At 41.8% G+C, this 137,500-nt stretch overlaps 11 protein-coding genes across 14 annotated transcripts in view; 7 read left to right on the forward strand and 4 right to left on the reverse strand.

Annotated features, from left to right (window-relative positions):
* Window positions 1-9,050, forward strand: part of ca16b (carbonic anhydrase XVI b) — a 71,433-nt gene extending 62,383 nt beyond the window's left edge. Inside the window, exons 20-29 of the mRNA XM_076268286.1 lie at window positions 154-320; window positions 1,165-1,300; window positions 1,768-1,914; window positions 5,524-5,617; window positions 5,920-5,996; window positions 6,511-6,639; window positions 6,863-7,009; window positions 7,172-7,314; window positions 7,693-7,828; window positions 8,060-9,050. Of these exons, the coding sequence (XP_076124401.1) occupies window positions 154-320; window positions 1,165-1,300; window positions 1,768-1,914; window positions 5,524-5,617; window positions 5,920-5,996; window positions 6,511-6,639; window positions 6,863-7,009; window positions 7,172-7,314; window positions 7,693-7,828; window positions 8,060-8,200 (1,317 nt within the window). The 3' untranslated portion in view covers window positions 8,201-9,050. The remainder of the gene's footprint in view (window positions 1-153; window positions 321-1,164; window positions 1,301-1,767; window positions 1,915-5,523; window positions 5,618-5,919; window positions 5,997-6,510; window positions 6,640-6,862; window positions 7,010-7,171; window positions 7,315-7,692; window positions 7,829-8,059) is intronic.
* A 1,930-nt stretch (window positions 9,051-10,980) lies between these two features.
* tardbpb (TAR DNA binding protein b) lies at window positions 10,981-15,548 on the forward strand. 3 transcript variants are annotated; one of them, XR_012983136.1, is made up of 6 exons: window positions 10,981-11,742; window positions 12,088-12,251; window positions 12,360-12,500; window positions 12,695-12,901; window positions 13,031-14,766; window positions 14,984-15,548. XR_012983136.1 is itself a non-coding variant. In XM_076269297.1 (5 exons), the coding sequence occupies exons 1-5, from the start codon at window positions 11,496-11,498 to the stop codon at window positions 13,526-13,528; spliced, it is 1,257 nt and encodes a 418-aa protein (XP_076125412.1). In that variant the 5' UTR covers window positions 10,981-11,495; the 3' UTR covers window positions 13,529-14,895. The 3 variants fall into 3 exon arrangements, 2 of the variants coding, with proteins under 2 accessions (XP_076125412.1, XP_076125413.1); XM_076269297.1 differs by lacking the exon at window positions 14,984-15,548 and having other exon boundaries at window positions 13,031-14,895; XM_076269298.1 differs by lacking the exon at window positions 14,984-15,548 and having other exon boundaries at window positions 12,731-12,901; window positions 13,031-14,895.
* Window positions 15,549-17,355, reverse strand: cenps (centromere protein S). The gene is made up of 5 exons (XM_076269299.1): window positions 17,137-17,355; window positions 16,918-17,041; window positions 16,784-16,817; window positions 16,627-16,693; window positions 15,549-15,781 (listed from the first exon to the last, which is right to left on the reverse strand). Exons 1-5 carry the CDS (start codon window positions 17,161-17,163, stop codon window positions 15,662-15,664), a joined length of 372 nt encoding a protein of 123 aa, XP_076125414.1. The 5' UTR covers window positions 17,164-17,355; the 3' UTR covers window positions 15,549-15,661.
* A 1,036-nt stretch (window positions 17,356-18,391) lies between these two features.
* rbp7b (retinol binding protein 7b, cellular) lies at window positions 18,392-20,190 on the reverse strand. The gene is made up of 4 exons (XM_076267606.1): window positions 19,999-20,190; window positions 19,039-19,217; window positions 18,834-18,935; window positions 18,392-18,739 (listed from the first exon to the last, which is right to left on the reverse strand). Exons 1-4 carry the CDS (start codon window positions 20,069-20,071, stop codon window positions 18,686-18,688), a joined length of 408 nt encoding a protein of 135 aa, XP_076123721.1. The 5' UTR covers window positions 20,072-20,190; the 3' UTR covers window positions 18,392-18,685.
* A 3,489-nt stretch (window positions 20,191-23,679) lies between these two features.
* Window positions 23,680-25,165, forward strand: LOC143104556 (uncharacterized). The gene is made up of 6 exons (XM_076268654.1): window positions 23,680-23,753; window positions 23,898-23,960; window positions 24,113-24,192; window positions 24,307-24,437; window positions 24,751-24,817; window positions 25,077-25,165. The coding sequence occupies exons 1-6, from the start codon at window positions 23,680-23,682 to the stop codon at window positions 25,163-25,165; spliced, it is 504 nt and encodes a 167-aa protein (XP_076124769.1).
* A 1,184-nt stretch (window positions 25,166-26,349) lies between these two features.
* Window positions 26,350-33,828, reverse strand: h6pd (hexose-6-phosphate dehydrogenase (glucose 1-dehydrogenase)). Its single transcript, XM_076268201.1, has 5 exons — window positions 33,740-33,828; window positions 30,850-31,561; window positions 29,884-30,001; window positions 29,470-29,739; window positions 26,350-29,268 (listed from the first exon to the last, which is right to left on the reverse strand). Exons 2-5 carry the CDS (start codon window positions 31,522-31,524, stop codon window positions 27,923-27,925), a joined length of 2,409 nt encoding a protein of 802 aa, XP_076124316.1. The 5' UTR covers window positions 31,525-31,561; window positions 33,740-33,828; the 3' UTR covers window positions 26,350-27,922.
* A 10,014-nt stretch (window positions 33,829-43,842) lies between these two features.
* LOC143104273 (limb region 1 homolog-like protein) lies at window positions 43,843-59,049 on the forward strand. The gene is made up of 17 exons (XM_076268266.1): window positions 43,843-44,090; window positions 49,540-49,624; window positions 52,521-52,554; window positions 52,654-52,793; window positions 53,176-53,279; window positions 53,409-53,532; window positions 53,656-53,724; window positions 53,966-54,030; window positions 54,197-54,269; window positions 54,404-54,487; window positions 54,671-54,747; window positions 54,910-54,987; window positions 55,158-55,231; window positions 55,454-55,544; window positions 55,953-56,019; window positions 56,124-56,285; window positions 56,583-59,049. The coding sequence occupies exons 1-17, from the start codon at window positions 44,028-44,030 to the stop codon at window positions 56,666-56,668; spliced, it is 1,476 nt and encodes a 491-aa protein (XP_076124381.1). The 5' UTR covers window positions 43,843-44,027; the 3' UTR covers window positions 56,669-59,049.
* Window positions 59,050-59,446: 397 nt separating this feature from the next.
* On the forward strand, window positions 59,447-65,508 carry rhebl1 (Ras homolog, mTORC1 binding like 1). Its single transcript, XM_076267774.1, has 8 exons — window positions 59,447-59,867; window positions 60,514-60,585; window positions 60,845-60,912; window positions 61,075-61,157; window positions 62,556-62,612; window positions 62,733-62,780; window positions 63,182-63,263; window positions 63,690-65,508. The coding sequence occupies exons 1-8, from the start codon at window positions 59,816-59,818 to the stop codon at window positions 63,780-63,782; spliced, it is 555 nt and encodes a 184-aa protein (XP_076123889.1). The 5' UTR covers window positions 59,447-59,815; the 3' UTR covers window positions 63,783-65,508.
* A 186-nt stretch (window positions 65,509-65,694) lies between these two features.
* On the forward strand, window positions 65,695-76,327 carry prkag1 (protein kinase, AMP-activated, gamma 1 non-catalytic subunit). 2 transcript variants are annotated; one of them, XM_076268249.1, is made up of 13 exons: window positions 65,695-65,865; window positions 67,253-67,328; window positions 67,731-67,834; window positions 68,079-68,160; window positions 68,247-68,305; window positions 70,247-70,292; window positions 70,394-70,448; window positions 70,669-70,795; window positions 71,359-71,524; window positions 71,668-71,705; window positions 72,954-73,100; window positions 73,553-73,652; window positions 73,882-76,327. In XM_076268249.1, exons 1-13 carry the CDS (start codon window positions 65,857-65,859, stop codon window positions 73,893-73,895), a joined length of 1,023 nt encoding a protein of 340 aa, XP_076124364.1. In that variant the 5' UTR covers window positions 65,695-65,856; the 3' UTR covers window positions 73,896-76,327. The 2 variants fall into 2 exon arrangements, with proteins under 2 accessions (XP_076124364.1, XP_076124365.1); XM_076268250.1 differs by having other exon boundaries at window positions 67,734-67,834.
* Window positions 76,328-77,315: 988 nt separating this feature from the next.
* On the reverse strand, window positions 77,316-97,141 carry LOC143104264 (activin receptor type-1B-like). The gene is made up of 9 exons (XM_076268248.1): window positions 96,964-97,141; window positions 85,893-86,138; window positions 85,144-85,398; window positions 84,695-84,925; window positions 84,193-84,360; window positions 83,093-83,249; window positions 82,475-82,599; window positions 81,989-82,119; window positions 77,316-81,092 (listed from the first exon to the last, which is right to left on the reverse strand). Exons 1-9 carry the CDS (start codon window positions 97,025-97,027, stop codon window positions 80,967-80,969), a joined length of 1,503 nt encoding a protein of 500 aa, XP_076124363.1. The 5' UTR covers window positions 97,028-97,141; the 3' UTR covers window positions 77,316-80,966.
* A 20,673-nt stretch (window positions 97,142-117,814) lies between these two features.
* plxnb1b (plexin b1b) overlaps window positions 117,815-137,500 on the forward strand; it is an 85,694-nt gene continuing 66,008 nt past the window's right edge. The window contains exon 1 of the mRNA XM_076268588.1: window positions 117,815-118,169. The gene's annotated coding sequence lies outside the window, so the exon portion shown is untranslated. The remainder of the gene's footprint in view (window positions 118,170-137,500) is intronic.

Genomic DNA, 137,500 nt, shown 5'->3' on the forward strand with positions numbered 1-137,500 from the left:
ATTTTTGGAAAATTCCTTGTTTTTTGGTCACTCATATACACAGTCTAGAATAAAAGTAATTTAGGCTAAAAGCCCATAGACATCATGTGCATCATTTTGGCATGGTGATGATCTGACAATGCTGGATGTATGTTTGTCATTTCCTCTCTTTAGGGACAGAAAGGCCGACCTCACGAGCGTCCGGTGGTGCAGTATCACTACACGCAGTGGCCTGATATGGGCGTCCCGGAGTACACGCTCCCCGTCCTCACCTTCATCAGACGCTCCTGCGCCGCCGCCGAATCCACATCCCGCATGGGTCCCATCCTGGTGCACTGCAGGTAGCGCTGTCCGCATAAATGCTAGACTAGACCGGGCCTGGACCCGCTATACGAGACCGGGCCTGGACCCGCTAGACTAGACCGGGCCTGGACCTGCCAGACTAGACCGGGCCTGGACCCGCCAGACTAGACCGGGCCTGGTCCCGCTACACTAGATCGGGCCTGGACCCGCTATAAGAGACCGGGCCTGGACCCACCAGACTAGACCGGGCCTGGACCTGCTATACGAGACCGGGCCTGGACCCGCTAGACTGACTAATATATTAGTAACCTCCCACAAAACAGAGAAGGCCTGAACCCACTGCAGATGAGAAACAGATCTAGGCCTATTCTCTACAATTGGAAACAGCACCAATGCTCTACTGTCCATTGGTTTCGTAATTGACAATCTCCTTCTGTTGACGTGGATACTCAAGCATAAGGGCCTGTGCTACTGTCCATCAAACACGTTTTTTGCGCCAACACCATATATTTTCTTTACAAATCCTATTATATGAAGTTCAGCGTAGAAGCATTCTGTTTCAGAGTAACTAGTGAAAAATAACTATTTTACTACTGTGCTTTTTTTTGCTGGTGTAAAATGTTGTCAATCAGAAATGATTGTGGGTATTAAGCAGGAGCAACTGCTTTGAAAATTAGATTTCAGGGATCTCCCAACTCAGAAATCGATATAGCTTTAGGGGGAGAAATTGAAAAAAGACTACAAGGGTTGTTCATTATTATGCTACAAAGTAAAAGGGAAAAATTGCTTAGTGTACCTACCAGCTAAGCATTTTGTAGTTTGACACTGATAAACGCGTAACCATGTTATGGAGGCATAATTTATTTCCTCTGCTCTCGCCAGTGCTGGGGTTGGCCGAACCGGCACATACATTGTCATTGATAGTATGCTGAAGCAGATGAAGGACAAAGGCACCGTTAACGTCCAGGGATTCCTGAAACACATCCGCACCCAACGCAACTACCTAGTACAGACCGAGGTATGCATGGCAATTTTAAAGGGATATTCCATCATTTGGGGAATTACACTCAGTTTCCACCTCCCCTCGACTTAAACAATTAATTTTTACCTTTCTCCAGTTCATCCAGCCGTTCTGTGAGTCTGGTGATACCACTTTTAGCTCCAGCCTAGCATAGATCATTGAATCAGATTAGACCATTAGCATCTCGCCTGCTAGCATCACGCTTAAAAGTGACTAATATTTCTGGTAATTTTCCTGTTGAAACTTATCTCTTCTCAAGTTAGAAAGTCCAATAAGACATGAAACATGGTTCCCTTTGCCTTTTGTGTGTGTGTGTGTGTGTGTGTTTGCAACATGACCCACAAAAAGTCAGCTTTTTGAGTATATGAAGTAAAATGAAGAAATGTGTCCTTCTGACACACTCTCCACACATGTGAAAAAGTGATAAGAAAACAGGAAATGCTGATGATGCCTGTCTTCCCCAGGAGCAGTACATCTTCATCCATGACACCCTGATGGAAGCCATCTTGGGCACAGAGACTGAGGTGCCTGTCTGGCAACTTCCTGCTTATGTCAGCAGCCTCCTCACGCCGGACATGAGCTACAGGTCCCAGATGGAGCGGCAGTTCCAGGTAACCACTTACACACACACACACATACATACAAGTTGCGAGTTAGAAAGTTGACTTAAATAAAATCATTATGATTTTAAAATCTGTCGTTTGCTTTAAACCAGACAGATCATAGGCGTCGGAAGCACAGTGGCCAGGGGGCCAATGCCCCCCTCACTTTTGGCTCAAAATATCTTTTAATAAACAAAATCATCCACGGAAAAAAAAAAAAAAAAACCTCCGCGCAAAAAACGGAGAGAGGTGTGAACCATTATAGCGGTAGTAGCCCACATCTAATATAGCTCCACTTTGAGACGTTCATTCTCAATCAATGCAACATGTGTGGAGGGATGGATTTGAAATGTAGCCAAATCCAATAACATTTATTCTGGTCTGGTATGATTGATTGTATTGTAAAGTTCCTGAGTTAAGCATAATGTCCTCCTGTGCATCGGAGACTCCAACTCTACAGCTCCAGCTGTCACCTCGGGATGGCTTCAAATTCTGCTTTCAATGTATCTGCGGCCTAGGCCTACTGTTTGTTTATTTTCCAGAGGCAGTGGTTGTCATTAGCCTATATTAATTGTGAGCATTTATTGAAGTTATGAATCTGTTGGATAACCACATTTAGCCTATTGCGTGACATGAGATTAAATTAATATCATGCGCAACGTGATACCCGAAACATGTAGCCTAAGCTACCAAGCCTTCTCAAGGTTTGTATGATATCACTTAAGATTACCAGAAATGTTCAAATAGACCAGGGTAACCTATTTATTTTTATTTTCTGTGTCCCCGTTTCCCAAAACCACATTTGCTGATGCGAACTTCTGCTGACAAAAAGGAGGCTGCATTTCGTGTGGACATCTTAATGCAGTTTAAGGGTGATTTATGCTTCTTACTTGTGAGCCTACGTGGGTCAGCGGCAGTCATTCTCGCGTTCTCCTTTACAGCAACAAGACACAATTCCTCATAGCCTCGCCCTTTACTCATTGTCTTCATCTTTTTCCACCTTTTCAAAAAGTGTGATATTCATACTCAAGTCATTCGCGTTCTGTCTCCCTGTACTTTGGAGACTCCTCTGCAACTCCAGCTGAGGGGCAGTGGTTGTCATTAGCATATAGTAAAATGTGAACGATTATCAATGATATGATAATACTGCTATGATGATACTGCTTTTATTGCACAACTGAGAATTGGGCTATTAATCGGTTACAAGGTGCTGTCATCTGTCCGAAACATCTACTAAGCCTTCTCTGGGTTTGTTGGGTGGGTATTGCAATGTTCAAATAAAGCATGTTACCTATTTAATTTAATTCACTTCTGTGCGCCTTGTGTGATATCACTCAAGTCTTGCTTTAGTTAATTAGCAAACTTTAATTCAACTTTATGAAGCAGAATTACGCAGGCTATTACGAACGCACACATTTTTTTTGCGCAAGAAAGACAAAATACAGCAGGCGATTTGTTTTTGGTTTCTGGCCCCTGCACTTTGAAACTCGTTCCGGCGCCCCTGAGACAGACACTGCGAGTTTGGTTGAGTTTTTGCCCAGATTCAGTCAGACCCAAATAACTTGAGAATTTGGCTGTATTCCAATTTGTCATGTACTTTGAGCAGGCTCATAATGCCCAGTTAGAAGGACCTAACAATCAACGTCTCTGAGATGTTAGAATTTTTTTTCAGCTGTCAGTGAACAGTGAACAGTTCTAATGTACAGTGAGTGAGCACTAGCCTGACGTAGCCATACTCAATTCTAGTCAGAATTTGAGTCTGATACTGCTCCATTGGGATGTGATTATGGGACGTGTTTCAACCGATACAGGGGGTGAATCCTGTAGGAAAAACACCCGAACCATCCTTCTTCTCCACAATTGCCTTACCATTGTTTTCTAGTCGTTTTTTTAAAGTTATTGCATTGTCAATATCTTCTACAACAGACGCGATGACGAAATCTAAATATCTACCTTCTAGCAACAGCTTTTGTTAGGGGGATGAATGAAACATTTTCAACATCATTTACAAAGACATTGTATTTATAATATTTTGCCACTAGCAACCTACATCTGTCCTCTGTCAAACACAGTTGCATTTTCAAGTCTGAACAAAACGGTTCAGGAGTTCTTCTGGTCCTAACTGCTCTGGTTCAGGCATAGTTGCTCCACAACGGAACAAGTCCAGACCGAACTTCCCAACCTCAAATGTTGTGGGCGGGGCTAAGTTCGGCTGGCTTCCAGGCTAAGTGAGCACAGGAATCTTGGCCCGCTGAAATGTGTTTTCGCATGTGAATGAAAAAAATCAGTCTGCCGAGTGTCTACTTTACATGTATACACTAGAAAAGATAGCACAAGTCCATTTGATGAAGTATGTGGTTCAGTTTTATAGAATTAAAGGAGAATTCCGGTGTGATATTGACCTAAAGTGTGTTGAAACATGATACCGAGTGTGAACGTATGTCTCATAGCCCACCTCGGCTTGTCCCCTGCACTCCAAAATCTGGCGCTAGTTAGCCGATGCTACCAACAGCTTTTTCAATCGTGGTGCTTCGGCATCGGGCTAGCCATGCAAATAAATCACTGTTTTACACAATTTACGAGGCTCAATGTATCTCCACACTTCATTGATAGACTTCCGAGGGCCCTGACATTTAAAACGAGACATTGAGAACTTTGAAAGATTCCAAAAATAATTCCGTGGAAATGCATGGATTCCAGTTTCTTCCAGTAGCAGCAACTGGAATCCATGCATTTCCACTGAATTATTTTTGGAATCTGATCCCTTATCATACCTGTTCATTCTTACTCGTCGCTCAACTTATCGTGACTAAATTCAAGATGGCTGCAAACGCTAAACTTGGTGAAGATACTGTCTGTATAAATCGTCTTGTAAGTAAACTACCAGTGCTTTTTCAAAGTTCTCAATGTCTCGTTTTAAATGTCAGGGCCCTCGGAAGTCTACCAATGAAGTGTGGAGATACATTGAGCCTCGTAAATGGTGTAAAACAGTGATTTATTTGCATGGCTAGCCCGATTCCGAAGCACCACCATTGAAAAAGCTGTTGGTAGCATCGGCTAACTAGCGCCAGATTTTGGAGTGCAGGGCTATGAGACATACGTTCACACTCGGTATCATGTTTCAACACACTTTAGGTCAATATCACACCGGAAATCTCCTTTAACACAGAAAATAGATTTCTGTAGTAGTCCAATATTATATACAGCTACTGATTAAATATATGTAGTTCCTACTGACACATTCCATTGTCCAAAATTGAATTTCTCTCTCTTTCTCTCTCCTACATTTTTGTTAATGTGCTCAGCCAGCTGAATCAGCCCTGACAGGTTCCCCTCACTCCTAGACAGACCTGGGCCTACTTAATGCTGCCTGAAACGCAGGTGTCAGACATTTGTCCTCGGAACCCTTTCTTTGTAATGATTGGTTCTTTGTATGAGAAAGAGCCTTGCAGTGAAAGTAGTGCACACTTTCAACTAAAACATGGGGGGATGTCAGAATGGAAACAGGATAATTATAATGGTGGGAAAGGAGAGATGTCTAGTCCGTTTTTTTGTTCTTAAAGGGCAGACAGAGATGCCTGAGGCTAACTAACTCCTTCCCCTTTCCCTCCCTCACAGCTGGTGATGCAGTGTAACGCTCACTTTGTGGACTGCTTCAGTGCGCAGAAGGACTACAACAAGGAGAAGAATCGCAACTCCTCCGTGGTGCCCTGTGAGTGGTTCTACCTCATTAACCCTTATGCCAGCAGCCCAATGTCATTTTTTTATTATTATTATTTCCAGAAAACATGGGGACTTTGGTGGTCCTGCCAGTGTTGGGGTGGTTGAGTGGGGAGAGAAATGTTCTAACAAAAATTGTGGGGGGAAAAGGAAAGAAAAACTCTGGACCTCTGTAGAGTTTAAATCAGATGTTTTAGTGTTGTGTGAGATAACAAAATTTTTCAGCTGTGGGCTTTGTTATCTCTCTCACAGACAGGGGCTTTTAATTGGTTGTTTGGCTCTCTTCTGTCCTAGCGGAGCGCGCACGCGTAGGACTGGCACCTCTTCCTGGCATGAAGGGCACGGACTACATCAATGCCTCTTACATCATGGTACTTACGGGATCACACACGCAACCCTCTCTTTCTTTTGCTTTATCAATGTTAGTGCTTGGCCTAATCCACATGTACCACACTGTGCCATCTGACACAAGAAGTAATTAGTAAGTTAGTTTTGGGTACACACAATTGTAGAATCCACACATATATGACATAGAGAGCCCTAATTTTACACACAATTGTAGAATCCACACATACAGTATATGATATAGAGGGCCCTAATTTTAAAGGCGAGCAAAGTGCAAAGTCCCTCAAAAAGAATTCTTGTGCAAGAATTTTAGCTATCATGTGGCAGGTGGGAGTATTGAGCTGACTCATTAATGTGGTTCAGGTCTTGACATTGGGGTTAAATCAAGCAAATTGTTTTTTCCCGGTTATTAAATTGGCTTTAGTTAGACTGACCATCATTCAAATTACGGACCATAATGATGCAAGTAGAGTAAGAAGTGTGGCCCCAATGTTCTCCACTTACCTATTCTCTCCCATTTTCTTTCTATTATGTGAACAGGGTTATCACCGTAGCAATGAGTTCATCATCACCCAGCATCCTTTACCCCACACAACTATGGACTTTTGGAGGATGATCTGGGACCACAATGCTCAAGTCATTGTCATGCTTCCAGACAACCATGGCTTGGTGTGCATACATTTAAATATACTGCACATTTCTGTTAAGGACTTTAAGTAAAAAACATTTGACGGCAGCATATGCTACATGAATTCCATCCCTGAAATACCTTTATAGCATTTTTTGTTTTTAGTCTTAGTCATATGAAAAATTAGGATTGGAATGGTTTGTTATAGTAGCTGGAGTTGTGTTCCTGAGGGTGATGTGTACGCCTCTAATTTTGTCCCTCCAGACTGAGGATGAGTTTGTTTACTGGCCCAGTCGAGAAGAGGCCATGAACTGCATGGCGTTCACCGTCACCCTTATCAACAAAGACAGGCTGTGCCTTTCCAGTGGAGAGCAGATCATCATTCATGACTTCATTCTGGAAGCTACACAGGTACCCAAGTCTTCAGTGTTTCTGCACATACCAGCATTTTTTACAGTGCTTGAAACGTGTGCGAAATAAACAAGACCAAATAATTCAGACAAAAAGAATGTGGTCAGTGTGTGTATTCACTTTCTTCCTGTGCGTCTGATAGTCACTTTCTTTCTTCCCCAGGACGACTATGTATTAGAGGTGCGCCACTTCCAGTGTCCTAAATGGCCTGACCTGAATGCTCCCATTAGCAACACGTTTGAGCTGGTTAACATAATCAAAGAGGAGGCCCTTACCCGAGACGGTCCTACTATTGTCCATGACGAGTAAGTTAGAAGGAGGGGTGGCTCCGACACCTTTTCCATTGATAATTATAGTCACCCCTGCTGATGACTAGCCCAATGTCATCCAGAATGAATAGAATCCAGTTGTAAATTGAAGACCCTTTATGTGATTAGGCACAATCCTGTCCATAAGAGCTTGTAGAGGTGGTTCCACCCAAAACTGTTGCTCTCACTGTGGTTCTTATTTTTAATTGGTTGTTTACTTTAATTGATGCTCTTACAATGTTATCGTATTGTTTACTGTTATTGTTTACTGTTATCAGAATGTAAATCACTTTGGATATAAGTGTCTGCTAAGTAACCATAACCGTATCCATAATTACATTCCGTTTGGATGACACTGATGGGGTCTTGTTGCAGGTATGGAGCATTTTCGGCCGGCCTACTCTGTGCTCTGACCACACTGTCCGACCAGATGGAGAGTGAGAACGCTGTGGATGTGTATCAGGTGGCCAAAATGATCAACCTCATGAGGCCTGGCGTCTTCACGGACATCGTGAGTATGAACGCACAGCTTTTGATATGAAAACATCGACTTTAGTCATAGTATTTTATTACAAGTATAGTACTTTATTCACACATTAGTGCATGTGATTAATCTGATCTGCAGCTGAACTCTTATGCACTTACATTAGATTTGTTCTCTAGTACCACTGACAATGCTAATAATGTTTATAGTTTCACATGAAGATGTTTGAGCCATGATTTCTGTGTCTGTCTTTATTAGGAACAGTATCAGTACCTTTACAAGGCTATGCTTAGTCTGGTCAGCTGCACAGACAATGGACTCTGGCCCATATATGCCGAGAGGAACGGCATAGCAGTCATCACAGACCACCCTGCAGTGAGCATGGAGTCGCTTGTGTGAATAACAAACAAGAAAAGCATTTCTTGAGGCCTTTTTTCTGCAGACTACTGGTCAAATGAAAAAAAAGAAAAAAAAACTAGACCCAGTGACTTTTTATACAGATTATACAGATGAAAATGAACTTTTTGATATTTATTTTTGCTGCTTTTTGTTATCCTGCTGATTGTCTGTATCTGTTGTACTGTTCACAAAACAAAAATGCAGCTCTGTCTATTTTGCACTATACTGTCAGTGTTACTGCCTATACATGGTCAATTACAGACTGTGATGTCCCAAAACATTGGATAAGCTCTGTTTGCCTGTCCATCTCCGGTGGTCACTGACTGGAAGGAGTCAACACTGTCGAGTTTGACAAGGACAAAGACAAGGATGACCGTCCCATCTCATCCCAAGCAGCCCCAAGCACAGCACATCCTAGCAGCAGAACACACAGCGTCTGATATGCCACTGATGCTTCTGGCCCGTCCATGGACAGAGTTCCCAGTGTTTTAGTTCAATGCTGTGTTTAACCATCAGACTAGACTATGAGAGGAAGTATGACATGATATCATCAGAATGTACATTTCTCACTTTCCAAATTGGGGAGCCGAAAAAACAGGCCCTTTTGGTTGGATAAGTGTTTCTTTTGTCTTTCATTTTATTTGGATATTTATTTGAATAACATGTTTCATTTTATATCTAATACATGTTTTTCTAATTAGTATTATAACACATATATGGACTTTACTGTTTTATGGCAAAGGTTCTGTTGTTTTGTAAATATAAATATATTGATCATGTCTACCTGTATTTTGTACATTGCAGCTGTGCTCTGTTCCACTATCAGTAATATATTTTATTGAAAACCGTGGCCTGTACTATTTTATCCATTTCTGTAAGGCTATACCCGCAGGTGGTGTTTGCATATAAACTGTGTGATATACACTTCAAAGACAACATGACAAGGTTCATCAACAGACAGATACACACACACGTGCACGCACACACACACACATTTAGTCTGAAATCCATATCACCCAGTAAGATGCACAATGTAGTCAGGACCCATTCTCTTTCAACTCTCGCTTGTTTACCATATGTCCCTTATGTCCTTGAGCAACAATAATCCTCCAGTTATACTGTCCATCCTACATGGTATCTAGGACTAAAGATTAGCCATTCATACCAAGGATTTGATAGGTTTTGCACAACTGATTGTGATATTAGTCTTTATTTTTTATTTTATGCTTGACATTTTTAATTACAGCACACAATTCTGACATCATAGGCTACATATTTTTCCTAATATCAGCTCTGCCAAAAAATAATGAGTTAGAACATTCTTCATTGACCCAAACAATTATGACTATAAACATTAACTTTGTAATAGCTTTTCTTGATTCAGTGGTCAGTCAGACATAAACTCGCTTATATAAGACGGCGAAGGTCGTAATAAATCAGACAGCTGCTACTGGAATTTGGAAGATGGCTGCCCTCTAGAGACACCAGTGAGGAGTACTGCATTTCAACAGAATGAGTATATTGATTTTACCAGATGCCACAAAAGCTGTTGTTTCTAACCAGTGCTTAAGAAAACCTGCCAAAAATATCCTATGATTTTTAAATACCATTTCCATGAGGACAATTGATCTTTTAAAGTTTAATCCTAAATTTAAGTTTAATCCTATCAGCTATTATATTGTGATTCAAAAAACTTTGAGTCAAAGCTGGTAGCCTATTGTTGGACAAGCTAAATGCTGAGAACACATAAAAGAAAGGCAAACACCATACTGAGGGGATCATTCTTTGTTAGGCTGGAAATTGCTTTTTCTCAATTGAAAAATTTATTGAATTGCATTTCGTAACACACACACAATGTCAAGTTGCCTAATGTGCCTCTACTCCGCTTCTCAATAAAACTGATTCAACTTCAGCAGCATTCTCCATGAATTTACCTGATACGTGTGTGATCTCCGGACGGTGAGCTACACTTTCTTTCTTTATTTTGTTTTGCTTGTCCTCCACCCCCAAACGTGTTGGCCCTTTAAAGTAACACAACCTGATATTTTAGCCCGAGAATAGGCCTACTGTGTTGCCTTAATTGGTTCACTACCCTGATGAAATACAGGGAGGTTGGAGTCATTATCATAACCCTGTAGGCTAAGTACCCAACTTTATGTTTTTAAACACTGGAAATCGTATCTTAGCCTATCTTATATCTTGCGTTTTAACTTTGGGACAGAGTCCTGTTGAGGCTCAAACAAAAGGCTAGGCTACAAAAGCTCTCAACATAGGCCTAGATTGCATGTCCAGTCCAAATATCAATTTAATAATAATTTAAGTGTGTCTCTAGACTCCTGTATTGTAAAAACTGAAAGCAATCAGCAAAATACACATAATTTCGCTATTGGCCACTGAAACAAGGTAAATCATGTGGCTTAATTACCTAAATGCCTACAGTAGCCTAGACTTTGGATAAATCTACAGTATACCACCAGGGGGACTAAATAGCTGTAGGAAGTTACGATTTGATTTTGAAAGGGGTTTTACCATTACTGTACTACAGGTGTCCCAAAAATATCAGAGGGAAAGGTTTCCTTCCATAATCCAACCATTTAAAGACATTTTGATTTATTTTCAATTTTGTAATTCATTCCTTAACATTTCAATTGTTTATATAATCTCAATAGTATCTTTGGAGATATATCATAACCCATTTTTGTTTGTGTCAACCCACGGCCAAAATGAGTTCTTCCAAACGATGACGTACTTCCTGGATGACTTAGATAATGCCATTTTGAGCCAAATTGCGGCTTGTACAGCGCACGGGGTCTGATAATCCAAATACTTTTTCGGATTGAAGTATCTCTTCTAGCTGTATCGACCTACATTGAAAATATAGGAAACTTTATTTCTTGCTTTTTGCGTTTAATGCAGAGTACAATTATTGAATTTAGATTGTAGCGCAACCTAGTTTTAAGTGTTTAGCATTAGCTAGCTAGCTCATTGATAGTGAACCACATTGTTAGAACGAGGTCGTCGTCAGTGAATGAGCATTTTGCTAAATTGCTAGCCAGTAAGCTAACAAAGGAATATATCGTGTCGGCTTTTTAGGACCGTTGTCGATACGCAAAACGTGCCTTATTTGGTTCAGAGTAAATCTAGGCCATAAGGACGTTTTAAAGTTGTTAGGTAAATAACGTTACTTGATTTGCCATTGTTTGCGCAAGAGTGCTGTTCTGCGCGGTTTCAGTGAAACGTTCGTCGCTGATTGCTAGGTAACCGATTCCGCGTGTTGAGAAAACCTTTGTCGCTAATGAAAATGGCCGAGTGTTATATTCGTGTGGCGGAAGATGAGAATGAGGAGCCCATGGAAATCCCATCCGAGGAGGACGGCACCGTATTGCTGTCGAGCGTCTCTGCACAGTTTCCAGGGGCTTGCGGCCTACGTTTCCGGAGCCCAGTGTCCCAGTGCATGCGAGGGGTCCGTTTGGTGGAAGGAATTCTTCATGCTCCCGAAAATGGATGGCAGAATCTGGTCTATGTCGTTAACTATCCTAAAGGTAAGTGCACATGTTAAAATGTTAACCAATGTATTGTTTAAGAAAACCAAGTAGACCAATTGAGTGTTATTGTTTAAGCATGAAATTGCTTAATTTTCTTTGTCTTCAATATTGGCGCTTTATTGATAAGAGGGAAACTAACTCTACTTAATGATAAATATGGCAGTGTAAGCCTTTTCCACCGATTAATGCTGTACAATGCTTTATTGATCCATTTGGGTAATTTTAGCTGACTGTCCAGGGTCATATGAACGTGATCACCCCAGGTCATTTTACATTTGGGCCTTCTTTCTCAAAATGTGACCCCTTTGTTCCTTTCCAATCCTGTGATGTTTTGTTTTCCAGATAACAAAAGGAAGATGGATGAGATGGATGCCGCCTTGGCCTCAAAAATGAAAAGGGGGGACCAGAAGACCTCAGACCTGATTGTGTTAGGGTTACCATGGAAAACCTCAGAGCAGGACCTGAAGGACTATTTTGCCACTTTTGGGGAAGTCATCATGGTCCAGGTAATGTCCCCAAATTTGCATAACTTATTGTCCTCCCCCTTTCGTGACTGGTAACTGGCGTCTCGTCCATTTGTTGAAGAGAAGTGTTTATGTTTAATGTATTTTCAGGTCAAACGTGATGTGAAGACTGGAAACTCAAAGGGCTTTGGATTCGTGAGGTTCACAGAATACGAAACTCAGAACAAAGTGATGTCACAGCGTCACATGATTGATGGAAGATGGTGTGACTGCAAGCTCCCTAATTCAAAGGTATTTTTTATTGATGCTTAAGTGAGTGTATGTGTGTATACTGTATGTACATATATATGTATGTATGTATGTATGTAGCTGCCAGACCAGATTTTTCTGGTCGTTACTTTCTAATTGACCTATAATACTGTTCTGAGTACATCATTTATTCTTTTGAGAAAACATATTGGCCTACCCAACCATTTTTTGGGTAGGCCTTTAGTCCAACGGATTATATGTTTGGCTTTCAGGCTGGTCCCGACGAGCCCATGAGGTGCAGGAAAGTGTTCGTCGGTCGATGCACTGAGGATATGACTGCCGATGACCTGAGGCAGTTCTTTATGCAATATGGCGAAGTTACTGATGTGTTCATCCCAAAACCTTTCCGTGCTTTTGCTTTCGTCACCTTTGCTGATGACCAGGTATGCTTCACACTGACAAGGAGTACTTTTTATTTGTTTTTTATTATTATTTGAATAGTTGTTTTTGTAGCCATATTATGACAGTCACATAAATTATGCAACCCTATTGTGTGTGTGATGTTTCCCCAGGTTGCCGCAGCACTGTGTGGTGAGGACCTGATCATCAAAGGAGTCAGCGTGCACATCTCCAATGCTGAGCCTAAGCATAACAACAGTAGGCAAATGATGGAGAGGGCAGGGCGCTTCGGCAATGGCTTCGGCCAGGGGTTTGGCAGTAGCCGTAGTATAGGAGGTAGCAGCTCTAGCAACCTGGGTAACTTTGGTACCTTCAACCTCAACCCAGCTATGATGGCCGCAGCCCAGGCCGCTCTACAGAGCAGCTGGGGGATGATGGGCATGCTGGCGAGCCAGCAGGGTCAGTCCACCACCTCTGGCACCAGCACGAGTGGGCAGACTAGCTCGACCCGGGGGGAGACCCAGACGTATAGTTCAGGGAACAGTAACTACAGCACAGGCTCAGCTAGTCTTGGGTGGGGAACCGGCTCTAACTCTACAACTAGCGGGAGTGGGTTCACCTCTGGCTTCGGCTCCAGCATGGAGTCCAAGTCCTCAGGGTGGGGTATGTAATGGGATTTGAGTTGTTAAAGTTTGTAGTGTGTGTGTGTGTGGTAAGTATTCTGAGATTTCTTTTTTTTTTCTTTTTTTTTTTCGTCATGTGTTTTTGAGATAAACAAAACAAACTTTTGAGGAGGGATATTGAATGTTTTGTATATTTGGACATGTTTGTCCAGAATTTCATTTAGAGTGTTTGAAGTGGATCATTGTTAACCAGGGGGTAAAACCCACCTAGGATGTCCTTTTCTTTCTTTTTACGTTCTCTCTTATTGTCATTTCAACTGGATTCTGAAATGCATGTATTGTATAGTTATGGTTCTTAAAAAATGCATGAGCAAGTTAACATCGAACCACATTCTTGCATTTGTTTTTTCCTTTATGCTCAGTCTTGCATTGAGAAGAATCTAGTTGAAACTGAACAGACTTGCTTACTTTTTAAAGTTCAAATTTGTTTGCAGTCAAGTTTCTACGGAAAAAAAAAGCCTTCATCAAAAATCTCTTCTGCAGTTCACATCTCTCCCGCTTTCCTGGGAAGACGCCCCTGTTTGGCAGCACTCTGTGGCTGATGTCACTGTCAGTTGCCCTCTTCCCCATGCGTTAATGCTTTGCCACCACAGAACGGCTATCTCCTTCGCATGTGCCGACAAGACGGTGGGTGTTCCCTTTTTATCCACTTTTTTTTGTTTTTCTTTTTTTTTAACAAATCAAATGGCAAGATCTGCGCAAAGTGACATTTTGAGAACTCTGAGTGCGATTGGGGATGATGGCTTGTTGGTGGCGAAGAGTGACGCTGCGAATGAGAGAATGGAAAGAGCAAAAGAACGGGTGGAAGAGAGCGAGCGAGCGAAAAGACTGGTTGTGCGATGAGAGCGCGCCACATGTGACTGCGATGGGTGGTGGCTTTGGTGCGAGTGTGAATGGAAGCTTCAGATGCTACAAGCGCCTCCTTTGTGACCCCTATGATGGACATTTTGTTAACTTTGTACATCTCCCAGATCTTTTCCCTTCCTTTCCTACCCTCCTTCTTTAACCCTGCTCTCCTCCTACTGCCTCTCCTTTTAGTATACTGAAGTGCGTAAAATAGCACCAAGTTTAGTGGAATGTTGTGATATATATTTTGTCTTGCTTCTATAACCCATCCTGAATGCTGTATGGTGTGTGTGCTTTATTTCCTTGTACTTGACCTGTAAGTGTGAACTTGATGTGGATGACAACTTCTGAGGACTCTTGAGGGGGACATGAGTGATGGTGTAAGTGAGACTTGTATGTGGAGTGCTGTGGATGTCTTTTTGAATCCCTCCTAGATAATGTTGCTCAGTGTTTTATATGACATGTCAATGAAGGGAGTTCTCTAATAAAAAAAAAATGTTGATTTGAAATGGGTATTTGCTCCTCTGAAACTGGTTGACCCTTCTGTGTCATTTGGTGAAATACCAATCATAAAACTAACTGCATCCGCATATTTAGGGGCCTTGGATACTGCTGACCGAGGTTTCCATCTGAACCCAGAGTGGGAGATTGAGTTTTGTGAAGGACGAAGATGGAAGGGTGTGGAGCCCCTAACTTCAGCAGTGGGTTCAGCAATATTTGTAGCGTCCCTGGATTGACTGTGGACTGGAAAATGGTAATGGCCTTCTCAAGAGTCCAGAGCACAAGGCATTGTAACACTAAGAATTGATTAAATTGGCCTTAATAGAAGCTCCTAAAACTGAGACACAAGTCTGGTAATTAACAGTTGAGCCTTAATGTTTTTACTGCTAAGCCTTTAACGTGTATGCTTGATATACCAGTAGGTATTCTTGTATGAGTTCAGATAGTTACATGAAACTGAAGTCTGAGTTAAGTATGATGAAAATATTGAGTTGTCTTTTTTTAATGTGACAGCTATATTTATATTAATGTGGTTAAAGTACAGTTAGATCAATTGGCAGTAAAAATACTGTTTCCAACCCACCATTGCAGCTCCCTAGCACGTGCATAGTGAGTGCGTGTTTCCCCCCCTCCTTACAATAAAAAGAAATTACATCTTGAAGACATTTGTGTTTTGTTTTAAGTAGTAAACACACAAGTCAACAGCTGCTACCCAATATTCAAATACACAAATGCTTGCAGGGGCTTTCCACACAAACAGCCTTGACTCTATGGTCAGTCCTCGTCGTCTTCTGTTTCCTGGTGTTTCCTCTTTGCACTACTCTTTTTCCGCTTCTCTTTCTGCTCCTGGTGTGCACTTGCAAGTTCCTCACTCTTCTGCTGGATATAAGTGGACTGTGGGGGGACAGAGCAGCAATGTTAATATCAATCTGTGGGTAGGGCTTACATTCTCGCATTCCATTGATGCCACACAATCTTGGCTCGAGTTAGAAATGGATCAGCAAACGTCAGGCAAATACTCGGCCTTGTTTAAAAGTGTACTACTGTAGTAGTACCCTCTGCATAGTTCCATATGCTCCATTTCTTCCTAGATATATTAATCAACTATGCTGTGAACTACTGATGGTCCTGGATCTCTGCATACTAACACTGCTTCCAGGACATCATGTCCCTACACCATTGTTTCTCATAGTGTGGTCCGGGGACCACTGGTGGTCCGCAAGCTAGCCCAAGTGGTCCGCGAGCAGACGTGGTAAAATATAATATAGAGGAGTTGTTTGCAATATTGAACCAACTTGTATGTAAATCCAAACATTTCTGCAACACTGCCTATGTAAGCCATGCCAGTTTAAATCATATGAATTCTCTGACACAATAATACAATCAAAGTGGTTCAGTGAGTAGGCCTATTGTGTAATTTACTATTGAAGTAGGTCTAATTTATTTTATTATTTTTAGTTAGGTGGTCCGTGAGGCTTTTTTTATTGATTAAGTGGTCCTTGGTCTGAAAGTTTGAGAAACACTGCCCTACACTAATGAAGACACTTCAGAGGCCAGAAGTCAGGTTCAGATCACACAGGAAACTAGACCACCACCATGTCTTGACATAATTGGTTTTGGCCCAGTGCACATTACAGGCTTTGGGAAACAACCCTGTCGCAGCTTTTTGCCGTCCTCGCAGACAACCCACCAACACAAAATATACAACGTTCAGTAATTGTGTAGAAGAATTTACTGACCAGTGCAGTGCTTCGCCTTGAAACAAGTTTCACGTCATCCACATTGATTGTGCTTCTTTTGGCGTGTCTGGAAAAAGCAGATAACGTTGCTGACACCATAACCCTTACAATGATGCGATCATGTGAAAAGCAACATCCTTAATACTACACGTGTTACCTTGCAAACGACTCCAAGTCTTTAGCAAAAATATCTGCAATGGAAACAAACGGTTACACATACCTCCATAAGTCATGTACAGTTGCTGAAACGACGTTAACATTAACACCGTTTTATAATAATGCATATCCTACCACATTGTCGATATGTCGTTTCAGCGATTGCAGCGATTGTTTGTCTGCTAAACTCACTCCCACAATCCGCAGCAATTGTTTGACATATTTGTCCCGTGGTAAAATGGATGGCCGCTTTCAGTCTCTACAAAACATAAAAGTAATATTCACATTATGTCAGTCTACGTTGTACTAAATATATGTTTGCATGTGTAACCTGCTATGTTGAGCCGTCCTTACCTGATTTTGAGCTAACGTGTCATCCATTTCACAACAGATTTCAATGCTAGATAGGCTACAAATTAAAAAAAAAAGACTACAGGGGTCATTCACTATAATTCACAACATTAGTGACTACGTGATAAAACACATCTTATATATTCCAAGAGAATAGAGTAGCCTATGACATGAGAGAAAAATAATGAGTTTGGTCAGCAAAGAAAATTCGCGGTAAATTGTTGCTTCTCTTTTGTCAAACCATACATTCGCAATGACAATACTGACACCTATTGAACTGGAGTAGAGTAGGCTAATGATGCACATGGTTGCCAATAAAGGCCTTCATTTAACTAGAGCACATCTAGTGAAATAAGTTATTTTCCCAAACACGTGTTATCTAAAATCTTACAATCTTACAGCATTTATGTCAAAAACAGACAAAAGGTTTTTTTAATGAGCTATGTCTTACTGAGTGAAATTTGTAGGGATAGATGTGTGGGGAATAGGGAGACGGGTTGCATAGTTGAACCATCTGAGAAGTTAGTTGTGTGTACTAATGGTATTTACCATATTTTAATGTATAATTGTTTTCAGATAAAGATATAAAAAATATATATATATTGAATCTCCCACTCTACTGTGCTTGAAGTTCATGAAATAGAATTAGGACTGCAAAATTAGACTCATGAAATCTGAAGACGATTTAGGTTTAAGAAGAGATAGAGCTGGAAGTCTTACATTGAAAGAAGTGTTTTGTCCTTTTGAGGAAGAAGTTTATAGCACAAATGAACTATGAACCTATCAAAAGCACCAGTTCAAATTAAATTGGCCATATTCTTGAGATATTGAAATGTGTCTGCCCTCTATTGAAAATATTCTGACATTTTGTGTGTGTCCAAGAATGTGATAATGATGCAGTGTCATATTTCACTGAGTTGTTACATTTACATCATGATATTGGCCAGTGAAGCACTATTTCTTTTTTTATTGAACATTAGGAAGCGCCGCAAAAGGCTCATAGTGTTATAAGTCATGCAGCAGCCAACTAAAAATCTCAGAATTTTTGGCGAATGCTCACACAGTGCTTTGAGCCAACTCCACTTCAGGGGGAGCTAGCATGACTGAATAGGGCCTACACAAACCTTACCAATCTTCCATATCAGCCAAGTGGGGTTATAGTCAAGAAAAAAAATAATGTGGATTGGTGAAGCTGATATGAGCTTGTCGACCAAATATCAGTGGGGGGTATAAGTGCATAAAGACTTTGACAAACACATAATAACAACATCACCATGATGTAAGGTTTATTGTATTTAAACAGTTTACAGAAATCAGTGTCTTGTTATAAGTAAAAGTAGGGACTGCTAACAGAAAAAAATGGGGCTGTACATTTTATTTCTTTTATTCTGTTGGATGAAAATCAAAATGTAGGGTTCACGTATTAATCAATAATCGAAACATTTAAAAAGTAAATATTATTCGCTCCAGGGTGTGTACATCATAAAAGATATTATCCGCTATATGCTCCAATGTAAAAATCCATCATTTGATCATTAGACCATGCGATAAGCTAGGCACTCTTTTTGTAGATTTGCTTGGAAACCTGGTTTTCACATTGCAATTCCTGTAAGATGAAGAGGAAGGAATCACAGTCAGTTGCGGGCTATGCATTCTGAAACGGTTAGGTCTCCTGTATAAGTTACATTGACATAACCTACCAGAAAGAGTTGGTCTCCTTCTATCCAATGAGTCCACCCTCTGTTCTTTTTTTCACCCTTCTGGATACATACCAGTTTGTCACCGTCCCAGTTGACAGTTGACTGTAGAAAAAACAATGAGTTTGTTACAGTTGGTGTATGACTCCCTGACTTGTACACTAAGATGCTAAGATACAGTGCAATTATATGTTACTATAACTCTGACCTGGCATTTCCTGTTGTCCATGCCTTTTGTCACTTCTTCAAACTCCTCACCAATCTTGAATGAGCAGGATAAGTTTTTGAAAGTAGTTAGAGTTTTGATTGAGAAGGAGTCACCATCTTGTTCAATAACTTTCTGAGGTTTCAACATGTTGGCAATCTTGCGAGTGGCAAAGTCGATACCTGCATGAAGGAAAAAATATTCATGAAATATTAATGTTAAAAAACGAACATCCTAAATTCCCTATTTGACATATATTTTATGAAATAATTGCATTGGAACATAGCTTTACAACCCCAAGATTCCGCTATGTACATGAATGGATCTGAGGGGCATCACACTGGAATATGAGATAAGAATGCAACTCTATGGAGAAGGAATGTGTTCAGTTCACAGCTGCAAGACACTTGTCTAGCAATTCTGAATTCTCATGGACTGACTGAACAGTGCAATTTTTGCATTTGAATTGCATGCAGAGTTCTCTAAAAAGATGAAACTCAACACTGCCATTTAAAACAAAATAAAATTATAATTAGACATCATTGTTATCAATCACAATTTGCTGCTTTACTGCACACAAAGATTATCGTCAATTTTACTCTACATCATGCTATGAAACTTTACCAGGCAATCTGAGAGAGACATCAATTTTTTTTCTGGGGCACAACAACCTATTGTAGATTGTCTTACCAAAGCTTGACAGGGATTGCTTGATTGCCGCTGCCAGTGATCTACTACTACTACTACTACTACTACTACTACTAGTTCTACTACTTCTACAATGATTTAATATCCTGTCAAATGGTTATATCTGTGATTTAGTAATGTTACCATACTTGGAAAAGAAACAGAAAACCAAAAATTTTGAGATTTGAAACAAATGAGATATGGAACTGATGAGAACCAAATAGTTTTGCAACCAAATAGGACCAAATGGGAAATGAATGAAAGCTCCGTACTCACCTAGGGCATTCATGTAACCTTCAAAGTTTTCATGACTAACAAAGTCCCAGGTTCCAGAGTAGTCAGCAGGCATGGCTAATCAGCTGTGTCTGTTTGGAAGAGTTCGCTTGAAACACTGGAATCTCTGAGAGTCAGACAACCTCAGTCACAATGGATGAGACGAATGAACCACTAGGGTGCTTCAGATCTCAATATGACCTGCCCCTGTGTTTAGAAATATGGGGCAGGGGTGATTTCACCAGCACAATGGCTATTTTGGAGGCGGTGTCGGAAGCACCAAGCAGCAGGGAGTACTGTAACTTTTCACACACTGAACATGAGGAAATAATTCTTTCCTCTTGGGATTTTCAGAAGGATGGATGTTTGAAGGGAGGGGGATGGGGGGGGGGGGGCAGGCAGATTAATGTAATAAGCATATGTTGTGTGAAATAGATTCCACTGTTGAACAGACAACTTATAAATGTGTATTTCAGGCTTTTATTATTATACATAATTGTGTATATGGAAACAACTATGGTTCAATATGTTTAATTGAAGATATTGTCTTAAGTTTTCCGTCAGTGGGCATACAACACAAGAGGTTAAAGGTTAAGGGTTGTCAGGTTGAGAGTCATAATCACATCTTTCACATATTTTTAGAATAACCTCTTCCTTTATTCATTCAGCACATTGTTGTTTAGTGGTGGCATAGGTTATAAGGCTCACACATTGCTTTCTGACCCAAAGGGCACACATTTACTGGAAACCTTTCAAATCGCTAGATCAGCATGGCAGACTTTGACTGTTTTAAGGGCAGGGGCCCCTATCAAGATGGGGCTCCAACATACAAAAAACTATTAAAGAATTATGAAATCATTTTTATCCTTGAAAATGAACACTGTATTATTAGGCAATCCAAAACTATGACAAGCCCTCTGGTAAAACAAGCAGTGAACTAAAAGTTAAGTCACCTGACTTAAAGAAAAAGGTAGGGAACCTTCTCCAGGAAGATATTTGAAATTCTGCTAAATGTACCATTTTTGTAAGTAATGCTAACAATGAAAACATTGAGATTACATCAAAATGCCAGCTAAATATTAGCCTAAATTATCTGTCCCAGAAACTTAATATTAGTGAGTTTTTGAACATTCTAACAAAAGATTCCATTCTGCAACAATTCAGTGTTTAAAATTCTATGTTGAACCCAGATATTCTTTAGACATTCATTTTCCAACATTCATCCATCACACCGGTGTGGCAGTACACCCTTAAGGGTTAAAAAGTATTTGGCAGCAGCAGCCAGACTGTCATCATGACGCTGATTTCAGGAAAACCTTATCTAATTCCCTAGAGGGCACTGGTGAGGAAGACTGCAGGGCACTACATGCAATTTTTACTGATTGTTTCAATTGCAAGGTACTTCATAGTGTCTCCAGAGGTGGGCGCAAATACATCCAACTATTTTGTCACAAACTACAAATACTGGCTCATACAATTTAACAAAATAAAATAGAAAATACTGATGTAAAAAATGTAGGCTATTTAATTAAAATACAAAAATACCTATGGCAACTTTTAAAGAAAATTACAAGACATATTATTGATACACATTTTCTGATTGGCTGGCAGCTATTAATTCTGTACATTGGGGCTCCTAAGTAGATCTGGTAAATCAGGTCGGCCTATTTTTTAAACTGAACTGCATTTCCCTTTTTGTGCTCTAAATGCATGCCTTTTGCCTATACAGTGCAACTGGAAAGTTTTCAGACCCTTTCAAGTTTTCCACATTTTGTTATGTTTCAGACTCATCTTAAAATGGATTCAATTAATTTATTTCCCCATCAATCTACACACAATACTCCAACACACCACAGGTGTTTGGAGTGTTTTGGAAATGTATAAAAGATAAAAGACTGAAATATTGTATTTACATATTCACTTATGATGCTTGCAATTGAGCCCTGGTGCATCCTACTTCTATCAATGGTCCTTGAGATGCTTCTACAACTTGATGGGAGTCCACCTGTGCCTAAATTAATTCACTGAATATTATCAGGAGAGGCACATCTCTTTAAGGTCTCACAGTTGATGGTGTATGTCAGAGTGGAAACCAAGCCACGAGGTTGAGAGAATTGTCCGTATAGACCTGCCATTGTTGTCTCCCTTTTTCTTTTTTTTCCAACTTCCAGAGGGGGTCGTAAAAGAGAAAAGTTGGATCTAACACTTAAAGTTGGTCACAATGTGGCATACTACAGCAAGAAAAAGGAAAAATGGGTTTACATGTTATGCTATTCTTTCAAATGGGTAATGAAATTAATATTTTTATGGACAAATTGCTACTTCAACTTTAGAGCTGAATATAGGGAATTGCCCAAGGGATATCATCGGGCACCCACCCTTAACCCTTAGGCAACAAGAAACGGCAAAGAAAAAAAAAACTATAACCGACAAAACCAGGTTCGCCTTTGGCTCCCGGACTATGATAAGCATAACTTATTGTCATGGTTATAGGAAGTACTGTATAACTGAGTGATGAAATTTTGGCTTAGAGAAAAAATTACTATTTTAAATACTCTAAATACAATTCCTCAAAGTATTTTGTTACAAACTACATTAGATTTGTTCCAATCGTGCAAAATACAAATTACAAAATATGCTATAATTAAATAAGTATATAAAATACATACAGTATAATTAAAAAATTGCCCATGTCACAGTGCAGATCTTTTTCTTCTTCATTAGAAATGCACGTGTAGGCTGTATAGGGAACCTCAATTTATGTATGGTCATCATATTTTTTTTACTGCAGGGGCATCCATTAGGAAACTTCCCCACTAGAGGAGCACCTACGGTGGCACTGCTTTATGATTTCTCACATGTGATACAATACAGGGTTGCATTCCACTGCATTCTGTGCTGGATATGACACCCTTTGGAACACTGTCATGTGGCGGGCACTCCATAATGGAACCCTTTTCCAATGGAAGGGCACACAGGGAACGCCAACCATTTTAAGGGGCACCAAGACATTGCATCATGTTTTCAACAGTAGAAGGACAATCATTAAGACATGTTCTTGAATTTTACTCATTTCCACTTATTGTTTGAAGTGGTACTCTAGGGCACGGAAATATTTTTGTCATGGTCAGCCAATTGGACACTTTTGAGGGCACATTTTTTCAACAATAGAGGCACCCCTCTGTGTCTGCCAGTGATTCTGCATGACTGGAAACGGTTGTATGCTCTTTTCTTATTCTTATGTAAGGTCTTTGTTGGCACATTGTTATGGTTGGAACATGATGCACTTCTCTAAATAGACACTAGGGGCGACCTTTCCTCCTGTAGCATGCCACAACAATGACCAGGACCCGTTTAATACCTGTATTCCACCAGGCTGAGAGATCCATTTGTTGGGGCTGCATAGATGGTAAGTATCACCTTTTAATTATAGTGAAATTTAGTGTTCATCACTTTTCATTTAGTGCTTGTGGTACAAACCTCTGTTGAGTTATATAAAATTATTTCAAATTATTATTTCTCTTGTTGTATACAAAACACCTATATACATTATTATATATTATATAATAATATATAATAATGTATATAATATAATTGGATGTTTTGTCATATTTCCTCCACATAATGTCCACAGCAGTTCAGTGTTGACTAAGTTTCTCTCAGTACAGCTAGCTGCAGTATACAATGTTTCATTACTTCGTGGCCTACACAGCGTTCCTCTGCAGCAGATGGTTGCCGAGAGATCAGAGACTCCGATTGTAAGCACCCGTGAGAAGTGGTGATCTGAACAACTGCCTCTTCTCAGTAGATAATATACTGGACCTGACTGTTTGCATTGAACTTTGTTTAATCTGGACTTGGACTTCGATCAGGTGCCTTATCGTTCACCATTTCTCTTACAGTCAGATCATTCTGGTTACATTTGTAGTGGTTCTCCTCACTCCACAACTATATGTCTTGACCAGGCAAGTGCAGGTACATTTGATAATCTGTACATGGCTTGCATATTTCAACCATTTGACAATTTCAACCAGAATACCGTTGATATGTTTTATAATAACTAACTGCAAATTTACTGCATTTCTTCTATCCCTAATCTGTAATTATATCCCACCAGGCCAAGATCATCTCGATATTGCCAGCAGCCTATCCTCAATAACCTCATAGTCTTCATTATCTTCTCATTCATAACAACAGGTGACCTTTGCAACATTTGACATGCCAGAAAATATATTAAAACAGTAAATAGTCAGTAAGTGTGCTGTTTTTGTATGAACAACTTGAAGCTGAATGGTGATCCATTTGTTCCAGGTTTTGCTGTGGCTCTCACACTCCTGGACCCAGTGCCACAGAGTTTCAATGTGGCCTTCCATCTGTTTGGAGTCCTTTCATTTGCTCATGGGCTGTGCACCACGCTTCTGACTCTACTTGCGACTGACTGTGTGCGTTGCTCTTTCAGTTTAAAAGCTTAAAGATCTTGTTATCATCGTATATCTTATAAAATCGTATAAATCTTATATAATATCTGTATTCGGGGCGTTAACCAAACTGTCGTTTAAATTGGTGTAAAATGTGACAGAAGTACTATTAGTGTTCACAGTTTAGTTTTGGACTGATGTCACATGTCACATTTGAGCTACTTTGGGACACATGCTCTATTGATTTAACTAAAAATAACGAGTCACATTGTACAAACTTGTCTAATTGATTTTGGTAACCGTGATAATAAGTTTTGTGCCCATTTCCTTCTTGCAGGCATGGACAACGACAGAACTCTACTACCTTTCCCTTGTTCTGTCTTGGGCTTGTATTCTCTCCACAGGTACATTTGTATGTTTTGTTAATTCATTTGTATTGCGTTTGTTGTTGTTTTTCAAACTTTTTTCTCTGATGACATTAACTGTGAAGAGGATATGGTTTCAGACTTTAGTCAGCAGCTGCATCACATGTAGATCTGGGTCAACTCTTTGCACTGCGCGTCCACCCTTGTTTAAAACATATTCTGTAATGCAAGGCTGGGGTTTGTATAGTCATGCAAACAATTGGAACTAATTATTGTCTTTGGCTCTTTCTTCCCGCAGGCTTTTTCATGGCCAGAGCAAGCCTTTGGCTGATCAGCAAGATGTGGCCAAGCTGGGTGAAAGAAAAGAGCTTCTGGAACCATCTCTGAGCCAAAGGACTATTCACGTCCATGCTGATGCCTCTTAATTATTTATGCTGTTTCCATGCCAGTGCGAGAACGATACTCAGACAGGGAACAAAGATCCTATTACAACCAAGTACTCTGGGCAGCAGAGGGAAACCAGTCCCTTTTTCATACAAAGTTTGTCATGTAACTTTGACTCATACAGGCACAAATAGTTTTCACTTCTTCATCCTTTTTACATTTTCTTTCCCATTTAGCAGAGAGAGAATGAGTTTACCTCAAATGTTTATATGCCTCATGAGACCGGGTGCAAAGTACAGTCCTGTATTTTAATCAGTATTAACAATTTCCCATCAAGTCTACTCGACCAGTGAGGACAGCTGACCGCTCACGGTGTGACAGTGAGAGGTCAGCCTGTTCAGAGCCATTGTGGCAGCCTACTCAGATGTCATCGGCATATAGCTTTGTGTTGGATGCCAAGCTTTTATGTGCGGTTGATCCTCTTTCAAGCACTAGTGGAAAGCGAGAGATAGTAGAGTGCCACTCCAACAATGCCATTCTGTCAATTCAGCTCTTACCTAAACATGCCTGTTGGCTTATTCATTTCCACTGAAGTCTGCCAAACAGCAGATTTTAAAACATAGTAGTATGGCTTAAAGATGCAGTCAGCGATTGCACACAAAGTCATGTTTGTTTATGTTTGTAATTAAAATTATTAGCAGGCACTATTGTCCACAAAAACATACATTTTAACCAAGGACCAAACAGAACACCTCAGGTAGTTCACCCTTCCCTTCAGTATTCTCAGAGAAACTCCACACAGGGTTTCGTTTTTGTTTGGGGGACAGGCTGTCCCCACTTTGTTTGTTTCCAGTTTTCGGAGCCTAGGCTGCCTACAGAGACTTTTTTTTTTTTTTTACAGTCACAGAATGGGCAGCTAGCGGATCGTGAGGAGGCGATTGCTGAATGTGATAAAACATGTTATGGGCTTGAAATTGCCTATACGATCGCTCACTGTACCTTAAGGAATGTGTAGATATATGTGCAACACATAATTGTTGTTCAGTAGCATCATTTAGCTGTCTTGTAATTTAAGATTTAGATTTTAGTCATTCGAGTATTACTTACAGTTCTATACATGTACAAGATTCAGTTGTTTCAGTGTTTGCTTTTGTGCTCATGTCTTCACAAAAATCAAGAAATTACTTGTTCAAAATGGTCCTTTAATGCTACACAGTAAGTTCTGATCACAAGAATAAAATAAAATAAAAATATCAAAATTTAATTCAATCAATTGCAAACTTGGTATTCAAGAAAATATATTCCAGGGTGAAATACAAGGTACAAAAACAAGCACCCTTATATAAGAAATCTTTAAAAACAATAGATTGTTTCAACATTCTCTTTTGAGGACTCTTGAGGGCCTTTTAAGTTTAAAGTGTAAGTTCAGTGTAAACTGACCTATAGTCCTGTTGTTCAAGCTCATCACATGCAGCCCATAGGAAAAAGAATGAGACAATTTGTGACAACATAGGCCAAGTTATGGACAGGCAGTTATGCTTTAAGCTGCCTGTCCAAGCTGCCTGTCCTGCCTGTCCTTGGCCTACGTTGTCCCAAATTGTCTCATTCTTTTTCCGATGGGCTGCATGTGGTGAGCTTATACAACAAGGCTATGGGTCAATTTACACTGAACTTACACTTTAAGGGCTGACGGAAACAGCAGTGCATGTGCAGAAATGGCAGTGCACGTTTTAGCTCACTTCAAAGAAACCTCGGCATAATGTTGTATTCATCGTCAGAGATTAAGACAAGCTGCCAAAGAGGAATAGGTCATTCTTGCCCATTGAGTTTCATTGCCAAACTAAGGCCTCTATTACCTGTTTCAAAAGGCACCTTTCTGAGGTATTACAGTTAATTAATCTAATCAGAATTTGCAACACTATATTCACTTCCCTCTACATGTTGTGAGTAACATGAACAGCATTAAATTACAGTAACTTTTCCACTGGCACCAAGAGCAAATTCACTGTATTTCATAAACATTCCCAATTCCATGATAGCAACTGAGAAACGTGGAATTATAACCACAAAATACATTTTACGTAGCCACAGTAATAATGAAAGCTTTTGGTCAACTAACCATTTCGTAGTGTTCCTCTAAACATTTTAGATGGTTTTGAAATCCCATCATCTCAATTTTGAACATTTAATTTGACATACATAGTAGTGGATGCTTCTGGTGATTGACATTTTGGTCCTTCAAGATGATATGAGAACAAGAATATAGGATGATGACAAAAATGATATGAGCACAAGAATATAGGATCAGTAAAGTCCCTTCATAGTCCTGACTGATTGTATTGTAAAGGGTTCTAGAAATGTGGCACATGTTATTCATTAATATCACACATAAAGATTTCTTTATCCAGCATGGGTAAATCACAGTACACAGTTTTTGTCCAACATTCCCTTCCTGAGTGTGAAATATGAACAGTATATGCTGACCAGACAAACTAAGCATTAAAGTGTGACTGGCATTTGTTCAATTAAGTGTAGAACAAATTTCTCAAATTGAGAGCACAATTAATGAATAAGTACATTCTCCATTTGCACAAACATTCCCTACTTCATTTACACTCAGTTACAAATTTGCCTTTGTGCACAAATTGAAATGATTAAAAACATTATCATTTCATTAATCAATGAAATGCAAACATAACTCACTCCTATTACAAAACCATAACATTCTCAGTAGCATTTAAAACATGGGGAGGAATGTTGTCACTGGCCTAACAGTGCGTCATAGTCTATGTACCAGACAAGCCTTCCGCTCACCGGCTGAATCTTTGTAATAGGCCATCTGTCGGGCGTATCCTTGATCCGGCTGAGCTGAGTGACCAGTTCGTGTTTGCCCTTACCCATGATCAGCACGCTGACCCGCCGCGCGCGGTTGATGGCGGCGAACGTAAGGCTCATGCGCTGGTGCGGCTTGACGGGGCTCTCGGTTAGCGCCACCAGCCTCTCCCCGTGGGCGTCCAGCGCGGTCCCCGGGAAGAGCGAGGCCGTGTGGCCGTCGTAGCCCACACCCAGCAGGACGTAGCTGAAGCTGGAGGCGTTGACGAGGCGCGTGATGTCCCGCTCGTAGGCGAGCGCGCCGCCGTCCTCCTCCACACACAGCCGCTGGTTCAGCTGCACGGGCATGGGGTGGACGTGGAAGTAAGGCACGCGCACGTGCTGCAGCAGGTGGTCGTGCACCGTGCGGAAGTTGGACTCGGCCTCGGAGGGCGGCACGCAGCGCTCGTCGGCCAGCCACACATGCGTGTTCCACCAGGGGAAGGCGTAGTGGTGCTGCGTCAGGCGCCGGAAGAGCGCCACGGGGCTGGAGCCGCCCGACAGCGCCAGGTGGAAGGGCACGCCCTCCTGCACCGCCTCCTCGGCCGCCTCCTGCAGGTCGTTGGCCAGCCGCTCCACCAGCTCCTCGGCCCAGGCCGACACCATGTCCGCGCTGCGGTACTTGCCCTGCATCACCTGGAAGCTCTCGCCGCCTGCCCGCTCCTGGGGGATGACGTTGACCAGGGCCTCGGTGCAGAAGCGCACCTCGCGGCCGTGCAGCTCAAAGTTTAGCTGGTTGCCGTTGGCGGCGCCGCCGGGGTACGGCCGAGGGAACGTGTGCACCAGGCTGTTCAGCAGAGGCGTCCAGAACCTCCACGAAGCCAAGAGGCTGTCGGCGCTGACAAAGTGGTCCATCCGGCCGCGGAAAACCTGCAGGATCAACTCCGTGTAGGCCTCTCGCTGGACCGTCGGTACCTGGATGTAGTAGTCCGAGAGGGGCATGCCGAACAAAAGGGTGTCGTTATCCTCGGACACCTCCTTCCAGCGACTGCCCACTAGCGCTGGCCTGAAAAGATTCTTACTGACCAGTATTGCTGGGTACCCCAGTGCGCCATGGCCAATGTAAAACACTATCTGCTTCTGCTTACACGTAACACTGTTGGGGTCTTGCACACAGAACACGTTGTTCTTAAAAGTGATGCGGGCATATCCAACCCGTTCGTCTAGGAGTTTACCTGACATCAGGAATATGGGGATGCCTTCATACTGTGGCATAGTGGTGTGGACTGCAATACCTAAAGTCAGACAGAATTTAAAACAAATAAAAAAATTATTAAACACCTTAGCTTTGAGCCATGCATTAGCAAAGGAAATATTATACAAGCTTTTTCACCAGTGTCTCTAAACCTACTATACTACAAAATGTTGAAATATACCCTTCATTCCACATCTAGTCACAGATAACATTAATGTTGTCAGTTCATCAACCAACCTACCAGTAAATGTCGGGGTAAGGCTCAAGTGATCTTTGGTCTTGTTGAGTTCAAGCTGGACTTCAGAATTATAAGACTGGTACTGTCCAATGACAGCACTGCCCTTGTCGAGCGGATGAAATGCGCTGAAGATTTTGAGCTTGTTCTGATCAATCTCTTTACAGTCCGTCAGGTTTTTGGGGACTCTCATGGTCAAAAGGGTCATCACTTCAGTCAAGTGATTTTGGATCACATCCCTGATGACTCCATACTGGTCATAAAAGGAGATGCGTCCTGCAATTAAATTAAAAAGATAGAAAGCATACCGCTTGACATGAATGGCTAACTTGCTTTGCCATTTGTTTGTTTTCCCATCTTTAGTTTTAAGGACAATGTATAATGGTATTTATGTATTATTGTCTGCTGTACACTAAATACCTTTGGCATCTAGTGTTTCCTTGAGCACAATCTCCATTCGATCAATATGGTGCTTATTCCAGATTTGCTTAAGGAATTTCCTGTTCTGTTTTCTAAATGGTAATATCTGGGAAACAACCTTTTGGGAGAGAGAATGATAAATGAACTGCCATCAGATAACTTCTCTGTGCCTTCGCTAATATTTCAATGACACAATGATTAGTAGGCTGACACAACCCTAACCCTAAGCCAAGTATTGAGCTCTAGGATAAACATTTGTGGCGCTTCCTGGACATGTCTGCACAGTAATGCAACGTGTAGAAAATGGCCTGGACGGACTGTTTAACTGGCTACTTACACTGACTGATTCATGCCAATTGTGCAACCTAATTTCCTGGAACTATCATGTGGGAGGTATGCAAGGGGGCTGGCTGACCAGAGAGCAAAACTGTTTATGGTATTGCAACTTCTTATCAACAACTGTGTGGTGTCATGCAAATCATGCCTTGCAACAAGTCCGTTAACGGGACAATTCAGATTATAGGGTTCTTAGCTTGGCTCTGTTGAGAAAAATGTTCAAAAAGTCTCCTGAGAACAATGCTATGTGTGTGTGTGTGTAATAATGTCTTGTTCCAATTTTCATGCCATGTATCCTAGACTAGCTGAAGGATCTTTTCTACTCTTATTTCTGTCAGACAGTAAAAAAAACACACATCTCCTTACTTGAGATCAACTCAACCAAAGTTTTAAAAAAACTCCCACTGTGTATGTAAAAATGTAAAACAGTTTATGTAGCTTCATGACAGCTCTAAAATTGTGAACCATTTGCTCAGATATTGCTTAATCATAGTGATTCTTCTTCCACCCGAAGCTAAATAAACAAACAAATAACTAAATAAATAAAGTATGAAGGGGGAGCTGAACCACTTGTTGTGTCGACACAGAATGACCCTTAAAGGAAATGCTGATTATATTTGCACTGTGCACCTGTTTTCCGAGGTAGTGGTCGATTCTGTACATCTCGTCCTCTTTGAGAGAGCTAGCCAGCTGCGTGGCGAGCTCCTGAGCGCTGCTCAAGTCGTGACCGAAGGGCTTCTCCAGCACCACCCTGAGCCAGGCGTTCTGTGGCGGCCGGCAGCTCCGGTTGACCCGCTCGGCGATGTTGGCGTAGGCGAAGGCCGGCACGGACAGGTAGAAGAAGCGTCCAGCCTCCGTCATGCCCTCCTGCCCGAGCTGAGTCTCGATGTGCTTGCCCAGGGTCTGGTAGTCCTCCTCAGTCTTAAGCTGCCAGTACTGAGTCAGCCGGAGGAACTGGTCCCTGACCAATGCGCAGCGCTCCGCCGACAGCTCCTCAGGGCACGTCTGGCTTTTGAGGATCTCAAAGAGGAGCGGGGTGCCCTTGTCGGCCGGCGACAGACCACCTCCGTAGAAGGCAAAGGTGTGGCCTTTGCCCACCTGGGTGGCGTACAGGTGGAAGAAGCCTTGCCAGAGGTACTTGTTAGCGAGGTCGCCTGTTCCACCCACCACCACCACCGACACATGGCCTCTGCGTCGAGGGCCCTTCTCATCTCCATTTTGGTTCTGGTCACTCGGGTCACAGGTGGCTACACAGGCCAGCAGCAGCAACAGCAGCAGCAGCAGTCCCCAAGTTGCCTTCCGCATGGTCTAGCCCCATTCACACCTGTCTCCAACCAAATACCTGACAAAAAACACAGCAACTTCTAGTGTGAACCTCAATATATAGCCAAACCAACATGAGTGCGCTGTTGAATTCTATATATGAATATATATACACCTATGCCAATACTATACACTGTACACAAATGCCTATCTATGCCAAACTCTTACTTTCTGACTAGCATTTCATTATGACTCTTGTAAAAGACATTCCACATAAGTTCTGATATAACATGTATAACTGGTGTTAGTTATATTATGCAAATATTTAAACGGATCGCCAACTGATGGTGAAACCACCTACTTCCAATATAGCCTCCCTGACCAGATAATATCCACATTACAACGTGTACATTGCTGATTACGGTCAACAGTTACGTAATAAAGTGTTGTGACAGCAGGTTTTTATCTGAAGAAAATGTAACTAATAATAGTCTACTTGTAGGCCTACATCTTGGGTTAGAGTCACATAACATGTAAGTATGTTACAACGGTATGTACAATTGAATAATGGCAATGAAATCTAAAAACATGTCTCTCTCAGCCTGTGACCTCGATCTCTAGCCTACAGCAGGGGGGCACTCCTTCGTCCAACTTCACAAACAAGAAAATAATAGTGTGGACTGTTAAGTGTATTGCAATAGACATGCAATGGAGATTATCCTTCCTGTCAAAACGCAGTAGTACACGTTAGTTGGCCTATCGCTTTTATTATGGTAGAAGACATTATTTATATTGCCTAGTATTTGATTATAATTTATTGCATAGAACAATTAAAATCATGTTCATTTATTTTAAACACACAACAGTAGTAACCATTGCTAAAGCTATCAATGTGAGAAATCAATGAAAATACATTAGGCGTCAACCCATTAGCCTACATACAAAAGCTTTATCAGTTGGGTCATTCAAATCAGATACAGTTTTTGCTGCAACGTCTCAGATTTTTTTCAAACCTTGTCTATCATGAATGGGTCCCAGAACCAAGTCCTGTAAAATATTTCTATTCAAATCTTCAGATTTTTTTCCAGCTCTGATGTTACTGTTTTTTTTTGTTTTACAGCCTGACAAAATACATTATCAGGGAAGCAATGTTTAGGCATTCATATCATGAAAAGTATTATTCATAGCCAGCCCTAACTTTGTAGGATGGTAGACAAGCATGTGGTCAGTATGACTGAACAATAAACGTTTACTCATTGATTTTCTACAAGGCCCAGATTTGGAAAAAGTGCAAGAGTGCAAAGAGTGGCATTAAGGGTAGTATAAACTTGTTTTTGTATGTATTTGGTATTAAAATGGTATGTTGGGTAGCTAGTAGGCATATTAATCCATGTAGAAGTAGTTCAATGTATGGACATTTAGGGAACAAACAAGTGCCAAATCTAATAAATCCTATTAAATTTCTGAAAAAGGCAATCACACACCTTAATATCTTATAATAGGCCTACCGTAGGCTAATATCTTCATGTGCATTTGTTGCAGATAACTCAAATATTGGCACAACATCAATAAACACTTTTAGTAATGCCCAAACATTTCCAAATGTAGCCATTTTTGAGAGTAAACTCAAACGGTGAAAAGGTGTGAAAACATTGGAATTTATCAAAAAATATTACAGTCTTTATATCTTATTTTCGGGATCTAAACATTATGTAAACAAACGTTGAGCAAAATCTAAGACGGCGCGGCAACCATTTTCCTGGATTCTGTCTGATTTGACACAGAATGCCAGTGTAACTTTAGAAGGCAATCTTGTAACGTTAGTAGCCTGCTCTAGCCAGCTGCGCAACCAGTCAGCCAGCCTGTGCTGCGACTGATTCCCACAATAAAAGGCTATATCTGCAACTTTGAGCAGTCGTGCAAACACATGATTGTGCCATGGTGAAGGAATTTTGTGACCAATGAATGTCATAATAAATCCGTTAGCCAGCTGGTATAACGCAGATGTCTTAACAACAGAACAGTCAACTCGTTCATGTTTCGCACACTGACTGGGAGGTCTGTATTGTGCTCGGATTAGGCTATTCTGCTGCTATTCTATTCTGCTCTAGCCTAACGTTACCTTGTTGATACAGCAGAATAACACAATACAGGAAACAAGTGTATGTTTCCCATTCACACGCCACGTTTCTGAAACAGTCCATTAATACGAAAAACAAACGAAGTGTAACCTAATGTATAGCCAACTTCCTCCTACCTGTGACGGTCCGTCAGACTCTGCGCGCAAAAGTGGACTGAGGTAGGCTGTCTGTCAGTAGCCTGTCAACTGTCAAATCTTTCCTAAAAGGCTTCCTACAATCACACCACGTGACTAGGCTACTATATCCGGATTAGAAAACTACCGGGCAACAAGGCAGGTGTCTAATTCGCATTTCACATTTTAACCAGACAAATTGCAACATGTTGCTCGAACCAAATAAGTCTTAGGTTAGCTATGCAATAAATAGCCATCGCCCTATGGGCATATTTGACTAATGAAATTGCGACTGTCTAATTAGTGTTTCCTCCAGAGAAACTCTCCAATAGGCTGTTTCATGTGAACGAACACCCTTACAGTTAAGTAGGCTAGGCTAAAGTCAGGAGAACACCACTGGTTGACACTCTGATTGGCTATTAGGTTATTTGGCTGTACAAAATCTACAGTTTTGTTAAAATAGCTTCTCATATAGGCTAACTCAAATGATGTAGCTTAGCTTTTAGGGTCAGAGGATTAAACGAAGGACTGTGATTGGGCTATCTAAATGGCTTCCATTCAGTATTGTAAGAATAATGTGATAGGCTAAAAGACAAACAAACAAGATCCATGAATGCAATTCTGAGAAACAATGTCTTTCAGTCATGCAGACTACAAGAGACTGAATTGTTGTGGCCCTCTACTGTTATGAGTTTGTCCATCAAATGTTGCTGTAATCTATTAGCTAATTTTAATGTCTTTCTTTGTTTTGTAGTGTTTTTTTCCTTATGTGAAATTATAAATCTGCCCTGCGTTGTGCCAGGCATTTGCTCTGTGGAAAGTTATCCAGTCATCTTGATGGCTGAACACTATCTTGTAATAGCTATGGCTGTAAAGCCTGATACAGTTATTATTGGTGCTATAGTTAAATCAAATTGAATATCACTGTCTGTGTTCTTTATTCTGCTGCATGTAGGCTACTTTAACTATCTCTCCTTTTATGCTTTCATTTTTGTAAGGCATGCTGATCTTCCTCTGTGTATAAATCTGTGCTAGAGAGACACCAAGTTTCTTAAGAAAATGTCAGTGAAGACCTCTTTGTAGTAGGCCTTCTGGTAAAGTTAGCTGTGCATGTATAGTCAAGGATCTCTGTGGCCACCAGAGAGCTCCCAAGAGCTTTGGGGCGAGAGAGAGAAATTGTAAGGGGAAAGCAGCCATGCCCACTGTACTGGTAACAGCTGCTGCTCTGTAGGTCTGTAAAATACTTCTTTATCAGAAGCCAATTCAACAGGCAAGGCATGTCATGTAAATGTTTTATGACAGGAGTTATACATGAACACACTGTATACTGTATACAGAATATGAACTTAACAGACTTTCTCCATAACATACAGGCAGTCTACACATTCTAAGCATAGAAACAGACATGACAGGACTATTGCCGATTAAAACATATAATTGACAGTTACAGTTAGGATTTCTTGTTAAGATAAGATAGGAGGTCTGAGATAAGATGGGACCATAAACTGTATAGACTGTATACAGTCTATGGATGGGACACAGTCATGAACTGCTTCTGTAATAGGAAGAAATAATTTTTCCTATCTTTGAAACCTATATAGGACAAGCAGTTAGGATATTTTTCTGAATGCTGAGGCCCCAGGGCAACTGTCTTAAAGTGTAATTCTAGAGTAATTTGAACTCAGCATGACAACGAGTCAAACACCCCTTGAGAGCTTAATTACGTTGATCGATGGAGTGGCCTACCGAGTTTGACCGGCTTTAACGCTTACAACCCATTTTGCGGGACACAGATGCAGATCTTGCAAGGCTGGTTTCCCGCTAGGAGACGGTGGGGGAGCAGGGAAAGCCACCATTTTCACCGCAACAGGTCATTTAACCATCACAATGATTTCGGAACTGTTTTATTAAGTTGTAAATGTTGCATAGGGGGTCTTAAAAATAGCACCACACTTAGTGCAGTAGTAAAGGGTCCCAGATAGCAAAATCAGATTGGCAGATAGCGGACCGCTGTTGGTATGCCGCTGGTGGCGTGCCACCGTTGGACCACCATCTCTTTAAATTGAACTTGTCATGAATATTAAGAAAAGTTAATAAAATGATATATGGAGTATAACTGAACAAATGAAAAAGATTTTAGACAAATAGTGGCAAAATATTGGGCAATTTGTTTGCAACCCGCCAGCGGACCGCCAGAGAACCGATGAGCAAAATGCCAGCAGACCGCCAGCTATGCCCCCAATGGACCAACAGTGGTCCGCCAGCCTCTTGCTATCTGTAGAAGGACTTTCCCACAACATGGCATCTTTTGGTGGTGACCAAAGGTTGGTAAGTCTTGTAAAACAATCTTTTTTTTAAAGTATATTTTTTGGGGCTTTTATGCCTTTAATTGACAGGATAGTGGAGAATGACAGGAAGTGAGTGGGATCCGAAAAGGGACCACGGGGCGGGAATCGAACCTGGATCACCGACGTACGGTGCAGGTGCCCCACCCAGTTACGCCACAGCTGGGGCCGTATAACAGTCATTTTAATAAACTCCCGATATACGTACTAAGTTCTTGATGCTTCATTTTATGTGTAGGGACCCTATTCATACTACTGCAGAAGTGTGGTGCTATTTTGAGCATTATTAGTGGTTAAAAAATGGCGGTTTTTATGCTTAGCGAATGGCCCCTAGTACTTCCACTGTTAGCCATTTGGGCTGTAAGCATTAAAGCTGGTCAAACTTAGATAGATAGATAGATAGATAGATAGATAGATAGATAGATACTTTATTGATCCTCAAGGGGAAATTCAAGGGTCTCAGTAGCATACAGGCATAACACACAACATGCACTTACAACAGAAATGGTAAACATTAGTATAAGTATAAACATATAACTAAACTCCACTGTACAATAAAGACAGTAGAAGATAAGATAAGAAACTAACAAAACTAAATACTAAATACACTATATAAGTTAAATATAGTATAAATATAATATAGTTATAGTACACCTTTGATTAACATAACGTCTAACTTAACATAACGATTAACTTCGACTCTTCGACGGTTGTTCGACTCAATCATGGTGAAAAGGACCCTGGGTTCAAATTACTGCGGAATTACATTTTAAGCAGTAAAATGAAACCTAAACACATGATGGATCTGGGGTCCACATGCAGCATGGCATTTGGCCAGCAGGAGGTGGAAGTGTGTTGTAAATTAGTTTTAAATCTCAGATGCAGTTTTTCATTTCACTTTGTGTTTTTCAGTAATCCGTTTTCCAGTAATCGAAGACCCTCATTCTCAATAAAAACTGACGTAATTTTCATGGCAAATGAAAATGTATACTTGTTATAATCCAAAAAATTGACCCCAGCATCTTGACCATTAAACATTCATATATAAATGAATCATATAATTATATAAAATATTACACTAAAATCATGTCCGCTGACAGTATCAGGTTTATGGAGTGATCATTCTGTAAATTTGACTCTATTTGTCAATAAAATACAACAAGAAATATGAACCTTACTCAATGTTCAGATTTCTATACTTGAAATGTTTAGGCCTATGCAAATGAGCACAACATGCCTCATTCACATATTTAAACAGAAAACTTCAGAAAACTTTTACTTTTTACTTTAAAAATATTATTTTAAAGTAATCAAGTTCCATGGTGATATCTATTAATAAACTGCTTTACCCTATTCAACCATTTGTGTATGGAGGCATGTTATTATGCTTATTACCAAAAACTCAAAATTCAGCAAGGTAAACAAAATATTCTGAATCAGTTTACCTTTGTGAAAGTGGTCCTAGTGTACTGATCAGTGGGCCATTCTGGACACTTCATTCAACAATCTTCATTCATATGACAACAAAGCACCATTAAATGTAGTGTAGTGGTTGGAATCATCATAAACCCATGTATTAGCCATCAGACGTACATAGACCTGGTCCCGTTGATCCAGCTGCAAAATCACTCCATTTGATCCACCATCAATTCCGTCATGATCAGATTTCCATTCAACAGTTGACACTATCTTCTGTTGGTTCTTAAAGAGATGCATAGTGGATCCATGGGCAGCAAATACGATATCAAAAAACATAAACATATAAATCCCCTTCAGTGGTGCTGTGAAAATACCTGTAGAACGTAAAGAATTGAAATAACAAAGAAAATATATTGGAATCTGTGTAAGATGATAGAATAGAATAGAAACTTTAATTGCCACACAACAATGTTGGTGGTATTTTTGTAGATCAGTCCTGTGGGGGGGGTTGCACTAATTTCCCAGCTGTTCAGAGCTGGGAAATTAGTGCAACCTGACCCCAAAGCCATACCTGTTGCCGGGTTGTAAGCACTGCCTATATTGGTGATAACAGTTCTGTACACCAGAGTAGTCTCTGTGTTGAAGGGTCCACACTGCCCCCCTGTCAAGGCTGCTGAGAAGGCTACCGTTGTCCCTAAAAGACAGAAAAGTAATGTGAAAGGCCCATATCCAATTAAATGTAAATATTAAATGTAAATACTATATTTCTTTTAATTCCACAGTTATGACAAAGTGATCTTGTTGTCAAGAAAAAACAAAAACAAACATTTTACACTTTTAAGAAATAAGAAATAATCTATGAACATTTGTTTGTCATTTCTTTCTTGTCTTATAGAAGTTATTCTTTATCTTCTGTGTTCATTATGAGAGGGATGGAGGCAGCCACATAAAACAATCAATATTCAAAAACGTTGTTTGTCTTCACCAGTGTCTAATAAAGATACCACAGGCCGACCATACCTTTAAGACGGTGCTTCAGGTCTGCTATTTGATTCCCTCCTTCCAATATCTTGGCGTCTGCCTCCTGGAGTTTCAGTTCTGTGTGCTGCACCTTGGCCTCCAGCTCCTCCACCTCCTTCTTGCAGTTGTTAAGCCTCACCTCCATAGCACCTTGCTTTTCAGCCATAGTCATCAGTTGGCTTAGGATAGTTCCCAAAACAGTTCCCATTCCAGAGTTACCCTGTGAAGACGTGCCATCCCCACTACTCTCTGCCCCTGAGTGAGAGCACAAGAGTAGGACCAGCAGTGCAGTTTCCTTCATTATTTGTGTATTTGCAGCTTATGATGACTTATGGTATGATGGGTTGAATGGCCAACATTCAGTGGTTTAAATACACAGGCATTACCATTGGGTATCGAGAACATTGCATGAATCCCCCCTCCCCTTCATAAATTTCGTCATTTTGGAATTCAGTCAGGGAACTTCTGGAATGTGCAACAGGAGAAGACTCAAAAGTTGACAGTCACAGCCCCAAACATCAACTGTCAAATTCATAACACTTACCATTATGCACCACCTTTGTTTTGTTTGATAATAATAACTGCTATACCAAGCATTAACAGTGTAGAGACAAACAGTTAGAAAGTCAGTGTAGGAGAAAAGAAGAGATGGCACCCAACACTCTCACTCTAATAACCTCCCATGGTGTTTAGGTTTGACTTGAAGTTGAACCTCCAGTGTTTTTTGTCTTTTTTTTCTTTTATTTCAGCCATGCCAATAATTGACATTTCCAGATGTACCTGCTACAACTACCAATAGTAGTTCCAATAGTTGCAGCCTATAGATTGATGGCCTCAGCCCGACTCTCTTGGCCTGGCCTCGTCCGCCTCAAATCTCAGCTCATTTTCATTTTACTGAAGTGAGACGAAGTAGTGAGTCTGGTGAAACCAGGCTACGACTCACTCTACCCACAGTGGGAATACCGATATGGCTTTCCCATATAGCTGGGCGCTATTATGATTGTGAGCCCTGTATGTGTTTAGCTTGGTTTTTTGATGGCTAGCTCGCTAGCTAGTGGGGGGTTAGCGTAGCAGTCACTTGCTACCGAAGCTGCAGGGGGAGCTATGTCGTGAAAAATGTGAGCCCAAATCAGGCGAAAACCCCAAAACAGCGAAGGAATAACCAGACCTGCATAGGGCTTCTTTAAATAATTTAACAATTCAAACTATTCAACTATTTAACTGTTCAGCCATTTCAACTGTCAGTTGTCATCAACTATGACTCCGCCAACTGTTTCCTCTGCTCACAACTGTTTCCAAATAAAAGTTTGTTTTGCATTTTATGTTAATGTAGTTTGGCTTTTTAATGCACTGGTAATTTCCTCGAAATTACATTTTCTATTTCTTATCTGTATTATTCCACTGACCACTTTTTCTGCGTTTAAATCAGCTTAAACCGTTTAACGTACAAACTTCATTTAAACTTTGTAACGCAGGTCTTGAGGACACTTGAGCAATGTATTTTTCATTTTTTCAACTAGCATAGCAACCACTTTATTTGGCATAGCAACTACCATATGTAGCATAGTAACACCCTAGCAATCATCTCAATTACCCTAGCAACAACAACTTGTTGTTGTTGTCCTGTTGTCCTGAAAACACTTCTGAACACACTTCTGCTGCTCTTACATAACTTGCACCACTATGCCACTTGCATATAGGTCAAACAGAACTACCTCAGCCATTTATTGGCCTGACTTTTGCACTATTATATTGACTGTCTACTGTATGCACAATTGCACAATTTCAACCCAAATTTTGCTGCTCTTATTTCTTCATTGTATGTGCCTTCTTATTTACTTTTTATATTGTTTACTTGAATGTTATGTTTGTCTGTGGACCTAATTGGTAAAATATGTATTGTCTCCACCGTGGGATAGTGGGAAACGTAATTTCGATCTCTTTGTATGTCTTGACATGTGAAGAAATTGACAATAAAGCAGACTTTGACTTTGACTTTAACAACCTAGCGACCTTGTCTATTAGCAACTGTTTTATTTGGCATAGCAACCACCATATGTACCCTAACAACACCTTAGCAACCATTCCAATTACCCTATTAATATTACAAACCACTTTACATTCAACTTTCTCCATCCATCTACTTCCAACAATAAATTCATCCATTAAACTATCTGTCTATCAACATCCATTAAACTATTTCCCTAACAATCAGCATAGCAAATTAGCAACCACCATATGTACCCTAGCAACACCCTAGCAACCATTGCAATTACCCTACTAATATTAATACAAACCACTTTCCATTCAATTTTCTCTCCATCCACCTACTTCCAACCATTCATCCATTACAGTATCTGTCTATCAACATCTATTACCTATACACATCCATTAAACATTTTGTCTATTAAAATTCAACCACCATAGCAACCATCATATCAACCAACATGATTACCCTAGCAATCAGCATAGCAACCACTTGATTTAGTATGGCAACCACCATATCTGCCCTAGCACTTTGTCATGTTTTTTTCTATCCCTTGGATATGTCTTTATTCCAAATAAATCCAATCAAATCAGCAACAACCTAGCAACCACTTCAATATTGTTAACCAACATGATTACCCTACCAACCAGCATAGCAACCGCTTCATTTAACATAGCGACCTATCATAGCATAGCATAGCATTGCATTAAACTATCTGTATATCAGCATCCATTAAACTATCTACCTAAACTATACACATCCATTTAACTATTTGTCTATCAACATCAGATTTCTTCCTACAGATACAGGTATTGTTATAATCTGTCTGTACACTTTCAGTTTACAACACTTTGGTTTGTCTGTAGAAACCCTCACCACCAGGGATGTAGTGGAGACTAAACGCAAGTAAACACAGTTTATCCACCTCTGAAATGTTCATAAAAAAACAATTCAGTACGATTCAATTCGATGCGAGTCGATGCAATTCGATGCAGTTCAAAAATCGAAAGCATTCTGAAAGAATTTTTATTATTTGCTCAAGGTGCACATTAATTTTACATTATCAATTATCATGGTCATGGTTGTCAATTAGGCAAAAAAATATGTGAATATGATTATCTAAACTGAGGTTTGTATCATATATTGAAATGAAAAATAGTCTACATTTCAGTCAAACACTGCAGCCAAATACAACATAAAAATACATTTTTATAGAATTTATAGATTTTATGTGTGTGTATCTGTTTTCAAGGAGCTGTAGCCTATTGCTGAGGTAAGACAATACAGAAATAAAATACAACAGTGTTTAAGACACCCTTGGTCTTTTCTCATATAGCTTACAAGAATAAAATAGGCCTACATATCACTGAACTCTCTGGGCCTATTTTGTTCCAACAGTAGACCTGATATGCAGAAACCTAATGCCAACAGTCTGTGTGAATATGAACAAAATAATAATCATTTGCGCATCGTTTTAGCACCAAATTATTCTTTAACATTAAGGAAATTCCTTCATCAAACGTAAAGTCAAATCAAGTCAGTTTTATTTTATAGCACATTTAACATGCACAGAGTGCAACCCAAAGCGCTCCACAAACCAGACACATAACAAAAAGACAAAAGATGCCGGATGGAATGGCGTAATCGCCAGCGTGCCCTTGACACCAAGACATACAAGACAGACAAAAAACAAATGATCAAATAAAAAGTAAAAAGAAAAGTATTATTATCGCCAGACGCTATCACTGGTTAACAATGATCACATTCAAAATGTTGCACTAGATTTTGAAAAACAAAAGAGTAAAAACTGTCAAACAAACGACAGTTGCTGAACAATGCAGAACGATTAAGATATCTTCTTATAGCTTTGAGTGCGAGTTGTCACGTGCTTAACTTGCAGTAGATGTATGGAAACCACCGGTTCATGTCAGTTTTATTCTGATACGGGGCTTCACATATCGATGTAGCTGCATCTTACACATTAAAAACGGATACCGAAACGTATCGGTACATCTACACCCCTAAGGTAGGCTACACTCATCAACACTGTAGGAACAATTTACTACCATGTATTGTTACAAACATAACCTCCACCTTCATCAAACATGTTCTGAATGCCTTTTTTTAAAAATACGGTACCGCATGGTGCAGTCCACCTTACCGTGATCACAGAATTCATAGTTTACCTACCTCTGCTCTACACACTACCACAGAAGTGTAATTATATGTTGAGCATTAAATAGTGACATGGCACCTTGCCCTGTTAGCATCACTGTAAGCCCATTCAGTGATAATGCAAATAAACGGTCTTGCTCAAAACGCCACCAATGAGCGTAAATTTAAATTTTAAAGTTGTTAACTACTGTAAATAACCCCTACATTGTTTTTACTCCAGACATTTTAACTATAAATTACATTTTTGCCATTTTCATGCACTGGTAATTCCTTGGAATTGCATTTCTAGTTTGAAACTGTTATGTTTAACTATGTGTAGTGTTCATATACTGACTGTAAGCATCTTCATCTAGGCTATCTATCTATCTATCTATCTCTATCTATCTAATGTTCTATCGAGGTATATGAAGGTTTCACCTCTGCCATACGATGCACCTGCAACTTCACTGGTGTTATTCAGCAACATTGTGTTAATTCCTGAGCCTTGACAAGCACATGTATAACAATAGTTGATTGTTGATAGATCATTTAGATTTAAGTAGCCTGATGTACCATGTGTCTATTAATGCATGGATGTGCCTATGTTGTCTTTAACTTAGTATTGGCTTGAACATATTACACAATATTGCTTTAAGGTCTTAATAACTGTCAAGAGTGCCTCAGTAAGGAGGCCATGAGACAGATGTGCACAGACCGGTCCATTGTTCAGGTGCCAGCAGATCTATCAACATCTTCTCCTGCCACATTCCCCTCTCTATCTGTCTCTCTTTGGTATAGCAGGTGCTGAGAGTTAACTGATTGAAAGAAATATCACTTTCTTCTGAAGGCATCTGCAGTATGATCACCATCGTTGCACCCTGAGGTTTTTGGTTTCCTATCAAGGCATTCCCTCTGACAGCGACAAGCACCTTAGTTGCACAGGTGTCATTTTGTGCTGTCTCACTTACTGTAGCCTAGTGTCTAGCTGATTCCTCGTGGGTGAACATAACAACGCCAACGAGTCTGATCACGTTGCAATATGTGTCATGCCTAAGTGTTAACAGGACTGTTCCCCGTAAACTGAATTTGGCTCAGACGAAATCACGACTGACGTAGTCACCAGCGGTACTGACAAACTCGCTCTACGCCCCCCGCTCAGTAGATGGCTTGTACAGATTGTTCCTGAGAGAAGAGTGGCGTGGTGGCGAGGCGACGGAGAATATATCGGGAAGGGCACACAGGAACGTCGCTGCTTAAAACGACCGTCCTCTCAGAGCTTCAGCCGTCTGCATCACCCCGGCATTGTGCATACACATATCAAGGCTTTCTTTTGCGCCGTCAAAGAGTGCGACATGTTTGTCAGAGTATGGACGGACACGACGTGACTCTCCGCGAACAGATTTTCCATGACCGCGTCCGTGAGACCATTGTAAGTACACCTTGTTCTCCCCAGTAACTCGTTGTTATTAACCTGTAGCGACAGTATTCCCTCATGTACCTTGCATTAGCTGTTGGCATCTCTAGCAGAAATATTATCCACATGCGTTAAATTATGTTTATGATGCAGTGGTTTGTAGGCTACCCTGCTAAAGTCATATAATTATGTCAGAGCGGCCAAAATAAAATAACAGTTTATTTATTTACTGATTTTGGAATACAACTTTAATTTGTTTTTTGAGCAGTCTCGTTTAGTCTCGTTTTTCTGGTTATTTCTCGTGTTTTTGTGCGCCTCTGGTCAGGAAGAAAATTGTTTAATCCGATTTACCTCTGTGGGATGGAAACGTGCAGAGGTCATGCAGCAACTCAAATTCGTGCCCGTTGCAGACATCCACTAAGAATCAGCTCAGAATGCACTTCACTTTCTAAGTTAAATCCATACAATTCTTTTAAACTTTGCTCCATCATTGAAATAAAACACACTAAACAGTACTCATGCAGTCTTACTAATTTGTTCTTCATGGCCTCAGACAGGTAATAGTAAGAATGTATTAGGAAAGAATCTATACGTTACCATACTGTATTATACTACTTGTCCACTTGTATGTATTGCATAGGATAAATGAGAGATTGGGGGTTGCATGGTGGGTTGTGAGGATGCCTTTGGAATGTTTTCATGTCCCTGAGTGATTCTGCACCCAGTCAGACTATAAGAGCTTTACTGTTACAAAGCTTTTGTGCATAATAAAGCTTTACTGTCATGAGTATGTATGGGTTTCCTTTGTTTTGTGTGATTTGACTGGAATGCCACTTTGCCACATATGTTCAATATTTCCCCCCTGAGCCAAAGCCCAAACTGAGAGGGCATGTTAGACCTGGTCAGGTCAACAAAGTCCAGGCCTCATGACAGCTACTAAGCTCATACATCTTTATATTTTTTTCATTTTCGCTCCCATCCCATTCAGGATAATTGCTTATTTGTTGTGATTTAACCTAAGTCATCTCTGCCTTCTAATAGGCGTTGATGTGTTTGTAAGCTATATTTGTACGCAAGTATTTGTGTATGCACATTTCCGTTGCCTACTGAATAGTATTACAGTTTGTGGAGTATATTCAATGAGACTGTGTGAACAGAGCAGTAGAGATTTCAGATAAATTCCAGCCATGGGGGAAAACACACATGTGGAAAAGTGTGTATGAGATTATTGACTGACTGTGTGAGTGTGTGTGCATGAATGTAGGCGTGCACAAGCCTATAATCATCCAGTTGCCTACAAAAAGCCTCTAAGCGTTTGGTAGGACCGTGATGTTATTATCCCCTATTGAGAGGCTGATAAGGTCATGACCAGTCACCATGACCTCAATCGGCATAAGCTGTATTTTTGTAGTGTAAACGATACATTGTCTCAAATATATTTAATTATATTCAATAATCAATATATATTAAATGGTTTAAAACAAACTTTATATGTCAAATGTCAGAATAATTGATGTGACTATTTTTCATAAAATAGTTTAACTAGAATAAGGGCTAACTAATCCATTATCACTGCATGTGTATCTGTATTGTAGCCAGTGCTCTTGATTGTGGTGCATTGAGTTCTCCTCTGTCTTAGTAATTCATTAGAGGCTGTGAGCTGTTAGACTGCTATTGTTGGTTTGCTGGTACCACTCATAATAGCCGCCACTGGCTCACACACAGACTAGCATCTTGGGTCGAGTGGGCATCCATCCAGGTCTGCCATGCACCAGCTGTTGGCTTTGTTAGCAGAGCGCCTTTTGTGGTTGTGGAGTACATTAGTGGTCATTTAATGGGCTTTTGAACAGACTGTAAGCTGCATTGTGTCTCCCCCCTGCTGAACCTAAAGGCCTTTTTTTTGTGGTTTATTCATCCTGTCTTGCCATCCTCTAATCCTTCTCAAGCCAAGCATACAACAACCTCCCGACCCCCACCCCTACCCCCTGTCCTGTGCGATCCTAATCGCCAGCTCTAACCAAGAGTCTGCATGAGTGGCCATCTGAGTTTAGAGTCAGTGTTTTTGAATGGCTGTTTTTGTACATGTCTGTTTCACCAAGCTGCTAAACTGTGTTCATAAAGGCTGGGCCACTCTATAACAATAAGGATTGGATGTGCAAGCTCTGTAACCTGGTGAATGAGCAGTGAGTTAATGCACTGACCTGTTAGAACAACATTTTTTAAAGTGTAGATCTGTGCTTTTAAACACTTCCAAATTCTTGTGCAATCATTTAGACATAAAACAGTTACCATGCATGCTAATATACCCTCCCATTCTACTATATTCAAACTGTTCGACAGAACCCACACCACTGAAGTTCTGTATACAGTTCAGCAAAGTTATTATTACAATTTTGTGCATTATTGTTATAGTTGGTGTTATTATTATAATTATGTGTTATTACAGTTGTATAGGGCAAGCAGGGTATCGCGCCAAGGACTCCAGGCCTGGCGGGTGCATTAGTTTAGTCCCTTAGTCAAGAAAAAACTTGCACATCAATGTTGCCGATGGCATTTTTTTTGCATCGGCAACATTGGTGTGCGAGTTCTTTCTTGACTGAAGGCCTTATTACAGTTGTATAAAAGACAATTCTGCCATGGAAACGGTGTATAAAATGACGATTATTGACCACAGGGAGATGAATGGAGGTTGGCCAACTATGATTAGAGCATAGACGGATGGATCAGATTGACAGTGTCAATTTCCGTTGACTCACCATTGGCTGTTCTACATGTGTATCTGCAGTTCAGTTTTGAGGTCACGTATTCTGTTTCAGCAGTGAATGAACATCTAATTTCAGCAGTAAACACCTCCTTATATCATCACCTGATATATACATCGAAACATACTAGGGAGATGCCAGGTTATGTCAGAGAGTTATACAATGCAGATCCTCTGACACTCTAGTTTTTCTATCATCTCAGATATCAGATTTTTGCAGGGGTCAGAGTATTTTGATTTGTTTTACAGATCTGCATCTGGCATATAAGAAGCACTTTTTCTTTAATTAGACAAAGTGTCTAATTAAAGCCTGTTTAATAATAAGGCTATAAAATAATCTATTTGCCAATTAAATACCATGAGCAAGACCCTATGAGCACAAACAGCAGTGGGTCAGCTCAGTGCACCCATAAGCTACACGATAGCTTTAGTTCATGCATGAGACACTTTGCTCATTGAGTGACTTGCACTTAGAGGGAGACATCTACTTGAAGTGAAACATGCCATGTTTTATGCTGTAGATAGAATATAGAAAATGATTGATTAGGAATGACGCAGCTAGTGCACAGTTGTGAAGGTGGTCTTGAAAGAACCAAAAAGAGTGCATCTCACGTGTGGGTCTATTGGCCTCAATGTGTGTCAAGGGTGTGGAGGTTTACTTTTGAAACACCCTTTTAAGCTTACCTGGACTATTTAAAGTAGTGTCGAGAGAAACGTGCATGTGATAAGCAAGAGAGTGTATAATGTTGGGCAGTGCTTTGTTTGTCTACATATCCTGTTGTCAAATGGCATTGCTCGTCAACTTTTGTTGACATTTCATGACTAATTCAAATTCTGTGTGCGTCTGAACTCTGCTAGAGACGGAAATTGGCTTGATTGTACTGTGTGCAAATGGCAGTGTTTTCCTATAGCATCTGCATTTTTATCCTGCCGTTTCATTTGATGACGCATGAATTCACCAAACATGCGTATTTCCACTCATTCTCTGCAAGCATTCCAGCATGTGTTCTATATCAGCGGACTACTGAAATAGCATCATAATCAGGCATTTATGTGAGGTGATCTCTGTTACGTAATATGTTCATCTCCATAACCATGCCAAATTGTGTTAATCTGTTCTAAACACAGAATTGTTATCAATGCGCACATAAAATAACTGGGGGTGGGGGGTGAAAACAGGAAATATGTGATTGAGGGAGGGAGTATGTTGGTTTGAGGGGGTCCATGTTGTTTTGAGTTTAATCTGTTTCCATGTGGTCATCCATCCCATCCTTTCCTGACTTTCTCTTGTGGATGTTGTGTAATCTGGTAATCCTCCCTGGCCTGGCCTCCTGTCCAGTCTGTCGGCCTTCTCTTGCCATTCTCCATCTCCTGCTCATATTGGGCTGCGACGACACTGCCTGTACGCCTGTCTGAAAACGAAACACCCTGTCATGTGTTAAGATGTTATGTACATGTGTTTAAATGTGTGCGTGGGTTAATGCACCAACATGTTAGATGCAGTGTGTCAGATGATCTGTCTATACATGCTTCCATTAGTCTCCCTCTATCTATCTATCTCTCTCTCGCTCGCTATCTCTCACACATATACAAACGTGCGCGCACACACACACGCATGCTACTGAGACTTTTCTAGTGTTTTCCAGTATTAGCATTATGTGTGTTTTGTGAATGCATTCAGTTCTTTGTATGTTCAACTTTTGCTTACTCTTGTTTAATATGTTTTCTTTTGTTTAACCAAGTTTATACAAATACCGTGTACAGGTTACCCTTCCTAAATTGTAGGCTATATTGTTTTACATACCAAATGCAAGGTACCAACCGGAAATGACAAAATATTATTGCTCTACTTGGGGTCATTTTTACTGGCGATGAAAGATCACAACAGTTCAGTTTTACATAAATTTCACCATTCTTCACTGGCATGGAAAGAAGGCCTACATCCTATAAGAGAGATAAAAGGCTATCCATTTTGCAAAGCTTTTGTACTTGCACCAAATATGTCACTCATAATTCAGAATTTATAGGAAAAATGGATATTTCAAATATTAAGATCCTCCAATGGTTCAGAAACCCTTATAATCTGAATCAGAAACTGAATAAGTATAAGTATATATACTCTTTTGATCCCGTGAGGGAAATTTGGTCTCTGCATTTATCCCAATCTGTGAATTAGTGAAACACACTCAGCACACAGGTGAAGCACACACTAATCCCGGGCGCAGTGAGCTGCCTGCAACAACAGCGGCGCTCGGGGAGCAGTGAGGGGTTAGGTGCCTTGCTCAAGGGCACTTTAGCCGTGCCTACTGGTCGGGGTTCGAACCGGCAACCCTCCGGTTACAAGTCCGAAGCGCTAACCAGTAGGCCACGGCACGGAATATCGTCATTCACTTAGACTATGCTTAATAGGAATCTGATTTGGTTCCATGATTTACACTCAGATCCGCATGTTACATTTGTGACATACAGTACTCATTGAATACTGCTATAAATAAGTTTGACTTGATTTGACTTCACCATAGGAGCCTACAGTATATGACCATGCTGCTACTGCTACTGAATTGCTGATGTGATAGGGATATCACTTTGGGCTTTGAGTTCCTGTGTTTAAAAAACAGAAAATGATCTTGTGTGTAAGGTTTTATTATTCAAGCTTAAATTAAAAGTCAACACTCTCCTTTATCCTTTTGTCTTCCCTAACAGATTTGTATTTTCCTCTTCTCATCTCTCTACATTGTCTGCTACCTTATTGTCACACACTACAGGAAGAATGCAGAGTTTGCTACAGGTAGGTACATCAAGAATAAAATGTTCCAGAATTTTCTGTACAGTGACATCATCACTGATTAGCCTTATGGGTCACTCTTGCTTTGCCTCGTTCTCGCACGTCACCTTGTTTATTCAGCTTTAATCTCAGACAGACGCCACTCATCCAGTCATCTAGCAGGTTTAATGTACAAGAAAGAATTTCATAAATCCCCATCTAATCCTGTAATTCTTCTAATTTTGTCAAATCAGTTTGGAGTAAAAATACAATTGCAGGCCTTTGTAGCTTGATTCTGCTCAGTTCATTTTATACATACTCCACAACAGAGTTGATGAGCCGGTGAAAACAGAGGCCCCTTGTTTTTGGGGCCTGTTTTGGATGTGGCCAGCTGAGAAAGTGCCGTTGTGTCATATTACAGGATTATGCCAAACTAAGCATAAACGTGACCCTCTCTCCTCTGTCGGCTGGGGGTGTTGTTGTTCTAGGGGCACATGAAGTAAATTTATATGGTTGTTAAATGTGAGAGTGTACAGAAAAACCTCCTTGACTCACACCTGTTGCACGTGTAGGTTGGTTCTTGTCTCTAAATGAGAAGCCAGTTTTGGCAAGGCAGACTGGATACCCTCCAAGATTTGCTTGACAAAGTTACGCCCAGACAGTTATGCAACACAGCCCCCCCACCTCATTCTCACTCCACCTCCCCAGCCCCAATACTCTCAGACCCCACCTCCTGGGCCCCATGTCTGTCAGTGAGAGAAGTTTGTTTGGAATGTTCTAGTCAGATAATAATATACCCCTGGATAGCAGGAAGAGCAACTATCTGCCCCCCCCCCCCCCCCCCATTCACCTCTCAATAGACGCACACACTGTCACTCACACGTTTGTGAGCTTTGCACATGTACACAAACACATAATCCTCATACCTTTTGTGACCACAGAGTAGCTAGCCAGAGCTAACATGCTGCTTTCATTTGTGTGACTCCCTGTGGGCCACCGGCTTTGGCGTGTTGTCAGGTTTATTGACGTCAAATCTGATCTTTTTTACAGGGTGAGAGCAGGGCCTTAGTGAGCAAAGGTGTTGTGGAATTTTGCAACATATTGCAGGTCAAACTGCTGTGATTCCCTAAATCCGTGCAATAATCATCGCATTTAACCTTCTACTGTATTTCTAATCTCTGATAAGCGTTGCTTGCACAAGCTGTGGATGTGTTTAATTATCTACATCAATGTGCTTTTGTATTTCTTATATTCACTGTGTCTGAAATATGGCTAATCCAAGATTATTTACCGGTACTTAAAATACATACTCATTATTTTTGTGTGTTGTTATTATGACAAGCATTATACACTTGCTTCATTCTTGTGTTGATGTGTTGTGATTGATAAAATGGCAAGTTGCTGTAAAATAAATTATTGACTGAAGTTAAGCAGTTGCTGTTAATGAGTTGTTCTCTGTGACTTATCTGTTGGGATGCACTGAAAGTTCTTGCTGTAGCATACATACATAGGGCGTTGGCTGTTGAAATTCTCTACTCTGTTGGAAACATGAAATCAATTCCAGATTTGTATTTTGGAACATTTTCCCAGTCTTTCTTACATAACAGCCACATCAGTATCTGCAGTGTGTGTGTGTGTTGTGCAGTGTGTGTGTGTTTTGTGTGTGCTTTTCTTTGTGTCTATGTATATATATATACGTTTACCTTAATTCGACCTTCACCTCAGCTTGCATGTGGGTATGTGTATGCTAATGCTCTCTCAGTTGTTTTTGTCTTCGTGAAAAGTTCTGTCTTCGATTAGCCTTTGGGTAGAGTAAGAGTTGTAGCACAACCAGCTTCTCTTTGTTTTAGTTTCCAAAGGCAAAATGCCCAAGCTCCTGACCTCTCTCTCTCTCATTCACTAATACTACAGACGCAAACAAACAAAGGCACATAGAAAGATGAAAAACACAAAAGTAACACATTCTTCTTGTCACAGACACAGAGAATCCTGTTTGCTATTTTAGCTGTATTGCGCAACATTTTTTACTTTCTCTGAAAGTGTTGGGAATGAGCCTCATGTCACTTTTCTTTAGTGTCCACTCCCCAGTTTCCCCATTAAGTTAGATGAAGTCCTTTTATCCACAATATATACATATATATTGTATTATGTATGCTATAGAAGTATAAACATGTATTTCCCATCCTAGCTGTGAAAAAATGTCACATCACCTTTTGCCTTAAAATTTGTAGAAATTGATTATAGATAACCGATTGTCAGGGAGCAAAAATATATATACATGTATGTATGTATGTGTGTGTGTGTGTGTGTGTGTGTGTGTGTGTGTGTGTGTGTGTGTGTGTGTGTGTGTGTGTATTATGTAGGGATGCACCGAATCCAGATTTTTGGGGTTCGGCCGAATACTGAATCCACTGGTTAAGATTCTGCCGAATCCGAAACCGAATACCGAATCCTACTCCATCCTCAGTCCATTAACACAGTAAACACATTTATGAAGTAAATAACATCCACAGCAGTGTATATTTAATTTTATTTTATTTTAACTGCAAATTGAACATGTAGCTCGACTAGAATCACCTTCTTTGGACTGAAAGTACTGCCAAACAACACTTTTTCTGCTCAAGAGTTCCATTTTCACTTTCTCACTCACACAGCCTGAGCTACTGCATTCGAACGGGCCACCTACGTAAACACCTTCCTATAATCAAAGGCGGCGTCATGACGTCGACCAGTGTAGCGCGCATAGTGTAAGCGTAGGGTTCGGTTCGGTGGGGAAAAATTCTAAGGTTCGGCAGAAACCGAACCCCGTCAAAAAATCCAATATTCGGCCGAATCCGAAACCGAATCCTGGATTCGGTGCATCCCTAGTATTATGTAGCTCTCTTCACTTACTCATCTTTTTCACTTGCTTTCTTTTCAGATGATGACGAGGATGCCACTGTCAACAAAATTGCGTGAGTCAATAACACAACATACCACATCTGCTCATCTTAACATCAGTCAACAACAGATATGAATAGTTGCTTCTGTTTTTTTCTTTTTCCTCTTGCTAGGCTGTGGCTGTGCACATTCTCACTGTCGGTGTCGGTAGGGGCAGTCATGCTTCTCCCCATCTCTATCCTGTCCAACGAGGTGTTACACACCTTCCCACAGAGCTACTACATGCAGTGGCTGAATGGATCCCTCATTCATGGTACGTCACATCATCATAACAAGCAACACATTTTATCTCAACACACACACACACACACACACACACACACACATTCTCACACATGCACTCGCATTCATCATCCAACACTCACACTTGCTTGTTATTTTCCTATGAGTGTGATATTTCACTTAGTATCATAGTGTTAGCACAGTGTCGTGCGTCAGGTGAAATAGGTCTGAGAATGAGCATCAGGCTTTTGTGTGTCACAGCGCCCCCTGATGGGCACAATAAGAATGGTCTCTGGCTGCAAAGATCACTGTTCTGTGCTCACCATGTTGTTGATCCATTCCACGCATCTTGTTTTAGGCCTCGAGGGAGTTATTGACATTACAGAGAATGTCTTTGGTTTCTGTCCTTGCAGGACTGTGGAATCTTGTCTTCCTCTTTTCCAACCTCTCGTTGGTGTTCTTACTACCCTTCGCCTACTTCTTTACCGAATCGGAAGGCTTTGCTGGATCCAAGAAGGTATATTAAAAGTAGATGATCAGTGTATTTTGCACTGGATAACATGGGACCACTTATCATTTTCTTGAAAAGTCTAGTCCTTGAACATGTGTTTGAATACTCTATGTGTATGTGTGTGATGTCTGGCAGGGTGTGATGGCACGTGTGTATGAGACTGCTGTGGTGCTACTCTTGCTGACGCTGCTAGTGTTGGGCATGGTCTGGGTGGCCTCAGCTCTCCTGAACGACACCTCAGCCCGAGAGAGCCTATATGGTGAGCTGCCGCCGCCACCGTTCCTCCGTCCCCACTCCTCTCATACACGGCTCAGAGTCAGACGCTACCCATCTTAAAATAAAATAACATTTGAATACCTCATCATCTGTCTCTGTCCCTCAGACCTATGGGAGTATTACCTTCCATATCTGTACTCCTGCATCTCCCTGTCTGGAGTCCTTCTGCTGCTGTGTGAGTATATTTAGCAACAGCTACATCATCAATCATCAGACAGCTACTGTACTGGAAGATTATAGTTTCCATAATCTGGAAACTGATGGATGTAAAATGTGTTTTTTAAATATGTACGGTTGTTCCTGTGGTAGCGTTATTTTCACTGAATACCATGTAGTATGTTCTGTTTGTGGGCCTGTGTGCATTAGTCCACGTAGATGTGTAGATGTTTGAGAGCACTCTCTCTGTGCTCCCCTAGTGTGTACACCTCTAGGCCTGTCCCGTATGTTCAGTGTCACCGGGAGGCTTCTTGTAAAGCCACGGGTAAGTTTGTGTGTGTGTCTGTGTGTCTCTCCATCTACATGTTCTTGTGTCAACCCATAGTTAATAACCCATAGAAAATACACATTGTTTACATTTCAACGGTTCTCTCACACACCTTCTCTCACACACACTTTCTCTGTCATTGTTTTATGTTTCTCTTCTGTAGCTTCTAGAAGATGTGGATGACACCATGAGTTGTGCCATCTTTGAGGAGGCCGCGCTCTCCCGGAAACTCAACAGTAAATCCTTCTTTACATACTAAGCATTGAAACTAAGATATTATACAATATGCAAGATGTTGAATGTTGCCAATGTCTCCTACCATCTGTTTATGTTTCTCTCTCTCTCTCTCTGTCTGCCATTGCTCTCATAGCTGAAGCATCTTGTTGGGTGAATGTGAATGTAGACCTCCTGAGGAACCAGTTCCTTTCCATTCAGGCACGACGGATCGCCCTCGGTAAACACACACACATCCACACACACACACACAAATCACATCGTGTTGATACATTCAAGACACTGTGTTCCACCAGCCGATACTTTTGAGTTTCCAATGCTCTCGTCAGATGACTCACAAGGACGCCCACAGGTGACCCAGGAAGTGCTGTTCTAACATAATCTCGCTGTTCTGTCTCCTTAGAGATGAGGAGGAGAGCATCACCATGGCAGCGTAACCTTGGTTACCCTTTCGCCATGCTGTTTTTGCTTGCATTGACGGTAGGCAATAGAGGACAGGCAACTAAGAATCCTTCTCCCCACTTTGTGCCACTATTTCTTTGTTTTATTATGTATATTTTTATAGTAAAAATAGTTATTTTTAAGTGTGGCTGTCACCACAATGTATTAAATTGCGTCTGTGCCTGTCTTTCTTCTACTCAGGTGGTGTGTGTATTGATAGTGTGTTTCCATGTGCTGGAGCTGTTGTTTGATGAGACGGCTTTGCCCCGAGGAATGGAGGTACGAATGACATTTTTTCAACGGAGGCATGAGCAGACCACAGTCTTTATGGGCAAACCACATTCTTCAGAAAAGAGCCCCTTTCAACAGTTACTGTACCAGCATGCCATGTTGTGCTTGTACCGGAGCTGTATAGCTGTTTATAGCATTTTGTGTTTGTGTCTTGATAGGATCCTTTGTTGGGAGCTGCCTCTTTCTCGATGTTTGGATCCCTGGGTGCAGCCGTGCAAGTCATCCTCATACTGTATCCTTTCCCATGACTCTCTCTATATCTATCTATATATCTACCTACCTATCTATTTATCTATCTATCTATATATCTATATATCTATCTATGTCTGTCTGTCTGTCTGTCTGCCTGTCTATCTGTGAGTGTGTGTGTGTGTGTGTGTGTGTGTGTGTGTGTGTGTGTGTGTGTGTCTGCATGTTTATAGAGATGTAGGTTTGCCTTAACTCTGCCCCACAGGTATCTTATGGTGTCCTCTGTGGTGGGTTTCTACAGCTCCCCACTCTTCTCCTGTCTACTCCCCCGAGCTCAGGACACCACATTAACCCAGGTCTGTCAATACACCATTTCTTTCTCTTTCTTAAGGGCCGTTCAGACCAACACTGATAACTATGCGACTATAACTATAAATATTACTATAACGACATTAGCGTCCACGCTGGACAGTGATAAGGAAAATCTCTCCTTGTGTTGATGAATGTGATGCCTAAAATTTGATGTCTGTCAGCTTTTTATCGTCTCCAAATCGCTCTGAAAGTGATCCCCAACGATATCGTTCTTCATGTCGTTAACATTATAGTTTATGTGTGGGCATTGTCATTCATATTACCTAGAACGATACCTTTTTCCTGTTATCATGATAGTTAGCGTTCTTGTTGTGAACGACCCTTTACACACATTTAGACACACACAAATGCAAATGTCTCTTCATCACTTCCTTCAACTGCTCCGTTAACAGATTATTGCAAACTGTGTCTGCTTGCTGGTTCTGAGTTCAGCCCTGCCTGTGTTCTCCAGGACTCTCGGTAAGATAGTGAAAGTTTTGTTGCCTTAATTATGTCTGCTGTGCTAGGTGATATCTCACCAGGTTTTCTGAGGGATCGCATTATCTGTCATCTGTTTTTCACAGGCATCACACGGTTCGATCTGCTAGGGGACTTTGGTCGATACAACTGGCTGGGGAACTTCCACATTGTGTTCCTGTACAACATTCTGTTTGCTGGACTCACATCTGCCTGTCTCATCAATACACTCACGTGGGCTGTGCAGAGAGAACTCATACGGGCATTTGGTGAGTCACACACAGACAAATGCACACACACACACACACACACATTTTACTTCTTTATTTGTGACCGCAATTCATAATAAATATTACATAAGGACACACATTTGACAGGTGCAATAATTGCTCAGACAAGATTCAAGACAAGTTATGTGACTGTGACATGTGACACAGACACACATACACACACATCCACATTCACACAACAACCGTTTTTTCTTAGAAGATGTCACCACTAGCGTACAGGCTTGTGAGTGTCAGAATATAAGTATTAACTTGATGTTCGTTTCCGTTTCTCTACAGGCCTGCATAAACTGCCTTTGACTGTCTCACGCTCAGCCATCCCTCTCAAACTTCTTTTAGCGAATGGGCTCTCAAAGATTCAGTGATGATTCAGTGATATTCCCCATCTCCTCATTCAAACTAGTTGCCTCCTACCAAAGACTCTTTACCTTATTGCAGTTGACGGTAGCTGGATCCTTCAGTTCGTCAAAGACGTTTGACAATTGGTCAGTTTTCTGACACTTTTGCTGGACCTTTCATCACAATCAAGCTGTAGTGCCACTTTATTTAACATGTACTGTACCAAATATGCAATATATCCTGTACCACAGGGACCAATCACAGGCTTTGCCCTGACGATAGGGGTGGCAACTGGAAGCAGCTGTAGCTGGTACTGCAGTTAATAACTATTTTGCCAAAAAAGATTAATGAATGTGTAATGGAGTGAAATTCATATGTGATAAAGGGACAATTGCCAATGTTTTTTTGTTTTGTTCATTATACACTGCTTATAGTTTCACAAGTTCACATTTTCCCAATGAGTGAGATCTATGCAAGGTCAAAGAACAGGATTACCTATAGTGAAATGACTTGGACCCTATATAAAAGCAAAAAAAAGAATGACTTGGATCCTGAAATAAAATGTTGGACGCAACTCTTCTAAGCCTCAGTAAGAGATATAAGGGTAAGAGGATAGATCAATATGGAAGAAAAAGTAGGCAGATATAAGTCTCCAAACAAGATACATGTTATACATGTTGAAATGTTAGTTGTGAGAAGAAGAATACTGTGGCTATGGCCAGATTGAGTTCCTAAATGCTCTTAACAATCTGACAACCATCATAAAAAGTCTCTGATATTCCCCTGGGCTGTTCAACCTGCAGCTAAAATTTCATCATTATACAATGACTGTAGAAAACATGGACCGTATGCCATCATGCATTTACATTATGAAGAAATGAAGCCAAACTTGGTTGGCCAGCATAGCATTGGAGCCAGACTGTGCAATAAGTGCTTTTTGAAGCCAGAGCTTGTGTAGTAAACAGAAAATTGCTCATAGTAAATCTTTGCCATTTTGGTGGCTTCACTTTAACCAATCAGGAAACCCCTATTCCTGCTTTACCTCTATGATCGCAGATGAGCAAGCTTGTGTCTATTTAGGTCACTAAACTAAAATGTTGTACACCAGACCCTGAATATTTATGTTTTTTAAATGTCTATTTCATCCACTTGATCTTTTTATTATTTTACAGACTGTTTTCCCTCAAAGTTTACTTTCTTTCTTGTTGACCATTTGAGAGATCACGAATAATGAACAGGTGTAAACAATCACAGGAGATATTCTTACTGTAAATGCCTTATATTATTTGTCATTTGACCATAATAATATTTGTATCTTGTCTTTACGATATAGACATCTTTTCACTGTTCAATTAATGTAATGAAAGGTGTCTCGAGACCAAAAATTGGTCAAATACAGTGAATGAGACCAATTGAAACTACAAAAACGTTTACAGTTTGAGTGGGTATGTATAAGGTTTCTCTGTATAGTTTTTTATTTGTGTTTATGTGCCTCTCTCACTCTACATCTAGAGTGTCCAGTATTTGTGTTCCTATATGTATATGATCATTTGTGTCTGTGTGTGGACATTACGTGCAATACCATTTCATAAAGTAGTGACAATCAATATTTAGTGCATGCTAAAGGAAGGAATTCCTTTAGTGCATTTCTGTTCATCTATGAGCCTCCACCTTTCTTTCATGCATTTATTTAGAAGTATGAGGTCACACTCCTTTTTGTACAGAGTCCTTTTTCTATGCATTTATGAATTTGTGTACACAGATTTATCCATATTAATGTTCATTCATTTGCTATAAATATGAGTTCAACAATTATAACGGTAACTATAATCTCACATCTCAAGAAAAGTTGAGTGACTGTTGACAATGTGGTGACGTCAACTTTTTACTAGAAGCTACTATTGTTCCATAAATTACTAAATGTAAACAGTTCTACGTGTAGGAAATACTCCAGATAAAAATCCTCACATATCGAAAACCATAAACATTTTCCTTGTGAGGTGACATATGGAAGAGTGTTTTCGATTTTAAGTGCCCCATAAAACAATTATCATTTAAATAACTTTTTGTTAAATAACATGTTTCTTCAGGCTCTCAATGAAAAATATGTCCAAATGTGATTTTTGGATTTCTTGCATAGGTTAAGTGTGAGTGTTGTCGAATGTTCAAATGTCCACTTATAGCAAAGGCGGAAGGTTCAACTATCTCTCAACTATTTGTGCAGTTTTTAAAGTGGGTTTTAAGTGACATCAAAACTTTGAGATGGTGTTTTGCTGTTACAGTTTACTTAGAATAATGAATGGAAAGTATCCTGTAGAAATGTGAGTAATGTGTCTGTTGTCTTTGAGTGTGTGTTAAAAGCTGGAAAAAAACATGTTTCAATGTTCATTAAACATCCTTTAGCCTACATGCCACAACTTTCTGTCTCTCACATAATATTAACCTGTCTAGAATTGTTCTTTTAAATCTAGAAACTAGCCATTTCAATCACAGTAGATTGTCAACAGAAAGTAAAGAATTTTATGTTTATTAACACAGGCCTAGTTTTACATTCACAAAAGGTCTGTTTTGCCCAGCCTCGCATTGTCTAGGCCTATCTGCTAAACTTTAACCATATGGTGCATGAAATGACTGAGAAAGTACAGCTAGATTTATACAAAAAAGAGGACAGACGAATCAAATAGGCCTGCTGCTGGTAGGCTAGAACTGGCACTTTTCCTCCCCCAAGCGATACGTAACAACATTCCTGTTGGCTGCTAGGTGTCTGGTCTCAATTTTACTCTACAACTGCACGTCTGACGTAACCTCTTTTACGACGGCGTGCCGTGTCTAGTCTAATGCCCATTTTTCGACAGTGTGACTCGAAAGCGCCACGGCAGTGAATAAGCCGTTTTTTGTTTACCTCTGAAGTATTGAAAAGCAATAGCAATATAAAAAATCGAAGTGCTCAACTGCATCAGATATCACTATTCGATCGAAATAGTTCGAAGTTTTAACGCGCGCCACCTCTTCAAGTGAAGCTCGAGGCCCGGCGGCGGACAGCTAGCTCGAGCAGCCTGGAAAAGTTTGTTGTTGTCACGTGACAAGATACGAATGTGGCGATAAAAGTTTTTCTTCCAGTATTAAAGCACCGCGAATATTTGATATCGTCTTACAACTACTATTCTCAAACAATGCCTCAACCGAAATACAGGAAGATTGCTGTGTTGGGGTACAGGTCTGTTGGTGAGTAAGAGCTTGAATAGTGTGGTCTGCTAGCAATAAGCTAGTCTTTGTTTTTGTTTGCATAGCAATGTTAGCAAGCTAACGTCAGCTTTAGAAAATCAAGTATGAACTGGAATCACGATTGATAAAACGTTATTTCATTCACATATTTCACACAAAGCTTTTAACCACCACCTAAGTATTTAGCCAATGGTGTCTTTATGTGAGTAATTCATGTTGTTGGACGAATCATTGTTTTGTCAACTTCAGCTAGCTCGCTAGTAAGCTAACCTAACTGTGGCACATGCGAAAGTTGTTGTAGCCAGTACTAGCGATGTATGCTAGTTTAACTAGCACAAGGAGGCTATAACAACAGTACGGTGAACGAATGTAGCTAGCAAGCTGGGATAGACGATTGTTTGATGTTGTGGTATAGCTGGGCACCTAGGAAATTGTACATTTTCCACTGTATTCTCGTGCAGGATATTGGCTGGTATCTGCTGAGAGCTTCACATTGTGTATTCTTACCTGTTGAAAGATCCAGGGCAAGCTAATTTGATGTTTGCCCACATGACCGTATTAGGATATATGCGTTGCTGTGTTGACATGTGTTACAGACTGGTGGGAAGTTTCAGATTCATTACTGACCAAAATTACTTTGTAACAGGAAAGTCCTCTCTAACTATACAGTTCGTGGAAGGACAGTTTGTAGATTCATATGACCCTACTATTGAAAACAGTAAGTTTGTGCAAATCTGTTTTTTTCTTCTTCATTTGATGTGTGGTTTAGGACATATATTATTTCATTGCATTCACTCATTCATCCTTCCCGCACTTAGTCTGTCAGTTCATGTGCACACGTGCAAGCAGTCATTTGAATTGTGTTAAAAAAAATCTAATATTTACTATTCTGACTCATAGTAGTAGTAGGTGTTATCAATATTGTGGTACACATTCCGCCATTGTCACTTACATGCTTCTCCTATCATTTGACACAGCTTTTAATAAGATGGTATCTGTGAATGGACAGGACTTTAATCTTCAGCTTGTGGACACTGCTGGTCAGGTACTTCTCACATTTCAGTCAATGAACTTGAATCTTACTTTTTATATGATGATAAGGGTACTAGATTAGAGGGACGTGTATGCTCTCTAAGATTATATAAACGTTATCTCTTCTCAGAGTTTCAGTTTATACCAATCGTACCTGCTTTCTAATCTCTTCCAGGACGAGTATTCCATTTTCCCACAGTCTCACTCAATGGACATTCATGGTTATGTCCTTGTCTACTCTGTCACCTCTATGAAAAGGTGGGTGTTTCTAGTAGTACTGAATGTCATGGACTGCGTTTACATGCACTTCAGTATACCGGTTGCGATCAGGAATTTGAAGTATCCCGGTTTTGTATTTGCGCATGTAAACATCATGTAACATCTTGAATTTCACCTTGGGCTTGAATTTCCCCTTGGGGATCAATAAAGTATCTATCTATCTATCTATCTATCTATCTATCTATCTATCTATCTATCTATCTATCCCGATTTCAGAACCCTGGATAAGCCCTTATTCTGGCTTTGAGTAACCCGGTTATGCTAGGTGGAGTACTCTAAAAAGAACCGGGATACTGTTCCATGTCACCTTATCTACCCACCTACACCTTATCCCAGTTTCTCATGTGAAAGCGTGAGTACATTAGAAACCGGGATAAGGTGAACTAATAGAACTTTATTGTTGGTCACAGGGGTACTAGTATTCATCATGTATACAGGGATATTAATAACCAGGTTTCTCTGTTCATGTAAACACCATATCCTGAATATGATCAGAACCAAGATAAGCCTAATAACTTCGATACTAAAGTGCATGTAAACGCAGTCATGGAGAATCACACATGACAACTGCAGAAAGCTCAGGAGAGTGCACTGAAGGATGTTATCTATAACTAGACGGCACTCGAGAGCACAGGCCTCTACCAAGGCCACATGTCCTAGTGTGTGAGGAAAAGTGAAATTAAATATGTGCATCCACTTAGTGATTCTGCTCCAAAATGTAATGGGTCCCACCAAGTAGGTAGTTTTTGCACTAAGTCTACCGATCAACCAACTTGCCACACTGATAAAATGCTGTCCTTGCTGGAGCTGAAAGTGATTTTTATATTTATGTTACAATTTCTTTTAAAATGTGCTGTGCGTAGCTAAGTGGAACACTCCTGAATTATATTTATGTGAAAATGCACTGATGCTGCTGGTTACATTTCAGTTGTTTCTTCCTAATGATTTTTTAGTTGCATTTTGAGTCAGTGAGTGTGTACAACCGATGAAACATGAACAAGAAGATTTGTCAAGTCTGTAGAAGATCCTTGTTATGGCTGTATCTACTGCAGCACTACTTAAGTAAAGGCCATGCGTGAATTAGCATTGTGAAATATGAGAACAACACAGTCATCTGTGTGTGTCCTCTGCCAAAACTTATTTTAGTGCCCGATGCCTTTTAATCTCGGCCGAGGCTGCACAACCAGGAACCAAGGCACAGCAGATGCATACTTGAGATAACTGTCCCGTCCTTTTTTGACCTTGCTGTTCTGCTGTATGTGTGTGTTAGTCATAGCTGATAGTCCTGGCCCTCAAACCTATATGCACTACCCCCACTCCTTCTGTTCTCCAATTAACATTTGTTTTTATTCTTTCTCTTTCTTCAACCCCAAACAGTTTTGAAGTTGTTCAGGTTCTACACGACAAGCTGCTGGATATGGTTGGGAAAATTCAGTAAGTTCTATATTCCAGGGCTTTGAAAGCTTTGCCTGTGTTTGCTCTTGTGGGTCAGGGTGATTTGAGTTAATTTAAGCACACTTAAATGCACTAAAATAGCTGCTCTTGTCATTTTAGGGTGCCTACTGTTCTGGTTGGGAACAAAAAAGATCTTCACATGGAGAGGTAAGAACAGTCAATTAGCGTGACCAATGGACAGTTAAGTCTAGCGAGAGAACTGCATTGGTGTCACCCTCAACTGGTTTTAAGAATTCCTCAATAATGGCCTCATTAGAAGACACCATCAACCCTTCACTGCTTTACTAGTGTATGCAGCACATATGTTGTTATAGCATTAGCAGCATTGTCACATGTATTGTCTTGGGACTAATGCGTCCTCTTCATGCTAATAGCAATTGGGAGTATGGATAAATCTAGTCAAATCGGCTATCCACAGAGTGCGGCTTAATCTTAATGTGATTTACTGCACAAATGACTGAGAGATTGAATTCTATTGTTGCACAAATAGAACCAGCTTTAGCCGCATTCCATAATTTAGTTTGTGTGTGTGTGTCCTGTGTCCCCAGAGTGATTAAGCCAGAGGAGGGCAAAAAGCTGGCCGATTCCTGGGGTGCTGCTTTTATGGAGTCCTCTGCTAAAGAGAATCAGGTAGTATACCGCTAGGTATCCTTTGTGCTTCTCATTTTAAGCAATATCGGATCAACAAGTCTCAGTAACTTTGCTAAAAATGATCAGTAATTTATTTCTTACTTGCTTAGCCAGATTATGCAACTGTATAAATCCATCCTCGCCCACTTGCGAAATAAGTGCCTGCCTGTGTGGGAGTTTCTTGATTGGTCAACACATATAAACCATTTTGAAATTTTACTCGCTGATTACAGAATCCAGTCCCCCTCTTTGTTTTCTTAAAGTATCCATCTTCATAATGGCTGGTACACCATGTAACCAGATAGTCTTTAATTCTGCTGAACGTATGCTTTACAGTACTTTGACATACTGTGAAGATCTGCTGCTGAATGTACAAAGGATCAGTTGAAAGGCTACTGAAGTGTCTGATTTATCTCTCTTGCACAGACGGCTGTGGAGGTTTTCAAGAGAATTATCCTGGAGATGGAGAAAGCAGATGGAAACGCCCCCTCAGAGGAGAAGAAGTGCACTGTGATGTAGGCGGGTCCAGGCAGACACAAGCAGTGGGCTAATTGGCCAATGCCAGGAGACACAACATCACCAGCCTGCCAATCGTAACCCACCAGACCACAGTCATAGTTCAAGGCCCCCCTCTCAGCAGCAAAGAACTGCCACACTCTGTCCCCTAAATGTGTACAGTTCTTTTCTACAGCTCAAAAAACAGTGTTCTGAGGCCAACTGAATGCAACACCACATTCTGTTTTATTTCTTTTTAATATATCTCACACTTACACACACACACACACACACACACACACACATACATACATACATACATACATACATTATATATATATATGAATGGAAAAAGAGGTATGGGATTCACATTACAAAGTATACCCAGTGTGAGTAAATATTTAAGACATAAAGCAATGCAGAGACATAAGTCTTGCTGTGAAAAGTACTGTAGTCTGTAAAGTTGGCCTCAGTCAAGCAACACTTGGGAAAAGTAAGTTTAAGAAAATGGCCAAATATAAACCGAAAAGCCACATGCTGCGTTTAATGTTTTCATCGCTGCCTTATTAATGTAATAATACACATGTTCATTTTCACAGCCTGGCATTCATTGGACACTAGTTATCAACCTTACATGTCTAGCCATGTGTCAGGAGTGGGTGGAGTGACCTTGTGGTCCCAGTCCACTCTCATTGGCTGTCTCTGCCTTAGACACCACTTAGGCCAACCAATCGCTGGTGCCTAACCCACAGACTCGGTCTACTTTCTCAGGTTGTTCATAGGTTCCAGCCAATCCTTTGTGGTTCTTTTTCTGTCAGGCAATCTCTTACGAGCCTTACTAGCTTCTCCTCGTCTCCCGTCAACACTGGTTGGGGTCAGATTTTTATTTTTATATTTTTTTTTTGGGGGGGGGGGGTGTCCGACCCCTGCCCAGTGCAAAGACAGAAGTGGGAGCACTGCAGGAGCGGTGGAGTAGGATGGAGGAGGAGTCTGTCTCTCATCTGCTGTAGTCACCTTTCATTAGCTGTCAGTGATTTCTGGGTTTATGTGTGGGAGGGTGGGGGGGGGGGCTGTTTCCCCCTTTTGATGAAATTTCTTTTTTTTCCCTGCCTCTGATGAGAATATTGCCCCAAGAGCATATTTCTTTATAAGACTGTAAATCATGTTCCTCTTTCTTTCTCTCTCTTTTATGATTAGAAGCAGTTTAATTATCTTTTCCCATGTTTGAAACCTTTACGGATAAGGGTTTTGAAATATCCATGAACTAAAGTATATCCCCTTCCCCCCAATTTAGCTGTATTCTTTGTACAGCTTTAGTTCTCTTACGAACATGACTTTAATATAGTATTGTTTGAAAGCATCGCCTGATGTAACTGAAAAATCTTGATTGATTTATTGATTTGGTTGGTTAATTTTGTAATTGAGTGGTAGTGTAAAAAAGGCTGGTGTTGCTGGTGCTGGTGATGCTGTGTTGTGTGCCTTACCTTCCCATTATATGACCCATGTCTCTCCTTCCTCCCCAAAACACATCTACACACAAAAACTGACCATTCACCTCTGCCCAAACTGATTTAAGGTGCTCTGTTGGGTTTCTCTGCTCTATTGACTTGACTCCCACACTACTTTTGAGGAAAATCGAGTGGTGTTGTTGCACCTCAATGCCCAATACTCGACGTGGGGGACTGGTTAATACAGAAAACTTGCTGTAAACAGTTTTGTATATAAAATGAATAAATCCTTTACTCTTGAACTTGTCATTGTATTTCTGGAAGTGTAGAATAGTGGCAGTTAATCGTCATTAATATTTAAACTACATTACTTTAATATTTTAATGATAATGTAATGTTTGTTGATGTCACTGTAAGTCGCTTTGGACAAAAGTGTCTGGTAAGAACTCCAAGTGATGCGTCTTTCATACATGCGCACTTCAGAGCCTTACCGGAAATAAACAAGGGGGAGGTCACTATCCTACATAGCAGACAGTAAATAGACCACCCCATCCACGTATCGGTTTGAACAGTATATAGTTTCACTTGAAAGTCTTTCTCAAAGAAAAAACTCTCTCATACGTCTGACTTTAGGAGTCGGTAAAGGGAACATGGAGTGTGTGAGTATTTTTATGTGTCTCTTGGCTGAAGTGAGCATGCTATGCAGCGGCTTGATTAGCGTTAACGTTACCGGGTAATGTTAAGATGGCTAACCGTAGCTAACCAGTTAAGTAATTCATGTTCGTTAACGTTACTGATGTATTTTTGGAGGGAATTAGTCAGGCGATCGCTTAAACCACGACGTATTGAACAGAAAGTTTCGGGCAATTAAACGTTAACAGCAAATATGTGACCCATTATCAAATGTTACGCTAACCTCATTGAACTCCCCAGCTAGCAACTGTTTAACTAGCTTCTGTCGCTAGCAAGTGTAGTTGAACTTTAGATAGCAAGTTAGTACAGGAGCCTGAACAAACTAGTGTTGATGGGGATTATCAGTTAAATGGTGAGGGTTAGCTAGCTACAAATGGTGGTCTCTCGGCGGGTGGTCTGTCAGTGCCTACATCAGAAGCATTTTCTCATCGCATGGTAAAATGCTCTTGGTAAAATGCCAGTCAAAAATATTTTTGGCGCTGCACATATCTTCTGTCCATAGCGTTCACGAAAAATCCCATTGGGATTTATCTTGAGATATTTTCTAATGCAATCATGTTAGCTAATACAGGGGTAACACCTGATGGGTGCTGTGTTACTGTTCCGATGAAACTTGAGATGTTGTTGTCAGTTTCTCTAGCGAATGTCAAAGTTCTTTGTGAGAAAATGTCCTGAATAAAATTACCAATGAAGCCTGCATAACATAAACTCTATGCGAACATACAGGGGATGGCTTATAGGAGGTGGTGGTGGAAATCAATAAGCTTTTAACTAATTAACATGAATAGGGAGCTGGTTTATTAAAAATCATCTGACACATCGAACTGAACGTTGCTGCTTTGTCATACTCCAGTGATCTGTGATTTGCTGACATGTCATCCCTAACTGCAAACACGAATGCTTCAAATGATCCAGTTGTCATCCATTAACAGTGTTCCAAATTATTATGTGAGAGCACAGCTAGTTGTTGATGTCAGCACATCAAAGGTTGTTTTTTGACATTTAAAGAGTACAGCTAGTTATGCATTTGAACAACACTTTACATTAGATTGTGGGCTCACCAGAATAAGGATACCTTGCATATAGTTGACATTGAATTAAGCACAGGTCAAGAGTCACACTGTTTAGTCGCTGTTATCACGTTTATCTCTCTCCAGTCAACGTTTTTTTTTTTTTTTTTTAAGATAATAAATGCATTCTAATGGTGTGTGTGCGCGTACGCGAACGCGTGCGCGAGCTAGTCCAGGTTATTAAATGCAATGACAGAAACGGAAGACCTCTGCATTTTTTTTTATTCAGTTGAAATCCTTTGAGCATCAGTGATATTTACAAAACAAGCAATCTGTGTTTTAGGTTCCAGCTTCACTTGATGATTTTGGACCAGAGGTGAAGAAGGAGTCTGCTGTAGAAAGTGAGGCGTCACTCACAGGTGTGGGTTTGTGTTTTTTTCCTTTCCATTTGAACTAAAGGTGTGTGTGTGTGTGTTTGTGTTTGTTTCCTTGGGTTAAACCGATCTTCTTCACCCCGTGAAACATAAGCAAACCCTTATATAAACAGGAGAGAATGAACTATTGGAAAGCTTGCTATACTGATGTTTGCAGTAGATTGTTTTGTTATTTTGCCTCAGTCAAAGTGAAATTTGAACACTGAAACCACTGAAATCCACTGCAGGGTGCGTAGAAACCCATGAAGTTGAACACACACACACACACACTCGACACACACACTCATATTATGTCACTCTTCCTCAGTCGCACCATTGAAGAAGAAGTTTAGTTGCAGCAACCTGGATTTTCTTTTCTTTACTCATTTTCTTTTCTCTTTCCCTCAGCAGATCCAGAACATAATGTTTACACACGGTTTATGAAGTCCCACCGCTGCTATGACCTGGTGCCCACCAGCTCCAAGCTAGTAGTGTTTGACACTTCGCTTCAAGTAAGTGGGGTCGACCCTACACTACACTCTCTACCACTGTACACATCTCCAGCTCAATGTAAAGGCACATTTGCCACACTCCCTCACCATCATATGTAGGCCTACATTACCCCTGGAGCTTTTGTTTGTGAAATAAAAGAACATACTGACCTGTCTGATTTATACACAGTAGCTTTTGATGGTTTTGTATAAAGGAATATACTGACTGACTTGTTTGATACACAATTCTCTTTTTCCGTAAAAGGTGAAGAAGGCATTTTTTGCACTAGTATCAAATGGGGTCCGAGCAGCTCCACTGTGGGACAGCAAGAAGCAGTGTTTTGTTGGTAAGCATCGGCTTTTATTTATTGTCACAACGGCATTTTATCCCCAAACATTTGCGCGTATGTCTTATGCTCTTGTTCTCCCTCAGGTATGCTGACCATAACTGACTTCATCAACATCCTCCACCGTTACTACAAATCACCCTTGGTATGAGTCCAACCATTGTGATCGAATGTATGTTAGTTTAAAGGGCCACTGCAATATCCTTCAACAAAGGCATTATATCTCCCTTCCCCCAGACACAAGAAATGTGAAATAGCTGGATATATATATATATACACACAGCGGGGAAAATAAATATTGAACACGTCAACATTTTTTTCAGTAAGTATACTCCCAATGAGGCTATTTGCATGAAATTTTCACAAGACATTAGTATTAACTCAGATAATCCACCCAAATAAAAAAATCCAAACATTAAAGTCCATAGGTAGAGTTATGTGTAATAAAGTGGAATGATACAGGAAAAAAGTATTGAACACGCCTGCTGAAATTTCTTAAATACTTTGTGGAAAAGCCTTTCGTAATGACAGCTTCAAGGCATTTCCCGTTTGACGAAACTAATTAGTCACATTATTCTGGTGTGTGTTTGGCCCATTATTTTAAACAGATAGTCATTTAATATTGAAGATTCCAGGGGTCCCTCTTGTGAATCCTGAACTTCCAAAACTGTTCAATTGGATTGAAGTCAGGGCCTCGATTTCCTTTCTCTGAAAACAATTGATAGTTTCCTTTGCTGAATGGTTTGGATACTTGTCCTGCTGAAGGTCTAGCCATGTCTCATCCTCATCATCCTGGTGGATGTAAAGATTCTCCCGGAACAAAATGACTCCATGCATCATTCCTTCAACTGTATGAAGTCTGTTAGTACCATGAGATGAAAAACAGTCCACACCATGATGCCACCACCTCCAAACCCCGCTGTTGATAGGATATTTTTAGGGTGTTGCACAGTGCCATTTCTCCTCCAAATATGGTGTGTAGTATGACATCCAAAAAGATCAATATTTGCTCTTGCCTGACCAGAATACATTCTCTCAGCATTTCATAGGGTTGTCCAAATGTTGTGTAGCAAACTTTCAACAAGCTTTGACATGTTTTTCTTCAGCAATAGAATCATGCGGGATGAGCGTGCATAGAGGCCATGGCGGTGGAGTGCATTACCTATGATTTTCTCTGTAACAATTGTACCTGCTGCCTCCAAATCTTTCTGGAGCTTTCTTAGAGTGGTCCTTGGCTCTTGGGCTACTCTTCTGACTATCCTTCTGACTTCCTGGTCAGAAATCTTGCATGGAGATCCTGTACATGGCCAGTTGATGATGCAGTGATGTTCCTTCCACTTGCAGATAATGGCTCCAATACTGCTTGCTGGATGATTCTGAAGTTTTGAAGTACATCTGTAACCAGTTCCATTGATATGTTTTGCAACAATAAGGTTGCAAAGGTCTTGGAAGAGCTCTTTGCTTTTACGCATCATGAAAGTTTTCTTGTGTGACACCTTGGTAACAAAAAACCTTTTTATAGCCCACCAGTATGTACTAACCCAGCTTATATCAATTTGCACACATAGGAGGGATAATTTCTCTAATTACTTATAAATTCCAGTTTGTTCCTTGCCATTCCTTGCCTTTGTGTACTGCTTTTTCTTAGCGTGTTCAATACTTTTTCCCTGTGCCATTCCACTTTTTTACTCATAACTCTACCTTTAGACATCAATGTTTGGATTTTTATACATGTGTGGATTACCTAAGTTAATACTAATGTCCGGTGAAAATTTCATGTGAATAGCCTCACTGGAAGTATATTTACTGAAAAAAATGTTGACGTGTTCAATACTTATTTTCCCCGCTGTGTGTATATATATATATATATATATATATATATATATATATATATATATATATATATATATATATATATATATATAATCATAGCTTTATGTCAGGCTTTTGTAAGTGCTCAGCAACAGTAACTCTGCACACCCAGATCCCCTCCTGTAAAGACGTCACAGCAGCTGTCCTCTATGTCATGGCTCTGTGTTCTGGCTGAAAGGGATACTCACGCCACCTTTCCCCGTTTTGTCCCCAGGTGCAGATTTACGAGTTAGAGGAGCACAAAATCGAGACCTGGAGAGGTGAGGAAGGCAGTGTGCACTCGACTGTGTGTGTGTGTGTGTGTGGAGAGTTTCTAGAAGTCAGACGCTGACTCCTGTTTTGTGTCCTTGCTGTTTCACAGAAGTGTACCTGCAGGACTCATTCAAGCCTCTAGTCAGCATCTCGCCAAACGCAAGGTATGCCGGGATCGCTCTCTTTCCTTCACAAAGTCAGTGCTGTTGTTGTTGTTGCTGCTTTTGTTTTTTGTTGTTGTTGACATTGGTCTAACCTTAACCCTTTGTCCTTTGTAAATTCAGATAGTGTGGCTGTTTTGTCATCTATATTTCAGGCCTAATGTGTTAATGCCTGCACATGTTAGAATTAGATTTTTTTTGTCTTTCTCTCTCTCTTTCATAGTTTATATGATGCTGTGGCGTCTCTGATCAAGCACAAAATCCACAGGTTGCCTGTAATAGACCCTTTGACTGGGAACACGCTCTACATTCTCACACACAAGCGGATACTCAAGTTCCTCAAACTGTTTGTGAGTCCCAGTCACACTAGTTTCTTTACATGTTCAGGCATAACTCGCTGGCTTGCTCTTCTACTGACCAGGGCAAAACCCTTAATGATTTATATAAACCACTGGAGAAGTGTTGATTGCCCCCCCCCCCTCTCTTTCTCTGTCTTTCTGTCTCTCTGTCTTAGCCGTCAACCACAAATGTTGTGGGTTATACTCGTATAACTTGACAATGGTTTACTAAAGATGTGTTAAACCTCTCTCTCTCTCTCTCTCTCTCTCTCTCTCTCTCTCTCTCTCTCTCTCTCTCTCTCTCTCTCTCTCTCTCTCTCTCTCTCTCTCTCTCTCTCTCTCTCTCTCTCTCTCTCTCTCTCTCTCTCTCTCTCTCTCTCGCTCTCATCTGGTTGTTGATGGCGAATTGCAGTTTGCACATTTCTTGGAGGATAAAGCATGACTTGCTCCTTGATTTTATTTATTTATTTATTTTATTTTTAAAATGTGACTGTACATTGTGACAAAGTGATCATGTAAGTACTTTGTGGCAAGAATGTAATAAAGGGTTTTTGAAATTCTCTCTCTCTCTCCAGATTTCTGAGATGCCCAAGCCGGCCTTTATGACTCGGAAGCTGGAGGAGTTGAGTATAGGAACGTTTGAGAACATAGCCGTTGTGCGCTCTGATACGCCGCTCTACACAGCACTGGGCATATTTGTAGAGCAGAGGGTTTCTGCCCTGCCTGTTTTAGATGACAAAGGTGAGCGATGGCTTGTGAAATGGTGGTATGTCTGTAAAATAATGTATATGTACTGGCATTATATTTAATGAAATTCCTTTCATTGCATGTTGGTGATGAGGTTAATGGTGCCCCGGACTCTTTTTGTTTCCCCCCTTTTCTAGGACGTGTTGTGGATATTTACTCAAAGTTTGACGTCATTGTAAGTCTTCCAAATACTGGTTGTTTGTGTTTGTGCTTGTGTGCATATGGTTTATATGAAACACATAAACAATGACTTAATATTAAGATTCCAAAAGTCTTGGACATTCTGTCTTCATTTGAAATATAGTTACTTTTAGAAAGCTTTTCAGCTGAAAAAAGACAAATGCATATTCACTGTAGGGGCCCTAATTTGTTTGTAAGGCAAAGTCTGTCAGCAGCTCATGTTCTTGTGCATGAAATACAGCTATCGTGTGGCATATGGGAACATTTAGCTGACTCATTAATGTTTGTGCTTCATTGTCTTGCCCATGGTGTTAAACTAGCAAATAGATTTTGTCTAGTTATTAAATTAGCTTTAGTTAGACTTAAAACTTTGCACTCTGCCCATCAATCAAATTAGGTCGTCATCGGGATCCTAAACGATTAGTGATCAACATGTATAAGCTCACTCTTCAGTGGAGTTCACTAGAATACAGCAGAGCACCATTCCCATCCCTGTGGTGCCACCAGACTATTACAACACCGGGAATAAGTCTGAAACATTTCTTGTCTTGGTTGTGGTCTGATACACTTGACAATAGCTGCTGTGACTTTGTCTGTGAAGATAAAACTCATATTTAATTACATCACTTAATGGAAACACTGACCATTCACAATTATGCTTTGTCGAATTTCGACAAATATAGCTTTTATTTTGCACAAAGCTGTAATGGAAACACAGCTTCTGTCTTTGTCTCTGTGTTTGTGTGCTTGAGCTCTGCGATTGATGTGACCATGAGAGCTCAACACCCACCAGTTCCCTTAGTGCAAGAGCAGCTACAGTGTCCGTAAATCCAGCGGCCAGCGATCTGCTGCTTTAAATAGCGCTGTTGGCTGCCCACAGGCTTAGTGTGAACTCATTCACCACGTCCAGCTCAGGCTCCATTACCACGGGTGCCCTTTGTGCACTGTTTGGATACCATCTGCACAAGTGCATATGAGTGCATGGGATAAGGAGGCACAAAGTATTTCTTTAAGTGGCTTTAAATGGCTTTTTGTGTGTTTGTGTGTATATGAAAGCTGGTTTTTCCTGGCACTTCTGATTTGTTCATTTGTGAATGCGTGAAATCAATTTGAAACCTGTTTTTCATAATTGTGTGTGTGCGTGTGCCTGAGCTCTGTTTATGCTTTGTGTCCGTGTTTGTGTTCTCTTGAAGTTTAGTGATATGTTGTGATGTTTTGTGCGCTCTCTCTCTCCCCTCTCCAGAACCTGGCCGCTGAGAAGACGTATAACAACTTGGACGTGACCGTCACCAAGGCCCTGCAGCACCGCTCACAGTACTTTGAGGGCGTGCTGACCTGCCACAAACACGAGACTCTGCAGACCATCATCAACAGACTGGTGGAGGCTGAGGTAACGATCTTACCATGACCTACAGTACTGTAGCTGATGTTCGCATTCACCAGCTCACTCATCACCTCCTTCACCTCACTGTTAGACTTGAAATATAATGAGGAAGAGGAAGGTCACACTGAAGTGTGAATGCTTGAATCAATTAATTAAGGAACCAAATGCGGTCAGTTCAGTCCATTTGTTTCTGTTAGCTAGCACTTATAGAGCAGAATCTGCCAGTCATGTTGCAACTATGGCCAACGCAAATGCAAGACGCCATGCAGGCCATGCTGTTCACTGTCACTGGTACCCACACAAAAGTGTTTTTCCATACATGCGTAAAGGAAGTGATTGAGTCGAAACATAGACGTGAGGACATGGCCAACTCATAGGCACCACTAAATGCCCCTACACCTTACCACTAATGCCCCTACCCCTCCTCCTCTGTTTGTCATTCCTACTTTGCATCACAGGTGCACAGGCTGGTGGTGGTGGATGATCAGGAGGTGGCGCAAGGCATTGTGTCACTGTCGGATATCCTCCAGGCGCTGGTGCTCACTGAGGGGGTAGAGGGTAAGCCCAACGCTATGTGTGTGAACTCATGTGAACTTTCTGTTAGTTCTTACAAGAACAGGAGCAGTCTTCCTGAAAGAAGGAAGATCTCTCTCTTCCTTACTTTATATTTCTCTCTTTTTTTTCTTTTCTTTTTTTCTTTCTTTCTCACTTTATTTCTCTCTCAACTTCTGCATGTACGTAGAGATGCCGCTACCAACTACTGACAAAAGTCATTTGTTGTTTTTAGGGACGGCTCGATAATCTGCTGTGAGAGAGGAGGGAGCTTTTGTTTCTCTCTCTCTCTTTCTCTCTTTCTCTCTCTCTTTTTCTCTCTCTCTCTCTCTCTCTCTCTCTCTCTCTCTCTCTCTCTCTCTCTCTCTCTCTCTCTCTCTCTCTCTCTCTCTCACTCACTCTCTGTTTCTCACTCTGACTGTGGATGATGGCTAATGGTGGACGACCGGCCCAGAAGGAAGACCCAGAAAAGAGATCAGGAGAGCGGGATGGTGTGTCGGACAGAGAGACGAGTCTTTGGATTTGCTATTCTTGGGTTTGACTCCCCATCTGTGAAAACTGCAATATCTTTCTCTCTCTCTCTCCTGCTCTCTCTTTCTCTTTGTCTTCTTTCTCAATCTGTCTGTCATTCTCTCTCCCTCTTTCATTGTGAGAACACGAAGGATTCATATTGTCACCATTGAACCCGGCAATACATATAGGCACTATAAGCACAAATACTGAAGTCATGCCAAAATTTCAAACCAAGCAACCAAACACACAACCCACCAAAAGGACATTCTGCAGGGGAACAGCCTGTTACTGTGTGAAAAACTGCAGTTACTGTTACTTTTCACATACTGGCACAACTCTCTACAGCTTTTTTGCATCAGGAGCTCAGGTGTAAATTATGCCTTCAAACATTTTTTTAATTTCATGCTATGAAAGGGAGCAATTCAAGTTAATTTGTACGTGGTAGAGTAAGAGAACCATCCTCAGACAGATAAGGGATTTTAGCTGGACGTTTCAGACCTTTGCTGAACACCCCAGTGCTGGGCAGATGTTTTCTCCGTGCCGTACCAATGCAGGTCAAAAAAACAGATGAGTGTGAGAAGTCAGAGCTGCATCTGAAAAATTCCAAAAAATATTTTTTACGCCTGACGTTGTGGTCGAACCTTTTAAGCCTCTCCGCAAGGAGCTGGTGGCAGCCAGGCAACAGATTCCCATCCATGGCTTTTGTTTGGCTACGTTGCTCTTGGGTTAAAAAAATATCACATTCCATAGATGCACATCCAGAATAATTTTTCTCTTGAGAGTTACATACCTACAGAGTATTTGATTACAGGCCAAAACCTCCCATGATCTCAATCACTGAGTAGTCCTCAGACCTAAACTTTGAAATGCAGGCTCTGTCTTGGAAATAGAAACCCAAATGACACATTTGCCCTTGAAATGTGAAGTCTGCTGTGGATAAATAATGATTTGCTGTTTTTTTTAAGTATATTTTTTTGGGCTTTTTTATGCCTTTAATCAGATAGGATAGTGGAGAATGACAGGAAGAGAGTGGGAGAGAGAGTTGGGGTGGGATCCAGAAAGGACCACGGGGCGGGAATCGAACCCGGGTGGCCGGCGTACGGTGCAGGTGCCCCAGCCAGTTGCACCACAGCTGGGGCCATGATTTGCTGTTTTTAAGAGTTTGTTTTATGAATACAAGGACACTGAATATTTATGTAATAATCATGGTTTTATTATATATATTTCTTTTAAATTCCACACACCCAGTTCTGTTATGTTGTCAGGGAAATGGACATCATTTCAGTGGTCAGTATGGAGCACTTCTTTTTTGATCTCTATGAACAGGTATACTGCAAGTATCATTTGAAAAGGCAACTTTTTTACTGCTTTGGGCTTAAGAAATAGAAAGGAGGAGACTGTCTATCTGTTGTTAGCCACAGGCCAATTGCTGTATTTTCAAAAATCATTATTAGTGACCTAGCAGACCTAACGCTTCCAATTGTAGATTTGCTGGTCTTAGACAAGGTTAAAAAAAAGAGTGCAGTATCTTCGTTTTCAGAAGTCTGTCTCTTGATTCATTCCATACCTGTGTGTGTGTGTGTGTGTGTGTGTGTGTGTGTGTGTGTGTGTGTGTGTCGCATCCAAGGATCATTCTGGTGTGATGGGAGTTCTTCCTTCGCATCTTTTTCCCACTGGTCAGCAGTCAGCTCCAGGTCAGGTCCTTTAGCAGCACACAGACTGAGCTTTCCCCTCGTCAGCAGTTTCATTTTCAATGACCCCTATGACTCGCTAACCTGACCCAGGTGGCAGCCCTCATCACCCGGAATGAAATGGACCAATCACAGGTAGAAGAGACAGCGTCCATAGACAGAAATATTGTTTGATGGTCTTCTGACCCCGACTTCTTTTAATAACCATGTCTCACACTTTGAATAATCTTTGCCCTCAAAATGGGGACGCACATGAAAGGGATTTGTACAGCCATTCCATCATGACATCATTTTCTCTGTTATGAAATCGCTGAAGCATTCTATATTTTCAAAGCACATATATGATTATTTTTCAACATACTGATCAATATCCGAGGCATCATGTATGTAAATATACCCCATATTTTGTACAATGCATAATGTACTTGTAGTTTTTAACTTAATGCATGCGTCATATAAATATGTTTGTTCTCTTGAGTTATGTGTCATGTCTTTGGTTTTTGTGGGTGGGGGATGAGAGGGTGTTTTTGTGCATGTAAGAATGCACCCTCAAAACAGAACACTACTGATCTGATGGTATGAGAAAAATTGGGAAATGTGTGTTGTTTTGCTATCTTGCATAAAATGAAAAAATATATATATTTGAATTCAGAAATTGGTGGATAAGTTTTCAAAACAAATATTGCCTCTTCAACCTGGTGGAATTCCAACGTAGTCGGTTATAGTCAGTAGATGCAACTTCAATACCAGTAATGAAAATTCTCACACTCCAGACAGATACGAATTTTAGATTAGTAACCTCAAGATTGAAGTGTAAGAAGACATGACCTTGACACTGGGTCAGTAGTGTGCGCCATCTGCCCATCTCCACACTCAGTTCCTCCCTGATGACATCAGGACTGTGTCATTATTTCCTGCTGACTGCTGTGCCACAAACATTTAGATAGATAGATAGATACTTTATTGATCCCCAAGGGGAAATTCAAGATCAATTTGACCAATTCAATTCAATTTGACCGACTTTCTCTCTACTATTCTGTTCTAGCCAGGCTTCAAGCCTGAGCTGTCAAACCTGCTCCTACCATGTGGCATTCAACTTGAAAGCAACTTGTACATTCAACGAAAACAGGAGGAAGTGACTTGCACTGCAGTCGGTTCTTAAGAACAGAATTGTGAAATGATGCATCATGAACATGCTTATCTATCAACCATGAGACAGTACTTTTTCAATGATCTTGACTAAAGCTGTATCTAACACAATCAGGTTCAGTCATAGGTGAGGCCGTTGGTGCTATGTGGATGATTGACCTTTCAAGTGTTACTCATTCTTTCTAAAGGAAGTTGAGTCCCAAAAGATTATGAGCACTTAAGAAGGTAAGCCCTGAACATGGCAATGATCGAGAAAATGACATGAGTGGCTAAAATGTATTCAATAACAATGAAATTAAATAACAACACTGGAAAATAGGAAATACTGAATTTATTACTGTATAATTTTACCCTATGTACAAGATTGGGGGAAAAAAGCTTATCAGCAGGATTTCATCCTAACCCCCAGAACACAATCATGTACAGGGTCATGATTCTTTTGTACTCATGATTGTAAAACTTGACAAGTGATTGTTTAGAGAGTGAGATCTGACAGACATGTGCGCTAACAGCTGGGGGGGGGGGGGGGGGTGTAGTAGAACAGGCAGGTGAGGTGCTACTCTTTTCTTCTGGGGGCAAAAGTAATTGGAACATCTAAACAGGAAACTGAAAAATACCTTCTATCTGTTAACCCCAAAACCCTTCAGCAGCAGTCATTTCAGAAAATCCATGTATGTACACAGAACCCTTCTGCCCCTAATAATTAGGCTACATTTAGAAAATAGAATAACACCCAGTGTGTTCAGAACAGAGAGCTGACAGTGTAGGGGATTTCAGTAGTGTTTGCGATATTAGATTTAGTGTTAAGTTCATATATTCATAGTCATTCAAACAGTTGACATTAAAAAATAAAATAGGAAAGCAACATGGATCTTCAATACAAGAGATTTAGAACTTGGGATCAAACGTTTAGGCTTTTAGTCGGATGTGCTTGGGCTGAAGATTCACGATGTGTTGCGTCAAGACTTCAAATATTGTCCCCAGGCATAATTTAAAAAATACACCTTTTTCCACAAATGTTCAATAAAATGAAAACAGCATATATCGTTTTTATAAAGCACATGTGCTTCTGGGGCTAAGTTACATCACAGTGCAGTTTTTCACACCCACTTTTTGACGCTGGGAAATGGCAGTATGTGCCAACCCTGGACAAAAACCTCTTGCTTCTGGGCTGGCATGGTTTCTGACTTCTGACTATAATGTGGAATTATTCAGTGCTATATGTAAAAACATTTAGCCCCACATGGTGTTGCTATGGGTTTCAGTGTCTGGCAGGCTTAAGGGAGGGCAGCCTGGAATGAGTATCTGCTCAGCACTTGTCGTACCTTTTTTAGCTTATGATTCATCACTAAGGAAAGGGGACAGAAAACATACCTACAAATACCATATTTTAAGTAGTGAACTTGCAGTTTTCTCTAAAAAGAGTAAAACTCAATAAATACAAAAAGCCACCCTCTAAAACGAACAAAACATCATACAATATATTTACACCTTGCATATTAACGAGGGTGCACTAGATGGAAACTAGTCTTAAATCCTGTGGCCATCATGTCTAAATGATGCACAGTAGGAGTCAATCAAACACTTCAGCTGTTGCCTCTTAGTGCTTAGTAGTGCTGTAGGGTATCCATTAACTAACATAATTCATTGCAACTTTGTGCACCATATTCAACTGCCTGCATTTTTTTTGTGTTAATCAGCACGGACAAGCTATTAAATTATCCATTTACAGTTAGAAATTCACCATTTAACAACATCATGAACAACTTTAGCTCCTCAGTCCAAGGAGTTAATGATTTAGACATGCAGTGGCAATGTTCTGTAGATATATTTTCATAGGACCTTTGATGGTTGTGTAAAATACAACTATGTCCAGGAGATAAACAATGCTCCTGGGTCCACATTATTCACAATCTGTATTCTGTAATAACTTAATTGAACTTTTTTTTTGTGTGAAATAAAAAGCAATCACGCTAGTTCATGGATACTAAAATCATCATCTAAAGTGCCACGCTCACCTCTCTCCCCAAAGCACCAAGAAAATGACCAGTGTTTCCCTCTAGCCTTAGTCAGTGAGTGAGATGGCCTTATGTCCTCAGACCAGTGCATAATCAGGACTAAGTCCTTTGTGATGCCAAAACAGCTTACTTACGAGCACCCCCCCCCCCACAACAAAAAAACAAAACAAAACCAAAAAACTCCCAATTGATAATACAACTTAGCTAAGTATCAGAGACAACAAATCATTAGGTAAAATATATGTACAATACCGTACCTTTTAAAAAATACATTTTATGTACATCAGCTTGCTTAATCAGGGCAAATCGTAACACCCCAGAAAAAAAATACAATGGTTTCCTAGACAAGGCATTGCCAAAGAATTGAACTGACTTGATAATCAGCTCAAATATTTCCCAGTTTCACCTCGAAAATTCATTTAGTTTCCATGGGATTGTATCCTTGTCAAGGAAAGACTCGAGATTTGGGAGTGTTGAACACAATGAATAAGAGTGATTTATGTACCATTCCTACGCGTGTGCAGTGTGGAGTACAGTGTAGTCGCGTGATCCTAACAAAGCTGCTATGGCTGTGGTCTCCCGTGAGAACATCAGTGCTTCATCAAAGTGCTTTTCAGAAACTGAATGTTGTGCCAACCATCAGCTGATTGACATTCACCAATCCCTGGGAACCTGGACACCTCCCCTTCCCTCCACTCTCAGCTGCAGTGCCACTTTACATCAGCCGCAAATGCTACATTATCCCACATGATGCCGCTTGCTAAAGCCTTGAACATCAGTGGACCCCCCCCTCGCCCGCCCCAACCCCCATGTCCACTCCCTTCTATAAAAGGTTTTCATATAGTAGGACTTTGCTTCATTCACTTACACCTTTTTTAATCCTCCAGTGTCATCTGATGAGTGGTTTCTATGGCGGCTACAATTTCCTATGGTCGATACTTTACGAGGTCCTCAAGGACTCAAACAAAAAGGTGTCTACGTATGGGGTTTCAGTGCTAAGTCTGCTTACAGGCTGCGTTGTGCAGTCTGTACTTAACGTGGAAGTGCTCGTCTTTATCGGCAGCTTGCGCCCTGGCTGGTGCGGGTCGCCGGGCCCTCTCTGTAATCTCATGCCCTCTTGCTCCCTCGGAGGCCTTCGTTGTCCTCTCTGCTTGTGAGATCGGGTGTTTGTGGTTGCAGGGGCTCCGGATTAGGCTGGGCGCTGCAGATTAGCGGCCTGCGCTGAGCTGTGCTCACCGCTGAGCGGTGTTAGCCTACTAACCTCTGACACGCGCAGCATCGACTAAACCCGAGAGGGGGGGAAAAAGGAGGGGGAAATAAAACAACACACCAACTGCAAAACAGAGGTGGTCAACTGAGAAACATGGAGACGGTATAAGAGAGATACGCTTTTGCTTGCTATAAAAGGACGCATTTAAATTCAAAACTGGAGGGTTCTTTAAAAAAAAACATCCTAATGGAACCTCTGAGCCAACACTACCTATTTAGCATGGGTCACGGAATCGCAAAGAGTCAGTTCACCAGACCTTCAATAGACATGAGAAACAAAGAGGAAACAATAATAAAACCAAATTCAAAACTATACAGCAATATTTACCCACCATAAATAATAATACACATATTCATATATTCACAGAGGGGGGTGTAGTACTAGTGGTTGCAGTTGCAGTAAAAGTAGTAAGATCAGTAGTTGCAGTCGACGGCCATTTTAGTAGGAAGGGCTGGAGGTAGGGGGTGGTGGATCATGGGACAACTGGCAGGAAAAGGAGAGGACTGTGGGTACTGTAGTACTCAGTAGTTTTGGCAGAAGAAGGTGAGGTAGGCCATGTCACAAAAGTGTGGACGGCGGCTTTTTTTTCTGACTGGCAGGATAGTTTGCAGTAGTAGAACAGTTGGATCTCATTGCTGAGTTCTCACATCGTCACCAACACTTCCTTTCAGGAATCACCTTAGATTTTGACATCTTCCTCGATGCTCAGTTGGGCCAAGGTCTTTTTGATGCGCAGGGCCGTAAGACGCGCCGCACCGTTAGCATACCAGCACTCGCGCATAATCTTCCCCATCACACGCAGCGCCTAGGAGAGAGAAGAGTGATCATAACATTCAGAGGAAGTGAAGAGGAAAAAGAGAATTGTGGTTTATTCAGTGTAACCACACAAATAACTCTAGAGGAGTCAGGGAGTGCAAGGAGAGTGTGCGTGGAAAGCACTGAAGTTATTCAGTTCAATTGTCCCGGGATGGTTTACAGAGCATGAACAGAGAAAGCACTGAAGTTATTCAGTTCAATTGTCCCGGGATGGTTTACAGAGCCTCCTTTAAACAGGAAGAAGCCTTCCTGTGCAAAATCTCAGCTCTTAAGGGACAGCCCTATATGCTTGGAATATGATCACTACTGGTGGTGTGGATTGGTGTTAAGATGGGGGTATACTACAAAGTCAGATAAGTGCTATGTTGAGGTTAAATCAACATAATTCAACATCAAATTCAAATTCGACACATTCAACAGAGGCAAAACATATGGAGCGATTGACTTTTGCTGACCTTTTTTGTTTACAGTTTAAGATGAGCAATTTGTTTGTTTACAAAAAACATGAAATGTTCACAAAAAAACACGTTCGTCATGAATGTTCACCGCAGTCTGCCAACTGGCAGACTCTGGCCCCACGCGTCAGCATAGCACCATGCTGACACCTCTGTCCACCCCCCAGGTGTTAATGAGGATGATGTGTCTGTGTGCACCTCAGCTCTGCCACCAGAGGCAACCGTTTGGGGTGATTGCCTTTTGCTCACCATTTTGTTTACAGTTTAAAGTGAACAATTTAAAATGTTTACAAAAAACAAACATGAAATGTGAGGATGATGTCCTGAGGCAAAGGTTTGGGGGGATTGCCTTTGGCTCACCATTTTGTTTACAATTTAAAGTGTGTTTACAAAAAAAACAAAAATGTGAGGATGATGTGCCTGTGTGTACCTCATAGCTCTGCCACCAGTTGGGAATGTTGGGTCGTAACCGCTGATCACACACAACCTTCCTCATGTCCTCTATGGAGGGGTCAGAGGGCACCAAGTCATAGTAGGGCAGCTGATACTCTTCATGAATACCTACATACACACACACGGACACACAAAACCCACATACATGCTTAAAAACAGAGCTGTTAGGTAGGATTAAGGTATTTAGCAGAAACTTTGGTCCAAAAAAAATGTTCAAAACATTAGGTGAAATCAGAGTAAAAACATATTTAAACATTAAAGAATAACAATACTATTAGTATACTATATCATTCATGAAACAATCATATTAAGGAGAAACATACAGTAAATTATTTTCCTTTCATTTTGAATAATAATACTGATAAGCATAATCAAAATTATGGTATCATGTTTTTCCTTGATCAATGGAGCAAAATACTTTCTCAGTCGTACTCTGCTCTCTCTCTCTCACACACACACACACCTCCTGCGTTGCAGCGTCGAGCAATCTCCCAGTAGACCAGCCCCAGTGCGTAGATATCAGCACACTTGAAGGAGTCAAAGTGTCGCATGTTGATGCTCTCATCCAACACCTCCGGGGCCATGTACCTGACAAACACACACACACACACGCACCAGTTAACACTTCCCTCATTAACAGCTAGCAGAGATGGTTCATGGAGCATGTTTCAGCTGCCGATTCATTATCTCTATGAGATGACAGTTGGCGGGGAGTAGAGGGTGTGACCAGGAAATGACCTCTGGTCGGAATCCCCCCCATGGTTACTTAGACCCGACTATCAGTGTTCCCACTGTAAAAAGCGCATCTTTCATTTACTGCCATGAACACATACCAGACCAAATGCTCTCCCTGTACAGCATCTTTCATCAAGACCCAACTCCACATTTTTGTTGGAAACGCAGATGCTACCCATCTTTATAAAAGAGATTGCCATCTCATTCAACACAGGAAGGCACTGTAGTTCATCCCAGTCCTTGATATCCACGGATTGGGGGTGACCCAGACAGGGAAGTACAGCTGGCTCCAGAATGGCAACCATGTTGGACAATAGTTTGGTTAATGACCGCTGCGGTCGGTTACCTCTTTGTGCCGACCCGCTGGTTGGGCGCAATGTCGATGGTATCTGTGATGGACTCGTGACGCACAGCCAGGCCCAGGTCAGCGATGGCGCAGGTGCCGTTTTTCTTCACCAGGATGTTCTTAGACTTCAGATCACGGTGAGCGATGCCTGGCTTTCCTACACGGCAAACACACAAGGACTGGGCATTAGGGAACCACTCATCAGCAGTACACTGGCTGGCCAAAACAAAAGTCGCAAAACTCTAATATTTTCATTAGACTGGACCAGAATTTGTCGGAGACAACTGAAGACAGTGGTTCGCCTCTCCTGTCATCCATACTTGGCAAAAAACAATGCAAGTCTAGATGTAAACACATATGATGTTGCATAAGGTTATCATAATAATGTGTAATGTGGCAAATGAGAGCTGTAAATCAAAGTTAAAGGTTGTCCAATGAAACATTAGAATATGCAACTTTTGGAAAGGCAGTGTAGCCTATTTGGTCATTATTTAGCGAGTTATGGCAGCGCATGTTTACATTACATGTAGTAATTTAGCTGACGCTTTTATCCAAAGCCACTTACAAGACAACAATGAAGGTACAATAAAGGAACAGTGCCACTAAGATATTGTTAGTGTAGCAAGAAGTACAACCCACATAGAATAGAAGAACAGTTATAGCGATATGCTGTATGCTATGTACAGTATAAGCTTTAAGCTGTATGCTATGTACAAGCTATGTGTTGTATGCTATGTACATGCTATGTATAAGTTATATGTTGTATGCTATGTATAAATTATATGTTGTATGCTATGCTATATGCTATGTATAAATTATATGTTGTATGCTATGTATAAGCTATGTTGTATGCTATGTATAAATTATATGCTGTATGCTATGTATAAGCTATATGTTGTATGCTATGTATTGCTATATGTTGTATGCTATGTATAAGCTATATGTTGTATGCTATGTATAAATGATATGTTGTATGCTATGTATAAGCTATATGTTGTATGCTATGTATAAGCTATATGTTGTATGCTAGCTATGTATTGCTATATGCTGAGCCCATTTGGATTGGACGGTCTGTGGGAGTGGTGCTGCCCGTGGCTCACCCTGTGTGCCAAGGATCTCCATGTGCAGGTGGGCCAGGCCACTGGCAGCGGACAGCGCCAGCTTGATCATGCCCTCAATGGGCATCGAGTAGCGGTTCAGGTAATCAAACAGAGAGCCGTGTTCGTGGTAGTCAGATACCAGCCACAGCTGAGTCCACGTGCCATTATCTGGGAGAAGAGATGACTCATAAATACATTTACAAAAACACATTTAGAAGATCTTTTTTCAATATTTATGACTCACATTGCAAATAACATATAATAATTAGCACCTGAACCCATAAAATGAGATGAATTGCTAAATTTTCAAATTAATGATATCCTCAAAAATGCAGAAATGTTCTTTGTTTTCAGTTATAGTTTGGAAATTTGAGCAAGAATGACAGGAAGTGAGTAGGAAAGAAAGATGCGGGTGGCTACTTAGACCCAACTATGGTCAGGATGCTGCTACGTGATGCTGGAGTAGTTGTGGACGCTGGCCTGATCCCGTCAGTGGACTCACCCTTGTTGTCGGCGGCGATGAAGCCCAGGATGTTCTCGTGGCGGAGCATGATGGTCTGGTAGATCTCAGCCTCGCGGAACCAGGAGCGCTCCTCGCGGGACGAGAAAATCTTCACGGCCACGTCGCCCCCCCTCCAGCGTCCTCGCCACACCTCACCGAAGCGACCCTTACCGATGATCTCCTGCAACACGATGGTCCGCGCCACTGTCCTCTGCACAAACAGAGGAAGGCCTGCAGAACCGGGACAGAAGACATGATTCTTATTGATCTGGGAAATTTTCATTTTCATTTCACTTCAGGCAAGAGTGGAGGTGTGAACATCCCTGCTGAGACATGTTAGCGACAGTTCTCTTGGGGGGTGGGTTGTTCTCTGGTTAGCCAAGAACACTTCAACTCTTGCACACTTAAGTAGCCTCTTCCTAGCCTCTACTGTATAAACGTAGGCTTACCGGAGCCCGAGCCAGAAGTGGAGAGGTCGTAGATGAGGTCCTGCAGGGTCTTGTCCTTGGCCAGGTACAGGTGCTCAGTGCTGGGGTCCTCCACGTCCAGGCGGTGGCGGTGGCCGTAGGCTCTCTGGTGGTGCTGGAAGAGGAAGCGGCCAAGCAGCAGCACCACGCACAGCAGGAAGACCGGCCCCGCCACTGCCGCTGCCACCTCCACCGGGCCCCAGCCCTCAGTGTAGCCAACAGCCGGAAAGGCCGTCACTGTCACACACACACACACACACACACACACACACACACACACACACACACACACACACACACACACAGGCACACACACGCACAAGCACACGGATAACAGAGATCGTGTCATTTACTGTAAATGCCTCATTATTGCTCCACATAGAGCCTGTCATATGCTGCCTATTTTACAGAATGACTTGTACTCGCAGTGATCATTTAGAGTGGTTTAAAATGTAGCAATATGTAAACAAGACATTTTATGCAGTCAGCATCTGTCCTTAGTTCCCAGGTGCAGTGAGGTCCAGCAACTCCAATCCAAGCCTCTTTACATTACATTATTACTTTATTTCTCTTATCCAGGACTTCCTAAAGAGAACTAACTACTGGAATAATCTGCCTGAAGCAACTCGGGGTTAAGTGCCTTGCTCGTCTTCACAGATAGGTCGGAGACTGAACTTGGGCCACCAGCATATTGTATGTCAACAACCACCACTAAACCTGCGACAACTCACCTGGTTGCACCTTCAGGTCCATGCTGTTACAGTAGTCGTGGTAGCAGCAGTGGGTGTTGAAGTAGCCCTCGGCGCTCAGGCAGTAGAAGGGCTGGCCGGGCGGCACCAGCTGCTTTTGGGGGATGCAGGTCCGCACACGCTGCTCCACGCCGTCGATGACCGAGGTAGACGCCATGCACGCACCGTCCGTCTGGCACTGGTAGCCCTGCTTCTCACAGTCGGCAATGGAGCAGTTACACAGCAGGGCTGCAGGGGGCGATGGTGGGGTGAGGGAGGGGGGGGGGGGGGGGGACAGATTCTGTTACCAAGCTGTATAAATGAGGTCTTCTAGCTTGAGGGTGTAAATAGCTTTGCATAAATGCTCCTGCTAGTCAAAGTCAAAGTCTGCTTTATTGTCAATTTCTTCACATGTCAAGACATACAAAGAGATCGAAATTACGTTTCCCACTATCCCACGGTGGAGACAAGACATATTTTACCAATTAGGTCCAGAGACAAACATAACATTCAAGTAAACAATATAAAAAGTAAATAAGAAGGCACATACAATGAAGAAATAAGAGCAGCAAAATTTGGGTTGAAAATGTGCAATTGTGCATACAGTAGACAGTCAATATAATAGTGCAAAAGTCAGGCCAATAAATGGCTGAGGTAGTTCTGTTTGACCTAAGTATGCAAGTGGCATAGTGGTGCAAGTTATGTAAGAGCAGCAGAAGTGTGTTCAGAAGTGTTTTCAGGACAACAGGACAACAACAACAAGTTGCAAAGTGTACAAGTGGAGTAGTGCAAGTGGAGTAGTGCAAGGCAGCCATTGTGGGTCCAAAAGTCCAGGATGTTATGTGGCGGAGGGGGGAGAGAGTTCAGCATCCTAACAGCCTGGTGTATGAAGCTGTTGGTGAGTCTGGTGGTGCGGGAGCGCAGGCTTCTGTACCTCTTCCCAGAGAGCAATGGATCAAACAAATTGTGAGCAGGGTGACTTGCATCACTCACAATTGTGGTCGCCTTGCGGGTGAGGTGGGAGGTGTAAATGTCCTCCAGGGAGGGGAGTGAAGCACCAATAATCCTTCCAGCTGTGTTCACTATGCGCTGCAGGGCTTTCCTGTTGTATTCAGTGCAGCTTCCGCCCCACACAGCGATACAGCTGGAGAGGATGCTCTCAATGGTGCCTCGGTAGAATGTGGTCATGATGGCTGGTGGAGCACTTGCTCGCCTGAGTTTCCGCAGGAAGTACAGGCGGCACTGAGCTTTCTTCGCCAGTGATGCAGTGTTGGTGGTCCAGGAGAGGTCTTCACTGATGTGCACCCCCAGGAATTTGGTGCTGCTCACTCTCTCCACCACAGCACCGTCGATGGTCAGTGGCAGGTGTTGGGTGTGACCTCTCCGGAAGTCAACAACAATCTCCTTGGTCTTGCTGACGTTCAGCAGGAGGTTGCTGTCCCTGCACCACGTGGTCAGAAGGTCGACCTCAATCCTGTATTGAGTCTCGTCGCCCTCGGTGATGAGACCCACCAGAGTTGTGTCGTCAGCAAATTTCACTATGTGGTTGTTGCTGTAGGTTACAGTGCAGTCATGCGTCAGCAGGGTGAAGAGCAGCGGACTGAGCACGCAGCCTTGGGGGGCCCCCGTGCTCAGTGTGATGCTGCTTGAGATATTGTTGCCAACACGTACTACTTGAGGCCTCTGACAGAGGAAGTCCAGTAGCCAGTTGCAGAGGTAGGTACTAAGTCCCAGTTTGTCAAGTTTGCAGATGAGTTGTTGTGGTATTATGGTGTTGAATGCAGAACTGAAGTCTATAAACAGCAATCTCACATATGAGTCTCTTTTTTCCAGGTGGGTGAGGGCTGGGTGGAGGGCAGAGCAGATTGCATCCTCTGTGGACCGTTTGGCTCGGTATGCAAACTGGAAGGGGTCCAGGGTGGGGGGGGGGAATGGATTTGATGTGTGACATGACAAGCCGCTCAAAGCACTTCATGATGATGGGTGTCAGTGCCACGGGGCGGTAATCATTGGAGCAGGAACTGGAAGACTGTAGAAGTAGAAGACTGTATAAACATGCTACAATAATGAAGTGGGCTCTGTTTTTTTTTCTGGATGTTATTTGCAGACAAAACACACAGAAAAACAAATATGTTTACAAACACACTTGTGTTGGCACTAGCAGGACACCCTAATGGGCAAAGCCATTTTCTTGTCATTTTACTTTTTCACCACCAGGGGGTGCGTTTGCAGCAGCCGGGAGAAAAACAACCGCTGAATCACAGCTCATCTAGGCAATGAATTTTTTAACAAGGTTGTATTTCTCCAGCCCTTATCAGATTCAGGGTCATTTCATGCTTTTACCTCATAATAGACAGGGAAAAACACCTGTTCCTCCAGCAAGGACAAACAAGAGCATTGCTTTTCCCTAGCATTGCTTATTACACTCCGGCTATGCAATATTTCTATTCAGTAATTCTCTACACAGACAACAGTCTAGGTACTACTGGTAGCCTACTCATGATCTTTGCCCTGTACCATGACACATGAACCTTGAGCACTGATAATTTCTGATAACAGCCATAATTCACAGCAACTCTTCCACTGTGGTGCATATGTTTTGCTATGTGTTGCTGCTGGCTGTGAATGTTGGTGAGGTGTGTGTTGGTCTACTCTTAACCCTATTGCCGTGACATAATGACCAAACAACAGCAACACTAAAACCATTACCATGGATTGCAGACTCAGCACCTGACACTCCTTCAAAACTGGCTTCAAAACCCGGCTGCAGAGTAGGCTACAGTGACAGGGCATTTGATTTCCAAGGGGGCACAATTTTGAAAGAAGACCACATCTACGTGAAATAGCAACTGGCTTACTTGGGTCTGGGTTGGGCCCAGCATTTCATGTGTAACATCTGAATGGAGAGCCACTTCCAGAACAGAGGGGGCGGCTGTTTGTTTGCGTGAGTTGTTTTTCTTCCGTTTCCAAGGTATCAAATGCATGACCTTTAGGTCTCTATGGGGGACTTTGTGTTCACAACCAATGGAAAGAGCATAAAACACATCAAATCGGAGGCTAGCACCGCAGCTGTCTGCTGCCCGATGGCGGGCTGATGGCATGGAGGCAGAGAGCTGGTGGGCAGAGGGGAAAGTCAGGAGTCAGGGTCGTTCTGGAGGACGAGGCTAGTCATGTCTGGAGTAGTCTGCCCACACACACACACACACACACACACACACACACACACACACACACACACACACACACACACACACACACACACACACACACACACACACACACACACACAGCTGTGGCGTCTGGTGGGATTCATAATGTGTACATGCACTTACTTTACTAATTCACTTACTTCAAATCAAATCAACACACACACACACACACACTCTCCTTCCACAACAGCATCCCAAACAACTATCTCTGGATGTGAGATTGTCTTCAATACATGAGGCTGTCAAACAAAGGCCGTGCTCCCTTTCTCATCTCTTCCCATGCACACACACACACACGCACACATAAACAGATGCCTTACTGAGGCTATAACATCAAGTCAATTGTGTTCCTCTGGGATGCGCTCTCTCTCTCTCTCTCTCACAAACCTCCTGCTCCCCGAACCTGTGACTTGGTTATGATCGGACAGCAAATGAGCAGCCTAATAGGAGAAAGCAAGTCTCCAGTTACCGCGGCGATGTTACACCCTGGAGAGAAATAGCACCAAGGTCAGATCTGACTGCGCTACTGCCATTAGGCCACTAAAACCATAAAAGCCTTTTTGTTTCATCAAATCCCATCGCCCTGCTGAATAACAAAAAAAAAAAAACACACACAACACCCCCCCCACACACACACACACACACACTTCCTCCTTCTCTCCCGCAGTGTTTCAGTAGATCATTAAGTCCTGACTAAGCTTTTACTCTAGCCAGCCACTCGTTTGGCGGGTGACGTTCTTTCCCAGCTAAACCTTTGTTCTTTGATGGAAAAGGGGCACCACAGAAAGAGAGAGAGAGAGAGAGCGTCTGTCTGTTCTGGCATCTGTCTGTTCTGGCGTTGGCTGTGTGTTTCACCATGGACAGACAGACGGAGAGCCTGACGGACGGACAGTAATGACATTTGGCATTAGGAGAAGCTGGGCGCCGTGTGCTTGAGGAGCAGAGAGAGGCTGGAGGTTTCTGAATGGCACAGGGAGAGGGGAAACAGAGAAAAACCATCTGCCATATTTTAAACAGATCAGTGCTGAGATATGTCTGCAGCCTCTATTAAGGAACATTATTACATATTCTACCCTGTCCAGCATTAAAGGCTGCTCATCTTATTTGTGCATGCGTGTGTGTATAGTCTATCACGTGTGTGTGTGTGTGTGTGTGTGTGTGTGTGTGTGTGTGTGTTTTTGCCTGCATGTGTGTTTGTGTGCGCATGTAAGGCCATGTGACTTGTGTAGACACACACCAGTGTACAATGGTAAAGAAAACATGCATGCACCACACACACACACACACATACACACAGACAGACCCACTCAGACTCCACGCAAAAACAACAACATTGCATCTTGTGCAGGAGGAAGTGGCTGTGCTGTGAGCTTTTGATAGGAAGGGGCAAATCCTCTTCAGTTTTAGGGGATTGCTGGATGTGGGGGGGTGTTAGCCCGGGGTGGGGTGGGGTGGGTGGGTTGGCGGTTGTTCTGTACTAAGCCTTAGCCCACTGTGATGGGTAGCAGTTGTACAGCTACAGGGGGGCAAGGGTGGGGTGTGTGTGTGTGTGGGGGGGAGGGGGGGTCCGAATTTGAGGGAATGGAGGTGGTTTGGGTATAAGCTCTTTCCAAGCCCACTGGCCTGACTGGGGGACAGAGGGGCTGGGGAGGGGCACAGCTCCAGGATTTTGGGGGTTGATGGAGTTCATGCAACCCCCTTGCGGTCTTAGTCTGTGTGTGTGTGTGTGTGTGTGTGTGTGTGTGTGTGTGTGTGTGTGTGTGTGTGTGTGTGTGTGTGTGTGTGTGTGTGTGTGTGTGTGTGTGTGTGTGTGTGTGAAAGAGAGTGTGTGTGTGTGTGTGTGTGCGTGTGTGTGTGTGTGTGTGTGGGGGGGGGGGGGTACATAGGGTGTAAATAGTTGGCAGTACCAGCTGTTACAGATTGTAAACCCAAGTCTAGACAGAGACTGAGACTCAGAGACACAGCACATACACTAGACAAAGACACACTTCCTCGCGGCAGAAGCAAAAAAATGCACCCCAAAAATTGGGATTGGCTGTGTCAATTTATACAAACAACAGTGGCAACAGCTTTAGAAAGGGCTTTTGGTCCCACGTTCACACAAGTTCTTTATTTTGGAAAACAAAGCTAGTTTAATCCCTCTAAAGCCATGTGGGCCAATATCTTTGCTATCCTGATATACTTACAGTACACATGTCTAGGCCTAAAAATATAAAACTGGGTTTAGGATTGCCATTGCCTGTGTCAGTGCCATAAATCTTGTCATACATACTTTCCATACAAGATGGTGGCGACCTGAAGAAGAGCAAAGCAATGCACTGCACAACTGAACTGCCCAAACAGACCTTTTTATTCCCTTTCTTGTGACTTACAAAGTAAACATATTTTAGTTTTCTACAGAGACCCTCTCCAAAGTAGCATACACGTGTAGGCTAATGATTTTTTTGAGCCTAGCTATAATGGCTTATAAGAGTGCCCTCCCAGGCTATGCTATAGCCTAACTCCAGTCTAACAACTAAAAGATAATTGTTAGACTGGAGTTTCCCTTTCAACTTTACCAAGAACTTGATTCCAGTCATATTTGACTTTATCAGTCCTGTTATGCATAACTTGTTCCAGTACCGGGTCATTCCCCCCACCCCCCAACATTCTAAATCAATTGTATGCACCATAATGTAATATTATTTATACACCAACTTTTTTCATGTACAATCTGTATAGTGCTGTACATTCTCAGATTAATTAAAAATTAATCTCAATTAAATTTGATCCAAAATGCCCCCCTCCCCCTCCTCCGCTTTTGGTGCTACTCTGACTTCTGGCTGCAGTGTATCTGCAGCACCATAAGTAGATGCAACATATTGGGTACTGAAATATTCACAAGAATCCATAGAAATTGAATCTTCATGTTGTATTATCCAATATTAGTTGTACAGACGTATAGTTTATCTTATACACAACCATTGAACAAACAAAGTAAATGCAAAAATAGAGACTTTTTTGTAATTATTCCATATTTTGTGTAGTCAGTCCATATCAGAACACCTGACATACAATGTAAATAGTCCACAAGAAACCTCAAAGTGTTACCTTTCATTTGAGACCAGGATTATGCTTCTACACCAAGAGGTTGCCACATAGTAAGCCTTTTATTGTCAGTGTGCATTTTGGGAACCCAAAAGGCCTATGGGGAGTTTCCATAGGGCATTTTACAAAACGCATGAGCATACCTTGGCAAATAATAGTCCAAAGCAGTCATTTTTTATTCTATATTGATCTACTTTTCCACACAGCCTCACAAGACCTGGTGCTAGGGCTCAGTTGTGTTTCTAAGTCATCTCAAGTGACCTAGAGGGCTGAAATGGTGGTCAGTTCAGAGATATTTGTTGTTTGGCAGAAATATAAAACAGTAGCCTTCTAGCCTCTGTATATTTTAAGCTTTCATGTGCAATCAATAACACAGAATGTAGCATTCTCTCTATATGTGTGTGTGTGTGTGTGTGTGTGTGTGTGTGTGTGTGTGTGTGTGTGTGTGTGTGTGTGTGTGTGTGTGTGTGTGTGTGTGTGTGTGTGTGTGTGTGGAAAGACCAGCAGTTAGTGTGATGTGCTGGTCTAGTTACAGTAGCTAGTCTAGAACTTGACACCTCCATCATAAAAGAGGAAGAGCGACCACAGTCCACAATAAATCATTAATCACAACTGTGTACAGGCTGGACAGGATGTCGCGCAGACTCCACTCGGTTCACTGGCTCTATTGAGTTCATTTAGTGGTAGGCCTACACAGGTCAGGCTTAGGTACCGGTCTAACAGGAATAAGGTTCCACTACATAATCAGCCTGCATTTGTTAGTGAGAAAGGCACTATATATATTTATACTATAAATATAAGATGATTGTTATGATTCAACGGCCAAACAACCTCAATAGAATAAACAAACGCAAAATGCCATTTCAAGGTCTCAGAGTAAATGACTACAAAATATGGTTTAAGCCGAGGCAGACAAGGCTCAATACAGTGAAAGCATAGGCCTATCTGTATATAGGCCTATAATTTAAGGAATTGCAATAACAATGTCTTTTTTCACAGCTTTTTAAAAATGTTTTGATATTGAGTGCTGACATAACCTCTATGTTTCATAACGTCTACGTAACCTCAGACCTGTACATTTCACATTATAGCAGGTTAATAAAAGATGAATACAACATTTCCCTGATACATTTTTAAACGTGTCTGACTACATACAATGTTTCTAACATTTCCTGAGGGTAGACCCAGTCCAGCCAGTGAGGAACCTTTTTTAACACCTCTGATGGGTGTTCTGGACGTCATCAACAAAATCATTGTCTGCGTGTCAAATGGAGGATTATTCTGCCTGCCAATATCATTTCCTGAACGTAATAGAAATGGCCGATACTTTGTTGTTCATACGCAATTAAAGAGGCATTATGCCCAAATTGATTTTCTCATAATCATCAGCTTTTTTCCCCATAATCCAGACTGGGAGAGATTAGGCGCTGCTTGAGTCTATTTTTCAGACAAAACACTGGACAACATAGAGCTATATGATACACAGTCCGAGGCATGGTTTAGGTGGGCTTGCATGCATGCCCTTTCAACCATCTGGCTATTTAAGACCCTATAAAACGTCAGGGAGTCAAACCTATTCTCCAAAGATGTTTTAGGTTTGGGATCTAATCTGGGCAAAAATCTGCTGTTCAAAAGTCTTACAAATTTCAACTCCAGATCTGATTTGTGTGTGTGTGTGTGTGTGTGTGTGTGTGTGTGTGTGTGTGTGTGTGTATGTGTGTGTGTGTATTGTAAGTGAGTGGAGAATTAGAACCTATGATGGGCTGGGAAATAACCTGTCAGCTGACCAAAGTCCATAAGCATAGGCCATAAGCATTTAGCATTTTTTCAATCGCTTTCATAGAAATCATTCTCGATTTACAGCCAAAAAACACAGGGCATGCAGAGACTTAGACTCAGAGTGAGCAATGGCAAGCTCCAGGTTGTTTCAATGATTAGTTTACTCTGCATGTTCAGGCATTCCCCTAACCAGTCCTAAATCAATGACACTACAGCTTACAACTCACACTTGGTACAAAGATTTTCTCTCGCCACAGACACACAAGACATTCAAGAGAACCTTGACCTGAAAATAGTTGTAGAGGGGGCATTACACAAGACCACCTGTTTCTGTACATCAGACAAGACAGCAGGACAGACACACACACACACACACACACACACACACACACACACACACACACACACAAACATAACCAAACATACCACATATACAAAGCTTCCTTACAGCTTTTCAAATGTTGTGATTTGTGCTGACACTGTAAAAAATCAGTGTTCCCTTCCGTTGGCGAGGACACACACACATGAATGCACACACCCCTGTTTTACTCAAAGTGAAGCAGGTCTCGCCCTGAACGTGGGTGGCGACGTTAAGGCTTGGGGAGTGTAGGCGGAAACATTCGCATCCGCAACAACAGGTCACAGGATTCCACAGCGACACAAACATACGAGCCAGCTATCAGTATCTAAGCAAGTCTCAGGTAATGAGACACAGGGAGAAGATGTGTTCTTTCATGCGACCTCATGACAGAGTCTGGTTTCTTGTGAGTCATTTATGAGGTTTCATTTACGCAATCACACGAGACATTCACCGTAAGGAAAGACACAAATGAAAACGAAACGTGATGAAAACACACATTGGTTTTGATGTGGCGGTAGGTCTCCCCTCTTTGGGCGCAAGTTCTATTACGTGCTGTGTTCTTCGGAAATGATAGCCAATTATGTGAGTGGGCTGGGGAACAACATATCACCCTAATAGGCAACCTGATCCAGCTCAGCTTGCTATTCGATCAGACACATTTTGTGTCTTCATTGACATTTTGCCTTGAGACTCTATACACTACCATATAATATGCTCCATATTTTAATCATAACAAAAGGTCAATGTGATTGATAACACCGTATTTAGGTAATCAAAAAATCTATAATGCATGGTAGAGGACACACACACACAAAATCTTAAAATAAGTTGTGTAATTTGCCGAAACTGCTTGGGGAAGCTGCGATCTCTAAACACAGCTTTTATAAACCACTGTTCAGATTAGATAAGAAGCCTGAAAAAAGTCCTCATTATCCTGTTGTTTACAAATAAGTTATCACAGAAAATGCTTGAATTGTAAATAACTAAATAGCATGTCCATGGGGAAAAAATGCGGCTACAAGCCTGATGTCTGTTTATGCTTCCAAGATTACTCTGTGGCTTATCTTATAAGGGTAGTTCTTGGCTGCAGCCATGACTGACTCCTGATTTCACTAGCAGTGCTAGGTGCTCTCCTTATAGCTATGGTGAGGAAATGTTAGATTTTGCTGTGAGAACCTGAAAGCTATGAGTAAAGCTTTGCGTGTGTATAGAAGTATTACAAAGAGAGTACATATATTCAAACCTCTTTTTGTATTAAAAGTGCTAAAGGCTACAACAGAGGAGAGGAAAACCTTTTGCTTTAAGGTCATGGAGAGAGAGAGGGAGAGATGCCATTTTATGGCCTATAGGGTTCTCCATTGTAATGACTTATCACTGTGTGCACTAGACCAGACATTTATTTCAAATGGGGTCCACATTTCATACAGATGGAAAGGGGGGTGGGGTGTTGGGGAGGGGGCCGAATGCCTACCATGTAGCCCTAGACTGGGTCACAGGCAGCAATGAAGTCACAAAAGACCTCGTCTTCATCTTTAACATGACATCAACTGGAGCAACACAGTATCCTTGTACTATATAGAGTACTTTAAATATGAAACACCACAGTGTTCTGGAAACCAGGCGTCATCAAATAAAGCATTATTGAATAAACTGATAATGGATGAAGAACATCACTATTATACCACCTAAAGAAAATATGCACTGAAAGTGATCCTTCATGAACCATCCAATGATCAAAGAAGCAAACGAAGTACAACTATGGGACAGGCTATACAGCTAAGTAGGTCAGATCCAAAGTAGCAACATGAAGATTTCAGTCTCCAAAAGTGCAACAATACACAATAATATCACATAGTAGGGTAGGCCTCCAAATACACAACCAGTAGGCTCATATCATAAAAACAAGTTTCATTATATCTGCCCATCCTGGACACCCAAGTGTAATGGGGCAGAATATACGACTGGAGAGGTGTGAGTTGCGCGCATCATAATTCAGATAGCCTAAAAGCCTGTTAAATCATATAGCCTAAAAGCCTGTTAAAACGGACTTCAAAATCGTCTCTGCAAAGCTGTTAAAACCGGCTTGACAAGACAAGCAGTAGGCTTGAGGAGGCTTGCTATTGTTTATAAAAAAAAATCAGACAGCGCCACATCCATTTAGAATCGTCTCCACAAATCAAACTTGTGGAAAAGTTATCTGAGCAATAACATGAATATGTCCAGTTGATGTACTAGTCAGCATAATAAACAGCGATCAACATAACAGCTCTAAGGACGACGGTGCTTATCCCACGCTTCCAGACAGCCCAGTGCCATATAGGCTAGTTCCTATTAGCCAGGTATTACTGTGAGCGACTGTAATTCAGATACGTTGTAACAAACGCGTAACTATACAATGTATCAACCAATGTGGATAATCGCTCATTCCAGTGGGGCGACAGCGCTTGTTTGGCTGTGTAGCCTAATACTGTTCACAACACACAACAAAAACAGGTGCCCTGCTAGCTCAGGCTTGCTAAGTTACCAAATCAAGCGCCATGTTGTAGGAAATGCCAAATTCAGCGGCAGCCCATGGACGAAAATAAATAAATAGAACGAACAAAATCTAGCCGTGATGGAGGATAAACATCTAACTCACCATCATATAGTCCAAAAGAGCCAGCCAAGACGAACAACGATAAAATAATTCGATGTTTATCCATGATCACAGGATTCCCATTGCATCTCAGTAACAGCCTACTACATTCAAGTGGTATATTGACATGAGAAAGCCGACCTCGAGCGCACAACACACTCACACCACTGCTAGTCAGAGGACGCGGACGCGCTTAAAGGAGGGTGATTTAAAGGGGAGGGATTAGGCCTACAGAAGCTTTATTTTTTTAAAGAGAGCGACTATACAATCCCCCCATTTAGAACAGCAAAACATTACTAACTGAAGTGAGGTAGTATGGAGATTAATAGCCTACAACGTTTAAGCACAGGACTGGAGAAAACAATTAATGAACTATGCTACCCTACTGCCCAAACATAAATTCGGAACATATTCTGACAAAATAATTGCCACATAGATTAATGCGCGTATTTGGCAACATTTAAAGCCATCCGCGGAAATGATTAGGCTAAAGCCAGCCCAACGGCATCGTTGAAGGAGAAGAACGATCTAGCGTAGCCTACATGAAGATAGTCGTCCACATAAATTAGTTTCCCGGTTTATGTTATATAAAGCAAACTTTTGGCAAAATTCCGTAGACGGCTAATGTTTCTCCCAATATTAAATACCGTAAATCAGTAAAATGTATAGTGATTTCAACTGTGAGTATCTTTCGTCCTCTAGTGGCAAAGTGCAGAAATGCTGATGCATGTCAACAAAATAGCAGACTAGTCAAATAAGGTCACGGTGTCTGGTGCCTGTCTGCGTCGTGAAAAACAACAAAACAGGGTTCTTTAATGTATTCCGTCGGTCGGCTGTAGGATATTTCCTGATGTACAATGCAGATTCCTGAGTTGAATTGAACAACCAAATGACTCAATTTTAAAATCGATGAGAAATATTCTGAATGTGAAGGGATTGTTGAAAACGCCTATACAATTGCTTGGCGTCTATGCTGGTAGGCTACAATCACTAGGCCTACCATTCAGGAATCTTGCACAATTTCAAATATGTATTGCATTTCCATTATTCCTCCTTATTTGACTCCTTATTGACTACACCGCCAAACCATGCAATCAAAGCGTTGATTTAAGATCGGTCCAATGCGTAAAAAGTCAACTAGATGCGGGCCCTCAGATGGCCTTGAACCTTTACAATTGGGGAGACTGCATGCACTTTCTGTGTTTTGCCCTTTGTATTTTGCCAAAAAAAAAAAAAGACATCTTTTATCTAATGTCGGTGGGGTATATTCGAGCTGACTTCCAAGCAACGTTTCATTTTAACATCATGGAACATTCACATTGTCTCTATATAACATGTGATGATGACAGTGACTGTGGGTAATTTTAAGTTTTTTTTTTTAAACAGTTTGCGATTTTAAGGGGTAAAGTAAATGCTATGACAACATCCATGCATTATTTTCACCAAAATAAGGGTGATATAGGCATATGTTTCTTTCTCTACATTTGCTGTATGTTTAGACATATTTTTGCTTTCAAAAAGTGAAATACTCACTTATCAAATCTCTTCCATTTTCATGGAATGCCAGTGGTTCAAGACAAAAATTGAAATATATGTCCCACACAATGACTCTAAATTAAAACCTTTGACTGAGATTGAGCCTGAAATTGTGTTGTAAAATATATGGGTTCATATTTGTTAAAACTCTAAAGACTCCTTCCTGTCAGATCCAGAAATGGACTTCCTTTGTGTGTTCTTGTACAAAGTGTTTTCAACAATATAGACAAAAACTCTGTGTTGGTGGGTTAGCATCTGTACTTACATCTGTACATCTATTATGAATAACCTAAACTGCCCAATTATATTCAGCATGAAATAAACAGCCAACTCATCTGTAGCAGAAAATGTTCTGTATGCTGGCAAATCTTAGTCAACTAGTAAGTGTTAAGTAATTATGTTACCATATCTGGAAGCTGAGTGTCTGGAGCATCCGCTATTGTAGGTTTGATAAATGCACAAAATGGCCATATACAAAGAAATGTCTTCTGAGACATGTTAATCCATTCTTGTTCTAAGATATGAAAGCAATTCCATGTGAGAAATAGCAAAAAAAAAAAAAAAAAGAATCTCATACAAGCCCGTCTATAGTCCTTTCACGGAAGTGTATAAACTGGCTGTAACCAGAATGGAAAGAGGAATAGGAGGCCCCAGTGCACGACTGAGCAAGAGGACGCATGCATTAGAGAGAGTCTAGTTTGAGAAACAGATGCCTCACAGGTCCAAAACTTGCAGCTTCATTTATGTAGCCTTACCAACTTTTAAAAACTGTTTACTGTTCATTTTTAACTATTTTATTGTTTTATTTTGTAAGACACTTTGGACAAAAGCGTCTGCTAAATTCCATAACCATAGCCAAAACCATAACAAAAGGAATCTTGAGGAAAGAAGGCTATTTTTCTAGCCTGGGCGAACCCAGACAAACTGGGTGTGTTTCCCAAAAGCATAGGTGCTAACCTGTTAGCAACTTAGTTGGTTGGCAATAGGAAATTGCATTGCATCCCACAACTTAGTTAGCAACTAAGGAAGTTAGGAAACGCGCCCCTGGAAAGAATCCCATTGATTCCCGTTTCCAAATTACAAAAAAAAAAAAACAAGATCCAATCACAATCACATGTTTTTAACACATCTTGATTGGAGCCAGTTTTCTCCAAAAAAATGACAAACCCAAAGCGAACCAAGCAAGAACCATGTGTAACACCTTACACTTATGTAATAATAATAGGCCTATTATTATTACAAGCGATCTAGTAAATCTAATTTCATATTCTTATTTAGATAGATAGACAGATCTAGCACTGACAGTTGGCTCACCATGGTTGTTTTCTTATGCTTGTGTGCAGGTGTGTTATGTTTTTATTCTTTGCTAAAAATGCATTTTTTCATTTTCACCTGTTTAATATCCTTATGGAGAGATGAGCTGAAAGGAGCTATTGTGGAACTCGCCATGGTTGTTTTGCTGTGCTTGAGCTTCATAGCAGTGCTTGTTTGGGTCATCTTTTACAGTAGCCTAATAGGCCTACACAACACAACACAACACAAAACAACACAAGACAGAAGTTACACATGTAGAGAAGAAGCAGTCTGGTATTATATTTATAATAGAGTGGAATGGACATTTCTAAGTGACGCTAAACTTTTGAACATCAGTGCGATCTGATTTTACATTAAACAGAATTGGAACTAGATGTACCACAACACGGTACAAAATATGGCCGCACAATCTCTCCACAAAAATAAATCACGCTTGTCAATTTGTCTCCATCTCCTACTCCAGCCCCTGCTCTTGCAACTTTTGTGTATGTAAATGAGTGTGTGCATAGTGTGTGTTTGTTTTTGTGTATATATGTGTGTGTGTGTGTAGTATAAGTATACTAAGTATAAATATACTCTTTTGATCCAGTGAAGGAAATTTGGTCTCTGCATTTATCCCAATCCGTGAATTAGTGAAACACACTCAGCACACAGTGAGCACACATTGAGGTGAAGCACACACATGTGTGTGTGTGTGTGTGTGTGTGTGTGTGTGTGTGCGCGCACGTGTGTCTGAGTGTGTGTGTACCTGTGTGTGTGCATGTGTACTGTGTGTCCGTGTGTGCCTGTTTGTGTGTGTGTGTGTGTGTGTGCGTGTGTGTGTGTGTGGGTGTGAGTGTGTGTGTGTGTGTGTGTGTGAGAGAGAGAGAGAGTGTGTGTCAGTGTTGCGCGGGTTTGGTCACAAGCGGCCCGCGGTCGCCCGATATTTTAATCAACCCGACAGCAACTCGGACCGCGAATATTAATTAGGACAAAATTATACCCGACCCGCGATCCGACCCGCTTTACAAAATGTGTGCTTTTGGTTATAGCCTGCATGCAGTGTTACAGTAGGCCATTTCTGTAAAACAAACGAATTTATTTGCGAAACTTTATGCAGTAGAACTACACGCGGTAGGCATGCAGGACATAATGTTTGCGCAGGAGAGAGAATGAGAATAAGAGCGCAAGCACGCACGCAACCACCAAGGATTAGAACAGGATAAGATTTGAAGGCCATGGACATACATCTTTCTTTCGAAAACAGAAATGGTGAGGCAAGGTAGGCAAGATACATTGCTGGTCAAAACGTTAGCGTAAGAACTGGTTTATAATGATGAATGAAGCACAAAGTTTTACTACGTCCACTGTTTAAAGTCACAAACACAACGAACTAAGGTAACTTTTATGCATGCGCGAACCTATACATACCGGTAGATATGGCTGTGTAGTCTGTGCCATAACATTTATTCCTGCAGGCTGCCCGTTTTGGCTGTCATACTTTTAAATGGCTTCACAAGAAGTAGGCCTAGACCATAACTTGTACTACTGTCATCTTCTTTAACAACTTTCCCCAATATTTCCCATAGCCTATATCGCTTTTCCTGAAGGGGTGTCTTTATTATTTTAACTCGCGTCTTGCTTGTTGCTACTGTTGACTTTACTGTATTGATCCTTTACTGTATTGATGCTAGCCTTCTCGTGATATTTTAAGTAGGCTTATTTGTAGAAAATATATATTAAATTGATTTTAACTGACCCGCCCGCAAATGACCCGAATATCATTAAAATATTTTGTTTATGACTCATAACCGCGGGTGACCGCGGTCATCCGCGGGCGACCGCTTAATTTCGGGCAGACCGCGCAACACTGGTGTGTGTGTGTGAGAGACAGAGAGTGTGTGTATGCGTGTGTGTGTGTGCATGCGTGCATGCACCGCTTCACCAGCATGGCAGTCATAATTATGTACAGTACGCACAAAACACTGTACAGGCCAGATGGTGTGTCGAGCCATCCATGATGCAATCCAAGGAGGGGTTCTCAAATATTTTGGTTCCAAGGACCCCTTGTGGGGGAGAACATTTTCCGAGAACCCACCTTTAGTTGTAACAATTAAGCGCCATTTGTTTTGTGTTTGAAGTTGTGGTCAGGTCCACTATTCTGTGTTTTCTGGCAGGTGTGTAACCAGATCTTTTGTCAACTTTGGATTCATCATCACTTGACCACGTGGACTGACTCACATGGTCATCAGCTAGCTAGCTGGCAAATAAGCCAAGCTAAGAAGCTGTAGGCATAGTTCTTCATGACCTGAGTGAAGTGATTCAGGTTAAATGTTACAGTAATATGGGTGGGAGCTAATGGACACAAATAGCTTGTTTTATTAGGGGAAAGATTTATCCTCTGCAGGTAGATATGAATTTATAAAATGATAAACCACAACTTTATAATTTAAAGCAAATTATTTTGCGGACCCCTTTGGCTATGGGTTGCAGACCCCACTTTGAGAACTACTGATGTGAACGTAGTTATGTCTATGCAGGCCACGTCCTCTGAAAAGCGGTTGGTATTTGAGGTGCAAACTTCAGAATAGTCACCTTTCAGCCACACCTCAATCCAATAATTTGCATTGTCACCATTGACAACATTGTATCATCCATAGTGGGTCTAGTCTAAACATAGTTCTGTTCTACAGAGACATCACCAAATTTCTTATTATTATTTTTTAATTGAATGCAAAGGTACAGTGGAAATAGTCCACAGAAACTATACAGAGGGTGTGTTGTCCCACCAATGATATAAGTTATGTGGTTATGTTTACTTTACTTTATGTACTTTATTTATTTTCTAGTTAGTTGCCACTGTATGGTTCCATGTTTTCAATTACAGTTCATAAATGGAGCATATCATGTGTTTATTGATTCAGTGGCAGGCTTAACAGAATTGAGAAATCTCCATTCTGTCTTTTACCTATTAAGATAACAAGAACAAGAATCTTTATTCTGTGCATGTTTTGTATGCAGGCTATGACGTTAAAGACTCAAGTGGTATTAGGCCTAAACTGACCATAGCTGCAGATGAAAGCGCTGAAGAAAGTGGGGAAACCCCTCTGTCTGTCTCTGAGATGGATGTGAGGAACTTTTTTCAGAAGACTAAATGCAGGAAAGCCGCAGGACCCAATGGCATCTCTGACAGGGTAATAAAAATCCTGTACCAGCCAGCCCCTGTGTTTACAAACATATTTAATATCAGCTCAAGCTGTTGTTCCATCATGCTTCAAGTCCATTATGCTTCAAGTCCACAGTCCATTATTGTACCTGTGCCAAAAAACAAAAGTCCATCATGCCTTAATGACTACCGCCCAGTACATCAACAGTGATGAAGCGTTTTGAGAAGCTTGTGAAGAACTTAGTTTGCTCATCCCTGCCAAGCTCCTTCCACCCCCTCCAATTTGTCTAGAGCCAACAGGTTTAGAGACGATGCCATCTCCAACCTTCTCCATACCACCCTGACCCACCTGGAGGGAGGGAGGGGGAATTATGTGTGAATGCTGTTCATTGATTATAGTTCAGCATTCAACACCATAGCCCCCCTCAATCTGGTCACAAAAGTGAGAACTCTGGGATTGAACCCCTTACTGTGCAACTGGATACTCAGATTTTTCACTAACCAATCACAGGTAGTCAGAATGGGTGGTCTGACATCTGGCGCATTAGCCATCAGGACAGGACTGCACTTGTATCCCCTTCTCTTTCAATCTATTTATTCAATTCTTCTAAAAAAAATCTTTATCCTTTTAAATAGACAGCTACACAAAAAAATTGAGCAGCAAATGCCATTTCACTGCATGTTTTGCAACAGTTTATCACCCGGAGAGAATAAATACTTTTTTCTGATTGGCTGGTGTGGTGGCTATTACTGTAATTCTGAATAACGGGACACCTATGAAGTAGATCTGGTAAAAAAAAGTTTAATTACTGTTACATATCAATGCTTATGAATGACAACTATAACAACAATAGTACAACATTTAACCGTCAACTCATTTCAATGTCACTCAGCAACCGTCAGATGACATCAAAAAAATTTGTAGTGGTCTTAATTTTTTCCAGAACTGTATGTATGTGACAAATAAAATTTCTTGAATCCTTGAAAACTGACCAACTTCTCTAAGCTTATATACACTACAGAAACAAACAAGAGGCACACTTGTAGCCATTTAAAGTAACATGATGTAGGCATTCACCTTTCATCAATATCCAACAAGTTGGATACAGCTCTGGCAATGTCAGAGAATCCATTCTTGTTACCGAATGTCATTGTGGCATCAAAATGAGTTTGCTGTTATAAAATAACTATTGTGTTGCTTTATAGTTTTTCTTAATTGCTTTAACCTGCTTAAAGAAACTAGGATCCACTACTTGCATCCTACTTTTGCACAGCAGAAGTCATCTTTTGCCAATATGCTCACACATTTTCATTGGGTTCACACATTTCTCACACCTTTTTGCAAAACAGTTAACACAGATGTCATTCAAAGACCCCAAACTTTATTGGTTACCCTGTGCTAAACAAAAGGAAACAATTTATTCGCAAGTGGTAGATATCCCTTGTATATAAGTCTGAATCTCTGATACACCTGTGTGAAACTCCTTTGCACAATTCTTCAATCAGCAATCATTCATTATCCATAAGAGATACCATTTCTGTTCTGTGTTGCTATTTGCAAGTATGGATCTAAGGCACATTCAGAGAAAGTGCTGTTGCCTATTTGGTGAAGAAAATAGTACAAAAGGTTTTTATTGAAGGTCTATTCAGTGAAAAATGTTGAGTTGTAGTTCACTGAAATGTATCTTGTAGGTGCTTACTGTAGTCTTACATGTCAATGACAGTTACATCTTGGGAGGAATGATTACAATTCATTTTTATTCAGTACATTTAGTCTTTTCAAGAAATAGAAAGAAATAGCACAGACATGGTGAAATTGAAGGCTGAAACTCCTCATTTTGAGAACTATATTTTGCATGTTGTCCAGTGTGTAATGATTGATTGAAATCACACAGTGATTTGACTACATATGTGTTGTTTGAAGGCAAAATTTGCTTTTGCTGCATGTTTTAAATGTTTTGAGAGTAAGAGCTTTTTGCAAGCAAAATGTGTCATTTTGGCCAGAGTGCTTTTGTTTAGACCTGCGTGTTAATTGTTTTGAAAACGTGATGTCAGAGTTGACACAAGCATTAAAGTTCGAAAAACTGTACTATGTGGACAATCTCACAGAATGTATGAAGTTGGAGGCAAATATACTTACGTGTAAGCTTCAGTTTGTACATGGTGCCCCCTGTTGGTGAATTAGAATAAGAGCATTTATAGATTTCTTCCCCTTTTATTCTGATTACAGTTTTGTCTGCAAAAACCATACACTAATTCTCAGTGTTTGACTCAGTTTTCAATTGACTAAAACACATTTTGCAAAACACCAAACACAATTTTCTACCTAACACACAAAAATCTAACAGGAAGTAACTTGATTTCGTTCTTCAAACACAACCCATCAAAATGCCACACTAAATCACCAGTGCTTCACTCTTTCTCTTCACATGTGCAAACACTCTTTACTTTACTGAACACCATCCAATCATTGCCTTAGTATAGGTCTATGAATAGATATACTCTCTATATAGGTATAGACCCTTTCAATCTGCTCCTAGAGGATTTCCGGTTGAAATATTCAGAACCAATGCAGATACTTTGAAAATAGAGAAAATACAGTAATCGGACTTTAGCTTACAGTAATGTTCTACAAAAAGTTGACTTTATGTAAAATTTGTCTTTTTACTCTATTTTTGTTTGTCCCCATGTTACAGTACCATTAGCTCAATACATTTTTCTGTGCCTCCAGAAATGCCTTAGGAACGCTTACTGTAGAATTGTTTGTTTCTGCAGTTGAAAGGGTCTATGCCTATGAATACATACTGTACACGACCCCCCCCCCCACACACACACACACACACACACACACTTGTCTTTAGAAAAAAACAAAATCAGTGTTTTCAAAACTCCATGTACATCTGGTGGTCACTGTATTCTTTTTTGCTTTTTTTCTTGTTTGCTGTAAAATACTGTATTCACAACAGCAAATTATTTGGGAAAAATCACTATTTTTGGTTTCAATATTGCTTGCATTTTTACTGTGTATTTCAACTTCTCTTTGTTGATACCGTAACTTTCACTCTTGTATGGAAATACATATAGAAAGCCTAAGACAGAAGAGCTTTAGGTTTTGAGCAACAGTGTGTACATGATGTATCCAAAATGTCATATTATGACAAAAGTGTTTGTAATGTGAGGCGAATGTTTGCTTTAAACATGTGTTTTTGACATTTTGAATGTTGTGTGTCATTTTGCTGGAGATTTGGGTCATTTTGCATTTTGTGTGAGCAGTTGTGGGTTTTGTGTGTGGAGTTTTGAAAAATAGACACAGAGTTTTGAAAACGTGTGTAAACAATTGTAAAAAACTGTATTTGTAACACTGATATGGAACAGTAGTGATCATTTTCTTGATGCTCAAATGAGGATGTTTTTCTCGATTGCTTTGATGCACTTACTGTAACACAGGTTCCCCAAACTATTGGTTTTCCCATGCATGCTAAACAAAAGGAAAACATCTTTTCACAGGTGGTATAGATTCCTTGCATAAGTCTGAATCTCTGATACACCTGTGTAAAACTCCTTTGCACAATTCTTCAATCAGCAATTAATCATTCATTACACAAGAGATGTCTGTTCTGTGTTGCTATTTGCAAGTATGGATGTAATGCACATTTAGACAAAGTACTGTATTGCATGTCAAAAAAAGAAAGAAGAGATCCGAGGCACTCTGATATATTACAGTTTTTTCTGATTGCTTAAGCACATTTTTTGTAACTATGGCTTTTTTTGCAAAACTCTACACACAAATGGCAAAACCTCTCACCCAATCAGCAAAACATTGTAGTTCTCTTGCAAAAGCTAACACACCTTGCTTAACTCTTCACACCTTCGTAAAAATGGTGTTTTCGTATCTAACAGTAAACACAAGCCATCACAATAGTAAGCACACAATGTGCCAACAACACACTGATGGTATGAATATAAAACACATCTGGCTTTTGCTTTCTCTGTGCACAAGGTAGACCATGTCAGTTTGAGGTCATACTTTTGTCATAGTTCTGTAAACATACAAGGATCCAAACTTCAAGTATTAGTGTTTATTTACACACATCAAAACAAACACAAATGTGTTTTTCCAAGTCAAAACACAAAATAGCATTTCACTGAGACAAAACAAATCAGTCTACATCGGGTAGTCTCTCTCAAAATTCTGTCTACATCACATGCAATGTCCTAGTCCAAGGCACCGGGAAAAATATATTCTGGAATGACGTATTCAGGCCTGACATGACAATATCCCCACATGTAGACTGTTTTTTTGTCTGTAAAAGGGCCATTTCTTTCTCTTCTCACTCTTCCTGCTCACTCCATTGTACCCATTGTACATTACCTGTGGCTTATTTATAGTGCTTAGGCTGATTGCAAAGTGAACTAATTATCTAAAACAGTTTTCACATGAGAAAGTGTGCCAGAGAGTTGGCAAAATAGTGTAAATAATAGCCATTGTGCCTACAGTTGTGCAAAGTGTGTGTTACAAAATTGCAAACTGAGTGCAAAGCAGTGTTTGTGCTTTTAGTTTTGCGAACTCAGTGAGTGGTTTTGCCATTTGTGTGTAGAGTTTTGCAAAAAAAGCCATAGTTACAAAAAATGTGTTTAAGCATTCAGAAAAAACTGTAATAAAAGTCCTTTATTTTACTTTGGACCTGCCGATGCGTTTTGGTCGCTTCCGACCTTCTTCAGGGCTTGTATTGCATATTTGGTGGAGCAAACACAAGGTGTTTACTGTAGGTCTTTTTCGATGAAAAATGACAAGTTGTAGTTCAATGAAATGTACTGTATCTTGCTAGGTATTTACTGTATGTCTTACATGTCAATGGCAGTTACATATTGGGAGGAATTAATAAATATTTTTTTTATTCAGTACATTTTGTCTTTTCACAGTTTTCTGATACCAGAAAAATGAGAAAGTAATGGAACAGACATAGCAAAAATGCTCATTTTGTTTTTGAATTGGCAACAAGTTGTAGTGTTTGAAGGCAAGATTTGCTTTTGCTGCATGTTTTAAGTGTTTTGAGAGAGTAGTAGCCTTTCGCAAGCAAAATCTGTAATTTTGTCCAGAGTGCTTTTGTTCAGACACGGGTGTTACAGTTTTTTTCTGAATGCTTAAACACATTTTTTGTAACTATGGCTTTTTTTGCAAAACTCTACACACAAATGGCAAAACCACTCACTGAGTTCGCAAAACTAAAAGCACAAACACTGCTTTGCACTCAGTTTGCAATTTTGTAACACACACTTTGCACAACTGTAGGCACAATGGCTATTATTTACACTATTTTGCCAACTCTCTGGCACACTTTCTCATGTGAAAACTGTTTTAGATAATTAGTTCACTTTGCAATCAGCCTAAGCACTATAAATAAGCCACAGGTAATGTACAATGGGTACAATGGAGTGAGCAGGAAGAGTGAGAAGAGAAAGAAATAGCCCTTTTACAGACAAAAAAACAGTCTACATGTGGGGATATTGTCATGTCAGGCCTGGATACGTCATTCCAGAATATATTTTTCCCGGTGCCTTGGACTAGGACATTGCATGTGATGTAGACAGAATTTTGAGAGAGACGACCCGATGTAGACTGATTTGTTTTGTCTCAGTGAAATGCTATTTTGTGTTTTGACTGGAAAAACACACTTGTGTTTGTTTTGATGTGTGTAAATACGTAAACACTACGTAATACTTGAAGTTTGGATCCCTGTATGTTTACAGAACTATTACAAAAGCATGACCTCAAACTGACATAGTCTACCTTGTGCAGAGAAAGCAAAAGCCAGATGTGTTTTTTATTCATACCATCAGTGTGTTGTTGGCACATTGTGTGCTTACTATTGTGATGGCTTGTGTTTACTGTTAGATACGAAAACACCATTTTTACGAAGGTGTGAAGAGTTAAGCAAGGTGTGTTAGCTTTTGCAAGAGAACTACAATGTTTTGCTGATTGGGTGAGAGGTTTTGCCATTTGTGTGTAGAGTTTTGCAAAAAAAGCCATAGTTACAAAAAATGTGCTTAAGCAATCAGAAAAAACTGTAACTGTTTTGAGAATGTGATTTCAGAGTTGACACAGGTATCAAAATGATCGAGAAAAACTGTAACTGTTTGGCAAAAGGGTGTGAGAAATGTGTGAACCCAATGAAAATATGTGAACACATTCGCAAGAGATGACTTCTGCTCCGCAAAGAAAGTGTTCATGAAGACCAAAGTGGTTCCCAGTTTCCTTCAGCAGGTCAAAGCAATCGAGAAAAACTGTAATCCACACAATGTCAGAAATATAAGTTACAATAATCACAAAAGTCACTGGCTCAGAATAGAATACAGCATTACAGTTTTTTACAATTGTTTACACACGTTTTCAAAACTCTGTGTCTATTTTTCAAAACTCCACACACAAAACCCACAACTGCTCACACAAAATGCAAAATGCCCCAAATATCCAGCAAAATGACACACAACATTCAAAATGTCAAAAACACATGTTTAAAGCAAACATTCGCCTCACATTACAAACACTTTTGTCATAATATGACATTTTGGATACATCATGTACACACTGTTGCTCAAAACCTAAAGCTCTTCTGTCTTAGGCTTTCTATATGTATTTCCATACAAGAGTGAAAGTTACGGTATCAACAAAGAGAAGTTGAAATACACAGTAAAAATGCAAGCAATATTGAAACCAAAAATAGTGATTTTTCTAATAATTTGCTGTTTTACAGCAAACAAGAAAAAAAGCAAAGAAGAATACAGTGACCACCAGATGTACATGGAGTTTTGAAAACACTGATTTTGTTTTTTTCTAAAGACAAGTGTGTGTGTGTGTGTGTGTGGGGGGGGGGGGGTCGTGTACAGTATGTATTCATAGGCCTATAGACCCTTTCAACTACAGAAACAAACAATTCTACAGTAAGCGTTCCTAAGGCATTTCTGGAGGCACAGAAAAATTTATTGAGCTAATGGTATACTGTAACATGGGGACAAACAAAAATAGAGTAAAAAGACAAATTTTACATAAAGTCAACTTTTTGTTGAACATTACTGTAAGCTAAAGTCCGATTACTGAAATTTTCAAAGTATCTGCATTGGTTCTGAATATTTCAACCGGAAATCCTCTAGGAGCAGATTGAAAGGGTCTATACCTATATAGAGAGTATATCTATTCATAGACATATACTAAGGCAATGATTGGATGGTGTTCAGTAAAGTAAAGAGTGTTTGCACATGTGAAGAGAAAGAGTGAAGCACTGGTGATTTAGTGTGGCATTTTGATGGGTTGTGTTTGAAGAACGAAATCAAGTTACTTCCTGTTAGATTTTTGTGTGTTAGGTAGAAAATTGTGTTTGGTGTTTTGCAAAATGTGTTTTAGTCAATTGAAAACTGAGTCAAACACTGAGAATTAGTGTATGGTTTTGCAGATTTGGTGTCAGGTTATGATGTTTGGAGGACATGTTTAGAAAATTGTGTGACAAGCAAAGATTTAGTGTGTAAGCAGTTGAAAAAAACTGTAAGTAAATCTAAAAGAAGGATTTACAGTAATAGTACATAATATTTACAGATATTAAAGTGAAGTGATATCTTCATATAGATTGAAAAATAATACAGTTTTTTCTGAATGCTTAAACACATTTTTTGTAACTATGGCTTTTTTTGGCAAAACTCTACACACAAATGGCAAAACCACTCACTGAGTTCGCAAAACTAAAAGCACAAACACTGCTTTGCACCCAGTTTGCAATTTTGTAACACACACTTTGCACAACTGTAGGCACAATGGCTATTATTTACACTATTTTGCCAACTCTCTGGCACACTTTCTCATGTGAAAACTGTTTTAGATAATTAGTTCACTTTGCAATCAGCCTAAGCACTATAAATAAGCCACAGGTAATGTACAATGGGTACAATGGAGTGAGCAGGAAGAGTGAGAAGAGAAATATCCCTTTTACAGACAAAAAAAAGTCTACATGTGGGGATATTGTCATGTCAGGCCTGGATACATCATTCCAGAATATATTTTTCCCGGTGCCTTGGACTAGGACATTGCATGTGATGTAGACAGAATTTTGAGAGAGACGACCCGATGTAGACTGATTTGTTTTGTCTCAGTGAAATGCTATTTTGTGTTTTGACTTGGAAAAACACACTTGTGTTTGTTTTGATGTGTGTAAATAAACACTACTGTAAATGAAAGAAATGATAATGAGATGAAAGTGAATGAGCGTGAAAGTAAATGATGACTATATACCAAGGCTAACTGATCCATCTCAGCTAGAAATAAGTCACTATGGACAAAATATCTTTGTTAACTTTGATATGTGATTATTTTGACCATGGGTGTTATAGACATCATGAACCACATCTCTCTCTCTCTCTCTCTCTCTCTCTCTTTCTTTCTCTCTCTCAAACTATTCCACAAAATGTTGTATGTGGTGCTGATTTGTTCTTTATCCATGTCTTATTTTCTCATTTCACACATGTTGTTTGTCTCTGCTCTGGAGTAATAGATATCACTGGGCACATGCGCATATCCAGGACACAGATATTGATCCAGACAATCTTCTAAGGTTGGCTGAACATTTCCAATATTCTGTGCCATGAACCCCAGGAGAGAAATTATATTCAGAGCAGAGGAGTGAGTTCATGCAGGAATAATTTCTTTTATTTCTGCTATCTGTAGTTGTTCTTCATGCACATTACATGTACAGTAACATTTGCACAGCAGTTAGTGCATTTCTCAAAACAATTAGTGCAAACTGCAAAACCTAGTGGATAACCTGCAAAAGCACGTCACTTACTCAAAATGGATAGTCCATTCCTCAAGTATTTATGTCAATGAAACTTGCCAGTGTCATCAAAATGAGAAGTCTTGACATCATCGTTTATGAACAAGATAGTCAAATGGCTTCGTCATGTTTTCATTATGGCAGTTTATTCTCTCAGTGTTTTCCTATGCAAAAAAGGTCAGAACTCGGTGACACTACCTGAATATACTCAAGACAGCACTATACAGTACTTGTACAGCCATTTGAAAACTACAGTAAAGTTAGAAATTGCTGTAGTTAGGAGAGTTGTGAAGTTAGAAGTGAGTACAAGACACTGAATATGTAGGTTTTACATTTTTACTGTATATGCTCTTTGCAATTCTACAGAATTGTGACAGAATTTGATAACTAGTTCACCAATTTTGTATGTAATGACTCAAGCAATGAAATGAAGACTATTAGTTTTATTGGGAACGACTATTCAGCATCCATGAGTATAGTTCATTTTGACTGACATGACAAAGCAACTGATACATGTCCAAAAGCATTTGCAATTTGTTCAGAGGAATGAGAAATTGCTACTATGATGTGCACAAATTACTAAATGTTGTGGAGGTTGAACTAATAGTTATGAGAATTTCCATTCTGATCTGAGAAAAGCACCAAAGCGACTGAGAAAAACTGTAAATAAACTAGATGTACCGCAGAGCAGTACAAAATATGACCGCCTCCCAGTCCAGCACTTTTTTTCCACAAAAATAAATCACGCTGAAAGGCCTATATGATTCTAACTGTCTCACTAAATTGCATTATCCACACTCAATTCTCACTGGTATCTGCTAGACAACATGTACCAAAACATGATTAGTTCATAGATTTCACATGTAAAATAAATTTTATACAACCCCACCCCCATCTTGCCTGTTCATAATTCTGAGAAATTCTTGAATTGTGTGCATGTGTGCGTGCACACGTTTATGTTTATGTGTGTGTGTGTGTGTGTGTTTGTCTGCGTATGTGTGTTTGTGCATATGCATGCATGCGTACATATGTCTACATAATTCTGAGACATTTTTTAATTGTGTGCATGTGTGCATGCACATGTTTATGTTTATGTGTGTGGGTGTGTGTGTGTGTCTGTGTGTGTGCGTGCTTGTGTGTTTGTCTGCGTATGTGTGTTTGTGCATATGCATGCATGCGTACATATGTCTACTGTGTGAGTATGTGTCATGGTCTTTCAGTGTCCCGGGAATCCTTGACGGAAATTTGGACATGCGAAAAAATAAAAAAATAAAAAAAATCTGACTAAACCTATATGACCGCCGCTGCGGGCGGTCATAATAAAAAAAATAGGAAGGCAAATTCAAAATCTATGTAAAATTCAAAAGGAGAACTTTGCACACAGTTATGTAGCCTATTTCAAAAAGATTTCCTCTGTTTTACATGGATCTATGTATTAGTCAGTGTGTCAATACTAATATAAGCATAATAGTTATGTTACAGTAATATATTCTTATTAATTTAACCCCTTTGTGTAAGTGGGAGAGAGCAACACTTTCATTGTGAGTCTCCCGTGCCTGCGTCCTACTGATGGCTAAAAGATGCATTCTCCCCTCGTGTCTGGTAAAACTGACCGATCCAAATCTCTGCCCCTCCCCAGCTCTTCTCATTTGGAATAGACCACTGCAGGCTTACAGTAACTGGCCTCTCAGCTGGTATGGACCACTGCAGGCTTAACTGGGCCAATCCAATATGTAATCAGCACTGGCAGACGGGGCACACTGCCCCTTGCGACCAGGGTTTATTGTTTTTTTACATTTGTTTGACCTTGGAAAACACTCCAGTCCAGATGTGTGATTAGTGTGTGTGTGTGTGTGTGTGTGTATGTGAGTGTGTGTTGTGTGTCCTTGTTTGAATGTGTGTGTATGTTGTGTCTTGCATGTTTGAGTGTGTGTGTGTGTGTAAGAGAGAGAGAGAGGGGGGGAGAGAGAGAGGTTAGTATTCCTGCTCCAATGGCCTGGTAGTCTGGTGACCACAAGTGATAAAAAAATAAAAGGTTTTAATAGCCTACTGTTTTTTGGACTCACTTACATTGGGCTCGTAGTCGAGGCTGTTTGTTGGCAGTCTTGACACTTCAGAAATTGGTGTATATGCATTTTAAAAATCCATTCATTAGCCAAATTTGGGGTGTAGTATAGGGACTGTGATCAATCTTTTATGCAGCCTACTGCTTCCAGATGATTGCTCACTGGCAGTCTATAATGCAGCGCATATGGATTCATATGGATACACAAACTACATCTTGTGCAGGTTCAACCATATGCAGCTATATGAAACTATAGGCAATAGTAAAACGACATTTGGGACTGCAGTTGCATAGAGTCTCTGCCATTGCATCAGTTAGCACTGCTGTGGGGCAGTCAACCAAAACCACCAAATGTTCTTAACACAAGGGAACCAACAGAGCTATTCCTTGTAAATATGTGGTAGCTGCTAGTTGTTACCTAATTTTGAATGTAAGCAAACGTCTACACAAGTAGACAATGCGACTCCTTCTTCCACATTCAATTATGAGGCAACAACCTGTCTGTTTTGCACAAGGACATTTATCAAGCGACATTACCACCAAACATGCAAAAGTGTAACCTGTGAGAGGCAGGGATGTTGGAACTACTTTCTGTTAAGGGGTGTGTTGAAACAGATGGTGTGTGTGTGCATGGTACCTATAGCGCACATGGCATCAGGCTGGACTTTGAAATAAACAGGGATTTGGGGTTTTCGCCCCCAAGGAAAAAATTCAAACTTCAAACAGATACTGATACCGGTAACCCATTTCAACAGAATTAAGAATGCACTTGCCACATTGTTTTCAACTGCTGATTTTTTTCTTTTTTAAGGGAAGAGTATTACATGGTGGTGCTTGCAAGTGAATTTATTGAGTGTGTAGCTCCCTTTTGGACTATTTCACATTGGATGTCCAATGAATTCATGTTTCACAAGTAAAACCACATCAGGCCTCTCACCATTGCAACATCTGTCTTTAGGCTACCTCAAGATCCTGGAAACCTGTGTAACCAAGACCAATGTGACCCCAACAACTCCGTGCTGAGCATATTTTCCAGGGTCTCAGCCGACATAAAGTGCAGTTCCTGGGTCTCCGGCAGTGGCACTGAACAGCCCCCTTAAGAATACATCCATTTGACCGGAAGCTGACCGCCCTGGGCCCTGATCTTTATGAGCGTGCCCCCGTGATGAGAAAGGCAGACTGAGTCAGCCGCGCCATGACACTTACTGGCCACAAGGGAGCGTTTGATTGAAACAACCAACCCAAGCTAGCTGTCTATTAGTGGGACAGTGCCCTTCAACATCGTTGCCAACATCATCATGTTTAACCCAGAGGGATGCCATGGCTCTTGGACTTGGTTATCTGTGGCTACGAGTGGTGTTACTCCGGGTGGAGCCAGGAGGCTCCAAGCAGACACACAGGCACAGAGAGACCAACAGTGGGAGGCAGTGGGTACTAAGGCAGTGGGTACTAGCCAGATCTGAAACAACAGACAACACAGAGGTCAATCCCCAGCAAATAAAAAGCATAATAGTGGACAAATTCAACACTAGGTCCTCTCTCTCTTTCTCTGTTTCTCTCTCTCTCTGTTTCTCTCTCTCTCTCTCTCTCTCTCTCTCTTTTTCCCCTCTCACTTTGTCTCTATCTGTTTTTGTTTGTACAAGTTTCATAGTGCTGATATACTGTACCTGTCCTGAACCCGTGTGTATGTGTCCAGATGTCCCCCCCAAAAAAGACAAAAAAAAAACACTAAGCTCAGATCAGATGAGTAAACACACTGCCTGCTTGCCTGTCGGCCTGCTGAGGGATTAAGTCAGCGGCCTTTTGGTGAAAGGATGCGGCAGAGAAGACCAATCTGTCAATGGCTCTGTTCACGGGCACTGGCCTTAACTCACATTCTCTGTGCACATACACACTAACACACACACACACACACACACACACACACACACACACACACACACACACACACACACACACACACTACACACCCACACACACACATAAACACACACACACACACACACACACACACACACACACACACACACACACACACACACACACAGTTTTCTGGTCTCAAACTGTTGGGCATAAATTAATGTAACTGCGTCATCAGATTACATTAATGTGAATTTATGTGTCAACAAACATGAAAAAGGTCTTCTTTTTCCACTTGTATTTATGAATTGAACAGAAAATCTGAGAAAAATAAACAGCCCAGTAACTATTCCCTGTAGTTTCTGTAGTAATCGGCTCTCTTCTAACATTGTCTGAAACATAACTGCAGTGGGGCCATGTATGACAAAGCTTTTAATCACACCAACACAGTCTCTCTCTTTCTCTCTTACACACAATCGTTCTCTCTCTTGTGTGTGTTAGACCTTCAACAGTGTTTGGGGTAGGTGGGGGTTTGATGTATACCATATTGGTTTCTATCACCTGTGGGAGCATCGCTACTATATGTGGAATGTTTTATTTTTTACTTGGTGCATTACTGTAAAGCCTTTTTATCTTACAAAAAAAGCTCTCTCCTTTTCACTCTTTTTTTCCATTCATTCATACACTTTCCCCCATCTTATTCCATCTTATTTTTCTCAATCTTATACCCCCCACTCCCAACACACCCTCACACACACGCACAACAACCAAAGAGCTGCATAGTTTTGTGAATCTCTCCACTCACACACCCTCATTCCCTCATGGGCGGGCAGGCAGGCAGGCAGGCCAGATCTCACCCTTGCTGCGGACCCCTCCCCCTGGCCCGGCCGGTAGCCCTGTCCGTCGCACGGTGAAAGGCAGAGTTGATATTCAGAGGGGCGTGCATGGGAGCTGGAGTGGGATGAATTGCTTCAGTGTTCAGGGTTCATGAATGCTGTGTGTGCTGCTGCTCTGACGGACAGGCCGACTCATTCACACACACACACACACACACACACACACACACACACACACACACACACACACACACACACACACACACACACACACAGGAGAGATGAGGAGCAGAGCAGAGGGTGGAAGGGGGATTGTGCGTGTGTGTGTGTGTGTGTGTGTGTACAGTATGTGTGTGACGACTCCAAGTTCCAAGCACACACTGTCTTTAACTCCTTCAACAAAATCTCTCTCTCTCTTTCACACACACACACACACACCCTGCATTTCTCCTTACTTTTCAGTTCTGACCTCTCTATGGCACAATCTCTCTCTTTTCTCTGGCTTTTCCCTCTCCTTCACTGCAGTATGAATCTATTTACTTCTCATTAAAATATGAATTTCCCTCTCTCTGTCTGTTTGTCTGTCTCTCTCTCTCTCTCTCTCTCTCTCTGAATGTGGTGTTAAATTGGGGCTGTTTTGTTTTTGATCACTGTGGGAGTTGCGATGTGGGTGCTGGAAGGAGGTGGGGCGGAGTGGGTGTCCTTGAATTGAGAACACCAAGAATTCGTGATTCATCTTCACTGCGGAGAAAGTGGAGAAGACTGATTAGGAGAGAGGGAGAGAGAGAAAGAGAGAAGGGGGGGGGGGGTTAAGGAGAAAAATGTTTCTTTTTTAGATATGAAGATAAGTATGTAAAATAAAATGGCTGTTTGAGGCTGTTTCAGCATGGGTCTTAAAAGAATGCAAGTTCATTTGACCATGCCGAAACCTTTTATATATTTGTTATAAGCATTTTGTTGTTTTCCTTTATATTAGCTGGCCATTCCACTTTGGTGGGATATTTATTGAGTTATATAGAAATGAAATATAGGTTATTCCCTGTGATGATTACAATATGCATTTGCTGTGCGTGTTTCCATTTGTTTCTGCCTCACCCATTGCCCCTTTAAGAGAACATTTCATTTCAAACGTGGCGGCATATGGGCCCCGCAAGATGGAGACACATTCGCTAATGGTAGGGCCCTGCCCCTTTTAAGTACTATGAATATCGAGGGCAGCCAGCCTTTTCTGAGGTAATCTGTTCTCCCAAGCCTATTCATTTGCTTCACTATTCGCCGGTCCATGTGATAATAGTGCAAGCGCACTGTGAAAGTTGGAAGAAAAAACGGCTGAACGCTTGGCTGGTCTTACAGAAAAACGCAGCCTCGCCTTGGATAAAGTTCAGCGTGGGGAAGTTTTTTGCACCAACTCCAAAGTTTCCAAAAATTGTGTTACATTTAGCCTACAGACCGACGCCAGCGCAGAATTTGTATGCACGAACGTGCGCGATTTTACCAGGATTTTCAAACAGGATAAATGGCAAGTTAAACGTGCGAGTCCTTTGCACCCTACAAGAGCGAAATACGAAGACTTAACTGAAAAGGTACGGAACTGTAGTAGCCTATGGTGGAGTTCACCGTTGGAAAGAACTAAGGTAAGCGAAGTGTAATGAACTTTGGTGCATATCACTATATTAGTAATATGATTACAACATAGGGACATACAATATATGCAAACGTTTCTTTGGAATAGCAGTGTCTGTAACTTCGCATGACTTCTCATGACCTACGTGAATGCATTTTCCAGCTACTTGCTTTGCGTTTGTTCATTTCTGTTTGTTGTGAGTGACCACCATAGCGTTTAATTTCTTTAGGATAGATTCTATAGAGTGGTGTGTTCCGCCTGCATGGCATTCGTGATAAACAGCGTAGGCTACGCATGAAAGTATCTGTTTCCAAAAAGACTCGGCTATTTTAAAGCTGTTCCATGTTGTGGATAGCCTATGATGTTAGACTACAGACTTGCGAATGAATCGGAGCCCCAAAGTTTATTCAGACCATGCCGAGTGGGCAAGGGATTCCTGTTGTATCACTGTAAACAAAACTAGCAGGAAACCTCTTTTCATAATATTTAGCCTATTTAGGATTATCAGTCAAAATATCTGGTTGAAAACACATCACTGAACGCATATCTCTTGGACAAGCCATGAATGGACCATGTGAGCAGATACTATGAATAAGGACTTCTGGACGAGTGCAATGGCAGTAAAGCTAAAGGATCTGTATTGAAAAGAGTGAGTTTTCGTTTACTGCCGTTTTGCATCAGGCTAGTGCATTGAATCAGGCCAGGCGGGGGTCAATATCAGGACTGTTTGTTCTGCGTTTATCCACCTAGGTGCTCTGTGTCCACCAGGCGTCGTTAGTTCCCCTGTATAATTTATGGTAGGCCTACTTCAAAGCAGGTGCTATAAGTGAGTGTCGAATATTTTTAATTACAACACGGTCCATAATGAATAATGCGAGAATATGATGTTTCAAAACCTAAATGGCCTACCTTAAATCAGGGAGTTGGTGAAATTTGTTTTGTAGGCCCTAAACTAAGTAGCCTATGTCTTGCACCCAGAAAGTAAACACAGGCCTGAATGTCCTAAAGTTATATGGCGGATGTGTACACTGACGGTTCGATAACTCGGTTGCTTTATACCTTATTGATTGGCTTTGAGCATGGAGGACAGAATCACCTGAATCCCAAAAGACGGAACCTCAAACTGTCCTGTCCTGAATTTCACAGGGACCGAGAATATGGTCCGTGTACCCCAGTGATCGTCGAGGGTTTTAATTGTGTAGGTCATTCAGACCTTCTAATCTCAAAACATAGGCTATACTTCAGCAGCTATGTTTATGCTCTTAAATATGGGAACCGAGATTAACATGGCGCAAAGCTTGTGGATATCTGGGCATCACATTCCCATTCCAGATGGTGCACTATGAAATATGGCTTGAAGTTTTGATTGAATGAAGGCATGGATCCTGATGACAGTCCTGATGTCCTTGCATCACAGGGCCTAGTAAGCTTAAGTATCTATATTGTGCTTCTCTCCAAGAGCCTTTTCAGTGTGTTTACAGCTTTTTAAATTATGTGTTGGCCTGTTAATACCATGAGCTGTTATTTAAATGTCGACAGTCAGTGGATTTTCATGAATCAATCATGATTTATACTGTGAGCAGATGTTGTCTTTAGGGATTGCTTCGGAATGCAGTGAACTTCATCAGACACAGAAGCAAAGTAACCAGACAAGTTGAAACTCGTACACACCTCGTCGCTAAAATATAATGACATTGCCGTTATTAGGATGCTTTTCAGTGCCACGAGGCAATGAAAGCCTAAAATGACTTTGGTCAGATTCCAAAGTTGAAGTATGCGGTTCGGAGCCTATTCACTTAACACAGTTATAGTAAGGCTACTCTGTATAGCGCTAAAATGCATGGCAGCCGTGTTTGCTTGACCATAAATGCAACTCTGCCTGTCCTCTGTACACTAACCAGGGGTCTGTCCACTAGGGAGAAGAGATATGATCAGAATGTAACATATTGTGCCATGAAGGATATGATTTCATTACCCAAATATAGTCTCTCAGCTGGAAAACATGCTGGAAATGTAGCAGCCCTGTGTGGACCGCCTGCATCAGCACTACTTGCCATTAGACTCTGGATTTGTGCGTTAGTGTGTGTGTGTGTGTGTGTGTGTGTGTGTGTGTGTGTGTGTGGAGGGTGCATTTGAAAGGGTTTTAAGCATTTGGACATCACTGGCACTGTCCCAGGGGTTAACAAGTGGAGTGGACGCTCTGTTCTGTTGTCTAGAATGAGTGATGGACCAGCTCATTTTAGGAACGCAAAGCGCACAACTTCTACCCACCCAGAAGGAAACCAAAAAATAAACTGGTTTGTGTAGCTGAACCATGGCACCCCTTTATCTTGCATTGCTCTTTAAATATGTCCAAACGCACACATATATGTTTTGTGTGTGTGGGATTTATGTGTGCCCATGTCCACATGTGTGTGGTTTGCATTGCTGGATGCCGCCTTTGTGTCTTGTATTGCTCTTTAAAGCTGTGTAGGGGCGTGTATGTGTGAGCGCTTTGTTAGGATGCTCTGTCTGTATGTGTGAGCACATGGACATTTTCATGTTCAGTGGTGTGTTTGTGTGGTGCTGCCTCCTGGTCTGTGTCAGGACCTGTGGTGAGAAAGTGGACCTGACTTGTTAAATGGCCCTTGACCCCTCTTAGAAATGCAGTCATTATATGTTTGCCATCTGACCTTCAATTACATGACCTGTAATGACCTAAACAAGAAAATGCAATTTGTGGGTGCGAGTCTCTGGGGTAACCCAAACATTTCCTTCAAATTGAGTTTTTATTGGCCATATGACTTTCATTTTTTCTTTCAATTCATATCAGAGCAACTATATACACAGTGGTGGTGATTAGACATTGTTCTGGTGTCCCCTTTGAGTTACCCTCATACTGCCTCCACACATTAATCCTGTTTATCTCAGGACCGAAAACACACACACACACACATACTTTTACAATGTTTAGTAACGGGTGTCGTCTGTTCACACAAAGTTGTGTTAAATTGTATGCTATATGGTGCATGAACCTCCATTAGGGGAGTAAACATGTGAATGATATGTGTTTACACAATCAAATGGTCGCTGTTCTCAATAGAGGTGTTCCCAGCTGCCAGGGAATCAATAATGATTAGCTTGGGTTACGACATGACATCATAACGGTTGGTAAACGTCTAAACACTGGCAGATAAAAAGCTTCTTTCAGATACATTTTTGGTTCCACTGAAAATAGATCCGCATAATCCATAAAGCCTGGACAACAGAAATGAATAACACTGAAGGCATACTTAACACATTTATTGATTTTTTGTTTTTTTTGTTGGCTACTGTGTTCATTGAGCGTGTGGACAATGCAGCGGCCTCGCGTGAATTTGCCAAACTGAGTTACTTGGCCCGAGCTTGCATACTAGTACTCAAGCGGCAAATTGCTAACAGCTGCAGTTAGTGGACATCATTGTCTGTGAAATGGAGGGATACAAAGATGATTGTAGTTTCTACTTTCAACACCTCGACACAGTGAAGGTGTTGGTGGGGGAGGTTTGCCTCATAGGCTGGGAGTTTACAGGCTTTGGGGTGGGTGTGTGAGCTTCAAAGATATAAATAAATAGCCATAGTATACTGTTATTGCCTCCATGCTTTTTTATACATTCACCAATTCATACATTTGTATCAGCTAACTTTTCTGTGTTTGGCCAACTAATCTGAGCATCATTAAAAAAAAGGCCATAATCTTGCTATTTTCCCAGATTCCCTGATTTAGAATAAAAAAACCCCCAGCTAAGCAAGGTCAACACCCAGACCAGCATTCAAGGGTTTAGAACACCGAATTGCTCGAACTAAACAAAATATCAACAATTCTCTTGGGCTTTCAAATCCGGTGACCTGGCTTGGACTCTGATTTCGGCATTATCCATCACTGTCTGGCGGCACCTCTTTGGTTGCTCCTATTGTGCTGGCTGTGCAGGAGCTGTTTGGAATTGAGGGGTTTAGCAACTTAGAACAACAGGAAAAATATAGTCATCCCATGAGTTTCTGGTCCAGGTAATTAAAATGGAAGCCCTCCCAGACGCCTGTGTGTTTTCTCCCCCCCCCCCCCCCCCCCCCCCCCGTCCTATCAGCAGTGGCCGCATCCGTCAGCGTGTCCTCGTCGGTGTTGTCCTTTGCCTGACTGTGGGCGGTGTCCTCCCGATGTAAGTGTGTGTGGGGCGAGACAAATGGCCTGCTCTGTGATTTGTCATTAAGTATCGCCACAGCGTTTCCGAGTCTCCGTATTTACCAGGTGAAGAAGCTCAAAGGACGGCCTGTTTGGGTGATCTGTGAGTTAGTGCTCACAGGGTTTCAGGAACAAGGCAGTGGATTAATTAACCGACTGAACATGTGTTTTTGTGTGTCTAAGAACAGACAGAGTGATTTGTCCTGTGATGCGTTGTCCTCTGGTGTCAGTCTTTGGGCTGCATTTGTTGTTGTTTTGTTTGTTTGTTGTTGTTGTTGTTGTTCAGTGTGTTCAGATTGTTCTGGTCAGTCATAAAGTTAAATCAAGATATCACTACAGCCAGTGCTCAACCTTGTGTTCATGTTCTTTTTAGACATGGTTCTCAATACTGCAAGTCTAACATATGAATCCACATATGGTCCCCTTTGCTGTTGCTCATCCTTCTTATGATTCCTTATTGTAGAGGTCAGGTAACTTATCCTCCGGAGCACTGAAGTCACATATAAAACTACATTCAAATAAATCTAAGAATGCCTGTTCTCAATAAGCCTTCATTCATACACATTCATGGCCAATGCCCTTTGAAAGCTAAGGTGTGTTCATGGTCAGACATGAACCGGCAAAAGTTCTCTTTTTTTAGACCCCAGACCACTGGCGTAGAACCTCATTAGTAAAGATAGGCACTGACTGTTTGACGAGGATTGACGTGATGGGGTTTGGCTTCCCCACTCCTGCTGCAGATAGATTAAATACTCTATTTAATTATGCCAATTAAATGGTAATCTTATCAGAGCTGCTGCTCTTCTTCCAAAGAGGGATTTAACCGATACCAGATGCAGGGAGATTACCCACGAGCACATGGGGGAATGACAAAGGGGCATCCGGAGACATATCGAGGCTTGTGATCCCCCACAAACTTGGCTAAGAAATTGTTGAGATAAGCTTAGTTAGGAGTTTTTAGATATTAGTAAGTCTGCCTCAGTAAGGTTGATATGTTTCTGTTGAAGGGGAGTGTCTACCTGATCAGTTATTTGATCAATAATATTGGTGGGAAATTTGGTTACAGCAACGATTTGAGCCAGCCCTTAAGTTGACTCGTGCCCCCGAAACAATAAGAAATACTTTGCTAACTTGACTTCACAGTTCCCCACGTAATCAATCAATAAATCCTCTGGCGGAGCGGGGCGGGGCGGGGCGGGGCGGGGCGGGGCAAATCTTCCAAGTTGAAGTTGACAGACACTCAGGCTCTTTGTCCTCGGCATCCTCTCTGTCTCCGCATGCTCTACTCAGGAGGTAGATGGCAAGCAGCAGATAAGGCTTGGTTGCCTGAGAGACCTGGCAAGCAGGGAGGTGTGTGGTATTAAGTGGATGTTTTAGTCTGGATTTGGAAGGAGTGGACTGCTATTCTATTGGTGGGAGAGCGAGGGAAGGAGGGAGGGAGAGAGAGGGAAGGAGGGAGGGAGAGAGAGAGGGGGGGGCTGCAGTGCTGTGACATTTGGAGCTAGTGGCAAGCTTCAAGTTGCCCTGGCAACCCAAAGGTTGTGTGTCTGGCTGGTGCTCTGAGGTTGGTTTTGGTGCGTGTGTGTGTGTGGTTTTGTTCTTAAGATAAAGTGCTAGATCAATGACAGTGATTTGATTTTTTTTTTACCTTGACCATGCGTGGCTAAGGTCATAGTTGGTGGAATGTGTATGCAGTTTTGAGTAGATTTCAAAGTCCTCTTCTTAGAAATATGGGTGACATTTTGTATAATATAAAGCCCTCTTAAACCACTTATCAGAACTTTGGAGATTTAGGGCCTACCCTTTCTAAAGCTTGAACCAGATGCAAATTGAATTTCCGATTATATTCAGATGTGTTACTGCAAGCACATACTGATAAATTCAGTACAAGATTTCTGCAGCCGCAACCCTTTGAAGTTGTAACAAAATTAAAAATAAATATATTCCATAAGAAGAGTCTCCCATCCCCCACCCACCCTTGCAACGCAGACTGGGCCAAAGTGGCACACCATTTCTGCAGTTTATCATATGACTGTTTGGATTTATACAGGCTGCCTGCTGGGGTGGAAATCGTTGGTTAAGGTTTCACTCTTCTCAAGTCTCTACTGATGCACGGTAACATTTGTCTCTAGAGAGGTTTGTATGAACTACCACCCCTCCTCCCCCCCCCTCGCCTTTGTTCACCTGTGTGTGTGTGTGGCACACTTGCATTTTCACAGCTCGCAGCACTATCTATTGAGCTGTAAGGACCATATCAGTGGTGAGAGCTGTGAATTCCCCTCACCCCCTTACACACACACACACACACACACACACACACACACACACACACACACACACACCTCTGGCCTTCCCCTCCCCTGTCTCTCACCTTCTTACATGTGAGAGTAGCCATTTGGTGGACCCCTGTGCAGAGAGATTTGGTGGACCCCTGTGCAGAGAGATTTGGAGCTCCGTGGTGACTGGGGCAGGGTTGCTGGAGAGAGGGTGGGTGGTGGGGCTCTCACCTGCCGCATCTGTATCTTGAAATGCCTGAAAGTGTTATATGTGTAGGTATGTTTGGGTGCTTCATTCCTTCTGTGGAGTATTCTGTTTGCATTCTTACACTCTGTTCTTTTCTGCTATTCTGTGTGTGTGTGTGTGTGTGTGTGTGTGTGTGTGTGTGTGTGTGTGTGTGTGTGTGTGTGTGTGTGTGTGTGTGTGTGTGTGTGTGTGTGTGTGTGTGTGTGTGTGTGTGTGTGTGTGTGTGTGTGTGTGTGTGTGTGTGTGTGTGTGTGTGTGTGTGTGTGTGTGTGCCTCTGTACGGGAACTGAGAGAGAAAGTGGCGCAGCCTCCATTGTCTCTTTTGTTGTAGAGAAGGTTGAAAAGGCCAGCGAATAAGAGGGGGAACCAGCCAGAGGGGGGATAGAGAGATGGAGGGAGGGAGGGGGGATAGAGAGAGAAAGGGGGAACCAGCCAGAGGGAGGGGGAGAGAGAGGGGGGGAATTCAGGCCGGCAGCAGGAGGGTGATGTGGGATGGGGGAGGATGAGTGTGATTCTCTGTCTGTCATATCGACATGTTCAGACAAAGCTGTTGCTCTCTGAGTGGGTCATTGGGAAGGGAAGGTGAGGGGGTGTGTTCAAAAGAGTGTGTGTTTGACTTAGGAGGGACACTACAGTGTGTGTGTGTGTGAGAGAGAGAGAGAGAGAGAGAACAATTTCACTGAACGTGAGAGTATGGAGACCAGTGCCGTTTGAGGTTCAGTCCTGTGGTCAGCTCTTTGTTCTCCTGAATAACTCTGTTCTGAATGAGAGAGAGCTGTGGTACAACAGGTGGCCAGTGCAGTCAGTGTTCGTGTCAGTCTGAAATGGAATATTCTAGTTCTGATGCTTGTGTGTGTGTGTGTGTGTGTGTGTGTGTGTGTGTGTGTGTGTGTGTGTGTGTGTGTGTGTGTGTGTGTGTGTGTGTGTGTGTGTGTGTGTGTGTGTGTGTGTGTGTGTGTGTGTGTGTGTGTGTGTGTGTGTGTGTGTGTGTGTGTGTGTGTGTGTGTGAAATGGAATATTCTGGTTCTGATGCTGGGGTTCATGGACCTCTGACTCTTATTACACAATAGCAGGGCCCTTCGGCTGGCAGAGTGCCCTTTTTCTCTCTGATGGAATGGTTGGCAGAGAACGATGAGGAGAGAAAAGAAAGAGAGAGAGAGGTAGTTCACAGAATTCCTGGTCCCTACACTTGTTGCTAAGTAGAGACCGAGGGCATTTGGAAAGGGGGACCATGTTCTCTTTTTTTCTCAAGCCCTGTCTGTGCCAAATCCTCAGGGATGCCCCCCCCTCCTCCTCCTCTCCCCTGTCCTGGGAAAAGAGTGTTACTATGGCAAGCACTGGAGTGTTGGCCCTGACTGTTAAACATTTTTATTGTCTCTGGCATAATGACCGATTGATGAAGGGTGTAATATTACTTTAAACACACACAGGACATGGTTCTTGTCTTTTTTTTTGGTGTGTATGTCTTTGTCAAGCAGTAATGAACACAGGCAGTTGACATTTACCATTGCTGAGGTAACGAGTAAGGGACGCCCTTCAAGTTGCAAGATCCAAGTACTTTCCCTGGTATGGCATACGATCGGTCAGTCAACGCTAGCTGTTAATGACTAACTGCTATAACAGTGGAATGTTGCTATTTATAAAATAAGCGCGTTACCTTTTGACATCTGCAGCTTTGAGTGCTGAGCTTGTTAAAGGGTGTTTTTTTCATCGTAAGAATGTTCTGAAACGGTGTTTAGATAGATAGATAGATAGATAGATAGATAGATAGATACTTTTTTGATCACCAAGGGGAAATTCAAGGTCTCAGTAGCATACAGACATCACACACAACATGCACTTACAGCAGAAAAAGTAAGTGTTAAGTGTTTTAAGAATAGTTAAAAGATTGTGGGGCGCAGCATTCATCTGCAGAAACGTTCAAACCTGCATGCTTGACTTGATAGCCTAGTGTGTCAAATGGCCTAGATAAATAATGAATGAAGCGAAGGCGACGCACTAAAACAACGTTGGTGTTAAATCAGTTCGGGATTGAGTGTGTGTGTGGCATCTGCCCACCACGGGGGTTAAAATCACAGTCCAGGGCTGCATGACCAGAGCTGCGGTGTTTTACCCAAACGCTGGGTAGGCACTGTGCTGACTCCCAACTGCTGCGTTCTACTGGATTGTACTTGACTGTAGGAATGCTGTGCCATCATGTAACTCCGGGTCCTCTGCGCTCCAAGGGAACAGACTCTGGTAGAGTGTAATGCATCCACGCTGGCTGAGGGGCCGATCCCCTTTGTCGGGCGGTGTGTGTGTGCGGTGTGTGTGTGTGGGGAGGGGGGTGTGGGAGGAAGTGCTTTGACAGGTGTAGTATTGGGGTGTCTCCCGCCTACGCTGTGAGCCACAGGGTCTCATACAGGGCTGACGTGTGCTGGGATGTGGGGTGTTTAGTCCATACACACGGCATGGGGTTCTCACAGAGCTGTCTGTATCTCTCTCTCACACACACACACACACATGCATGTACCCACACACCCCGCACTTCCTGCTAGTCCGCGCTACTCTCATGCAAGTGAAGGGTGAGGGGTCATATGTCATCCCTGTGAAAAATGTGTGTGTGTGTGTGTGTATGGGAGTGGAGAGGAGATGAGGGGGCTAAAGCTCATTAGGTGTGAAACTGCCCCTCCTCATAAGCTTAAGTGTGTGTGTGTGTGTGTGTGTGTGTGTGTGTGTGTCCATTCCTGTAAAGGCCTCTCAGTATTTTCGGTGTCTCTTAGCAACACATTTCCACTTGTTGCTGAGCTGGGGCGGGACTTTAGTGTCCATGGTTACAGCTTCTTGCTGTGAAGACCTCTACGCTTTTAAAGCTCTCTGGCTTCTCGCCCCTCTGAAGGAAGACACACACACACACACACACAGAGAGAGAGAGAGAGAGAGAGAGACTTTACTCATAAGTATAGCCCCAATCCTCACTCCCAATGTACTGAATTGGCTCATAGCATTTGTATTTGTATGAATGAATAGGAGTGTGTGTGTGTGTGCATGTGCATTTTCATGCCTAGTGTGTCCATGCACTTTAAGAGACCCTATAATCTCTGGCTGACTGGGTTCTCGGTGTTCTTGTTAATGGCGTGTTTTTCACTTGCGGAGAATCAGCTCTGCCTAGTATGCAGCCTGCGGCCCAGTAATCTGCTGCTGAGGAGGTGGGGTGTGTGTGTGTGTGTGTGTGGGGGGGGGTTAATAAAGCAGTGCCTGTGTCTTTGCGTTGCAGGGGGGATATGAAAGGCTTGTTATTTTGGGGTGGGGGCTCCCTCTCTCACACACACACACACACACACACACACACACACACACAGGCCTGTCCTCTTCGTGTCCTCTCCATGTCCTCTTCTGTCATCCATTTGGAGTGCTTCTCCTGTATTGCGGGTGTCTTGTCTGAAGCAGAGCTGCCGCTGCCCGTGTGTCTGCCCTTGTGATATTTGATTTGTTTGTTGAAGTTGAAGGACTGAGAGCGCAGTGATCTTGGCTATGGTCACATTATCGCTGCTGCCCTGAGCAGCCTCCTCCTCCTCTTCCTCCTCATCTTCCTCTTCATCCTCTTCATCAACCTCCTCCTCCTCTACCTCCACTCCTGTGTCCTTCCTCCTCCTCCTCCTCCCCCTCCTCCTCCTCCTCCTCCTCTTCCTCCACTCCCGCATCCTTCCCATCCTCTTTCTCTGTCTTTTCTCCAACACTGTTTGCCTGACCCTGTTTATCCAGAAGGCTCCCTATCTTCCTCATTTGCATGGAATAGCTGGCGGTGGTGTTGACACAGCCTCTGTCAACCTGCAGGACACCTCAGATAAGAGAGAGAGAGAGAGAGAGAGTGTGTGTGTGTGTGTGTGTGTGTGTGTGTGTGTGTGTGTGTGTGTGTGTGTGTGTGTGTGTGTGTGTGTGTGTGTGTGTGTGTGTGTGTGTGTGTGTGTGTGTGTGTGTGTGTGTGTGTGTGTGTGTGTGTGTGTGTGTGTGTGTGTGTGTGTGTGTGTGTGTGTGTGTGTGTGTGTGTGTGTGTGTGTGTGTGTGTGTGTGTGTGTGTGTGTGTGTGTGTGTGTGTGTGTACCCTTTATAGAGCACCTCTTTAGGACTTTGCCTCTTTCTATGGACAGGCTTTCATGGAAGATTGTGTGTGGGTAGCGGGGGGGGGGGGGGGGGGCGTTCTGTAAGTGTGTGTGGGTGGGTGACACACGGCCCTTGGTCAGCTCCCAGCTGAGTCATGTCAGTGAAGTGAGGCTTGGCCATTAACATTCCTTCCATCGGATCGGAGAGGGCAGGCCGGGTGGGACAACCCTGGGGCTAGCAGGTGTTGGTCAAGTTTTACTCCTGAGCAGAAGACGTGCATGTTAAACAGTAACACACTCACACACATTCACACACTATCATGACATGTCACATGTACACATACAGAAGGGTTCATGTTTCATGTGCCCATGTAAATGCACACATCAGCAAGGTTTACAAATACACACACACACACACAGAGAGAGAGAGAGACATATAGACATAGTCATACCCACCTGGGGTGTGAAATAAGAGAAGGGCAGGTAATGATCTCCAACAGCAGAACCAAAAAATGCTGTTTTGTGCGTCTCGCTGTTTTATCCGTCTTTCCCCTCCCGCTTTAATATCCCGGCGTTCCCATTTCAATAGGCAGTTTGGGATAGTCAGCGTTCACACTTACCTCATGGAGAGCATAGAGCACGGAGACCGACTGTGCTGAAGCTGTTAAACAGTTACAACATTTTTATGACTGAAAAAAGTCATAAAGGGCCCCCCCCCCCTCTCTCTCTCTGTCTCTGTGTTCCTTTCTGTCTGTCTGTCCAGTTGTCTGTCCATTTCTCTGTCTCCTCCTGTTCCTCCTGATTGAGGCTCTACCAGGAGACCCTGTGGTGGAAGAGCCCATGAGGCGGCGAGGATATTTTAGTTCACTTTATTTCTGTGTGTTTCATTTTATTATTGAGTTGATTATTGGCTTCTGGGTGCCCATTCAAAGTGTATAGAGTGTCATAGAGAGGGAGAGAGGGAGGGAGAAAGGAGGAGAGGAGAGAGGGATGGAGGAGGAGTGTTCTGTATTGCTTGATGCCGCAGCTTTGTTTTATTACTGCCATAATTCACACAGCTCCCTTGTTTTTAACATATTGTGTGTGTTGGACCTCCATTAATGCACAGTGATCTGACACACACACACACACACACACACACTCAAACGCGTGCACACACACACACACACACACACACACACACACACACTCAAACGCGTGCACACACACACACACACACACACACACACTCAAACGCGTGCACACACACACACACACACACACACACAGCAGAGGCTTATTCAAGCATATGTAAAACACTGATGCCTTAACGAGAGCCAGCTGGAGGGAACACTAGGAGCAGACGCGCGCACACGCACACACACACACACACGCACACGCACACGCACACGCACACGCACACGCACACGCACACGCACACGCACACGCACACGCACACACACCACACACTCGTTCTTCCTCATCGGATTGCACGTGCAGAGTACTGTGTGTGATCTGCCTTCTGTCTGTCTTCCTTTCCATCTTTCATTCTTTTTGCTTGTTGTCTTACTCTCTGTCTTTCCATCCTTCCCTCTTTCTTTCCCTCTCCCTTTCCCTATTCCTTTCACCCTCGTTCTCTCTCTCTTTCCCTCTCTCTTTCCCTATTCCTTTCACCCTCGTTCTCTCTCTCTTTCCCTCTCCAGCTCTCAAGTAGTCCAGACTCTGGATTTCTTGTGTTTGTCTCATAGCATTCCTCCAGTTTCGGGGTAAACCCAGAAAAATGTTAAGCAGATGGTATGAAAAATAAAAATACACCCCCCAACACACGGCTAAAGCAACAGTACACACAAACATGCCCAAACACACTCATCCACCGAGGCCCTCCAGGCACATGATTGTTTTTATATCACAGCCTCAGGCTAACCGTGGCTTTCTTGGTTAGCAGTGTCACATTTCTCCTCCGAGCGCTGCCCTGCGGTTTTCACTGAGATGAATCATGTTTATTTGGACTTTGCTCATTTTTATTCTTCTGTTTCTTTCTCTCTCTCTTTCTCTCTCTCTGTCTGTGTTTCCCTCTCTCTGTTTGTGTTTCTCTCTCCCTCTCTCTCTCTCTCTCTCTCTCTCTCTCTCTCTCTCTCTCTCTCGTTTCTGCTTGCTAAGCTGCCGACAGCAGCAGAATCATTTTTGGGTGATGCTGTTCACTGAGACGGATCAGATGGGATGAATTTTGCAAAAGCCGTGCGCCACTCTTTTTGCCCAGGAAATCCATCTGCGCCGTTGTAAAAGATTCAGCATGTTTTCTGCTGCGAGTGAGGGGCCAGGTAATTGAGTTTGTGTTCCCGCACTATTTTTACCCTCTCCAGCGCAAACGCTGCCTCTCCTAGTCCTCCGGTGAGGCGTTATGAGGCAGGGAGCGAGGGGGGGGGGGGGGGTCACGCCTGAAGGACGTCACACCCCCCATGAGAACAGGCCTCAGACAAGTCCAGAGTGGCAGACTAACCCGCCTGAAGCCTTCAGGTGTGAGGGGTCAAATCTGAATGTCCCAGTCAGGCTTGCAGCTGCCCAAACTTGTTGTAGACTCTCTACAACAATTGGCTAAGGTCTCTTAAAGGTGGGACGGACAAGCCACTGTGACTGGACTTGGCTTGTTAAGTTCAAGGTTTCTCCCTCTAACATGTTGTGCAAGTTTGGAGTTGCTGTCGGAGTTTCGAGCCAGACATGTTCATCATTAACTTCCGTTTATAGTTGATTGTTGTTCATTATTACCTTTGATGGGTAAAATTCCATCTTCATAATGTTGTGCGAGTGTGCTTGTGCAGACAGATGCAGTTGATGTCTGGGTGAGTAACCATCCATAGTCCTTTTGTGCAGTCAGTTGGCAGTTAATCGTTTAAAAATGGCGAAAGGACTAGCAGGATGAAGCCTATTTTTGGACAGGAAATCACGGTCAGCGTCTGATGGAAGGTCAGAGGTCAGGGTTAGGCAATGTCAGGGCAGAGTCAGGTCACCCTGACTTCCGTTTAGGACCAATCAAATCACCCCACACCCATGGAACCCCCCCCCTCTCTAAAATCAGCCCTGGACTCCAATGGGATGTCCCCCTCCTTCTCTGACCATCGGTGTTTGTACTTGGGTCTGGGGGTTAGAAGGTCAATCTGTTTGCATTGACTGTAGTAATCAAGAGATGGGTCAATATCTCATTGCAGCTTGCCCTAGTTTACTAATGAGCCAATTGGATATCTCTCCGATTCAGGCCACATACATTAAAGGCAGTATGGAACTGGATATGCAGGCTTTTTTATTATGTCATTATGGAGCTGCACGGGCAATGGAAAGAGGCTCACTAAAAATATAGAATTGAGTGAGTGCCAATATGTAGTCTAATTAGTTCACTGAAATGCACAAGCAAGTACTGAGGCTCTCTGGCATAAGCAGAGTGTGGGCCGTGCTTTGTGATGTGCTGGGCATGAAGATGTATAGGTGGAGAATCTGAAAAATAAATGAAATAGAGGAAAATACAGGAAGCCATTGTCTAGAATTCATAGAATTTTCCTCTATCCTCTAAGGGTTAGGTCTTTCAAAACCCTTCTATATCTTTTTTGTTGAGGCCATATCCCATTCCAAGGACAGATAATGCTTATTTTGAGTGAAAACTCCTAATGATATTCAAAGAAGAAAAGAAAAAGAAAGTAGAAAAGCTGCAAGTTTAATAGCACTTTTTAATGGTGTATTTGTATATCGGTAGTCAGTTTAATCTAGGTGATCTCTTCAAAACTTTTCTTCACTTGCGAGACTTGGTTGTAGAGGAAGGGTTCAAAAAAATAGTATTAGACAATTATGTTTGTAATATGCTATAAAAAATATAATGACCCATAAAATCAGCTCCTCTCCAGGGGGAAAAAAAAAGTTTTTGTCCGAAGTATGAGAACATTGTAAAAATGGGCTTTTATGAGACCTCTGATTACCTATGATCTCCATTAAGTTCAAACTGCACCCTTGAGTGAAGCCATAGCTCACTCTGGCTGCTCTGTGGACATCAGTCTCATTGCTGCATTATGGCTGCCCAGCAGGCCGACGTTCCAGAGCCCAAACGACGTCGTTCTGCTGAGAATCCGGGAGCTCATGTTTGTTTCGGTGCAATCAGACGGATAATTCTCTGGAATGCCCTTCGTTCCCATTACTCCAGCTTGGTAATTAAATACGGAATCGGGGTCCAGGGGATTCTTGGCCCAGAGGTTTAGTCCAGTCACTTTTGCTCAGCAAGGAATGGCTTTTGGAACGAATCTGAAAGGTTAAGCACTTGTTTATGCAATTCATACAACCGTCATTTTCTCCTGGATGTTTTCTTAAATGCTTTAGAATATCTGTGTGACCCCCACAAACCACATTAAACACACCTTCCTATACCTATGATCCTTTTATTGAATACAGTGGCAGAATCGGAGCAATTGGGGACAGAGACTTTTTGATTGTTTTGTGATACTTCAGTATGCAGGAGGTGAAGTAACTACAGTTCTGTGCTCTCTCCTTTTAGATGTTACCTTCCCAGGGTTGCCCAGCACTAACAAAATGAAGCAAAAAATGCTCACGGTCACTCCCTCTCTGTCTCTCACACACACACACACACACACTCTCACTTACACACACACATGCATACGCACACACACACACACACACACACACACACATGCACACACACACACACATATTCTCTCTCACACACACACACTCTCACACTGGCTAGTGTGTAATTGCTTAATCATGCAGAGCGGAGCTGTACTGCGGGAGAGCTCTTCACCTTTGATGTCCTAATTAAAGATTTGGAGGCCATCTTTGATGGGGATCTTGATTGATCTTCCTCATGGTCTTGTTCATTAGAGGCTGAGGGCCCAGTGTTTGTGTTGGCCTCCTCACGCCTGACCAACCTCTCCTCATCAGCTCCTCCTCTGACTGCCTCTTCTTTGCCCACTGTTGGGGGGGTTTTGTCACTCTCTCATTACTGCCTTGGATTTCATTCTCTCTCTTTCATTATTCATTTGTTTTAATACGTTCCATTGTAGCATTCTGCTCCACTGCTCAAGGGGGTTTCACTGGCATGCCACAACAGCAGAGCAGACACGGATTAGATCTGAAATTTAACATGTGCTAAAGATTGTGGAATAATGATAAGCAACGGCGAAAGCAAATCGCAGATGTGTGTTCCATGCATTCACGTGTAAGACGTGTCGTCTGTGTCTGCACTGATCTGTATGTCTGTTTTATTCAACCTCTCTTTGCTTTACTGACTATACAGACAATTGCATGTCTCTCTCTCTCTCTCTCTCTCTCTCTCTCTCTCTCTCTCTCGTGCTCTCTCGCTCACTCTTGTGTGTTTGTGTGTGTGTGTCTGTGTGTCTCTCTCTCTCTCTCTCTCTCTCTCTCTCTCTCTCTCTCTCTCTCTCTCTCTCTCTCTCTCTCTCTCTCTCTCTCTCTCTGTGTGTGTGTGTGAGAGAATTGGTTGGCTCAGTGTATGGTGTGATCTCTGTGCAAGTGTGAAAGAGTGTCTGACAGTTGGGAGAGGCACGGGTGAGATTTTGGCTAGTGACTGACTGGCCGGGACTCACACGCTGCTAGGAGATTAGAAAAGCGTTGTGTCGGACCCTGTGGTCGTCAGTGTTTCCGTGTGTGTGTGTGTACGTCTGTCTGTGTGAAGGCAAAGAGGATTGTGTGTGACTGCGTGACGAGTTTTTAGGTGCAAGGGGAAGACAGCGGGGACAGATCTGACCTTTAGCTGGTCAGAGTTAAATAAGCACGTTTAATGAAAGTGGGCATACGAGCAGCTGCTGATAACCCGGTCAACTGGCTTACACACACACACACACACACACACACACCCCTAATCACTCATGCGAGTCAACCCACCCTTTTACCACTCAACGCCTACTCCCACCTCCCCAAACCGTGACCCAACCTAACGCTGCGTGTTGGGCTATGTCCCAGTTTCCGTCCCGTCTCACACTTGATTAACAAAGTGTGATCCAACAGTGTCTCTGCGGCCACCAGGGTCACGTCCACAATTAAAATAATCGCTAGCCACTAGGATTAGCCATTTTGATGGGCACGCTAATCTCAGTTTGTTTGTGTGGTGGGATTTTGTTTTTTTTGAAGACGTGCAGAAGCTAATGTCAGCGAGATGACCTTAAGCAGACTTGGCAGCGGGTTAAGGGTTAAATCCCTCCACGGATTCTATCAGTGGAGGAAACATTGTTAAAGAGGAAAGAGGGAAGATCTCAGATGTTCACAGCAAAATAGCCTGGAGATGGGTTCAACGTGTTCTGAGACATCTGTAGAGTCACTGTCTGAAACTGAGAACTACATCAAGAACCTTCAGACAATCGCCATCTAAAACCGAGAACTACACCAGGAAAAAAAACTCTGAAATCCCTGTCTGAAACTCTGGCCCAGCTATTTCGGCTGCATTGTCTGCGCTATTGTGCCCAGTTAGGGTTCGGTTTGGGCTGTCACGCATGCATATGCAATATCAGCGAAACATCTAATAGGGTTAGTTTAGCTTTTATGAGCGTAGAGGAAGAAAAGAATGAGAGATTGTCAGCGCTGGAAGGAAGCAATTATGATGGCATCAGCACGCCGCTCCCAGTGCCAAGTGGTTGGTGAGGGCTCGGCCTTGATGACAGGATACTCTAAAGTTATACTTTGGGCATTTTTAGACGCACACAATGAGGGAGCGGAGGGGAGGGGGGTCTTGGGGGGAGGAAAAATAGGAGCGAAGCACATCGCTTTATGATTTTAATTACAGCCGTCTGTGGCCGGAGCGCAAACGCAGCCAGCGGTCGGCTGGAGGTGGGCAGAGGGGGCTCTGCAGCACCAGTGGCGCGCTGGTGGTTTCGCAGTGACGTCGGCGCCAAAAGCTCACCCAGTGTTTTGATGTCTCTGAGAACCAGTGGCCTCCAAAATGTCATTAAAACAGCCTGATGCAAGGATGTGTCAGATGTATACAGAGAGAGAGAGAGAGAGAGAGAGAGAGAGAGGCAACCAATGAGCTCGGGTTCTGAGGAGAGAACAGCCAGTGGTCATGGTCACCCTGTCTCTCACACAGAGAGGCCCACGTCTCGCAAGTTTCACATTTGAGGGGAGGACAGGACAGGACTGGAGAAGAGAGTGTGAGGTTGACTGACGTGGCTGGCTGTTTGAGGAGGGTGGCCCTCATTGGCTGTACTGTGTGAGGGTGCCTTGCCTCAAATAGGGGCTCTGTTGTTGCACCACCATTCGGCTCAGTGAATGCCATTTCTCTTTTTAGAGGATTGGGGCCCCCTTGTTTTTCTGGTGGTGTGGAGTGGTGTGGTGTGGTACGGTCTGGATGGTGGGTTCTGGTTTGGAGAGGGGGGGTTAAGGAGCCAGCCCTGTTGGTCTTTGTGGTGCGTGTCGGTGTTTGTGAATGCCTCAGGGATAATGAGTCTGATGTCACCCCCTGGAGAGGGGCAGGGAGGACAATGGCCCCTGTGTGTGTGTGTGTGTGTGTGTGTGTGTGTGTGTGTGTGTGTGTGTGTGTGTGTGTGTGTGTGTGTGTGTGTGTGTGTGTGTGTGTGTGTGTGTGTGTGTGTGTGTGTGTGTGTGTGTGTGTGTGTGTGTGTGTGTGTGTGTGTGTGTGTGTGTGTGTGTGTGTGTGTGTGATGCTCTCTGGGCTTTTGGCATAGCCCAGTGAAAGTGGGAGTGCTCTATGTCTGAGCATGTGTATTTGTGTTTGCATTGAAGAAGCTGGTTGAAGCTATGCAGTGTATGACCTTCTTTAAAAGGGTCAGTGTCTGGGAACAAAATTTTAAGGCTCCTATTATTCTCAATACTCTGTGTGTGTGTGTGCGCTTGTGTGTGTGCTTGTGTGTTTATGCAGGCATGCATTTTGTAGTTCTCTCTCTCTTTGTACTGTTTATGTGTGTGTGTACTATGTGAGCATGTGGGTACACACACACACACACACACACACACACACACTTTACTCTGTGTGAAACTTCCTCTGCTGAGAACAGTCCCTCCACAGGAAGACATTTCCTCTCCTCAAAATTCTGCTGTCACTATCTGACTGACCCCCAGCCCTGACCCCCTACTCAGTGCTCACACAACAGCACATTCATTTTGGGCTCTGACATCATGGCCCTGCTGTCAACACTCGGCTAAACCTCCCCACACCGGCCTACTGATACAGACCCTGCAGCTACTGCACTCCACTCCTGTGTGTGTGTGTGTGTGTGTGTGTGTGTGTGTGTGTGTGTGTGTGCGTGTGCGCGTGTGCGCGTGTGTGTGCGTGTGCGTGCGTGCGCGTGCGCGCTGTCCTGGATGACTCTGCTTGTCTGTCTGCTCCCTACCCGGAGGGAGAGGTGGTGGACGGCGTGATTCGGCGCGGCGTCTACCTTGTGTTGGCAGCTCAGCCGCACCTGAGGGGATGATCTGTGTGAGGACTTGAGGGCTGTGGACGGAGGGAACACGCCTGGGCAGATAGAGTGTTGGAGACTTGGCCGGAGGTGTCTGGCTCTCTCCCTGGGCGTCGGCTATAAAGTTCCTCCA

Source organism: Alosa pseudoharengus, unplaced genomic scaffold, assembly GCF_046254945.1.
Source record: "Alosa pseudoharengus isolate Yale_2024_CS ecotype anadromous, Long Island Sound unplaced genomic scaffold, YU_APseudo_1.1 YU_APseudo_1.1_scf_5, whole genome shotgun sequence".
NCBI classification, from domain to species: domain Eukaryota; kingdom Metazoa; phylum Chordata; class Actinopteri; order Clupeiformes; family Clupeidae; genus Alosa; species Alosa pseudoharengus.

Excerpts from the sequence above, each read along its gene's own strand:
- tardbpb (XM_076269297.1), top strand. The coding sequence starts at position 11,496 with ATGAAAATGGCCGAGTGTTATATTCGTGTGGCGGAAGATGAGAATGAG. Across the intron at positions 12,501-12,694 it reads GCAAGCTCCCTAATTCAAAG|GCCTTTAGTCCAACGGATTA; the intron begins GTATTTTTTATT and ends TTTTTTGGGTAG. Across the intron at positions 12,902-13,030 it reads TCACCTTTGCTGATGACCAG|GTTGCCGCAGCACTGTGTGG; the intron begins GTATGCTTCACA and ends ATGTTTCCCCAG.
- cenps (XM_076269299.1), bottom strand. The coding sequence starts at position 17,163 with ATGGATGACACGTTAGCTCAAAATCAG. Across the intron at positions 17,042-17,136 it reads ACACGTTAGCTCAAAATCAG|AGACTGAAAGCGGCCATCCA; the intron begins GTAAGGACGGCT and ends TATGTTTTGTAG. Across the intron at positions 15,782-16,626 it reads CAAGGCGAAGCACTGCACTG|TCCACTTATATCCAGCAGAA; the intron begins GTCAGTAAATTC and ends GTCCCCCCACAG.
- rbp7b (XM_076267606.1), bottom strand. The coding sequence starts at position 20,071 with ATGCCTGCTGACTACTCTGGAACCTGGGACTTTGTTAGTCATGAAAAC. Across the intron at positions 18,936-19,038 it reads TGGACAACAGGAAATGCCAG|TCAACTGTCAACTGGGACGG; the intron begins GTCAGAGTTATA and ends TTTTTTCTACAG. Across the intron at positions 18,740-18,833 it reads AAGGAGACCAACTCTTTCTG|GAATTGCAATGTGAAAACCA; the intron begins GTAGGTTATGTC and ends TTCATCTTACAG.
- LOC143104556 (XM_076268654.1), top strand. The coding sequence starts at position 23,680 with ATGTTTCATTACTTCGTGGCCTACACAGCGTTCCTCTGCAGCAGATGG. Across the intron at positions 24,193-24,306 it reads CTTCTCATTCATAACAACAG|GTTTTGCTGTGGCTCTCACA; the intron begins GTGACCTTTGCA and ends CATTTGTTCCAG. Across the intron at positions 24,438-24,750 it reads CTCTACTTGCGACTGACTGT|GCATGGACAACGACAGAACT; the intron begins GTGCGTTGCTCT and ends TCCTTCTTGCAG.
- h6pd (XM_076268201.1), bottom strand. The coding sequence starts at position 31,524 with ATGCGGAAGGCAACTTGGGGACTGCTGCTGCTGCTGTTGCTGCTGCTG. Across the intron at positions 29,740-29,883 it reads GGAAACACTAGATGCCAAAG|GACGCATCTCCTTTTATGAC; the intron begins GTATTTAGTGTA and ends ATTTAATTGCAG. Across the intron at positions 29,269-29,469 it reads CCTTACCCCGACATTTACTG|GTATTGCAGTCCACACCACT; the intron begins GTAGGTTGGTTG and ends GTCTGACTTTAG.
- LOC143104273 (XM_076268266.1), top strand. The coding sequence starts at position 44,028 with ATGGACGGACACGACGTGACTCTCCGCGAACAGATTTTCCATGACCGC. Across the intron at positions 53,725-53,965 it reads TGGAGTCCTTCTGCTGCTGT|TGTGTACACCTCTAGGCCTG; the intron begins GTGAGTATATTT and ends GTGCTCCCCTAG. Across the intron at positions 56,020-56,123 it reads TGTGTTCTCCAGGACTCTCG|GCATCACACGGTTCGATCTG; the intron begins GTAAGATAGTGA and ends TGTTTTTCACAG.
- rhebl1 (XM_076267774.1), top strand. The coding sequence starts at position 59,816 with ATGCCTCAACCGAAATACAGGAAGATTGCTGTGTTGGGGTACAGGTCT. Across the intron at positions 59,868-60,513 it reads GTTGGGGTACAGGTCTGTTG|GAAAGTCCTCTCTAACTATA; the intron begins GTGAGTAAGAGC and ends ACTTTGTAACAG. Across the intron at positions 62,613-62,732 it reads GATATGGTTGGGAAAATTCA|GGTGCCTACTGTTCTGGTTG; the intron begins GTAAGTTCTATA and ends TTGTCATTTTAG.
- prkag1 (XM_076268249.1), top strand. Across the intron at positions 70,796-71,358 it reads TCAAGTTCCTCAAACTGTTT|ATTTCTGAGATGCCCAAGCC; the intron begins GTGAGTCCCAGT and ends CTCTCTCTCCAG. Across the intron at positions 71,525-71,667 it reads GCCTGTTTTAGATGACAAAG|GACGTGTTGTGGATATTTAC; the intron begins GTGAGCGATGGC and ends CCCCTTTTCTAG.
- LOC143104264 (XM_076268248.1), bottom strand. The coding sequence starts at position 97,027 with ATGGATAAACATCGAATTATTTTATCGTTGTTCGTCTTGGCTGGCTCT. Across the intron at positions 85,399-85,892 it reads GGACCTGAAGGTGCAACCAG|TGACGGCCTTTCCGGCTGTT; the intron begins GTGAGTTGTCGC and ends TGTGTGTGACAG. Across the intron at positions 84,361-84,694 it reads CATCGCCGCCGACAACAAGG|ATAATGGCACGTGGACTCAG; the intron begins GTGAGTCCACTG and ends CTCTTCTCCCAG.